The sequence below is a fragment of the Triturus cristatus genome, chromosome 2_2 (genome assembly GCF_964204655.1).
Source record: "Triturus cristatus chromosome 2_2, aTriCri1.1, whole genome shotgun sequence".
NCBI lineage: Eukaryota > Metazoa > Chordata > Amphibia > Caudata > Salamandridae > Triturus > Triturus cristatus.
The window spans coordinates 454,193,929-454,338,107 of NC_140582.1; positions in this window are offsets into that span (position 1 = coordinate 454,193,929).

A 144,179-nucleotide genomic window follows, 5' to 3' on the forward strand; every position below is an offset into this window, starting at 1 on the left:
GGTGGAGGTTGTGTGAAGGTGTGTGAGTGAAGGTGTAGTGAAGGTATGAGTAATGTGGAGTTGTTTGTGTGTGGGGTCTGGCAGCAGTGGGTCTGTTGCAAAGGCTCATGGGTTGTGTGTGTGGGCCCTTTTTATTGGTCCATTTTTGGGTGTGGCTGTGTTTGAATTTTGGTGGGTGTGTTATAAGAGGTGGTTGTGATTTGGGGCCTCTGTTTGGCTGTTTGGATGTGCCAGGTCAGTCATTGAGATGTATTTTGTCGTGTGGATGTGTTTGGTGGTGTTGTGCGAGTCGAATTGACCCTCCTTGTGCTGTTTTACAGTGTCCTGGTTCTGTAGGAGTCTTTTTTGCGTAGGTGCGATCTGTACATACGCGATGCTGGGTGTGGGTGCTGGGGTACGGTGTTGGAGTGCGGCGCGTACATGCGGTGGGGGTACGGTGCGTACACGGGCAGACCTGGGGTATGGCACATGCATGCGGAGGTACTGCGCGTACGGGGGAGACGGCGCGTACATTGGGGGGTGCAGTGCGTACATGCGGTGGGGGGCAGGGGGTACAGTGCGTACAATCGGTGCTGGGGTAGGTGCGTACATGCGGTGGGGGGCAGGGGGTATGGTGCGTACATGCGGTGGGGGGGCGGGGGTTCGGTGCGTACATGCGGTGCTGGGGTACGGTGCGTACATGCGGTGCCGGGGTACGGTGCGTACATGCGCTGAGGGGCAGTGGGTATGGTGCGTACATGCGGTGGGGGGCAGGGGGTTCGGTGGGTACATGTGGTGCTGGGGTACGGTGCGTACATGCGGTGCTGGGGTACGGTGCGTACATGCGGTGAGGGGCAGGGGGTACAGTGCGTACATGCGGTGGGGTGGCAGGGGGTACGGTGCGTACATGCAGTGGGGGAGGCAGGGGGTAAGGTGCGTACAGGCGGTGCTCGGGTCCGGTGCGTACATGCGGTGGGGGGCAGGGGGTACGGTGCGTACATGCAGTGGGGGGCGGGGGTTCGGTGCGTACATGCGGTGCTGGGGTATGGTGCGTACATGCGGTGCTGGGGTACGGTGCGTACATGCGCTGAGGGGCAGTGGGTATGGTGCGTACATGCGGTGGGGGGCAGGGGGTTCGGTGGGTACATGTGGTGCTGGGGTATGGTGCGTACATGCGGTGCCGGGGTACGGTGCGTACATGCGCTGAGGGGCAGTGGGTATGGTGCGTACATGCGGTGGGGGGCAGGGGGTTCGGTGGGTACATGTGGTGCTGGGGTACGGTGCGTACATGCGGTGCTGGGGTACGGTGCGTACATGCGGTGAGGGGCAGGGGGTACAGTGCGTACATGCGGTGGGGTGGCAGGGGGTACGGTGCGTACATGCAGTGGGGGAGGCAGGGGGTAAGGTGCGTACAGGCGGTGCTCGGGTCCGGTGCGTACATGCGGTGGGGGGCAGGGGGTACGGTGCGTACATGCAGTGGGGGGCGGGGGTTCGGTGCGTACATGCGGTGCTGGGGTATGGTGCGTACATGCGGTGCTGGGGTACGGTGCGTACATGCGGTGAGGGGCAGTGGGTACGGTGCGTACATGCAGTGGGGGGGCAGAGGGTTCGGTGCGTACATGCGGTGCTGGGGTACGGTGCATACATGCGGTGCTGGGGTACGGTGCATACATGCGGTGAGGGGCAGGGGGTACGGTGCGTACATGCGGTGGGGTGGCAGGGGGTACGGTGCGTACATGCCGTGGGGGGCAGGGGGTACGGTGCGTACATGCGGTGGGAGGGCGGGGGTTCGGTGCTGGTGTACGGTCCGTACATGCGGTGCTGGGGTACGGTGCGTACATGCGGTGCTGGGGTACGGTGCGTACATGTGGTGAGGGGCAGGGGGTACGGTGCGTACATGCGGTGGGGGGCAGGGGGTTCGGTGCGTACATGTGGTGCTGGGGTACTGAAGAACCAGAACCTTTTGGGCCTGGTGGCGCAGGGTACGCCTTAATCTCCTGGGTTCTCCTGCTTCAGCTAACAGAGACACGGGGACACTCTGTCGGCGTATAAGATCGGATTTATTAGCTGCAGCTAGTACAGTTGTCCTAGAAGTACACACGGTATGTTCTCAGGAGACTGCCACTTCACTCCGTGGCGCACAATCTTATATAGTACATAGGTGACATATACATTAACCAAAAACACACCTAAAACATATAAAAAGAGCCAATAAGAATAGTTCGAAAATAGGATAGAGCCAATAGGAAAAGTTGGAAAACAAAGTATCGAGTAACTCGAAGAAGCCTCTCCTCCAACTGTGTTTGTCATCCCTCCCACAGGTTAAGGTATTAACCAGGTCTGTAACTGACTTGCAGGTGGCGAGATACATTTGTGTGTTTTGGAGGACAGTTGTGAAACAAGAGAATACGAACAGAGGACAGCGAAGGCCAGACGATAAGATAAAGTCAGAAGGGAATAGTGTGAACAAACAGATAGTTGAGACAGGGATTAGAGGAACCAGACAGGGATTAGTGTACTCGGCCAGTCTCTAACACCAGCTTTGTAAACAGAGGCACAAGGCTATTTCGACACAATATTGCAGGAAAAGCAGAAAAGACTTCGATCGTCGTGCTGCCTGAGTGAGGACAACACAAAATGGCGGCGGAGCACAAAATGGCGGGTCAATTCGATCACGATCGAAAATTGAATTTTCTCAGACCCTCCTTTTGCCAGAACTCAGGCAAGATACATAGACTCACGTTAATCTGAGTCAATGTCGATGGCCATGAGGTCATCGAGTTGTTGCTGAACCATCATTCTAATATTTTCTGTTCTTTGTGATTTGGGTTTAGGGATGCACACAGTAGCACAAAGGTCGCAAATGGCCGGGCCACAGTGCATACAAAGGCAGCAAGAGAAAATGATGGTCAAAACTACTCCAAGGAATGTCAATACCTTCCAACCCCATTTGGACAGAAGTCCCCAAAACCACTCCAATAATGACCAATCTCCTTCGTCCTGATGAATCGACTCAGAGATTATATGTAACTTAGAGATAGCTTGGTATACTGTTGGAGCATCATCAGGTATGAAAATACAGCAACTTGACCCGATCAATTTGCACACTCCACCACGGTCCGCAAGAACAAAGTCTAGGGCAACTCGGTTTTGTAAAGTCATAAGACGATCCGCCCGTAATTCTGCCGTGATATTACTTAAGGCTCCTACAGTGATGTCTATGGTAGTTTCTACAACACTAACCAATTGCCTTATATTTCTGCTGTTGGCCATTGGACCCCAAAAAGGAAGAAAACCTTTGAGGGAATCTCCTCCCTCTTGTCCTGCTGTGTCTTTGGAATCAATAATCCCTCTGCCATATCTGTTTCAATGATGATTTGCAGAAGCGGTGTATGTAGGGGGAAGAAGGAAAGCTGATATAACAGGTACCAGAAAAACCAGTCGGCAACCACGTGTAAGCCTTATCGTGACAGATAAAATACGTGCCTTGAGATGGTACTAGAGGCGGCGAATTCTGAGAGGAGTAGACGTATGTGTGGGAACAGCTATTTCTTTGTACGGTGTCAGCAGACTGACCATTTATCTGTAGACAGAAATTGCCCTGATGTGGTATAGTCCAAATCGGTGGAGATTTTCCTTGTTTAACTTTATCACTAAGGCTAGTGACATAATGGGTGACGTTCTAGTTAGTGTACGCTTTTCTTTCGTCAACGGAAATCTTACTATTTTCCATGATTTTAACCATAGCTACCATTTCCTTTATCAATGAACTATGACTAAAATCCTGACCACCAATATATGAACTAACGGATCGTCTGAATTTGCTTTGATAGGCATTAGAGAAGATAACAAAATAAGCCCAAGCAGAACCCTCATAAGAGAACGTGAGAACTAAATACGGCATTCCTTTTTCTGTGGTATGTGGCGTAAGTCCACACACCCAACAGTCAGTTGTATTGATCACTAATTGGTGTTGATGTAATAACTGGACAAATGAATTGTTGTAATATTCGGTTCTTCTAATGAGTTCATGTTGAGGAAGGGTATGAAATAGATGTGGAGAGACAGTAGAAGAAGACGAAGAGGTAGAAGGAGAGAACTTTTTGCTGCAGAGCATAAATAATCCAACTTATACACGCCAAAAGGATACACAATAATATAATGATACATAAGGCTATACTAAAATGACTGTACATTAATCTACAGGATTCTTTTTTAATTTTATCCTTTCTCTCTCTTTTGCCTTATGTAGTTTCCATCTTTCTAAATGGATGCTCACGGCCATCTTCCTCAATCACTTAGTCACGATTGTCTGCCGTCCTATGACACTGCAAGTCCTGCAGGCCTATTGCCACTACTCAGGTCGCAACGAAGACTCCTACCGTGACCCTGCAACCGGGATAGAAAAACTACATAGGAGAGAGAAAATCCTAAGTGTTCTTTAGTCTAGGTCTTAGGTTATAGTGTTCTTTATCAGGTGCAGTTTGGTCTTGGAACAATGTTCGCGGATTTGTCGTATTCAAGCGACGATGTGGTGTTATCGCTTCCTGAAGAATGTCGTCCTCCTCTTTCTCAGACAATGTTCCATTCAGGCGTGCATCACTAAAAGGTACAAATCGTAGAACCTTCTCAGTCTCAGAGTCACTAATGCCCTTACGCACCCATTGATCAAACGGTAGAGGCAAAGGCACTTTCTTACAATGCACGCGGTGAATCCAATTTTTCTTTCCTTCGACTTTCACTGCTGTTCTCCTCGTTAGGAGAACCAACCGAGGTTCCTTCCACCGGGGCTCCAAATTTTTCGTCCTTTGGAAATTCTTTATACAAACCCAGTCACCTGGTTGGATGGAATGACCTGGATCTGTGGCAGCCTCTGGCAATGCACTCTGAACCTGTTGATGGAGAACACGCAATTTAGTTGTAAGTTCATGCAAGTAATCAATCAACATTGGATATGGCAAGTCTGAGTATTTCTTAGGGCGAGGGACTCCCCATATATTAGCTGGGCGCCCAAAAACCACTTCGTAAGGGCTAAGTCCCAAACGAGAGTGTACAGCAGTTCTTTTGGATAGAAGAGCCAATGGTAAAGCATCGGGCCAATTAAGTCCTGTACTAGCCTGCACTTTCGCTAGTTTTAGTTTTAAAGTTCCATTGTAGCATTCCACTAAACCCGCTGACTGTGGATGGTTTGCCGCATGGAACATTTGCTTCATACCAAGACCCGCACAAACTTTTTGCGTGACTTGGCCCACAAATTCACTCCCATTGTCACTCCAGACAATGCACGGCAAACCAAACCTGGGGAAAAATTATTTTAGTAGAACTTTAGCAGTTTATAAAGCTGTGTTATCTTTTAGAGGGTATGCTTCTATCCATCTAGAAAAGGCGCATACTACCACCAGAACATATTTGAGGTTGTTGCATTGTTCCATATGAATGTAATCGATTTGCAACACCTCAAATGGATATGTCGGAGGAGCAAAGTGACCTGCTGGAGTTGGGGTTCCCTTTCCCGGATTGTACATTAGACAAACAATGCAATGTTTCACTACATTTTCTGCACACTTTGGGATTCCTTCGTTCTGCCACACTGGAGCCAGAAGCTTGCATATACCTTTCGCACTTAAATGGGCTGGACCATGCGCCATAGTAACTACTGGTAGTACATAAGCGTCTGATAAAAGCCAACGTTGGTATTCAGATAATTTCACCCAACATCCCATCTCATCTAACATTCCTGTACTTTCTTTCCACTTACTCAATTCTTTCTCTGTAGCCTCTTCCTGAATCGACCTTACACTTTCTACTGTATTCTCATACATTCCTCTCTCTCTAACCCAATTCGCAGGACCCGCAACATACATTCGACTTGTAGCATCTCTCGCTGTCTTTTTCGCTACTTCATCTGCAAATGCATTCCCTCGGCCAACATCGTCAGTAATCTTTTTGTGTGCACTACACTTCACAATTGCTATTTGGGTAGGCAAAGCAAGTGACTCAAGAAGATCAGTCACCAATTGACCATGTTGTATTTTAGTGCCATGTGAAGTAAGGAATCCCCTCTCTTTCCAAAGACGCCCAAAATTGAACGCCACACCAAACGTGTACTGGCTGTCAGTGTACACATTCACTCTTTTTCCTTTTGACAACACACATGCTCTCGTTAAAGCTATCAGTTCTGCTGCTTGAGCTGAATTGTGTCTAATGCGTGCTGTTTCCACGGCTGTATGTAAAGTAGTAACAGCATAGGCTGAAACTGTATCTCCATTAGGGAGCTTAAAACAAGAACCATCCACCCATAGAATTCCATCCGGATTTTCTAGCGGCGTATCTTTCAAGTCAATTCTTCCTTTTGTCTCTTCCTCAGTACGGAGGAAACAATCATGTTGTTCTTGAACACCTTTCTCTACTGGAAGAGGCAACAAAGTAGCTGGATTTAAAGTATTACATCGTTTGATATGCACGTGACTAGCCAAAAGCGTCAGCTCATATCCAGACAAACGAGCACTCGTAAGATGTTGTGTTTTTGTTTGGTTTAATAAGGTATCCACTGCATGCGGCACCATAACAATAAGTGTGTTATCTAACACTACTCCAGCAGACTGTCGAATAGAAATTGCTGCTGTCGCTCTAAGACAACTAGGCAATGCTTTAGCTACTGGATCTAACGTAGCCGAAAAATAGGCACATGGCCGCTGTTTGTCTCCAAAACGCTGCGTTAAAACTGACAATGTACAACCCTCTCTCTCATGGACATAGAGCGTGAACGGCTTACTGTAATCGGGAGTACCCAATACAGGAGCAGAACACAGAGCAGCTCGCAAGTCAGTGAAACTCTTCTGGCATTCGTCAGTCCATGGAAGGGGCTGAGGTGTATCTTTCAAAGTGAGTGCCAACAGAGGTTTAGCCAACAAAGAAAAGTTCGGAATCCACTGCCTACAATAAGAAGTAATACCCAGAAAGGCACGTACCTCCCTTTGTGTGGATGGCACAGACATTTGCACAATCGCCTGAATTCGTTCTGGGGTTAATCGTCGTCCCTCCTTTGATAGGAGATGACCCAAATAGGTAACCTCTCGACGAACATATTGTAGTTTGGAAGGTGAAACCTTATGATTCAGATTAAACAAATGGCGTAACAATGCAACAGTCATGTTTTTGCAAATATCTTCTGAATCAGCAGCGATTAACAAGTCGTCCATGTACTGAATAAGAGCAGCACCAGACGGCAAATGAAAAGTATCAAGATGATATTTTAAAGCTTGGCTGTAAATAGAGGGACTTTCACAATAGCCCTGAGGTGCGCGCTTAAACCGGAAGCTTCAGCCTCCAAGAGAAAAGCCAAAAATATCCCTACTCTCTTCAGCAATGGGAATACTAAAGAAGGCATTCTTTAGATCGATAACAGAAAACCAAGTCGCTGTGGAAGGTATCATTGTCAACAGAGCAGTGATATCTGGGACTACAGGAAATTGCGGTACAACAACTTTATTTACCTCCCGAAGATCAATTACGAAACGATAAACAGGAGGCTGAGAAGGATCAGTGCGTTTAAGAACAGGAAGAATAGGACTATTGCATATGTTACCGCTCGTTTCCTCAACCACATCCTTCTGAATCAAATCATGACTGATTTCCAAAAGCGCTTTTTCACCTTCAGTGGAAATTCTATACTGCGGAATACGTGGCAATTCAACATTAGGCTTGAGAGTGACAACATAAGGTGGAATTTCAAGACAGCCCACATCGTTCGGACCCTTAGCCCAAAGCTTCTCGGGAAGAGAAAGCAATTCAGGTGGGAATTGGTCTTTAGACAAATACATTGGAGAAGTCAGTTTCTGTCCTAAAGTAAGATGTACACCAGAAGGAGAACAATATATCATAGCATGCATTCTTTTCAATAAGTCCAAGTCCAACAGATTCTCACCGCAACCATTCGTCAAAAGAAGTGGAGCTTCCAAATCATAAGGGCCAACTGAAATAGGCAACGGGCAAGAAACCGGATTACGAACAGGAGCACCAGAAAATCCTACAGATACATTCGTTAAGCCAGACAAAGGTGCCCCAGGGAGTTTAGAATGAATGATAGAACTTCTCATCGCCCCAGTATCTAGAAGAAATGGCTCTGAAACACCCATTGTAGTGACATTAACATAAGGTCCATTCTGATCTACTGGAATCGACACAACTCTCTTACTTTGTCCAAGGCTGTCCTAGTTAGCATGCAGACTTTCATTCTCGCCTTCAATATAATGATCTTCATTGTAGTACTGTGTAGACCTAACATTTTGCTGATCAAAATAGTTCACGGAATTAGGAGGAGGAAAGGAACGCTGTTCTTGAGTCAACACACCTCGACCTCTACCTCTGTTTGTTGACTGGAGGCCACCACGACCTCGTGGAGCAGATAATGCTCCATTTCGCTGCAATAAAACCAGACAACTATTCTTAAAATGACCTTCCTCTCTACAATAGGCACATTGATTAGGTCTTAACAAAGGTCGCGGAATATATGGCTCAGGTTTTTGATACAACCTCTGAAACTGCGAAGGCTGTTGAAACTGAGGCTGAACATAACTAGGAGGATAAGCTTGTTGCAAGAGAACCTTCGTTTTTAATTCTTTCGTCTTTTTCTCTAGCTTTTCTTTTTCTTCTTTATCTCTGTTCTCATAATATTGTGCAGTAGCCAATATCTGGGCAGAAGAAGAAACAGCCCATGAACTTTCAGAATCTTTCAATTTGTGACAACTCGGGAAGCTAATTAAATACGAATTTGTCCACAAATAATTGCTGTCCACCCTCTGTAGCGATATCTTGACCACTGTGATCAATAAATGTCTCCTCGAAACGAGTGAATAAATCAGAGACACTCTCATCTTTCTTCTGTTTACATGCCGCTTATTTATCCCAGTTAACTCTCAAGGTAGGCATCATCGTTTTCATTAATGTAATAATCCTACCAGGGAGTTCTGAAACCAAAGCATCAGGCTTAGCACCACCCACTTGAGCTGCATCCGCGGCAGTTATAGCAGCCCAATCACCACCTAATGCTTGAACATGATTCTCACTACGAATCTTAGCCCATAATGCTTGCGGAACTACATTTCCCATTAACATATCAATATTGGCTAAATTCATGATGCAAGCATCAACAGTCTGTGACAATTCTTTATAATAACCTGCAGGATTCTTACGAGGATCCGGTAGAGTCAGTTTAAGTGCTAAAACTTCAGATCGTTTCCAAGGGACATGTACCCATATACGTTGGAAATGAGCAGGAATGGCTGGATTATTACCTTGAGAAGCAACTTCCTCCTTCCACACTGGAGGAACCTCTCTCATGGGATAATTTTTCAGTGTCAACCTAACTGAAGGATCGGAATCAAGGAAAGTCTGAGAGGACAAAAAGGATCTAAAGGTAATAAGTGTCCTTACAGCTTTCTCAATCTTAGAACCCACAATAAGTCCTTTATCGAAGTCAGCCTGAACATCTAACAGACCCTGTGGAATCGAACTCGAATTCATATCCTCCCATTCTTTAACGAGAATATCACACATTACATTTTAAATATATCTTTGCGTAGGCGCATTCCATTGTGAGAAGGTAGGCATAATATCGGGCACACTGTACTGGGGACCCCTTTTGATCCATTTACGTGCGAGAGAGTCCAACCTATCTCGTTCTTCAGAATCTGGGAACTGACTACGAGACTGTCTTCGAGCAAAAGCCGGAGACACATTTAACGCTTCAAAGAAAGGAGATAAAATACCAGTGACAGTGTCCGTGAGTCGCTTACGCACAGACGGAGAATTGGACATAAGGATAGGGGACAAGGCATTAGGCGAACTAACGGAAGGAGAACTGGTAATTGCAGGAGGAGCAGAAGGCAGAGGAGATCGAAGATCAGGAGATGAGGGCAAAGAAGTTAAAGTTAAAGGAAAAACTGGTAGAGGCGGAAATACTGAAAGGGGCAAAGGCAGAAGAGCCGGAACAGGCGGAGGTACTGCTGGCGGCTGAACAGGCTGTAACAACAGGGGTGCATTGGCACCTTGTGCATAGGGCGGAGGCAATCTCAATAAATGAGACATTAGGGGATCTTCTTCTAAATCTTTCTTGTTATCGGAAGGGGAAACAGGCAACACCGGATAGCATTTATCTATCGCCATACGATGCTGTCTCTCTGAAATTTCCATCGCAATATTAATTTCGTCATCTTTGAATTGTTGGGCAGCCTGTATAATTGTCATACCCTGTGCTTTCCTATCTCGTTTTGCTTGTTTAATTTCTCTCTCTTTGGCTTCCTTACGCCAAAGGCGGAAAGAGTCAAACATTGCCGGCCGGGCTTTTCTTTTGAATAAAACTGCTTCCAAATTATCTAGCACATCAGACTCAAAACTACCATTTTCTGGCCATTTTAAAACACCATCTTTCTTCGTGTATTGGGTCCATGCCTCGTTAAAGGCAATGGGGCCAATACCATGTTTTGAATAGAGCTCATATGTGGGAGTTCCAACCGAAGGAATCGGACAAGAGTCCTCAAGCCGGGAATCCCTATTACAACCAAAGCAACAAAGTTTTCCAAACTTAGTCAGACCAGGCATCTCGTGATTTCACCGGACTGTTCACAAACTTCAAGGAGGTAAAACTTAGTTTACGCAGCACAAATGCACTTACCCCTCGGCTTCTGCTATTGCAATAGTCGAATCTAAGGACCAAAGAAACAAAGGAACAAAGAACCAAAATTGTGGGCGCAACCCACCAAATACTTAACTAAGGATGTCTTCTTACGCCAACAGAGGCCCGTCTATCGTCTCGCCTTACCATACATCACCAAAGGAAGGGCCAAGGCAGGGCGGCAGTCAGGGCAGCAGTCGTCAGTAGCCGTCAGGAAGGAGTAACCACGCTGCAAAAGACCTTTGGACCACTTCGACATACAGGGGTCGCTTGACGTGGCTCGAGATTCCTCCAGAATTTTCCTGCGGGGTTCCTCACGACCTTCAGGCAGAACCACTACCACTGAAGCCGCCTCACATTGGGCGCCAGTTGGAGAACCAGAACCTTTTGGGCCTGGCGGCGCAGGGTACGCCTTAATCTCCTGGGTTCTCTTGCTTCAGCTAACAGAGACACGGGGACACTCTGTCGGCGTAAAAGATCGGATTTATTAGCTGCAGCTAGTACAGTTGCCCTAGAAGTACACACGGTATGTTCTCAGGAGACTGCCACTTCACTCCGTGGCGCACAATCTTATATAGTACATAGGTGACATATACATTAACCAAAAACACACCTAAAACATATAAAAAGAGCCAGTAAGAATAGTTCGAAAATAGGAGAGAGCCAATAGGAAAAGTTGGAAAACAAAGTATCGAGTAACTCGAAGAAGCCTCTCCTCCAACTGTGTTTGTCATCCCTCCCACAGGTTAAGGTATTAACCAGGTCTGTAACTGACTTGCAGGTGGCGAGATATATTTGTGTGTTTTGGGGGACAGTTGTGAAACAAGAGAATACGAACAGAGGACAGCGAAGGCCAGACGATAAGATAAAGTCAGAAGAGAATAGTGTCAACCAACAGATAGTTGAGACAGGGATTAGAGGAACCAGACAGGGATTAGTGTACTCGGCCAGTCTCTAACACCAGCTTTGTAAACAGAGGCACAAGGCTATTTCGACACAATATTGCAGGAAAAGCAGAAAAGACTTAGATCGTCGTGCTGCCTGAGTGAGGGCAACACAAAATGGCGGCGGAGCACAAAATGGCGGGTCAATTCGATCATGATCGAAAATCGAATTTTCTCAGTACGGTGCGTACATGCGGTGCTGGGGTACGGTGCATACATGCGGTGAGGGGCAGGGGGTACGGTGCGTACATGTGGTGGGGGGGCAAGGGGTACAGTGTGTACATGCGGTGGGGAGGCAGGGGGTAAGGTGCGTACAGGCAGTGCTCGGGTCCGGTGCGTACATGCGGTGGGGGGCAGGGGGTACGGTGCGTACATGCGGAGGTACGGCGTGTACATGCGGGAGTGATGTGCGTACAGGGGGGGATGGCGCGTACAGTTGCGGGGCTGGGGTACAGTGCGGACAGGGTGGTGTACGGTGCTGACAGAATTGGGGGTGGGGGGCTGTACGGCTCGTACACGGGCATAGGTTTACCCGTGTACATGTGTGCTGCTGCATTAGCTCTGTACAGGCCTTTTTCCGTGCGATTGTCTATTCGGACAGACGGTCGGGATCGTACTTGCGCGTTCGGACTTGTGTTTTACGATTTGCACGTACAAATGTCCGGCTCACTCTCGTACACTTTTCCCGACGATATTCGGACGTAAAAAATTTCCGGCGCACTCTCGTAGACTTTCCCCGACGCTATTCGCAGATATTTTTCGCGTACGGATCGTACTTGGCCGTTTGTACGGTACTTGACGACTCGTACATAAAAAAATACGGATACGAGTCGTACGGTATTTTTTTTTACCGGATCGGAATCGGCACCTTAATATGTAGGCAAAGTTGGTTGATGAGATTCTTTGTTATGCGAAATATTGTGGAGATGATATAGAGATGAGACATAAGAAATTAAAGGAGAAATTGATGTTAGTACAAATGAGAGCAGCCAAGAAAGGAGGATACCTGAGTGGAGATGTGACTGATGATGGTCAGACTATAACTGGTATGAAAGGTTTCGTTTCAAATGGCAATACAGTGACACAGGTGGTTCCGATGGGTCAAGGGAAGAGGTAGGGTTAATTTTGCGAACATAGAAGATTTAAAACAAAAACGTCCTTGTTTTAAATGTGGCAAGTTTGGACATTGGCGTCGCAAGTGTAAGATGGTGTTGAATAATAATGGGAGCTGAGGTTCATTTGATCAGGGACAAGAGCAGATGCAGAGCCAAAATCCGAATTATCAAGTGCAGAATTATCAGGTGCAGAAACAGAATCAACAAGGGCAGATGACAAACAGAGGACAGACTTTGAAAATTCCACAAGCTCCATTGCCTAATGATAATGTGAATGGTCAAATGCAAAGACAAAATGCTCAAATACATTCTAATGTGCGGGTTGTTTCACAGTATGTTTTACAAACAGATGGGAGTGATTTGGATTCATCACAATGACTGCCGGGGGGGAGGAGGAGTGCGTTCTTGGCGCATCTCTAGTGGTAGATCAGTCGGGTCCATATGTGGATGGTGGGGTTGATGGTAATGCAATTACTTTCCTCGTAGATACTGGTGCTACCTGTTCGTCTGTGAGAACTGTGGAAATTCCAAACCTACCCCGCTCGAGAGAAAATATCTGAGTTATCGTAGTATCAAGCAAACTCATTAGAACACCAATAACTAAGCCAATGAAATTTCAAATTGGACATTTCAAGGAATGACACAAATTTGTTGTGTGTGATTCGAGTCCTGTTAATTTACTAGGTAGAGATTTGTTGTGTAAAATGAACTGTACTGTACACGAGATGGAATAGCGTTTCACACAAAAGACAAAGCTGTAGTCTTCAAAATGCTGAATCAAGGGACAGGAGTGAATGAGATGTAGCCATTGCTTACAGAGAATGATTTGCCTGTTGAGCTGAGAAAAATGGTGTTGTCTGATGTGTGGGATTTTTCTGGGAAAGATATTGGTCTGATGAAAGGAGTTGCTCTGATTCAGATTACAGTCAAACCTAATGCAAAGTTTCCGGGAAACCCACAATACAAAATGAATCCTGATATTATTGCAGGAGTGACACCTGTGATAGATATGTTGATTGAACAAGGAATTTTGAGAGAGATACTAGGAAGTCCATGCAATTCACCTATAATGGGAATTCACAAGCCTTATGGAAAATACAGGATCGTACAGGACCTGAGAAAGGTTAACCAAATTGTTATACCTTGTTATCCTATAGTACCGAATACAGCAGTGATCCTATATCAAATTCTATGTGACACAGAATGGTTCACAGTGATTGATCTGTGTCAAGCATTTTTCTCGATACCTTTGTATCCGGATAGACAATATTTATTTGCATTCCAGTTTGGAAACCGTGTTTTGGCATGGTGCTGAGCTCCTCAAGGGTATACAGAGAGCCCCTCAATTTTCAATGAGATATTGAAGAAGTGTTCGGAGTTATTGGGCATGCCCAGAAATTCAGTTCTAGTTACTGTAGCATCAAGGACTAGAGAAGATTGTGTGACAGATACAATTGCTTTACTGAATCATTTGGCAGTAGGTGATCACAATTTTGTAAGTCTGAAGTGCTTTATCTTGGGCACATCATTGAAAAGGAAATTCGCAAAGTTTCTCAGGATCGTATAAATACCATCATGCAAATGAATCCGCCAAAAACACAGAAAGAGGTTCGAACGTTTTTGGAATGGTTGGTTGCTGTGGACAGTGTATTATGAATTTTTCACTGCTCGCAAAACCACTTCAGAGACTGACACACAAAGATGTGAGAGATCCAATACATCTTGATGAGGAATGTATGAAGACGTTTCTAGAGTTGCAAGACAGTTTATGTCGAGCACCAGCATTAGGGATGCCAGACTTTGAAAAATATTTGCGTTGTTTTGTAATGAGCGTGAGGATTGCGCACTCTCAGTTCTTATGCAAACTCACGGAACAGCATGCAGACCAGTGGCATATTTTTTTGCTGCTTTGGATCCCGTTGCTGCAGCATTACCAGGATGTTTGAAAGCAGTTGCTGCTACTTGTGTGAGTCTTGAACAATGCAGGTCAATTGTAATGGGACAGCCATTAAGAGTGTTTGTTCCACATTCAGTTGAGATTTTGTTGATGCGTACTCGAACACAACATTTAGGTGCCGATTCCGATCCTGTAAAACCTGGGTACGAATGGTCGTACGGAGCATATTCTCTGTCTGACTCGTACCCGGGAAAACCACCTTACAAACCCGCAAGTACGATTCATACAGAAATGCCATTTCCGTACGAGTCGTACAAAACACCGACCGGCCAGAAAATACCCACAATTCCAATCCGTGACATCGTGTACGTGACGTCCGGACGGAGTCAGGCAGCGTTTTACGAACCAGCAAGTACGATTCGTGCCTACGTCACTCCGCACGTAGCATTTTTTACGGGAGCCAAAAACTGCCGGGAAATTGAGGACGACACGAAGAAGGAGCACCTGTAAGCGACGGACAGCCATGGACCCCATCCTACGTGTCATCCCGGCCCTCATAGCCTATGACCTGGTGCACAGGAACCGACACAGACGCCGCAGAAGGTCAGAACAACACCCAGGGGCAAAGGTGGGGGGCAGGGGCAGGAAACATAACCCCCACCCAAGTTAACAAGTAAACATGCCCTGTACATACCTTACCTCCAGGGTCTGGTCACTTCGGGAGGGTGGGGGCTTGTCCACCAAGGCCTGCGTCCCGCCACAACGGAAGTGGACGTGGACGCGTCCCATCACCACAACAAATGTAGTACGCACCGTACCCACACCTTAAGAGCGTGGGTACGGGTCATACCACGCGTACCCCTACGTCACCCCAAGAATGGTGGTACGGCCCGTACCCAGGCCTTTAGAACGTGGGTACGGGCCGTACCACGCGTACCCCTACGTCACCCCAACAATGGCGGTACAGCCCATACCCATGCTCTGAAGGCCTGGGTACCGGCTGTACCCCCAATGTTGGGGTGCCGTAAGGGTACGGCCCGTACCCAGGCCTTCAGAGCATGGGTATGGGTCGCACCACGCGTACCCCTACGTCACCCCAAGAATGGTGGTACAGCCCGTACCCAGGCCTTTAAAACGTGGGTACGGGCCGTACCACGCGTACCCCTACGTCACCCCAACAATGGCGGTACGGCCCGTACCCATGTTCTAAACGCCTGGGTACGGGTCGTACCACCATTCTTGGGGTGACGTAGGGGTACGCGTGGTACGACCCGTACACACGTTCTCAGAGCATGGGTACGGAGCGCATCACGCGTACCCCTAGGGCACCAGCACATCATTGATACAAGGCGTACACAAACCACGAATGATGGGATAGGGCCTGGTGCAGCATCTGACCAGTATATTGGGGGGGTGTATGGCCACGTGAGCAGTGTACTGCACCAAGGGTGCAGGCGGGTGGGTGGGTGTCGTGCTATGATCCACATCAGTGGACAGAGACATAGGGGCGGGTGCCTATCACTCCCAGCAGTGCCCAGACATATGAGGGGTGGGTGCCTGTCACTCCCAGCAGTGCCCAGACATGTGAGGGGTGGGTGCTGAGGACTCCCAGCAGTGCCCAGACATATGAGGGGTGGGTGCCTATCACTCCCAGCAGTGCCAAGACATATGAGGGGTGGGTGCCCAGGACTCCCAGCAGTGGACAGAGACATGTGAGGGGTGGGTGCCTATCACTCCCAGCAGTGCCCAGACATATGAGGGGTGGGTGCCTATCACTCCCAGCAGTGCCCAGACATATGAGGGGTGGGTGCCTATCACTCCCAGCAGTGCCCAGACATATGAGGGGTGGGTGCAGAGTACTCCCAGCAGTGCCCAGACATATGAGGGGTGGGTGCCTATCACTCCCAGCAGTGCCCAGACATATGAGTGGTGGGTGCCCAGGACTCCCAGCAGTGGACAGAGACATGTGAGGGGTGGGTGCCTATCACTCCCAGCAGTGCCCAGACATATGAGGGGTGGGTGCCCAGGACTCCCAGCAGTGGACAGAGACATGTGAGGGGTGAGTGCCTATCACTCCCAGCAGTGCCCAGACATATGAGGGGTGGGTGCCCATCACTCCCAGCAGTGCACAGACACATGAGGGGTGGGTGCAGAGGACTCCCAGCAGTGGACAGAGACATGGAGGTGTGTACATCCTCCTCCGATGACCAAAACTCCATGGGTGTATGAAGGCATCCACAATGTGCGACTATGTTGAGAGTGCCATGACAACACATCACTGACAGCAGTGTCCCACTCCCATGAGGATGGATGTCCTTCCCCCTCTGCACAGTTCAGAGTTCCTTTTCATCCACAGGGGGGGGGGGCATCATGTGGGGGGGAAGGACCAGGCACCGCAGGGACAGGAGGGGCAAGGGTAGGTGTTGTGGGTACAGGGACGGACGACTCCACCACAGGGGGTGTGGCAGCGCCAAAGGTGGTGGTTAGGATGGTGCTGCACACGGTCGCAAGGTCTTCCAGCGTCTCCCCTGCACCCGAAGGAACCACAGGCCCCAAGGAGGGGGGGGGTCAGAGGGATGGGTGGCAGCGCTACTGGGGGAGGGTGTGGACAGGGGGGGACTCAACTCCCCTGCCCGGGGACTTCCTCGACCGCTTACGGGGTGGTGTCACACTGGGGCAGACTGGCTATGAAGGACTCTTTGTCTGACTGTTGGGCAGGGGAGCTAAGGGGAGTGGTTTTGGAGGAAGTGGGTCGTGAGGACTGCGGACTCCCACGGTGGCTGCGTGTCTGCCGTTTCCCCCGCGACCCAGTGGGTGTGCCTATTTCCCTCTGTGTGTGCGTGACAGGAGGTGTGCGCTTGGCCTTCCCTGTTGGTGTGCTGCCTGTGTCTGGTGGGGTGCGTGCATGGGGATGTCTGGTTGTGCTTGGGACAGGCATGGGAGTGGGAAGTGTGGATGGTGCAGGGGTAGGGGGGGACTGAGCGCTGCACCAGACCCACTGATGCCGTCAGTGACGAGTCCATGGACCTCAGCAACATCCGTTGGTCAGACATCGCTGCTGACATGCCCTCCATGTACGACACCATCTGTGTCAGCAGTTTGGTGTGGCCATGGAGGACATTAAGCAGCGATGTCTGACCAACCTGAAACTGCCGCAGGATGTCCACAGACTCGGCATTGACGGCAGCAGGGGAGACAGGGGCAGGGGGTGCGGTGCCTGGCACAAAGGAGACATGTTGTCGCCTAGCATGGACAGAAGGGACCCGAGCAAGTGGGAGGGCGGTGATGGGAATGGAGGGGCGGCGAGAGATGGAGTGCTGCTTTCAGCTGTGGGAGCAGCCTCCGCCCCCTCTGGGAGCCCAGCCTCGGACCCGTCAGCGTCATAGTCGGTGTTGGGACTGGACAGGTCCTCCGCCTGACTCCCCTCGCCCTTCGTGCCACTTGCTGCGCCAGACTCCCCAGCACTGGTGGCACCGGTGCTGGATCTCTCCTCCACGTCCGTGCCGGTGTCTCCCTCGGTGTCCCCCGACGATGCTGTGGGCAAGGTGAAGAGACAGGAAATAATCAGACACCTGTATACATATGACACATGAGTCCAAACTACATAGGTCACAGTGCATAGCATGAAAAGCATCATGAGTTACATCTACAATACTACGCACATATGTAGGCCCTGCACTACACAGTTGGTTGACCCACCATGCCACTTGGAAACAATGGAGAGCATGACACAAAAGCAAATAACTTGATATCGAATTATACAGAGAAGCAAGTGTCTGTGGACAGTCGAGCACAGCATCTGGACCACACACTGTTGCCAAAAAAGGATGAGCAGGAACCATGTCTTTAAACTTTAGACACATGCTGCAAAGCACAAACATTAAAGCCTGCACAACATGACTGGGTCAATACTTGTTGAGTGTCTGTTCAGACTGTCATCACACACAGGCCAGACCTGGAAAGGAGACATAAGGTTTGGACATGTAGGCCTTGGCCGCACAAACCCCCCCCCCCTACCTGAGACTATGTGATTGAGACAGAGGAAGGACTTACACCTCTTCATCTGGGATCATAAAAATGGGCTTCATGTAATCCAAAGTGCACCCTCGTGGGGCTGACCACACATATTATTGACAAACAACCATTATCAGATAGTTGTACCGAGACACACAGGCACTGGCCACAGTGAGTATGCACAAGCCACATTGGGTCACCCTGTACAGTGGACACATGTAGCACACTTTACGTAAATACAAATGAGGCAAGGGTAAAATGCCACAGAGCCCAACCTATGCTGAAGACACAGAGAATGTCCACAGTGTTGGATGACACACATGATTCCTAGGAAAAGGTGTCTCAGGGGACTGTAGTGGCCACACTGCTCCATGGTCCTGGATAGATCTGACTGCAACAGGAGCAACCGTCCCCGCACTATGCATATCTCCCCCTCATGCACATCATGTCTGAGGCCACAACATCGGTCATGCATGCTGCAAGTCTGTTCATTTCAAGCCTCACACTCCTATGTTGAGACTCAGCATCAGTGCCAACAATCATGGACCCCAATATGACTGAACTGGACAGGGCAGAGGCAAGGTCCCAACACATGTCACAGACCACCCCAACCCATGATGCTGCAAGCTTTGGGCACTTGGATTAACTGGCAGCCAAGATTACCTTGTGCAAGAGTGACTACACACAGACCAGGGAACACATGTCAAGGAGGGGAAGGGAGGAAGAACAGCACCGGGTGACTTGAGGGAACAGGATATGCACTGCACATATAAACCCTGGCAGTTTATCCAGGCAACTGAGCACTTCCAAAAGCTGGTGACACACAACAAACACACTTGTACCTACCCCCTTGCTGCTGCTGCTTCTCCTGTAGCCGCATATCCATGTCAGGGAAGACCACCGCCAGGACACGCTTCATTTGGTGGGTCAGGTGCCGGCGCCCGCCGTGTTTGCGTGGTGGTGAGTCACCCAGCAGGACCCGGGCGATCCTCCTGGTCCAGCACCGGATGCCCTGCCAGCATTTCCTCACCTGGGCCAGGCGCCGACTGCGACCCTCCACCGACCTGACGGCCCTGACGGCCTGCTTCCATATCTCCCCCTTGGCGTAGGCGGCTACCTGTGAGGATGACAAAGTGAGACAACATCAATACACCTGCTCCATGTCACAGAGACACACATTAGAACAATTTTGCTTGTTTGAACAGGGCATAGTATGCAGCCAACTCATTGCACCTTTGTCATAGGGACATTATCCTCTGTGGAAGGCCAAAAGCACTATGTGGCATTGAAAGTACACAGGTGGCATGAGGGGTGCGACACAATCACTGATCATGGCTCACACTGTGCATCACAAGCAACACCAGGATTATGGACAGCACCTCAAAGCAGTCACATGCCCCAGGCCACTCACGCAACCTCAGCGGAGTACACAGACACACACAGGCACAGGCCAATCATCTGCCATTGGCAACTGCGGGTAAAAACCTCACTCTGCACATGTGCCACTTGACTGGGGGGTGTCACAGGTGTGGGGCTAGCTCGCACGTCAGACACACAGCACGGCTCCCTGCTCACATCAGATGGGTAGGGCATATGCATCCTCGATGCAGCTGGGGTGCAACACTCCACATAGACACTCACCCACATGACAGGGGACTTACACACACACCAATGTCCAGGGCCCGTACACATCATTTGGACACTCTCACCACAGGTACACTCAACTCACACACATCTGTGGGTACAGTCACCTGTCACACTGGGGGGACCACAGAATCACATCAGGAACAACATTCCCAAAAGGATTAGCCAGGCTGAATGTGGCATGCACCATGCAGTGATAGTCACAGTAAGCACAATGCAAGTGCAGATATGAACCACATCATGCTCTGCATGGGAGACCTAAGGCATTCCCCCCCTGGGACCCACCATGAACAACATTGCATGTCTGTCACACCTGGACACAATGCCAGAAGTGACAGACACAAAAAATGGGCACAGTCAAAGCTAGTGGAGTCAGCACTCACCTGCTCCCCTGGTCTCCCATACAGGCAGGGGTACTGTGGGAGGATGACGTCCAGCAACACCTCATTCTCCTCTTGGGTGAAACGCTGGGCCCTCTCCACAGATCTGGCCATGGTGCCAGAGGAATCACAAGCAGCAGCAGTGGTGTGGAATGAAAGGTTGTGCAGGCAAGTGCTCGCTCATGGGTCCTGGCTGCCTTATATCTGCCTTGCTGGGCTGTTTCATTTACAGTAGTACTGAGTGATTGGTCAATCTCATTTGCATCCTACGTTTCCTCCAATCCCTTTAAACCTACCCCAGTGAGGACCTTTGCATGGTTCAAAATTTGAGCATGATGTCAAGTCAACAACCACTTTGCAACATAGTATATTGTCTCCAACCGACTTTTGCTGGCCACCTGATGAAAAGTTTTGAACTGGAAACTCGGTCTCCATGACAACCAGCATGCATTTAGGCCCTTATACTTGTCCCTCATGTGTCCCCTATGTTATTTCACTATCCACACACAGGTACGGTGCGTTCCACACGTACCCCTAGGGCACCACTACTCCAGTGATACGGTCCGTACACGCGTGTGTAGGGTCCGTATCACTATGGTAGTGTTGCCGTAGGCGTACACCATAGTGATACGGTCCGTACACGCGTGTGTAGGGTCCGTATCACTATGGTGGTGTTGCAGTAGGCGCACGCCATTGTGCTACGGGCCCTACACACGCGGGTACGGCCCGTAGCACTGTGGCGTACGCCTACGGCAACACTGCCATAGTGCTACGGGCCCTACACACGCGGGTATGAGCCGTAGCACTATGGTGGTGTTGCAGTAGGCATACGCCATCGTGCTACGGGCCCTACACACGCGGGTACGGCCCGTAGCACTGTGGCATACGCCTACGGCAACACTGCCATAGTGCTACGGGCCCTACACATGCAGGTATGAGCCGTAGCACTATGGTGGTGTTGCCGTAGGCGTACGCCATCGTGCTACGGGCCCTACACACGCGTTTACAAGCCGTATCTCTATGGCGTACGCCTACGGTGACACTCCCATAGGGATTGGACCAGTGTGTACACGTACGTGTGTACGGTCCGTACACACACGTGTACTTCTACCCAAACCCCATATAGTGATACGACCGTACACACGCCCTCAGAGTGTGTGTACGGTGCGTTTCACAGCTCACACTGGTGATAGAAGGCGCACAGGGAAGGAATGGAGGTGTCAGACTCGCACAAGGATGAACATCAAGTCATTGTCAGTGCAGTGCTTCATGTGTAAGGCCTAGGTGTGTCAGGCAGTGATCTGGCACATGTCTCCTCATGTTTTAACCCAATAGTTGTGTGATGACCTGTGTACACATGTCATGTGTGATGGGGCACTATGTGGCGCACTTCCCCTTCACACCTTTTACATATGTGCATGTAGTTCAAACTTGTCAAGCACTGCATCACTGGCATGGCACAGTCACCAACACCCGCAACTGTCCCCTGATGCCAGGTACACGGATGATGACACCTGACATCTCACTACCAGCGTGCCCCGATGTGACTATGTAATCTGTGTGTCATGTGTTTCCATGATCTTGCTGTTGGTGTTCCGTCAACGGCATCAGCTGTAACTGCATCCAACATGTGTCTGTGTGTAGATGCCCATGTCACACTATTACGCACACCAGGACACATGTGGAATAACACGTAACGTGTGTCTGTATGCATCGAACAGGGACTTGCGAGCTTAGGACATATCAGCGTAGTCTCAATGTCTGTGTGATCATTTTTGACATGTACCCCTTCATGGCAAGGTGTGTGTGGTCTGTCCTTTTTCCATGACATGTGACCTGTGCGTCTAGCTTGCCGGCAGCTGTCTGTATGAGATAACATCCTTCAAATGCACATATGTGGATGTATGTCACTCCTGTAATGTGTCTGGCTGTTCACTCACACTGGCCCACAGCTACTTTCATGGCATGTCATGTAGACCTTGACAATCCACGTTTGTAGCTGCCTCTTGTTAGGAGTATCACCTGGCTGGCATACGTGTGCAGGATGTATTGCACAGACCAGACTCTGTATGTAGCATATGTGTATTAGCTGTTGAACATGTGCTCAGTTCTTTGACATTGGTGTAGTAATGTACTCAATCATCGTTATTCCTTCCAAATTTCTGCAGGGCACCGCCTCTCCCCCAACCAATGCCAGACTTGGCGGCCACGATGGAACGCGACTGCATACGCCGCTACAGATTCCCCCAATGGTTAATTGTGGACCTGACAAACAGGCTGGCCCCACACCTCCAACCGCGACACAGTTATCCGACTGCGCTGACCCCCAAGATGAAGGTGATGTCAGCCCTACATTTCTTTGCCACCGGTACGTTTCAATTGACCATAGCTGATGATGGTGGCATGTCCCAGACCATGTTCAGCCATGTCCTGCATGATGTTTTAGAAGCCATGTTGGAGTACCTGGATGAATTCATCCATTTTCCAACTCCTGAGCAGTTGACAGGTCTCAAGTGTGAGTTCTATGCCCTGGGAGGGATGCCCCATGTAATTGGGTCCATTGATGGGACACATGTGGCTTTGGTACCACCACAGGCACAGGAGGTAGCCTTTCGTAACCGTAAACATTACCACTCCATTAATGCCCTTGTGGTGTGTCTTGCTAACATGGTGATTTCCCATGTCTGTGCACGTTTTCCAGGGTCAGCACACGATGCCTACATCATGAGGCGTAGCAGGGTGCCAGAAATGATGCTGCAGCTGCACAACGAACGAGCATGTCTTGTTGGTGGGTAGACTCTGTTTGTCCAGTATTCAGCGGTATCTTAGTATGTGACGGCATCTCCTGACCCACTTCTGTACATGATGTTTCCATGTAGGGGACTCTGGCTATCCCAACACGCCATGGCTGATGACGCCTCTCCGCAACCCGAGAACAGCTGCAGATCACCGTTACAACAACGCCCATGGGCAGACCAGGCGAGTGATTGAGAGGACGTTTGGCCTCCTGAAGAGCCGATTCCGTTGCCTCCACAAGACCGGCGGTTCCCTCCCATATGCACCGGTGAAGGTCTGCAAAATCTTCCTCGTATGCTGCATGCTGCACAACATGGCAGTGGAGAAAGCTGTGCCACTCATCCTGAATCCCGATGAGCAGGAACATCCATCCGTGGAGGATGACAGCCTTGGTCGCAAGGCAAGTGAGGAGGAGGAGGAGGAGGAGGAGGAGGACATCCGGAGTCAGCTCATATGCAACTTCTTCTCATAATGGTGAGTCCCTGGGTCTGGGTGTGCACACTTGGAGCCTTGTGTGGCACGTGTTGCAATGTCTGTGTCCAGCTGACTGTATGCGAGGTGACTTCGAGGTGTGTGCTGATGTGTCACTCGAGTGCTGATGTCATTCCACACATTTTAGCTGACACACTCAATTGACAACTAGCATGGTGTCAACCTTATTCATGTAGAGTACATGACCATGCATGCGGATGACTATGTGTTTCCTGACTTCTTGTGTGTCTCTCATCCCCAGGTATTTGCGCATGCTGTCTGCTCGTGGCATCGTTGTGCTCCTGCTATTCCTCATGAGTAATGCAACGTGTGCTGAATCAGCGTTACATGCACGGACATGGTGAGAAGTCTCCTGTGGATAAGGATTGCAGCAAGGCTTTTTGGGTGTGGTAGTTGTTTGTAATGTGTGGGCACTGCTCCTGTGCAGGTATTGTTACTATGCATACATGTCGACTCACCATGGGGCACATAACATGTAGCATGACTCACATGAATTGATAGTCACACTTCGTGACAGTCATCTGTTATGGGATTGTTGATTTTGATGAAGGCATCTATGTGTGTACAACTTCCCTCGGAAACATACGGGAGGCTACGGGTGGACATATTGCGGGACATGAGAGGCTCAATGGGGACTTGCAGCCTCTCCGTGTGCAGCAGGGGATGTTTGGCTCACCCCCTTCACTTGTGTGCCACTCCCATGGATTGACAGCCTCTTTGGTGCGAAGGGGGTGTCCAGTGTAGGTCCCACATGTTAATCCAAAAGACCATGTGAGTCTGTTAATATTGATGCATTTCCATAGGTGTGAGCCTGAGTGATAAAGGTGTTCCTCAGCCTCCAAGGTGCCTCATCTCTGTCAATGCAGGTCTCTTGCCACTGTGCATGCGCCATCTCTGGCATGGTTGTCAAGGATTGTGCATATGAGTCTATGTATAGATTAGCAACCTGCAAGCTGTTCTACATGTATTTGATTCTCTATTGGGCATGACGTCCATGGCTGTGTATGTGTTTTGGTATGTTGGTCCCCACAACGGGCCGTCAACACCTTCTGGGGTGTGTTTCCTGTGCGCAGCTTGGCCTTCAGTTTCATGATCCGGTGTCAGTCATCTTTGGGGATTGTGCATCCTTTGTCTCTGGGTGTGCCATTGAAAACTGGTCACTCCTTCCTTGACATACACCTATTGCAGTAGTCCTTTCTGGCATCCTAGTCTTTGTGTGGAAATTGTGGCATAGTTCCCAGGACATGCCGCCTGCTGTTGCAGCCACTGCAGCAAGGGCACATGAAGTTTCCTGATTTGGCAACACACACACATCAAAGATGCTCCTCCCTTCCTCCATCAACCCATTCATTTGGCTGTCATCAGCTTGTCTGTGCCACAGTTGCAGCCATGCCGTCCCACAGGCTGGACCGTCTGCACATGCAACGTGCACATTGCACGAGCCTCATGTCCTTGCATGACCCACATCACACTACAGTCTGATGTTGCAGCCACCCTCCAAGCAATGTCCATCCACACATCTGCCGCCAGCTCTCAGGCATTCACTAAGCGCACACACAACACCTTTGCATGATGAGTATGCAACTCCGACTGCCTACACAGTGCTGCCACGCCTTCCAGGCCCTGTCACACCCACCAGGTCATGTCCCTCCTACTCCCCACCGGCTCTGTACCCTGGCAAGGACATGGGAGTGGACCTAAAGGCTTCTGCATGTAGTATGCTGTCGTTGTGAGGCACATGGCACAGGTATCATCTGTCAGCGTGTCAAAATACAATGTGTCCAGGACCCCCCTCTCCACCATCACATGCGCACACAACCTCATCATCAACTCGTATGCCATTGACAGCCAGGTGCTCCTCACCCTCACCAAGGGCGCAGACATTGCCAGTTCCAATATTCTAGATTGCATGAGATCCATTGATGAATGGCAGAACAGCAGCCACCTGAGGCTGGACTTGTACAGGACTGAGGTCAACATCTGAGGATTGTCCCCTTACAGCTGGGTCAACTGCTTGTGTCCCACCCGCAGAAGCCCCGCACAAGCACCCAGTGTCCATGCACACAAGATGGTGTGCATCATGGATTGCTTGCTCACATTTGCCATGGTAATCACCAGCATCTGTGCCGCAGACTGCAACACCCTCTGCATTATGCACATGATCTCCAGATAGATCCACTCCAAGGAAAGACGGACCATCCCCCAGGTCCACGACAACATCCGTGTCAAATACTGCCCTGCCCTCTACGGGGCAGCCACATCCAAACTCCCAGGACACTTGTCCACATCCAGGCTGCATCTGCACACCTCAGCTGCAACATCCTGCGCCCCAGCCACATCACCGTCCAGCAGAGATAGCTGCAATGGATCGCTGTGTGCTGCAGGATGACCTTCAGACTCCCCACCCACACTCAGGAGGCAGGCCACAACCCCGACCCAACACCAACCTTGTACCACTGTCATCCGAGACCCCGTAGTGCCATCTCCGTGCATCCAACCTTGACCTGGCCACCATTCTTCAGATCCACCGTACTCCAGCATGCCGGACATAGTTCTCCCACCTGGGAACAGATACCTGGGACTCCCTCCCCGGGAACCTCCGAATGAGGCATGACCTCTACTCCTTGATGGTTCTCTTCCAAATCGGTCTGTCGGCACAGTATTGCATGCACCTCCTCAGCAGCTTGAGGCCATCACAGGTGAGTATTGTGCTCCATGTCTGCATTGAATGATACATTGTGACCCATGTGTGTCCTGTACCAGACTCCTATCCCAGGGTATGGATGTGTGGAGTTAGTTCAACACTCAGGCATAGTTAGACATTTCCACACACATATGTCGTTGAATAATGCCAAATGACAGCAACATCTCATGTGCAGAAAAATAAGATTTTATTTTTGTTGGGGTGAGTCTTTTGGTAGATGTGCTAAGGTGCTCTACCGGGTGCATAGAATCCAAAGTTCACAGGGGGAGATGGCATCCTTGTCAGTTGGAGTCATCAGAGTCCAGACCACAGTGTTGGTCATCATTGGTCAGACTGTGACCAGCAAGTCCATGTGGCAGAGAATGTCATTGGGTGGGGTGGTGCTGTTGTGCCAGAGGGCCAGGTGCCAGGCCAGGTGACCTGGGAGATGTGGATGGTCCGCTGACTCTCACGGTCTTTTCTGTGGACGACCCACCTTCCTCCAGGGACCCTCAGATGCAGGCCTTGACGATGTCTGTGATGCTCCGTCGGACGAATCCTCCTCCTCCTCCTCCTCCCTCCCTGTGGCTGGTGCTGGTCTTCATCTGGTGTCACAGGGAGGGTTGCCCATGTTGTCGGCAATCCGACTGAGTGAACGGCTCATGTCCGTTTGCACCGCCAGGAGCTCAGCCAGTCTTGCCTCCATCCGTCCTTGGTGTTGTTGTTGACTGGCATGTTGCTCGGCCTGCAGGTTTTTCATCTCGTCGAGGGTCCCCTTCACCTCTGTGAGGCTCGACACTACCTGGCTGATGCCCCTGGTGTCACGCCGGTATGTGTCCAGGATGTGGCACATGTGTGACATACCGGTTCCCTCAGCTGGCTGGTCAGGTTCGCGCCTCCGCCAGCCTCCACTCCCACCACCCCTGCCCACACAAGCCTGGCCTGCCGTTGTGGGCACATCGGGTCTACGGGACCCCTGAGGGATGGCATTATCGGGGTTGTCTGCCTCCTCCCGGGTGCCTGGACAACCTTGTCCCTCCCGGTCAGACTGGCTGTATTGTTCAGTGCGAGCAGGGCTCCTGGGTGTCTCCTGGGATGTGGCAGGAATGGGGGTGGTGGTTGGCACAGATGTACCTGACGCAGGTGCTGCAGGGGCTTGGGCACCAGAGGGGCCAGGTTGGTCGGGGTCTTCCACGGAGTGGTGAGAGTCGTCGCTGCCGGTGGGATCATCTTCACGCTGAGCCTGGGACTGTTATTGTTCCCCCCCATTGTTGGGGGGAGGTCAATGACGTTGCCCTGTGTGTGAGAGAGAGACAATGTTAATGCTGTTTCATGTCACATCCATGTTTCATACATATTCAAGTTGTCACAGATCCTCCAGGTAGTTGGATGTGCCTAGCATTCCTCTCAATGTCCACTTGGGGATGGGTATGTTGCGGGGGACAGTTTGGTATGTTCTCCTGAGTGTTTGACCAGTAGAATTTTGGCTCGGATGCTTATTTGGCGATGGATTGGTCTTGTTGTGTCACATGTCCATTGTGAGAGTGGGTAAATCCGTTGCCTGCCCCGGGGGTGTGTGCTTGTGTGAGGGGGGGTGTGTGACCGGGCCTGCTGTTGGGTGTAGTGTGATTTGTCATTGGGTCTCCCAGGTGATGTGTCTGTCCCCTCATGGTGCATGCGGATGTATGACGTTACAACGCACACTTTTACAACGCATGCACTTACAACGCATTTTTTACAACGCATAATCCATTACAACGCATGACATTACAACGCATGACACTACAACGCATTTTTAAAAAATACCTTTACAACGCACTACCATTACAACGCATACTACCTTTACAACGCATACCATTACAACGCATAATATTAAATTACATTTAAGGTAAGTATTAGATAGTATAGGGGTAAAAATTACTATTCTAACTCCAGGGGGTGCAACAGTAGGGTAAGTGTTGGATAGTATAGGGGTAAAAATTACTATTCTAACTCCAGGGGGTGCATCAGTAGGGTAAGTGTTGGATAGTATAGGGGTAAAAATTACTATTCTAACTCCAGGGGGTGCATCAGTAGGGTAAGTGTTGGATAGTATAGTGTAATATTATGCGTTGTAATGGTATGCGTTGTAATGGTAGTATGCGTTGTAATGGAATGCGTTGTAAAGGTAGTTTTGAAAAATGCGTTGTAGTGTCATGCGTTGTAATGTCATGCGTTGTAATGGATTATGCGTTGTAAAAAATGCGTTGTAATGGTAGTGCGTTGTAAAAGTTGCGTTGTAAAGGTTGTTCCCCGGTGCATGCTGGCATGACAGTGAGTTTGAGTGCCTGTGCTAGTTATCGGAGCTTGTGTAGTTGGTGTTTGAGTGTACAGTGGTCACAGAAGGGCCTTGTGCTGCATACAGCAGGGCCAAGTGTCAGCTACCTTGTCAGTACTTTGCCAGTCCCTGTGCATTGGGCATGGTGCATGGGTATGTACCTAGGCCATATGGGCTGAGGGCATTGGTGTCTGCTTTGGAGTTGCACAATGTGTTGTGTGATCCCCACCCTCCCAGCATCTCGGACATTCAGTCTTGGGTTTGTGGTTGGTGTGGCCTGGGACATGGCATTGCCTTTATTTGTGAATGGGGCATGGAGACGTTAGTGGCATGAGCGTGGTTTTTGAGTGTGGTTGTGTGCGGTGAGGGCTTGGGGGAAGTTGCGTGCATTTGGTGTATTGTGGTGTGGATGGCATTCCCCCCATGTTACGTGAGTTGTTTGTGTACTCACCAGGCTCTGCGACTCCTTCGACTCCGAGTACTCCCACCGGCGGAAGCATGGCCATCACCTTCTCCTCCCAGAGATGGTAATGTACGGGTCTGCGGGGCAGCCCGCCTCCAGTGATGTTACTCCGGGCGTATTCCTCGTTCATCTTCCTCTTGACTGCCCTGCGCAGATCGTACCACCTGGTTTGGCATTCATGCCTGGTCCTTCAGATGGGCGCAACAGCATTCACCTTGTCGAGGATCCTCTGCCACAGGCATGTTTTTTGGGCTATGCTGGTCTGTCTGACCAATGTTCCAAACAGCTGTGGCTCGACTCTGATGACTTCGTTGACGAGGAGGTCCAGCTCCGCCCTTGTGAACTTTGGATTCTTGTCTGTGGGCATGGTGTGGGGTGTGGGTGTGGATGGTTGTGGGTGTGTGGGTGTGAAGGTGTAGGTGTGTGTGTGAATGTGAAGAGGGGGTGTTTGTGAATAAGGTTGTGTGAAGGTGTGTAAGTGAAGGTGTAGTTAAGGTGTAAGTAAGGTGCAGTTGTTTGTCTGTGGGGTCTGGCAGCAGTGAGTCTGTTGCAAAGGCTCATGGGTTGTGTGTGTGGGCCCTTTTTATTGGTCCATTTGTGGGTGTGGCTGGGTTTGAATTTGTGGTGGGTGTGTTATAAGAGGTGGTTGTAATTTAGGGCCTCTGTTTGCCTGTTGGGATGTGCCAGGTCAGTCATAGAGATGTATTTTGTCATGTTGACGTGTTTTGTGGTGTTGTGCGAGTCGAATTGACCCTCCTTGTGCTGTTTAACAGTGTCCTGGTTCTGTACGAGTCTTTTTCGCGTAGGTAAGGTCTGTACATATGTGATGCTGGGTGAGGGTGCTGGGGTATGGTGTTGGGGTACGGTGCGTACAGGTACGGGGCTGGGGTGCGAGCCTGGGGTGCGTCACATACAGGTGGGGGGCTGTGCTAAGGTGTTGGGGTACGGTGCGTACAGGTGCGGGGCTGTGCTACGGTGTTGGGGTACGGTGCGTACAGTTACGGGGCTGGGCTACGGTGTTGGGGTACAGTGCGTACAGGTACGGGGCTGGGCTACGGTGTTGGGGTACGGTGCGTACAGGTGCGGGGCTGTACTACGGTGTTGGGGTACGGTGCGTACAGGTATGGGGCTGGGCTACGGTGTTGGGGTACGGTGCGTACAGGTACGGGGCTGGGCTACGGTGTTGGGGTACGGTGCGTACAGGTGCGGGGATGTGTTACGGTGTTGGGGTACGGTGCGTACTGGTGCGGGTCTGTGCTACGGTGTTGGGGTATGGTGCGTACAGGTGCGGGGATGTGCTAGGGTGTTGGGGTACGGTGCGTACAGGTGCGGGGCTGGGCTACGGTGTTGGGGTACAGTGCGTTCAGCTACGGGCTGGGCTACGGTGTTGGGGTACGGTACGTACAGGTACGGGGATGGGAGACGGGCCGGGGGAGTGGCACGTACAGTTGGGGGCTGGGGTATGGTCCTGGGGTACTGGGCGTACAGGTGCGGGGCTGGGAGACGGGCCTGGGGTGCGGCGCGTACAGGTGCGGGGCTGTGCTACGGTGTTGGGGTACGGTGCGGAGGGGGGTACGGTGTTGACATACGGGGGTACGGTGCTGACATGTGCGGGGTGAGGGGGGCTGTACGACTCGTATCCGGGCACAAGTTTACCCGTGTACATGTAGGCTACAGCGTTCGCTCCGTACGGGGCATTTTACATGCGGTTGTGTATTCGGGCGGGCGGTACGGATCGTACTAGCGCGCTTGGACTTCTGTTTTACGATTTGCACGTAAAAATGTCTGGCTCCCTGTCGGACACTTTTCCCGACGCTATTCGGACGTAAAAATTTACGGCTCCCTCTCGGACCATTTTCCCGACGCAATTCGTATGTATTTTTCACGTACGAATCGTACTTCGAGTTTGTACGGTACTTGTACGATTCGTACGTAAAAAAATACGGATACGAGACGGACGGTAAATTTTTTTAACGGATCGGAATCGGCACCTTAATGAGTAGTCGTTTAACAAAATATGAGCGAGTGATTCTGGGTGCTGAAAATGTGACAATAACGAGATGCACTAGTCTAAATCCAGCCACGTTATTTCCAACTACAGACTGTGAGGAAGTTCTTGATAAAGTGGATCCTGATTGCTTGGATGTTGCAGAGATGTGCACAAAACCAAGGCCTGATATCAAGGATACACAGTTACCTGAATCTGATGTTGTTTTATTTGTGGATGGCTCACGTTTGAGAGATTCAGAGGGTAGCTTGAGAGCTGCCTATGCAATTTGCACAGTAGCAAATGTGATTAAAGCATCAAGGTTGAAAGGAGTGAGTTCTGCACAAGTGACTTAATTGAACGGGCTCACCCGAGCTTGTATCATGTCAAAGACAATTTAGGGTTACGAGTTTTATGGCTAGTCAATACTGATTTGGTGTCGAACATGACTTTGGGCAATTGTGGTCCCAACGTGGATTTTTGACCTCTTCGGGTTCACCGATCAGAAACGGAGAGTGTGTAAAAGATCTGCTGATGGCATTACAGTTGCCGGCACAAAATGGGGTGGTGAAGTGCAGTGCACATAGATCTGGTTGTGAGTACATCACACTGGGTTACAGATATGCAGATGAAATTGGAATCTTTTTTGCTTTATATGCATATTTGATTAATGAGGAGCCATCAGTAAATGAGCAAAACTAACAAACAGAATACAAACTATTTTTCTCATCTGTTGAGACTTGACATGAAGTGAGAGACTTACAAGAAGAGGCAAGCGACTCTGAAAAAGAAGGGTGGATTAATTGGGGTGCACTCGCAGGTCAGATGATGAGGTCTGGGTGTACACTGATGGGAGAATAGTAATGCCAGATAGCCTTCTTTCCCAGATGGCTAGAGTTCATCATGGGCTGACACATATTGGGAGAGATGCAATGATTAGATTGTTTCAACAGACATGGTTTACTCCCAAGTTCAGAGTGGTTGGAGAAAGTCTCTGTCAGAGATGTACAACTTGTCAGCAGCAAAACCCAGGAAGAAGGACAGTGGTTAGCATGGGACGACTTGGGAAACAAGCTGGTCCTTTTACCAGAATGCAGTTGGACTTTATTGACAAGCCCCCTTGCAATGGATTGAAATATGTCCTTGTGGATGTCTGTTTGTTTTCTCGTTCGGTTGAGACATATCCAACAAGATGAAAAGACAGCTTAACAGTTGCTAAATTGCTTCTCAGAGAGAATATTCCTAGATTTGGTTTTCCAGTCTCGTTGGAATCAGATAGATAGACACATTTTAATAATGAAATAATTTTGAAGCTTTGTGCAGCACTACAGATTGAGCAAAAAATGCACTGTGCAGATAGACCTGAGGCTTCAGGTGTAGTTGAATAGGTCAATGGCACAATAAAATCAAGATTGGCTAAGGTTTGTGCTTCTACAACACTGAAATGGCCTGATGCACTGACATTCGTGTTATTGAGCCTAAGAAGTATACCAGACAAGAAAACTGGATTGTCCCCTCACAAAATCATTATGGACAGGGCAATGAGATAGCCAACAGTTCCAGTAAATCAACTAATGAACATTACTGATGACTTGGTACTGGATTATTGTAAAGGATCAGCTGATGTGGTACGTTCTGTGTCTCACCAGGTTGGAGAAGTTGCGACAACAGCTCAACAAGAAAAAGGCCATGATCTAAGTCCTGGAGACTAGGTTGTGGTAAAGAAACATATCAGAAAGTCCTGTTTAGAACCTCGCTGGCATGGTCCTTACCAGATCATACTGGTAAGTATGACAGCTGTTAAGTGTGGTGGTTTGTCAAACTGGATTCACACAAGCCACACGAGGAAAGTCCCAAGTCCACTTGAAAACGGAGAAACTGCTGGAGAAGAGAGACGTGAACAAGGAAATGTTCCAGAGCAGGTTGAAGTTGGAGTAGAGTGGGCACAAGTTACTGGGACTAGTGAAGATAACACTGTTGCTGTCAATAGTGAGAGCAGGGTGATTCCTTCAGCTCCTGCAGTTGCCAAAGACAAAAGAAAGAGGAATTCATCTGAGGAACATTCAGAAACTACAGTTGAAAATGAAAATGTAAAAAGGACAAAGAAGGGAGACAAGTGGCCAAAAGGAGTGAAAAGGCTGAAATACACTGTCAATAGTAAAGTTCCTGAAACAATACTTGAAGTATCGAGTCAATCAGAGCAAAGTGAAGCAGAAGAAGAGAATCAAGTACGAAGAACAAAAAGATTGAAAGTAGCAAACAAGAAAGTCTCAGCGCCAGAATGGACTTATGTGGTTGTGGGTACAAATGAAAATACTTCAAATAATGATTGGGAAAAAGAATAAAATAAAATCTGTGTAAAGAAAGACAACTTTTTTAAGCCACCATAAGTGACCTGCTAATTTGAAGAGGGTGTTCAAAAACAGAGAGGAGATTTATGTGATAAATTTCCAGGAGTTTCCGAAGCTGTGGATTTTGAGGAAGAGCTCAAGGCTCAAGTTTTTGGTGTGGAGTGCACAAACTAAACTAGCCTAGTGAATTTACTAATTATTTGGAGTGAATATTTAAGTTAGAATTTTTGATTATTTTTTCCTTGTAACATAATTTATGAAAATGATTAGAACTGAGAATGGTAAACAGAATCAGGAAATGTGTAGGCAGGAATGTTTAAATGTTTGTGCCTTCTGTGTTTTATTAACAATGTCTGTATGGTTGGTTTTAACGTTTGCGATACCACACTACTACTAATAATAATGAGCATGTGACTTTGATTACTAAAAAATGATCTGAAAGAAGATTCAGAGACGAATATGAAAGAAATAACCGGTAGTGCCTTACATTTGGATAAATCTATTTGTGATTATTCGTTAAATGTCTTTACAAAATTGCTTTATGAGTATGTTGATACAATGGATACGAGAGATTATGTGTGCATGCAATTACCTACGTCTGTGTCTGATGGTGTAACGTATCATCACTTACCACTAACATATGGTATATTGTGTAGTGCATTGACTAGTTTATTTTATGCTAAAGGGGTTTTTCAATATTTTTATTCAAAGTATGAATTAGTGTATTCAGAAATTCATATTAGAAAGAATATGAATATAGTGCTAACAATGCAGAATATTTGGGAGGGTTTTTTCACACTACTAAAACTATAGATACCGTTTATGCACATAGACATAATTTTGACCTGTGGATTACACAATGTAGAGATTTACTTCAGAAATTCTATAGAAGATAGATGTAGAGAGTTAAAAGTAGGGCTGTTGAACAAAAGAGTAAAGAGCCTCCATGGGCACATAAAGAAGGAAAATATCAGAAGACTGAGGGGCTCATTTATGAGCCCCTGCGTCACTTTTGCGCCACAGTTGCGTCACTTTTTGTGACGCACCAGTGGCGTAAAACATGCGCCATGATGCGCCATATTTACAAAGTGACGCATCTACCTAGATGCGTCACTTTGTAAACCCCTGCGCTACATTATACCTGCGTCAGGTATAATGTATGCAGGGTGGGCGTTCCCACGTAAGTAAGCATCGTAGAAGTGACGCAGTGAAATCTACGAGATTTCACTGCGCCACTTCTAGGGTGCAAATGCGTCAATATCTTGCGCCTGCCTCACAGCAGGCGTAAGACTGACGCAGGCCCTTTCACATGGGGCTTACCCCATGTGAAAGGATACATTGCTGGAGTTGCGTCACTTTTGTGACACACTCCAGCAATGCGTCACTTTTGCGCCTACAGATACGTCAGAAATACTGACGTATCTGTGACTCCTTGCGACATGATGCGTCATACTGTAAATATGACGCATCATTGGGGTCGCAGGGAGGGCGCAGTGAAAAGTGACGCATCACTGTTTTCACGCAGTGATGCGTCACTTTTCATAAATGAGGCCCTGAGACTTTTGCTACAATGGCTCTGGATTGGCCCCATTGGGGAAAGCTTTGCATACTAAGGCAGAAAACAGATTATAATCATTTCATTGGTTCCAGTGAATGTGAACACACTTTCTTACTTACTGGTGATTGGGGATTAAAGGGTGGTACAGATCCTGTTGACCCTGGGGTGTATTTTATTTGTGGTAAAAATGCCTATTATAGGTTGCCACCACATTAGTATGGATGTTGTTATATGGGAATTGTTTTTCCTAAGATTTACCATGTGAATGATGAACAAGGAACCAATGAAAAGCAACTAACTCGGAGTAAAAAGGGTTTGAGTGCTGCTGAAATTATTGGGGATATATTTGGTGCATTGATACCTTCATTTGGGATTATATTAAATTCACAGAAAATTCAAACATTTTCTAAAAGTGGTTGATCGTTTATCTACGGATACCGCTGGAGGGTTTTTGATGGTTGATACTGAACTGGTTGCTATGAAGACCATGGTTTTACAAAATAGACTTGCCGTAGATGTACTATTGGCAAAAGAAGTCGTAGTCTGTAGTATGTTAAAGATTCAACAATTTTGCACTTATATCCCTGATAAGAGTAAGGATTTGGAGGTATATATTAGTACCATTACTCATTTGCATGATGATCTCTCAAAACTGAAGGCTGATGGTGCATGAGAGAAAATTGGTAAGAGTATTTTTTCCATAGGCAGTTGGTTTTCTAATTTTTCTAACAGTTTATTAGGGAGAATACTAACACCGATAATTGTTATTGCCATAAGTGTACTAATGATAATATGCTTTACAAGTGTCGCAGGTGTAAGCCTATTGAGGGAAAACGACGAGCAAGAAAAAGGAAAAGAAATAGAAATGGAACATCAAAGAGGGATATATTATGATGCTTGGAAGGACATAGAGGGTGTAAGGCTGAAACAGATGAGAACTACTGCATTCTGGTTGTTCATTATCAGATAGTAATCTTATATGGGTTGGTGGGATGGTTTGGGATACCATCAAATGGGGGATTGATGAAGCAAGATTTTTGTCAATAAAATCTGCTCGGGAAAATCCACCCATGTGTGTGTTTTAATAAATTACTAATGAGTGCAAAAACCGAAATTACTAAAACGTGAAGATATGGAAGGTACGGCCGAAAATGTGCTAGGTTGCATGCATTTTTAAGAGTCAGAATAACATGTAGAATGGAAGATTTCCCTATAGGGTTATGAATAATAATAGAATACGAAGATATTATTAATTTGTGTGTCTAATATTAATGTTCTTATGTTTCCTGAACTGCAGTAATATTCAAGCACAAATACAAAAAAGCTCTTTTATTCTTCATGAAAGTAGTGTAGGCTTAGAAATATAGAAATTATTTTTCTTTTCTCTATGTCTTTTCTTGCTAAAACGTGTAGGCCTTAGCAAATGTATTGGTTAGGGGATGTGCTTCCATGCTCCTTTGTTTCTTTTTACGTCGTTTCCTGATGTCCTTGTAAAGAATAACATTTACATACTAAGGGGTCAATTCCGATCTGGGTCGGACAGCTCTCCGAGAGCTGTCCGTAGCCTTACCTTGCGACCGAAGCGTACCCGTAGACGGTCCGTCCTGTTGATGAAGTACAACGCGCATAACTGCCAAAAACCCGACCAACACGTAGGCTGTCATTCAAGCTCCATTCTCCGTCCGAGCCGTAACTCCTAACGCCGAACCGAGTTGCCCGGAAGCAGTATCCATAGCAGTTTCCGCCCTGACAAGTACTATGCGTACTTCCTATGCGCCGTACGGGTCGCCACGTACGGCACGTCACAGCATCCGGAAAAGAAGCATATCAGCTACGATTCGCGCCACAACTCAATCCACGGCTACGAGACGGACCAGCTTGCAACGGGTACGAGACGGAGCAACAAGCAGCGTGTACGAGACAACCACATCATGAATCCCATCGTGCAGGTCATACCAGTACTCTACATCTATGACCGGATCAGGAACTGACGCGGATGGTGCAGACGGTAAGTCAGACACCTACCACACAAACAAACGACACGTACCCGCAAAATGACACACAGGGGATCCACATCCTGGCCACTAACAACAGGCCACCATAGGGGATGTATGGCCACCCCCACTACCACCCCCACCCATAGGGCTCATGTTGACCATCACTAATGCCACCCACAGTCATGGGGACCTGCTGCCCATCACCCCTGCCACCTCCACTCATAGGAGACCTGTTGCCCATCACCCCTGCCACCCCCACTCCTAGGGGACCTGTTGCCCATCATCCCTGCCACCCCCACCTATAGGGGACCTGTTGACCATCACTAATGCCACCCCACTCATAGGGCTTATGTTGCCCATCACCCCTGCCACCCCCACTCATAGGGCTTATGTTGCACATCACCCCTGCCACCCCACTCATAGGGCTTATGTTGCCCATCACCCCTGCCACCCCCACTCATAGGGGACCTGTTGCCCATCACCCCTGCCACCCCCACTCATAGGGGACCTGTTGCCCATCACCCCTGCCACCCCCACCCATAGGGGACCTGTTGCCCATCACCCCTGCCACCCCCACCCATAGGGGACCTGTTGACCATCACTAATGCCACCCCACTCATAGAGGACCTGTTGCCCATCACCCCTGCCACCCCCACTCATAGGGCTTAAGTTGCCCATCACCCCTGCCAACACCACTCATAGGGCTTATGTTGCACATCACCCCTGCCACCCCCACTCATAGGGGACCTGTTGCCCATCACCCCTGCCACCCCCACTCATAGGGGACCTGCTGCCCATCACCCCTGCCACCCCCACTCATGGGGGACCTGTTGCCCATCGCCCCTGCCACCACCACCCATAGGGGACCTGTTGCCCATCACCCCTGCCACCCCCACTCATAGGGCTTATGTTGCACATCACCCCTGCCACGTCCCTCATAGGGAACCTGTTGCCCATCACCCCTGCCACCCCCACTCATAGGGTTTATGTTGCCCAGCACTACTGCCACCCCCACTCTTCGGGCTTATGTTGCCCATAACCCCTGCCACTCCCACTCATAGGGTACTCGTTGCCCATTACCCCTGCCACCCCCACTCATAGGGCTTATGTTGCCCATCACCCCTGCCACCCCCACTCATAGGGGACCTGTTGCCCATCACCCCTGCCACTCCCACTCATATTTATTTATTTATTTATTTATGGGCTTGTAACGCGCCGGCATCACACCCGAAGGTGTATCTCCGCGCGGTGCTGTGAAGAAACAGGTAGGGCAGCGCTCCAACTAGAACAGGGTTGTCTTTAGGCGTTTCCTGAAAGCTAGATGGCTCGGGCAGTCTCTGAGGGAAAGGGGAAGACTGTTCCACAGACGCGGGCCCATAATGGAAAGGGCGCGACCTCCCTGTCTGGTCTTGTTATGTCTAGGAACCTGGAGTAATAGCTGATTGCTGGACCTAAGAATGCGGGAAGGGCGGTGGTATACAAATTTCTCGGCCAGGTAGTGTGGACCGAGGTTGTGAAGACTCTTGTGCACCACACAGAAAATCTTGAATTCCACCCGTTTCCGGATGGGAAGCCAATGGAGGGCCTTGAGGAGGGGCAAGGATGGAGTTCTAGGGGGGGCATTGGTCACCAGGCGGGCCGCAGTGTTCTGAACCACCTGAAGTTTACTAAGCACTCCTTCATTGGCTGCTAAGAATAGGCCATTGCAATAGTCCAGGCGGCTCAAAACGAGGGCCTGGACCAAGGTCTTTCTTGTATAGTCTGGTAGAAGGGGGAACACCTTCCGAAGGAGGCTAATGATGTGGAAGCAGGATCCCGCCGTGGTGCTGGCATGATGGGCAAGGGTGAGATCATGATCTAGACGGACCCCCAGGTTTTTCACCACCTGTTTAGGGGAAGGGGCCTGACCCAGACTGGAGGGCCACCAGTCAGGGGTCCACAGGATTTTTGCCTCTCCGAATAGCATGACCTCAGACTTTCCCACATTACACTGGAGAAAGTTCTGGGCCATCCAGCTGGCGATCGCAGTCATGCCGTTGGAGAAAACTTGTCTTATCTCCGGGGTAAAGTTTTTAAAAGTGAACAGCAGCTGCGTATCGTCAGCGTAAGAGATGGGCATAAACCCGAAAGACCTCATAATGTTAGCCAAAGAGGAGACATATACGTTAAACAACGTAGGGCTGAGACAGGAGCCCTGCGGGACTCCTCTGGTGATGCTGGCCGAGGGGGAGCTGAAGGAGCCCATATTCACCTTCTGGGTACGTTCGGAGAGAAAGCTGGTGAACCACGCCAAGGCGGATCTATCAATACCAATCTCCTTTAATCTGGTAAGGAGGATGGCGTGGGATATGGTGTCGAATGCTGCGGACAAGTCCAGCAGCACCAACACCACTGACATCCCTCTGTCCAGGGACAAGCGTATAGCATCCGTGACGGAAAGAAGAGCCGTCTCGGTGCTTATGCTGCCCATCACCCCTGCTACCCCCACCCATAGGGGACCTGTTGCCCATCACCCTTGCCACTCCCACCCATAGGGGACCTGTTGCCCATCACCCCTGCCACCACCACTCATAGGGCTTATGTTGCACATCACCCCTGCCACCCCCACTCATAGGGGACCTGTTGCCCATCACCCCTGCCACCCCCACTCATAGGGCTTATGTTGCCCATCACCCCTGCCACCCCCACTCATATGGCTTATGTTGCACATCACCCCTGCCACCCCCACACATAGGGCTTATGTTGCCCATCACCCCTGCCACCCCCACTCATAGGGGACCTGTTGCCCATCACCCCTGCCACCCCCACCCATAGGGGACCTGTTGCCCATCACCCCTGCCAGCCCCACCCATTGGGGACCTGTTGACCATCACTAATGCCACCCCCACTCATAGGGGAACTGTTGCCCATCACCCCTGCCACCCCCACTCATAGGGTTTAGGTTGCCCATCACCCCTGCCACCCCCACTCATAGGGCTTATGTTGCACATCACCCCTGCCACCCCCACCCATAGGAGACCTGTTGCCCATCACCCCTGCCACCCCCACTCATAGGGGACCTGCTGCCCATCACCCCTGCCACCCCCACTCATGGGGGACCTGTTGCCCATCACCCCTGCCACCCCCACCCATAGGGGACCTGCTGCCCATCACTCCTGCCACCCCCACTCATAGGGCTTATGTTGCGCCATCACCCCTGCCACCCCCACTCATAGGGCTTATGTTGCCCATCACCCCTGCCACCCCCACTCATAGGGGACTTGTTGCCCATCACCCCTGCCACCCCCACTCATAGGGCTTATGTTGCCCATCACCTCTGCCATCCCCACTCATAGGGCTTATGTTGCTCAGCACTACTACCACCCCCACTCATAGGGCTTATGTTGCCCATCACCTCTGCCATCCCCACTCATAGGGCTTATGTTGCTCAGCACTACTACCACCCCCACTCATAGGGCTTATGTTGCCCATCACCCCTGCTACCCCCACCCATAGGGGACCTGATGCCCATCACCCCTGCCACCCCCACTCATAGGGGACCTGTTGCACATCACCCCTGCCACACCCACCCATAGGATGGGTGATGCGCCACATATCCATCATACTCCAACATTAGGTATGTCAGCAAAATACATCCCCCCTAACATCATGACAACAGTGTGTAGTCTGTGACAAATGCCCACAACAGTGATTATGACTTCGAACATACAATGTAGCTAACAGCACATGTGTGACCAAAAAATGAGTGTGGCCTACACAAGGCAAGCATCACTATAGCACTGTGTCAATGTAGAACAGAAGTTAAGTGTGGTCTTCCAAACTGCAGCAAATGTCGAGCATTGTGGTGATGGGGTCTAAACCCCCCCTCATCACAGTGACCAAAAGGTAAGTGTCATCATGGTCAAAGCTGCAAATGCCAAACAGCATTTATGATTCCCGGTCCCAACACATTAAACACTTTTGGGGCAACTAGTGGTTGTGTCCCATACCCACAGAGATGTGGTGAGGCTAATAGTGCTGTGAAAACAAAACATACTCTCGGCCATGTGCAGACAAGCACCACACATGGGGGCTGACAATGCATGCAGTGTACAATGACACAAGAGCAGAAGTGACCATCACAAAGCATACACACATCTCGAAAGTAGACACACTAATCAAAACAACCTGTGTAGACTGTAGGTGTCAGGTCACAAACTCCCATTCCATGCCAGCAATGGCACCTAACAACCAGGATGAATGTGCACACTGATGTGATATGACTCACAGGGACAGCAGGGAAAATCACAGAAACAGCATCCATACAATGGCCCACAACAGCAATACCAATGCACTGATGCAGATGCACAAACACAAACAGGCAACCTCACACTGCACATCTGACACAACATGTGTGTGTGTGTGTGTCTCAGTATTCCCAGGCAACTACACAACACATGAGGGGGGCTGAACCACAGTGAAACTGATGTGGACGCAGTGCCATACAAAAGTAAACCATCATTGGGACCCCCTTAGTAGGCAATCAGGCATTGTGAGGTGAGAGGGAGCACAACAGACACATGTGACACAAGCTGGAATGAACACAAACTAACACAGCAAGAGACTGACACACAACAGCACTACCCCCAGGGACCAGACATTGGGGTGACACAAGCATGCATGACACCTCCACTGTGATGATAAAGGTAGATGTCTTACAAACTGTGAAAACCAGACATGTGTCCTGTGCCACAAACGTACATCACATCTACACAAACACAAATCACTCAGCATGGCCCGTCATCCATGGACAAACGGGAGCTAGGGGCCCATCCATGCAAACATTTACATCAGTCCACCCTCAACACCACACACCCTGAACTGCAACAATGTGCATCTGTGAAGCCCACATGGACAGGTGACATTGCACATGCACCCATGACAAACACAGGAATGTTGGGAGGAACTAAGGTGCACAGACTCATCACACAAGGACAGTTTACAACCCTGGTGAATGACAGACATGCTGCACAGTATACGGTACCTGGCCATGATGGCAAAGCTCACGTAACCTTCAGAATACCTCCCACAGTCCCAGGACAATGCAGAAGCCAAGGAGAACCACAAGGCACACACGCTGACACCTGCAAACATTGCAGCCCTGAACCGGACAAGTGGGAGCAGTCACACACACCTGCACATGTCTCAATCACTGAACGGTATCACCTAGGGATAACTATTTGATATTGCGAACTAACAAGTGCTTTGGGGACCCCTGACTGTGTCCCATCTGCATCTGACAACATCACCACAACTCAGAACTGAAAAATCCCAATGATGAAGCACCAATTAACAGTAGTGTGTCATGCACCCACACATCTGGTAGCCCATGGCAAAGTTGTGGGATGAACACAGTACCACTCAGCAAGCATAAACAACAGGAACATATCAAGGGAACACTGCCTGTGTATGAAAAGGGATGTGGACACACACACACATGCTCACACAACACACACCATGGGCCCAGGCTATGTCACGTAACAACACACTTACTTGAGGGGACCCAACTCCTGTGGAAGCCCAGCTGTGCCAAACATAGTCACAGCACGTCTCACTCATGTCAGCAGAACACTTGGTCAGTCAGCCATCAGTTACCACACAATGAAGGCTCTGGTCACAACAGCCTGGGTACGTGAGTCTTCCCTACGTCTTCTGCACATATTCAACACATATGTACAGAAAGTTGCACAGAGGAACCAGTTGCTCCTATACCAATGATGCTCACACCTGTAGATCCAGTGGTGGTGCGCCCACAGTCATGGAAATAGAAAAATTGGACAATGGGAAGCACATCATATGTGCATGGGTGCAAGCCACAGATGTGACCATGCAAATGAAATGTTCACAGAGATGTCCACAAATTGTTGATCATGACACACCCAGTTAGCTGCAAAGGATGACATGGATACCGACCAGAATAGGATGTAAATGTAAAATGTAAATGTAAATTGATACTTGTATAGCGCACTACTCACCCGCAAGGGTCTAAAGGCGCTTGTACGAATACCGCTGTGGAACCCATCCTGGCTTTCCCTGTGAGGCGTCCACTCCTGGGCACCCCCAAGGTGGAGGCCAGGCATCCTTAGCGTTGTGGGGGCCGTTGTGGAGATTAAGCAAGCTATTGCCCAGAGTTGCAGAGTGGGACTCCATGATTGGAATGGCACCGAGGCGAGAATTATCAGGTCCGTGGAATTTTTGAGCCCAAGGCCCGCCGAGGCAGGGAATTGAACCCTGGTCCCGGGCTAGACCTCTGCATCAGGGTCTGCCACTCTAATCATTGAGCCACACTTCTCCACCCCCCCTCCAGGATACATATCTCATGGACCACATGGAGTACCTCACATCAACACCTCAGTATTCAACATTGGAAACCAAGCATTACAGGTGCAAGGGCATGCTAAACATCATCAACCTAATGTACAGCTAAATCAAGTTCACAAGGATAAAGAAAAAAGCTTTATTCAGCATATGAAAATGTAAACGTCCGTTCAAACAAAAGGCCAATGGCCAGTCCATTATCACATGACAAGGAGTGAACTTGAGTGACAACTGTCACACGGTGCTTGCCTGCACTGGTAAGGACAGGGGGCATCCCCTTGGAGGGGCATACATGGGGGCAGGCCAGGCACCACAGGGACAGGATCAGGGCACAGCAGAAGGAGGCAGTGAAGGGGTGGTGGATGCAGGAGAGTCACTTTCAACTGCAGTGGAGCTGACTGAAGTGGTGGGTGCAGTCACAACTGTGGGGCACAAGTCAGATGGGGTAGGTGCTGGCACAACTTCAGTGGGCAGGTCAGATGGAGTGGATTGGGTCCCCACTGCAGTGCCCAAGTCAGACGGGGTGATTGTGGACTCCACTGCAGTGCCTAAATCCATGTGAGCGGAATGGGGTGCAGGTGAGGTCAGCAGGACAGAGGGGGGACACGGTCCCCACATCAGTGGCACTAACTGGGTGTGGAGGAGCAAGTGGTAGGGGGAGGGCCTCAGCATTTTGGGGATAGTGTATCTGTGGGTGGGGGAATCCGGGGCAGGGTGTGGTGGGGGAACCTCTGGAGTGGTGGCCTGGGGGATGGAGGACGGAGACTTTGCCTTGGAGCTGCGTGGCGGCAATGGGGTCTTGCTCTTCCGGCTCCGGGGGAACTTGCAGGTGGGGGTCTCAGTCTGACTGTGCCTGGGGGAGGGTGTCCGGGTGTGAGGGGCACTCCCCTCTGTGTGTGGGGACTTCCTCTTCCCCTTGAAATCTGGATCTGCTGGGTCGGTGGGGAAGAGGCCAAGGTCACAGAGGAAGAGCTTCTGTGGAGATGGGGTTGCAGGTGAGGCAAGGGAAGGGGGCTGGGAAGGAGAGGTTTTGGAGGACTGCAAAGTGGTTGTGGATGACTGTGTGTGTGTCTGCAAACCATCCCCTGTGAGTGTGGTATCAGTCCCTCCTTGCTTGTGTGCACGTCTAGCCCTTGGTTTGGATGTTTGTTTGCTGCCCGTGTCTGTGGCTTTGTGAGAATGTGCAGGTGTGTGTGTGCTTGGGACAGGTAGGCTACTAGGAATCGTGGGTGTTGCAGGGGTAGGAGGGGTGCGGGACTGTTGGAGGAGGGAGACTGCTGCCATCAGGGAGGAGGCCACAGACTGATTGGTCCACTGTAGGGAAGACATGCCCGATGAAATGCCCTCCAAGAACAACACCAGTTGCATCAACAGACTGGTGTGTGCATGGAGGACACTCAGCATCGATGTCTGCCCTACATGGATCTGTCTAAGTAAGTCCACAGACTCCTCACTCAGGGCAGCAGGGGACACAGGGGCAGGGGGTGTGGTGCCTGGCACAAAGGAGACATGCTCCCGAACACGTGAGCCTCCACGGACCCCAGGGATGGGAGCCAATGGGAGAGTGGTGATGGTGGTGGTGGGGGCGGTGGCGGGGACAGCCTCACTAGCTGAGGTTTGGTGGCTGCTGACACCCGCCTCCACAAGGGAGTCATCCTCAGAGCTGCTGTGGCCCTCAGCTGGGGTGGATGGTGCTGACGACGCCTCGGTGTGGCTCCACTCGCCCTCCGTGCCACTGGGTCCCCCGACTTCTCTCCTTCTGTCCCTGTCAGGCTATGTGGCTCCTCCTGGTCCGTGGAGCTGTCCCCTCCTGTGGCCGTGGATGTATCTGGATAGGAATAGGAAGAAAGAGAACAACATCAGTCACCTGCACTGACTGCACACACCACAGTGAGTACATCACATCACAGGGCAAGCCCTGGCATCATCAGCTGAACACTGCTCAAAATGCCAACACTGTTTAGAATAAGCCAATTGTCATTCTCAACATCAACCATGGCACACACATCCCTCCTTGACTTGCACCCATATGTCTGTTGCATGTTGGATGCTAATACCCCACTGTCCCAACATGTACCACCCACACATTAGTTGGACATGCAAGTGAACATGTAGGAGTATGTCACTATACACACAGCACATCTCTTGCCACTGACTCAGTACAGGTGTCCGGATGAAGGGATGGGCAGAGACTAATTTCACATGCTTATGATGCATGCCAGCAACACACACTATGATGTTCTCATGTCTTGATATTCAATGCCACAATGGGGTGCATGGTGCACACGTGAACACAATGCAGGATCACTTATAGCAAGTTAAATGCCATGGCACTGGCATGCCTGGAAAGTCAGTCAACACTGTCTCCTGTCACAGGGGCAGGGCATCCAGACAACAACAGTATGCACTGTGTCACAATCATAGCTCAGGGGTAAAGCTAACTCTGCAGATGACAAGTGCACGTGCCCATCCCCTGCAAACAACATATCCAGGACCCAGAAGACCCCACATCATGCAAATCAGACATATGAGTCTCTGCAAACACAACTCCCTGTACATTAGCACATCACAGTCTGCCGTGCATTTAACCCAGCTGCCTGAAGTACACAGTTGCATACACCATTGTGCGCTGTCAGATGATCACACACCTATATGTCACACAGGTCTTGTCTCTCACAGTCACTTCTCAAATGTCCTGCTGACCCTCAAAATCATGGACACCCCAGTTGTACATAACAGGAAGCCACACCATAATGACACAGAGGCTCATGTCACTAAGCACAACCTGTAAGTTGATACACAGGAGTGGGATTACAGAGTGTTTCTAAATGCCCTTGAGGAGGCATGACTGCCCAGGTCTACGTGAAACAGTGTTTGGCCCTGGACAGTAGTCAGGTGGCTAAGCAAGTGTGACATACTTTTTATACATACTCCTAAGGCCCACAAATTGGAGTCCCCTGCTGCATGGGTTTGTTTGAAATACCCCAGCCACATGTGGCGAGTCAGACCAGCAATTGGAACACATATCAAGGGTACACACAGATCACATGTCAGATCCCAGGCATTGGGTAAACAATTGAACCACCCATGAAACACACAACAGAGTCACGGTAACAGATGCTGTCCGGAAGCTGAAGCATAGCTGACTGCAGGGACACAGTGCCCTAGTGACACAAGCAACAGACTGTAGGGGCCACACCTGTGGAACAGATGAGGAGGGTGCATCACACAATTGAGGGACCTGAGTATCGGATTACAAGACCTACGTAATGTGGAAGTGTGACCAGGCCAAAAGACTGCAATTAGCATGTCAGACATAGTACACAGATTAGGCATGGATTTACCCCCTCCTTGCTGCTGTCTGGCCTTCAGCTGCCCCACCGCCAGGATCCTGAGCATGTGGAGGGTCAGGGTCCGGTGTCCACCCCTCCTGCGTGGAGGTGACAGCTTCAGCTGGACTCTTGCGATCCTCCGGGTCCAGTCCCGAAGGTCCTGCCACCTCTTCTGGCAGTTGCGGTTCTGGCGCTTGTAGCCATATCTCCTGCTTCTGTTGGGCATCAACCTGTGAGGATGACAAAGATAAAAGTCCATTAACACACATGCCCCATATTTGTGCTGCACACATTTGTATATACATGTCATCATCACAAAGGAAAATGAGTTACACAGGTAGTGCAACCATGGGAAAGGACAAATAACCTGCATGTCTGACATGTTAACAATGCCTGGGAAGTTTAAGCTTGCACTAATGCACTTTAGCAGTAGGACACCTGTTCATTACATGTACCTACACACTTTGGGGGATGAAAGTAGTCGGTGAGAATGCTTGCCACTGGTGTACACACTGCTAGTACTGCTAGTCAGACAACATGCACAATTAGGAAGGCAGTGGACTGCACACTCACCTGCTCCCCTGGTTTCCCATACAGCTTGCTGTACTGTGGAAGGAGCCCGTCCAGCAGGGCCTGGTTCTCCTCCTCAGTGAAGGCTGGGGCCCTCTCCAGAGTACGTGCCATAGCAGGAGCCAGAGGATGCAGAGACAGCAGCAGTGGTAGCAGGGATGTGGTCCAGTAGCATGTAGTGCAGGCAAGTGAGCTCCCTGGGGGCCAGACAGCCTTATATCTGTGCTGCAGAGGCAGACTCTGTGCCAAGTGTCCCCAGTGATAGGTCCAACACGGTTGCATTCTAGGAATCTGGCCAATCCATGGAAATGTAAGACTCGTACACGTCTTCCGCATCGTTCAAATCTTCACCTTCATGAAACACTAGGAATTGCAACATTGTTGTAGGCATCCAACTGAATTTCCAGCACACAACTCGTACAAGTTTTGAATCCGCATCCGTCTCCATGACAGTCCAGAGCCAATGTGTGTGCCCGGCTCGGTCAACTGACAGCACAATACGTATTTTTGAAAATACACATGCACCCGTCTCCATACAATTCAATGGCCAAGGCGTACGCCTGGCTCGAACCATGCCTGTCCGACGTGCATGCATGATAGTCACCCGCGTCGGGCATCATTGCAGTCAATGGCAAAGCGTACACACGGCTCTGTCATGAACTGTGCAATGCGTGCGCGTTGTCACCCGCACCAGGCCTCATTGCAGTCAATGGCAAAGCGCACGCACGGCTCGTCATGAACCGTGCAATGCGTACGCATTGTCACCCGCGTCGGACCTCATTGCAGTCAATGGAAAAAGGGAACGCACGGCTCGGTCATGAACCGTGCAATGCGTATGCGTTGTCACCCGCGTCGGACCTCATTGCAGTTAATGGCAAAGCGTACGCACAGCTCGGTCATGAACCGTGCAATGCGTACGCATTGTCACCCGCGTCGGACTTCATTGGTGTGACTATTTGACGGATTCAACACACAATTACTTGCCAGGAACACCTGTGCACACCTACCACACTACAGCATTGGCCACACAGTGTCCGATGGCATGTAAGGCTGCATTCCCTGTGTGTTGGGGAAGCAACATTTGGTTTGTTGTGTGTCACTTTTGTTCAGCCACTTCCAGGCTGTGCACGTGTTCATGGGGGCAGAATCCTTTCTGTGTTGTGCACATTACCACTGTGATGTGAAAATGTACAGTAATGGGCATGAGTCACGGACATAGTAGCAGGTTGGATATGTTTAGAACATGTCACATACACCCTGTGTCCTGGGGGTGATGTCATGTACGTCACAGTGAGACCTGTAGCCACAATTCAGATGTGCACCCACAGTCTGTGTGCATGTTGTGTCTCAGATGTGGAAGATCAAATGTGCCCAATGGGAGACAGTCTCCACATCCATGTGGTATATGCAGCAACCTTGATGGTGTGTGTGTGTCTAAGAGACGTACATGTAGGGCCTGCAGGGACAACAGTGGCCACTACCTGTGGTACTCACGCTTGCCTTGTGGTGTGTACGTGATATGCCATGTCCATGCCAGTGTCGATGTGGCAATACAGGGACCCTGGGTATCTGCATGGCAAAGATCTGTGATGCCTGGGAGACATCATGCCTCACTTGTCACTGTGGTGTGTGTTTGTAACGTCACAGCAGTACATAGGTCGGGTGACACAGCCAATGATTGGCCATTGCACTACATGGGACTTATGTGGACATATGGAATTGAGATGTGAGGTGATGGTCATGTAAGTGACATATGTGTCCATGCCCAACAGCACACACCTCTGTACATTGTGTAATGTCATGATGTATCATGTGATATTGAGCTTGGTCATGGCCACATGGGTGGATGAACCAACAATCTTCCTTTGTTCATCTCTGTTCTGCAGGGCACCAGCTGTCCATCGACCATTCCCAGACCTTTAAACCATGCAGGAACGCGACTACATCCAACGGTACCGCTTCACCAGGCCACAGATTGAGGAGTTGGCGGAGCAGTTGGTGCCGCATCTGCTATCTGGCCGGACATGCCCTACAGCACTGACCCCAGAGGTGAAGGTGCTGGCAGCCCTGCACTTCTTTGCTACTGGTACCTTCCAGTACACTGTGGCTACAGCAGGTGGGATGTCGCAAACTATGTTTAGTCGTGTGCTGCACGATGTCTTGGAGGGGATGTTGCATTGCCTTGACCTGTACATCAAGTTCCCTAGCCCAGCTGAACTCCCTGAAATAAAGGATGCCTTTGATACACTGGGGAGGATGCCGAACGTCATTGGATCTATTGATGGGACACATGTGGCCCTGATACCACCACAGGCACATGAGCAGGCATACCGGAACAGGAAACATTTCCACTCGATCAATGCTCTGGTGGTATGTTGAAGAACCAGAACCTTTTGGACCTGGCGGCGCAGGGTATGCCTTAATCTCCTGGGTTCTCCTGCTTAGCTACACAGAGACACGGGGACACTCTGTCAGCGTAAAAGATTAGATTTATTAGCTGCAGCTAGTACAGTTGTCCTAGAAGTACACACGGTATGTTCTCAGGAGACTGCCACTTCACTCCGTGGCGCACAATCTTATATAGTATATATGTGACATATACATTAACTAAGAACACACCTAAAACATATAAAAGGAGCCAATAAGGAAAGTTGGAAAACAGAACGGAACCAATAGGAAAGGTTTGAAAACAAAGTATCGAGTAACTCGAAGAAGCCTATCCTCTAACTGTGTTTGTTACCCCACCCCACAAGCTAATTCATTAACTGACTTGTAGCTGTCTTGCAGGTGACGAGATACGTTTGTGTGTTTTTGGAGGATAGTTGTGAAACAAGAGAATACGAGCAGAGGACAGCGAAGGCCAGACGATAAGATCAGAAGAGAATAGTGTGAACCAACAGATAGTTGAGACAGGGATTAGGAAAACCAGACAGGGATTAGTGTACTCGGCCAGTCTCAAACACCAGCTTTTGTAAACAGAGGCACAAGGTTATTTTAATACACTATTGCAGGAAAAGCAGAAAAAGACTTCGATCGTCGTGCTGCCTGATTGAGGGCAACACAAAATGGCGGCGGAGCGCAAAATGGTGGGTCGATACGATCACGATCGAAAATCGCAGTTCCTCAGTATGTCTTGCAGACATGTGATTCACACATGTGTGTGCACGGTTCCCTGGTTCTGCGCAAGATGCTTACATAATGAGGAGTAGTCGCATTGCCACGCTGATGCCACAGATGCCAGATCAGCGTGCCTGGCTTGTCGGTATGTACTGACTGTTTATCATTGTGTGTGTTTGGCAATGTTGTATTCCGCACTCCTACAAGACTCAGCTACTTGTTCATTTTTTTGTGTGTAGGTGACTCCGGATACCCCAACATGCCATGGTTGCTGACACCTCTCAGGAACCCTGTGACACCAGCAGAGATGCGTTACAATGAGGCACATGGTCAGAGCAGGCGGGTGATTGAGCGGACATTCGGCCTCCTGAAAAGCCGCTTTCGCTGCCTGGACAAGACCGAAGGGGCCCTCCCATATGAGCCTGCAAAGGTGTGAGAAATTATCCTTGTATGCTGCATGCTACACAACATGGCAGTGCAGAAGAAGGTGCCTCTCATCCAGGATGGCGATGACCAACCTCCGCCCCTGTAGAGGATCCCGGCCTGGGCCACGATGCCAGTGATGATGAGGATGAGGGTGATGTCCGCTCACAGCTCATCAACAACTTCTTCACCTGAATGTGAGTTTCCAGGGTTGTTATGTCAATGTATGGAGTTAGCCTGGAATGTGTTGTGGCTGCTCTATTGCTGTATGAGTGTGTCTGTGTGCCACTTGACTGGATGCATGCAGTGATGTGTCCATTCAGGTGGTGTGTACTCCATAATAGGGTAGTACTGCTAACTTGTTTCTGTGTAGGTTTCTTGTGACATGTTTTGTGCATGTGTATTGCATTTCTCTCCTGTTCTGCTGTGCTTTTGACTGTGTCTTGTGTCTGTCCTTCACAGGGTAATTTGCCTGTTGTTTGGTCAACACACATCCCAACACCCAGAATCCGACACCAGTGTGGGAGTAGTCAATTGACATCAAGTGATGTGCCACACACCCCTGGACTACAATTCTCAGACACTCTGTGACCGTGTGTCCACCGTAACGTACAATTGCCTTGCAACTATTTTTGAATAAACATGTTGCTGATGTGTAATGAACCTGTGCTATGCTTTGTTAGGTGTGTTGTCTGTCTTCCCACATCTGAGTGGCATTTGCTTACCTCACCTGTGGACTTGTTACCAATGGCTGTGGATAGGTGTTGTGTTTGGGCATACCTATGTGTTTCAGGTCAACATCATTGTGTGGGATGAGTAACATGGCCATGGTGAGTATGCGTTGCATTGCCATAGTGGTGTGTCTCCCTCACTTGTGTCACATCACCATGACTCACCTAACGTTGGTCACATTGTTGCAGTATTTGGCATGCACTGTGTTGTGTAGCAGATCGACATCGCCATGACACTTGACAAGTTGGAATCACAACAGAGGCAAGTATGGTGTACTGGTGAGTTTATTTACGAACATGTGTGAGGAAAGTGCACAGGATGGTGGGTGCTGTACATTGGGTTTGGAATCCAAAGTTCACATTGGAGTTGGAAGTGCTGGTAGATGAAATGTCCAGAGTAAAGTCCACAGTCATCTGCTACATTGGACCAACATGAACCCTCCATGTCATGTGGGCGAGTTGTGTGCGATTGAACAAGGTGAACGGGTTGCCCACAAAGAACATTGTCTAGAACAGGTTTAGAGGCCCTGGGGGATGTGCTGGGACATCTGCCTCTCACATGTCCTTCTTCGGACGACCCCTCTTCTTCTTGGGGGGGGGGGATCCTCAGGTGTAGGCCTCTGCGGTGCAGGGGACTCTCCGCCAGAGTCCTCCTCCCTCCCTGTGGCGCTGGCAGATGGTGTTGCAACAGATGTTGTGGCCAGACAGGGAGGTGTGGACAGGTTTGTGTTGATCTGGCGGAGGCATTGGAGTATGTCCCGATGCACCGCAGTAAAGGCATCCCACTTTGCCGCCATGCAGGCATGATGGGCAGCCTGCTCCTGTTGTATGTCCTTGAGGATCCCCACTACCTGGACAAATCCTCCGGTTCTATCCTGGTACGCATCTATGATGAGTGCCAGTTGGGGGTCATCATGCAGTCCAGAGCCCTCTGCAAGGCGCACCCTCTACCTACCACCCCTCCCAGCATCCCTATCCACACGGGCAGGATCAGCGGCGGGACGCACAGGTGACACTGGGACCCCTTGGGTAGTGTTGCTGGTGGTGTTTTCTGTAGCTTCCGGGGGGTCCTGTGTCCCTGTGCTGTTGGTGTTCAGTAGCCTTGGGGCAACTAGTGGTTGTGTCCCATACCCACAGAGATGTGGTGAGGCTAACAGTGCTGTGAAAACATACTCTCGGCCATGTGCAGACAAGCACCACACATGGGGACTGACAAGGCATACAGTGTACAATGACACAAGAGCAGAAATTACCATCACAAAGCATACACACATCTCGAAAATAGACACACTAATCAAAACAACCTGTGTAGGCTGTAGGTGTCAGGTCACAAACTCCCATTCCATGCCAGCAATGGCACCTAACAACCAGGATGAATGTGCACAATGATGTGATATGAATCATGCAGTCCAGACCCCTCTGCAAGGAGCGCCCTCTGCCTACCTCCCCTCCCAGCACCCCTATCCACACGGGCAGGACCAGCGGCGGGACGTACAGGTGACACTGGGACCCCTTGGGTGGTGTTGCTGGTGGTGTTTGCTGTAGCTTCCGGGGCGCCTGTGTCCCTGTGCTGTGGGTGTTCAGTGGCCTTGGTCTGTCCGTGTTGGCGGGGGTGCCCTGACGGTTTCCAGATGTTGGAGGCATGGGTACAGGGGGTGCAGATGTTGATGCTGCTGGTGCTGCATGATAACTCACACCGGAGGGGCCAGGTTGGTCGTCGTCATCCGAAGAGGACAGACAGTCAAACCCGAGAGCTCAGTGTCCACCAGAGTCTGTCAATGTAAGTTATGTTTCTACAGGCATCAATGGTTCACAAACATGACATTTTCTACTGTACGAACGGATGCCTGCCTGTACACTGCTTTTTTCCAGCTTGTCACAGACAGAGTTTGATATTGTTGTTGCACATTGCCCAGCCAACGAGAAACATTTCAATGTGCATGTCGAAGTGTGTGCATTCCCAGCTCATGTATAGATTTGTCTGTACATGACCATTGCTACTCAAGGGCCATCACGTTTCTGACACAGGTGTGTCATCCCTGTACACATGTGAGCTTTAACAAGGACATACGTGCTATTACACTGGGGATATGTTGTACTATTGGGGCATGTTTGGTGGCAGAGTTTGCTAGTCTTTGTGTGCCACATTGGTGTATTGGTACGACATGGTCACAGTCCGGTATGCCTGTGATCTCTTTGGAGGAAGTGTTTTCTTCCATTGTTCCTAGTTCCCACCTCATTTCATAAAAGTGATGATGTCACCATCGTTAATGATTCTGGTGCTGAGTTTTGTACGTGCATATGTGATTTGACTTGTCAATGTTCCACATGTTGACATGGATTGGGCAAGGTAGCACTCTGGCTTTTCAATGTTCATGACAGTGAGGGCCGTTGGTGTGTGTGTTGCGGTTTGGCTGCTGTGAGTAGCATGTCTCCTACAATGCTGTCCATGTTTGACCTTGTGTCTACAGTGTCTATGTCAGTGAGTGGTGTGTTGTGTGAAGGATGCCTATGTTTCAGCACGATGTAGGGGTGGAATGCAGCTCACAACAGCACCAAGCGTGAATGTGACCATGCTATGGTGTCGGCTATATTGGTGTGTCCATTCCATTCACTGTCAGATGTCCCCTGTCAATGATGTATACAGTATATGTGAATTCCTGTGTGTTTTGTACAATGTACCATATATATGGCTCTCCACATTGGTCATCTGCAAGACACACCTCCACTGCCCGGCCAGGGGGCACCCCTGGACACTGCATCCCCAGACAATGATTTAGAACATATGGTTGCAATGGCTGTGTGTGCGACCGGGTTTTGTTTGGTCAGTGCATATGTGTGATTGTCAGCCACATCATTTCTCAGGCCCAGTGTCAGACATACCAAAGCACTCGTCAAGTATCAGTTAGCATAAATGCAAAACCATTTACGGCATGAAACACAATAAGTTAGTCTTTCACTTCTTTCTTTGCAGTTTCTTTTCTTTAATATTCCTCTTTCAACAGTAGATCATCAAGCCAACACGTGTTTCGTCGCCTCCATAAAATGGTACATGCGACTTGATCATGGCTAAATAAAGAATAATATGATAATCTACATTAATGTTGTCATTCTTGTCCACATTTTTCATTATTATTCAGCTTGAGTGATCCCAGGGTGAATAAAGTGATAGTGACTTGTTTGAGGTGACGCTGTCACACAGTTGTGACATACACTCATGCAGGGTGCACAAATGGTGATGAGTGGTCCGGTCATAGTTCATATACGTGCTAAGCAAAAGGGCTGATCTGTGCCAAATATGCAAGTGCACGTGAGAAAACGAGTGGTAATGTGGTAGGAGGTAATCTTATCTGTTACGCATTCCTATGGGACCGTAAGGTATGTTAGTCAGTGTTGTCCTGCTTCTGATTTGCGCACAACTCCTACCAGGGCCTTGTGCTCTCACAGCAGGAGCCAGTGTCAGCCATTTTGCCAGTCATTTTCCACTCCCTGTGATGTGGGCATGGTTCAGAGAGGTCTTGATGGGCCAATCAGGAGGGGGAGCATTATCTGTGACTACAAACCCCATCATGCTTTTGGATACACTCACTTCACCTGCATACACACTATTCCTTCCTGTCAGTCAGCTGCACTGTGAGGTAGTGTGTTTTTGGTGGCAAACTGTCTGGCAGTGTTTATTTGGCTTTGTGCCACTGCCTTGCTCTATTTGTTTATAGGTTGGTACATGTCATAACACAGTTCCAAGTCACTATGAGATGGCAGGCATTTTGTTTTTCTGACTAGCATACACATCTTGGGATGATTATCTATTGGTTACTGTGGCTTTGCTTGCGTTGCATGGTTTCACTGTCCCCTTGCCACACAATATTGGGTATGTTGTTTGTGTACTCACCAGGCTCTGGTATGTCTGTTAGACCATGGACGCTCTCTGGTGGTAGGATGTCCCGCACCTTCTCCTCCCAGGTCCTGAAGTAGACTGGTTTGGCAGGAGGTCCACCGCCGGTGCACTGACTCAGGGCGTGATCTTTTTCAATGAGTTTCTTGACCCTCCTGCGCACGTCATACCACCTGTTCTGGATATCGTCCTTTGTGCGCATTGCTGGTGCTTGGGCGTTCACCTTGTCCACAATCCTCGCCCACATCTGTGTTTTCTGTGACATGGGGGTCCTTTGGACCAATGTACCAAACAAATGTGGCTCTACTCTGATGATCCCGTCTACCAGCACTTCTAACTCACTATCTGTGAACTTTGGATTCTTCTTTGAGGGCATGGTGATGGGTGGCGGTGGTGAGTGATGTGTGTGTGAGGGTAAAAGTGAGGGTGGGTTAGTGTTGGTTTTGCTAGCTGTATGTGTGTGTGCTTTTGGATGAGGTGCTAATGGTGTGTGAGTTGTTTGATGGGTGAGTTGTGAGTGTGTCTGTGGTTGCTGTGTGATGGTGTTTGCTGCTGGCTGTTTCTCCTATTTGCAAGGGATCATGGTAGTGATTGTAGTCCTTTATATAGTTGGAGTTGTGGGTGTGTCTTTGTCCCAGGTTTTTTTATTTGATATTTATTGGCTTTGTCATTGCTTGTTTGGTCCTTTTTTTTATCTTTTTTTCCTTTGGGTTTTGTAGGCATGAAGGAGACGTTCTTATGACGGAAATGGACGCTGATGTTGGCTCGTGCGGGCTACTCCGCCTCGTTCACGCTGCCTATCTTCTGTGTTTCATACGCGTCGGTCGCGGAGATTTCTATTACTTGTGGGCCTGGTTTTTTGTGCGTGTCGGTCGAGTGGCTTGGTGTCTGTGCGAGTCGGTCTGGTTTTACACGCATTGCATCATACTGCGCGAATCGGACATCGTGGGTACGTGTCGGTCGGGTTCATTCTGGGTTTGTGTCGGTCGGTGAAACTCGCGTCGGTTTTCCGGCCGGATCACTATTTTCCCTACAGCTCGGTCGTACGGCTTGTATTCTGTACGTGTAGGTTGTAATTCACACGCGTTGCATTGTACTGCACGGGTCGTACGGCACTGGTCCATGTCAGTCGGTCTCTGGTCCGGGTCCGTGTCGGCCGGTACGTTTTGCGACCGGAATCAGAATCGACCCCTTAGAGAGTGGAGAATAGTATGACTCTTTCCTGTCTAGGCGAGGATTTAGAATGAAACTAATATATAATTGTAGTTTTCTTCTTCCTCTTTAGGAAGTTATACAATTTTAGAGAAAGACTGCTTGGAGAAATTTGTAAAGGCATCATCAGGAGATGTTTACCTTCCTTAGCTACTGACCAATGAGAATGGGTGTATGGTTTAGGAAAGTTTTTTTAGCTTGAAGTAACAAAGTTGCAAAACCGTTATAAAGATGCTGGTGGGAAAATTATCTTCGGCACGTTCACATTCTGGTGACCTGTTCTGCATCCGTGGTATGCTGTATGCTGTGCTGATTCCTGAACTGACTGGCAATCCTGACTGCGGAAAACATTTCCCTAGAGACTTTGCACAGCATCAGCTGGTGATGCTGCCCACACTATTCTCCTACGGCCGTGGAGATAGTTTTCTTGACTAAGTGCATGCTGTGCATTAGTTCTTTCTAATTTACCGAAAGGTAACTTTACTGTGATTACTCTGATGTTCCTTGCTTCCCTCTCTTTCGCCCCCTTATTTTTCACCTGAGTTTGATGATTTCGATGTTACTCTACTTGTGATAACTGCGATATTTGCCTGTGATATTATGAGCGAAGTTTCCTTATGATTTGTATTTGTGTATGACCATTCATATTTTCTGACAGAATACCAAAAAGGTACATAGAAAAAATAGTGTCTGTCTTTATTTCTTGTGGGTCGTGACTTATTTTTAGGATAACATTTATTATATTATTGATGTTTTTGGGGTGTATCTTATGGTATAGCTGTTTCTTCATTACAGGTCCTCATGAATTAATAGTTCTTTGATTTCTCTACTTAGTCCCTTTTAGCTTTCAACAATACGGAGCTTAGGGGGTAAATGGGCAGGTCGCCCCCCACTAATTAACTTATTACAAAACCGGATCTGCACAAGAATTTATCAAGTGAAAAACTTTCATCAGTAGCCCTTACACATTCAAAACATCTTTGTTTCAAATTATCATAAGGCGGCCAACCTTTATGCCGTCCAAAGATAGGGTCTGGTGTCACTCAAATTTAAAAAAACCTTCTTCATGTCTGTGTGTAAAGTGCCTCCCCCACTTTCCCTCTACCTGGAATGTGTAATAAGGAAAGAAAAGACCATGTGCAAATAATGTCTACTGAAAAAGGATGGCAGTGCCTCACGGATGTAACACCATGGAGGATACGCAGACAGGTACTCGCCTGCTACCTCACGTTCTCATCATTAGCAACTGCCACCCAGAAAATAATAAAAAACCTCTTGCAAATAAACACCATGTAGTGCTGTGTGTAAACACTGAGCTATGGTATGTGTATCCGTGCTCAAAACAATGTCAACCCTTATAGGAGAAACGGGGTCCGATCAGAACCCTCGTCAATCCACGTTAAAACCGAGCAAAACAACACTAGCTATCTAATATTTATTCCGTGCTGTGTGTTTTCTCACTTAAAAACCAATATGTTTCATTGCCTCAGAAAGCTTGCGGCAATTTCATCAGGACTCGGGTCGACTGGCCACACTGCACCTCTTGTTTAGACCAATATACTTTTTGTCTGCACCTGAGGGAGACACAATTAACAACACACAATCAGCCATTTCCACCGCATTAATCCATATATCTTTTAAAGGAATGTTTCTTTTAAAAGAATGTGCTATTGAACTCTGGTGCCTGTAACAAAACAAGAATATTTACCACGTGGTTGCTCGCCTTTTGCATACCTGTACCCCTCTAATAAGTGGGTATATGTTGTATGAGAGTGTACTCGTCCACTCTATTCCTGGTCGCCCAATGGCTGCGGGTATTTAACTCTAAGGGGCGAAAACGTCCAATTAAAAACCATATCACAACGTATACATCAATGTCACTGAGCACACAATTTAACCACAACCATCTCTTCTGCTTGTTGGGTATTACTGTAATGTATCTCGTCATACCTATCTTGATAAAATATTGTATATTATATTGGCCATCACACCATTCAATTGTCGCTTGCTGAGCCTCACATTTATTTCCAAAGATGCTATTCACCTGACTACTGGGGTTGCCTTTCTCCCCCCTAGGGTTTGTTACCGTTACCTCTGCCTTTAAGCAACCGGGAATAGCGTGTATAAACATAGCGCTGTTCCCCTTCCCTAGGCGTATTAAAAAAACACTCAGTCCATTTTGTTCGAGGAAAGTGCACGAAAGACCCAGCTTTCTCTCCTTCTCGATCATACACTCACCTCGTCAGCCTGCAACTCCAGGTAACGTTCAGCCTCACAATGCAGCCGAATACCTTCGTTTTTTATGTGCGCCACGCGACGCCTTCGCGCGTGCGCAGATGCTTATTGGCTTGTTATACTTTCAATTGAAGGACTCGGTGGCCATATTGTGTAAGTTATAATGTACGCGTCGGGTTGAATACCTATTCTCCCATTTACTGATAATTGAAGAAGTGAATTAAATTGAGTCATTCAATTGGATGTTTAAAAACAATCTAAATCACTTTATTGTTATGAATAAATTGCCAAACGACGTTTATAGGAGAATGCCTATACTCAAGGCAAAGGTATGTGTGCCTCTATCTACTGATTGTTCCATTAGCTATTAAGGGACTGTATCTATTCATATTCCCTATTATCTTTTATTAAAACAATCTATGGTCGTAAATACTAATACGCTAGAGACATTTATTGCAAATTAGAAAGCGATACATCCTGTGTCTTTCCTATTCACCTATGTCACAATCGGGGATAGGCGTTAGAGCTCGATGCTAGTATCTGGAGACTAACGGGCCACTACCTTATGCCATTCAATATAATCATTCAACCCCTGTTGGTCCACCTTCTCCTGGTAGATCCAACGTGCTTCTTTCATGGTCAAGCTTGACTCCATATTGTATTGGTCACCCATCAATCTTTCCAGCACAACCCACCGCAGATCTTTCGGACTATGTTTAGCCGTGTGAAAATGTTGCACCAATTTCATAGTCAATTTGCCTATTTGTATAGGGGTGCTAAGGTGTTCCTGCACCCTGATCTTGACCTTGCGTGTGGTGAGACCAATGTAATGGAGTCCACAGGGGCATGTGAGTCTGTAGATGACATTGGAGGTGTTGCAGTTGCTAAACATGTTAAGATACCATGTCTTACCTCCCACCAAGGTGACACTTTTAGCTGGTGCAGTAAGCTCACATACTATACACCCCCCGCATTGATAGTGTCCCGAAGGGATCCCTGTGTCTTTATTCTCCTGTTTAGGTCGTGAATGCACCAACCGATCTCGCAAATTGGTTGATCGCTTGAAGGCAAATCTGGGTTGGGGCATAGTCATGGTGGGGGTGTTCAGCAGGTGCCAATGTTTCCTGATTACTTGTCTGATTTTCGTCGACAAGGGTCCAAAAGTGGTGACCACAGGGATACAGTCCCCTTTGATCTTAGATGTTCTGTCAAGCAAGGCAGCTCGAGGAGTATTCAAGGCTCTCTTTTTTGCTTGTTTAATGACCTTTCTAGGATATGCTCGCTCTTCCAATTTGCCGGACAGGGCCACTGCTTGTTCCACATATACCTCAGTGGAGGAACAATTCCTGCGGTATCGCAAAAATTGACCTACAGGCAAATTGTCCCTAAGGGCCCTGGGATGATAAGACCTGTAATGTAAAAGCGAGTTCTTATCTGTGGGTTTTTGATGGACATTGGTGGTTAGTTTGTAATTCGCCGCCTTAATGTCCAAGTCCAAGTATGTTGCTGTTGATCTATTTACAGTCCACGTAAACTTGAGACATTCATCAAGGTTATTCAACCAATTAAAAAACCTGTCGAGGTCGATTTCAGAGCCTGACCAGATGCACAGCACATCATCAATATATCTCTTCCAGAGTTCCCCTGGAAGAGATTGGTGGTATGGTTGATGTAATTTGCCTCGAACTGGCCCACATAAATACATGCTAGACTGGGGGCAAAAGTAGCCCCCATTGAAGTCCCGGACACCTGCAAATACAGCTGGTCCTTATAGGCAAAGAAATTTTGTGTTAAGGCCAATTCTATGCATTGCAGGACAAAAGTTTGTGGGACATCATAGAACCATTCGCATTCCCCCAGGGCGCGAGCTGCTGCAACCAGTGTTGCTTCCTGGGGGATGCTGGTGTATAATGATTCTATGTCAATGGTGACTAGAGACTGATGTTCAGGGTCATAAACGATGTCATCCAAAATTCTTAAAACATCTGTAGTGTCTTGTACATAAGAGGGCTGCGTGATAACGCATTCCCTCAAGAAAAAATCAGAGAATTGAGATAAAGGTTCCAGTACTGACTGGATACCCGATACTATGGGGCGACCCGGTGGGGGCCTCTGCGCTTTGTGTATTTTTGGAACGATATAAAAAGCAGGTACCCTGGGTTTATCATTAATCAGGAAGTCTGCCTCTTTGGCCGTGAGCCATTTTTTCTCCTTTGCCTCTGTGACCATTTTACTAATGGTCATCTGTAGATTTTTAGTGGGATCTCTCATCAAAGGTCTATAATTATGACGAACATCTAGTAGTCTTGCTACCTCGGTTTCATAATCTGAGGTATTCATCACCACCACCGCCCCGCCCTTATCGACCGGTTTGATGGTGATGGCACGATTCTGCTGAAGAGATTGTACAGCTTGCCAATCGGCCTGTGTCATGTTGCTACGACTAGGACCCTGCTGATTTTCTTCCAAGTCAGCAATATCTTGTATTATCTTTTGCTCAAATACTTGTACTTCGGGACCGATGGTGTTAATGGGAGGGCAAAATTAAGAAGGACGCCGCAGATTAGTGGAAAATACTGATGGAGCATCTTGTTCCTTCCCTTCAAAGAATTTCCTCAATTTAATTTTTCTTATCAATCCATACAATTCCCCACGGAGCTTAAAACTGTCATGTTTCGGGGTCGGGACATATCCTAAACCTTTGTTTAAACCTCTGTGTTCATCTACAGGTAATATGTGTGCTGACAAGTTCACCACTATATCATTATCGCTGCTAGTTATAGGGGTGTACTGCCCCTGCTGCGCGTGATCCTGGGTGAAAACGTTTGCCATGATGTATTCGCATTCTGCCGCAGGTGCCCTCTCCCTCTGCCCCTGTGACTGACCCCTCTCTGATCTGGTGGACGTTGTCCTAAAAAAGTGCGTAACATAACACCTAGATCTTCATTCGTTCTTTCTTCAGTGTTAAATCTCACCCTCTGATTTGCAATAGATGTTTGTCCGTTATAGTCGTCATCTTCACTGCTCGTGTTATCAAACGTCCAATTATTGAAAGTGCGTCTGCCCTGTCGTCGCCCACCCCTGATGCCTCGTGTATATAGTGGTTGTTCTGGGGGTTGTTGGTAATAAATATCTTCAACATAGGGGAATGCCCAATCATGACTGAATCTATCAAGATTCCTTTTTAAGCCTTTCATTTTCTGATTCACCATATATATTTGATATTCCCCTACATCATTTTGGATCTGGGTCAGTTGTTCTTTGATGTCTATTATAGTGGTGTCTGCTTTTAGGGTTTCCTCAAGATCTAGTATTTCTTTCAGCAGTTCTTCACTCAATCTCTTGGCCGTGTTAATAATCAGGATAAGCCAGTCCCGGGTGCACTTGTTAGCTATATAGCTCCAGTCCACCCGGAACCTCTTATCCTCCAGGAAGATCTTAGGTTCTATACGGACCAAGAGACTGGCTGGGGCTGCACCTGCACGCAGGTACTCGGTCATTAATGCCCCGTGAAGTGCTATTCTGACCTGCCGTTTTTTTGTATTGGATAGTTTTTCCCATTCTTCCCTGGCTGAAGAGATTCCACTAAGAGGTGCATTCGGGAGTAATGATGGCCCTGCAAGGATGGAGGCTATGTGCTCATCAGTGAATGCCAAGCAGAATTTGTCCATTCTCAATATTCCAGATATGTCCAGGCAACCAGACACGCTAGCACAAAAGACTTTTTATTTAAATGCGGTACTGATTAAAAAGAGAGGTGTCTTCCAATACAATGGAAAGATCCCCAATGTATGGAAAAAATTCACAATTTTTTTCCAAAAAAGCTCTCACGGCTAGTCTGCCGTTCTCATAACCATCAACAATACGGAGCTTAGGGGGTAAATGGGCAGGTCGCCCCCACTCATTAACTTATTACAAAACAGGACCTGCACAAGAATTTATCAAGTGAAAAACTTTCATCAGTAGCCCTTACACATTCAAAACATCTTTGTTTCAAATTATCATAAGGCGTCCACCCTTTTAGCTTTACCAAAGATCCATTGGAGGACATTTGATATTGCTATTCCTAATAGAAATGATAATGACTTATGGGCCCGTCATTATAGTATTCATGCGTCCTTCGGTATCGTAGAGGTTGGTGTGGGATAAATGTTATGATCCCCCACCCCTTCCGCTGCATCAGTTTCAATTTCTCTTGCATGGAATGTTCCACTGTGATTTTCAAAAGGGATGGCATTCCAGTGACTGAGTCTCACACATGTCTCTCTTCCAAGTACAATTAGATGTGTGTTTCTCCTGTCATGAAGATTTGTCTTTCTTCCACACTGGCATTAAGTATAATGGGTTTCAACGCTGTTGTAGCCAAGAAGCAAAACTCATATTAATAACAATAAGCAGTTTGTGGGTGCAGCCAAAATGTTATTTGGGAGTGAGTTCTCCACGCAGCAGAGGTACAAAAACAAACACCAAACTTTAACTTAACAAAAGTCTTATTTACGGAAACGACAGAGAGTTGTTTTTCTAAACTATAAACCATAAACTCTATGAGCTGCCGAAAAAAGTGAAGAAAGGTCTCAAAATGCCTAGAAATTAAATACTATTTAGCACATGCCAGCCGAAATATCAAAGCATTGAAGATGTTCTCACTTTCTAAAAAACAGGATGCGACTGAGGCATTATGCATAACATTACAAACCAGCGCTTTCAAAGGAACATTGTTCTTCACTTCCTGGAAAATGTTTTGTTATGGAAATGAAGAATGCTGTTGGTTCTGAAATATTTATGACCTGAAGAGTCTGAATGCAAGGGTTGAATGTCCTCGGGTTAGGTCCTCAGAAAACATGATGAAACCCTAACCATACATTTTTCGTATTGTTATAATCTTATCACACACTAATAGCAAGATTTGAAAGAAAAGACTAAAAAAGTATTGACATGTCTGCAGTCACTTTATGAACTACACGCCTCCTTCCTTCTTTAAAATTGACTCTTAGAACATTGATGTAATTCCATCTCCTTGCAAGATCTGATGTCACTTCCTAAGGGCAACTGCAAACCTGCGTGCATGGATATGTTCAACTGGTCTGTGAATGTACTTTAAGTGACTGATGGGCGACTAGCCCTCATCAGACTTCTAGAATCTATCTTTTCACAGTTTTGAGAAATATAAATAGTGCTGTCTGGTGTAGGGGTTTCAAACTCATCTCCAGGAAGGCTCGATTCAGGAAAGCATTGCATGTTAGCTACATAACAAAATATTACATACAATAAATCTAAATGAAAATCATGTAACTAGACAATGGTTAACCAAAAACGTTGGCATGGATTCAATCTTCCCAGACTTTCACTGGACAACTCTTGTGTAAGGACTAAGCCATGCTGCTTAGGCAATCGGACACACTTCTGCACTCTGAAAGTGGAAATGATGCACGGACCTGCGAGATGGGATCCTGACTGTGAGCAGAACTTTCTTAATGAAAAACCTAAGGACCACGACAGTGACATCACAGCCACAGATTAATAAATCCAGTGCAAAGATGCCTCTAGAAGGACGGCATGCAGGCAGACACCACTCCTGTGACTGCAGTTACCAGGCAGTGAGACTGACCTCTAGTTGGAATGAAGTCTAACAATCAACAAGCTTTGGGTCACTGGAAGACCATGGTAGACAGATAGTTAAATTTCAGTGACACTGACGTACTAACGAAGGAGATGACGAAGGCAACAGGCTTTGTTACAACGCGGCAATACACGTTTCAGAGGACATCAGGGAAGCCATTTTCCTGCATCTCACACACAAAGTAAGTCTGCTGAGTGTGACACAGTGCACAGTGACCAATGGGATCAAATCAGATGTACTTTAAATAGATGAGCAAAGGATATATAATCACTGAAACATCAAGCATAGCTTCATTAATTGGTGGGAATCCTATTCAGTGCTCATATAGGGCACCATGGGGCCAATTCACGAAAGCATTTATGAGTAAGGGAAGTAGAACAACAGGAGTATACTTCTACGTAGATGAGAGATAGAGAGAGCATGTGTGTTTTTTGTCAGCGTGTGCAAGCAAAAGTCCTAAGTGAAATCCGACAGACACCTCAATATACCTGAAGGAGAGCATGAGTACCCAAAAAGTTGTTAGAAAATACATTTATTAGGGGGTTGTAAAACCTGAAACACCCCCCTGAAGCTACACCACTTGATAGAGAGAGTCTGAGTTGCAGCAGGGGATCACGCAAACATCTAGGGGCAGGAGGCCGGTCTACACATCTTCATTTTTATGCAGCATGTGACATCTTTTGGTCTACGTGACATCGGCGCCACTAAAAATTCATTGTTGGGGGGCGTGGCCTAGCGATCCATCATAGTGGACGCGCGTTAGGCAAGCTCCGTGTTACGTTTCATTCCCTGACCTCTGCCTGTGAGGAGTGGGGGCCCTGGGTACACACTCCTGCGGTCTGGGAGCAGGTAGGGGCCCCGCGCGCGCAGCGCAATAACCACTCTGCAGCCTGTTGCTCAGTTGGGCGCGAACTGCCTTGCTCGCCCACCCGTTTATTATTTAACTACGCGCTCACGTCCCCGACGTGAGCGTGATGGAGCAGGGTTTTTACTTTAAACCCGAATACCTGTTTCATTTTCGCAAGTTATAATTAAAAGTACTACTGATTAATTATTAATTATTAAAAGTTTGTCGAGTCTTGTCTAACCAACCTTATTAACAAGAGAATTACACGTGGGAATGCTATTGCATGGCTAAAATAATAAGTGAACTAAGTTGGTGAGCAAACTGACAGAAATAGATGTTGCTTATGTAATGTTATTGTGTTTTGCGCATATAATTAATATGCATTAATAGCTTTTGATGTCCCAAATGGCTAGATAAATACATACACATAAGGGTATTAGCAGGGGAATAACACTGTATAATCATTTCTGTGCAGTAATTCTGTTTTATGTTTTATTTGCTTAAGTTAACCAATGTGGCCTACCAGAAAATGGCTACCACCTGCAGCCTGCATTCGAGTTGATGGAAATTTTGCAAGGAAGCTTCGTGCTGCCTGTGACCTTGCCCACTCGACAAAACTGAAAAGCCATGATCATGACGACAAATCCAGGACGAATGCCAAGAGCCCCTGAACATGAAATTTGTTTCAAATATGAATGCTGAACTTATGAACTGATGATCCCATGACTGAGATACATTATATCTGAGAAAGACATCCGTAAAAGTATCAAATTAGTTATGGACATCTTTATTTTCTATTCATTATTTGGGACAATCTAAGTGTGAGAAAATCTTGCACTGTATCGCAAATGTACCAAGATGACATTATTTCCGCCATTCATCCGTTCTGAACAATGAATTGTAACTTTACAGAATGTAAATTTTAGTATAAATATTAGTAGGCTAGAGAGGTCTAGCGCCACTTCTTCCCGAACTGATGATCCGAGGTCCCTATGTTGACGGAGAGGACGGTGACTCTACATGACGGCAGGAAACTCTGTTTCTTCTACTGAGGACCGGTTCTGACTTAGGATCTGACATTTAGACAGAATAAGTAAATATGAGAGAAATGAATTTGCATTTAATTGGCTTTTCTTACAATTTTAGATAAACAAATAATTCTGTTTGAATCTCTGTGTCGGGTGATTATTTCTGGTCATGTTTATTGAATTTATTTGCGTATTCTTTGAAATGTTTTCGCTAGATTTACAAGCAACTAAGTAGATGCCATTGACCTCAAAGTACATGCAGATTGGATAGGTATCAGGAAGTGTTTCCCCTTATACATGGTACGGATAAGAGTGGTAGGATGAATGTTGGTGTAATGGGCCCCACCAGCGTGTGATGTGTGTGTGCGTGTGTGACTGTGAGATCACTCTGTCCGTGGAAGTAGAGGGGATTCGGAAGCTCCAATCTGCACCAGTTTCTAGGTAGCAGAATGATGGTTTACTATTGTCTTGGTCTGGCGAAATTGCGTGTATATAGGCTTGTTGATTATTGATTGATATTTGTACTAACACTATATGTTGAAGTCGTGTTGAGTTTTATGTATTGTGAACGGCTTCTGGGACGTAGGGAGTCGGTGACAGTTCCGTAGTAGAGCAGAGGGAGTGCTGCTTTCGGAAAAAGGCGGGATTGTTGGCCCTGTATGCAGACAGGGGAAAACGTGTGACAATTGAAGTTGCGCGTCGCATTGTCTGGGTTCGATGAGGTAGCATCGCCGTGTGTTGCCATTAGAAACGTATTTTCTGTGTGAGAGAAGTGTATATGATAGCGAAGGTTATCTGTGAAGTTCTGGTCTTAGGTCTCAGGGATCCGTATGGCATTCCGTTAAAGCTTATCACTAGAAAGGTAATAGGTATTCTCTGAGCTTGTTAGAAGGACAGGGCAGAGGTAAGCGCTGCTTTGTTAACGTGTGATATAATTCTGTAGTAGGACAGACTGTTCGCTGTTCTCGGGAAAGACAGAATTCTGTGTGAATGAACTACATTTTCTGGTGTGAAAGTGCGTGAATGAGAAGGCATTCTGGTTAATTGTGAAACTCTTAGGAGCATTCCGGAGAAGACAGTTAATTGGTGCTTGTTAGAAGGGTAAAGTAGAGGGATGTGCTACTTTATCAACGGAAGTAACGATTCTGTAGTAGGGCAGAGGTAAGCGCTGCTCTCGGGAAAGTCAGAATTCTCGTGGGAAAGATCTTTTGCTGTTCTGTGGCTAGCGAAGCAGACAATGGAGATGTTTGTATGTTGTAACTAACAGACTCGTAGAAGTTGAAACAAAGTCTACCGCGTAGTCTTGTAAAGGATGGGTAGACGAGAGAGACAGGAGACAGGAGCAGAAGCGAATGCAGCGATTGCTGACGTCAGGGAGACCGCGCTGTGATTGGACAGAGGGTTAGAACAGTGGAAGCACGGTGATTGTTGTGCTAGTGTACGCCGCGCTAGGATTGGGAGACATACAGGGTGACGTAGACGCTCCAGGATTGGTGCGTTGGTGTGAGTCGCGCTGGGATTCGTGGACTGAGTCAGTGACGTAGACGCTCCAGGATTGGTGCGTTAGTGTGAGTCGCGCTGCAATTGGACGGGAGATCGTACAGCTGTAGAAAGGACAAGTAGCTTGGGAGAAATAAGAAAATGTACTACCACGCTGAGGAAAAGAAAAATAAATCTTTGCTTAGTAAAGTAAAGAACTGGTTCGACAAGGATAAAGATATTGTGACCAGGGAAGGACAGTTATTTCCCCCGATAAGAACCCCCGCATCCTTGATGGTTGCGAAGTATGGGTATCATACCTGTATTTGGTTGGATAACTGGGTGAAGTATACGAGAGAGGATGGGGTTTTAGCTTTCCCGGAACATGGCTCATTTAATCTGGCCATACTGAAAAATTTACGGGAACGGATGATGAGTCTAGAGCCTCGGCCTAGGCCGACGCAGTTTGAGGCATTGACTGAATGGGAAGATGAAATGCATGAACGAGAAAAGCAGAGGGGTGGAGGTACTTACAGGTACATGTTTGGGCGAAAGTATGATCGCGAAACCCATCATGACCGGATGAGACGATGGCGTGACGCCAGTATGACCGAGGGATTATATCCTGTAAGAACGGCAGAGGAATCAGAAGGGAGAAAGTGTACAGAGAAAGAACATAATATAGAACCCAGGAGATATGGGGCAAATGAGTCTGATGATGATGTTTTAGAGGACATGCTCTATAAAAGACCACCCCCGTATAGACGAGAACCAGAGGTAGGAACAGCAGTGACCCCGATGAGAGACACCCTGCGGATTATTAAGACAGAGGGTACCACCCCTGGATTGAAAAGCAGTTGTTCTCTGGCGGAAAGAGAAAGAGAGAAAGAAAGAGAAAAAGAGAGAGAGAGAAAGAGAGAGAGAAAGAGAGAGAGATAGAAAGAGAGAATGAACTTGAGGATGAAAAGACCAGAGAACTAGCAAGAACTACCTTTGAACTGACAGAGAAAATCAGAGAACTGACTAAAAATCTTGAGGCAGTTACAGTGCCTGTGACAATAGGCCCGGTTATGCCAATTTTTGACAAGCAGAGGACGGGCGAAAGTGGTTTGACAGTACCATATGTGGGCAATAGATTGATTGTTCCTCCGGAGCAGGCAGAAATGAGAGCAGGAGAAACACAGTGGAGAACAGGAGAAAATCAGTGGAGACATACCATATGTGGAGGAGAATTGAGTGTGCAGACTAACTCACGTTTGAATTCTGGATGTGTGGAAGGGAACAGAGGATCAATTTTAGAACCACAAAGAGTGACAGAACCAGGGGGTGCAGAAAAATCTGTGATAACTGCTGAAGATTTGAATGATTGGCTGAAAACTTTGCAGAGAAAAGAAAAAGAATCCCAGGGAATTGATGTAGCTAGGCTACGTATGGAAATGGAGGAGATGATTGTAGGAACAATCCCTACAGAAACGCTGAAAAATTATCAGGAAGGGGAGACTCTCTTCTTGTGTAAAAGTATCACATGGAGAGCAAAGAACATACATGACAGATTGAAAGGAATAGCCAGTGAATTGGGAATTGACATGGACAAGGTAAAAGCTTTACAAAAGCCTTACCGAGTGGATTTTACAGATAAGGACATTGAGAATTTGAACAATGCAGGCCGAACAGGGCAGATCAAGGAGATGATTGCTTTGCTGAGAAAATGGGGAGACGTAGAAAGATGGAAAGACAGATGGTACCGAAAGCGAGAGGATGGGACAGATAGAACTTACTCGACATTTCCTCTGAAAGAAAAGGAGAAAGCAGTAACAGCCTACCCTATGAGGGAGATTCCAGGAGGTGGGTATGTACATGTCCCATGGACCAGACAGGATATTTTATCATTTACAAATGATTTCCCTCGACTAAGGGAAAAGCCCGTCGAGTGGTATAGACAGGTCGACAGATTTGTGAAGTTGTCAAAAGTGCTGTGGATTGACCTGAATAGTCTGTTTGATATAATTGTACCAGCAGACCTGTGGGCAGAATGTAAAATAGTCATAGACTGGCCCACTAAGGAATACCCGAGAGATCCAAAGACAGGAGCTCCAGACCCGGAGGTAATGAAGAAGTATGAGCAGGTTATGGCCTTCTTGAAAAATAAGGTACTCCCCAAGGAAACTGATTGGGTTAAAATAGATCGAACACATCAAGAATTGAAAGAATCAGTCCATGCATATTATGAAAGATTAATATTAGCTTTCAAACAGTTCAGTGGAGATGAACATCTGGGTGACAAGGACCTGAGCCATTTTGTATATAGATTTGTGTACGGTTTGCGGCCGGAAATCAGTGAAATGATAAGGCAGCATACCGTAGACTGGCAGAGCAAGAAGATTGATGAGATTCTGAGACATGCAAAATACTTCAGTGATGAGATTGAGGCAAAGCAGAGGAAGCTAAAAGAAAAGGCAATGTGGGCACAGGTGAAAGTTGCAGAAAGACAGGAAGCTCAGTTGGTTGAACAGGCAAATAACCCAGGAAATAAACCCAGGTTTGGTCCAGGAAAAGGGAAAGGAAACATTGAAGAAGCAAAGAAGAAGTTCCCATGCCACAACTGTGGAAAATTAGGGCACTGGAAATCCGAGTGTAAGAATCCACCGTCTACTAATGATGATAATCCATCATTGAATTCACAGGTGCAGAGTGAGGGGTGTGGTCAGCATCGGCAACAGCAGAAGGCTGATAAGCAGCAGAATCAGGTGCCAAAACCACCCTTGCCACAGAGAAGAGGATCCCAGAAGTACAGCCAAGAGTCGGGGTTCTACGATGAAGAGCAGGTAATCAAACCAAAAAGCGCAAGCGCTGTTTCTCAGTACTGGCTGAAAAATGAGAGAAGCGACTCCGAGGGAGACTTCTGACGGTGCCGAAGAGAGGAGGAGGAGTGCGTACTTGGTGCAACTCTAGAAATAGACCAGACAGGGCCTTTTGTAGATGGGAAAATTAATGGTGAAAGTGTTACTTTCCTAGTTGACACAGGAGCCACGAGATCAACTGTCAGGTCAGCTGATATAAAGAATCTTCCTCTCTCGGACGAAGCAATCCAAGTAGTTGGTGTGTCCAACACACAGATTAAAACTCTACTTACTGAACCAGTAAGGGTTAGAATAGGGAAATTTTCAGACATGCACCGATTTGTGGTGTGTGACACAAGTCCTGTGAACTTGCTAGGCAGGGACCTGCTGTGCAAGATGAATTGCACTATTTTCTGTACTCCAGATGGAATAACCTTTGAAACACCAGATGAGGATGTTCTATACAGAATGACCATGGATAACAGGGAATGTGAGGCTCTGGGAACATATGCTATATTTAATCCAGATGCATTACCCCCAGAATTGAAACAGACAGTGAAAGCAGCAGTTTGGGATTTTACTGGAGAAGATGTGGGTCTGATGAGAAATGTAGATCCAGTAAAGATTACTGTAAAAGAGGGAGTGGCTTACCCTAACATACCGCAATACAGACTGACACCTGAAATAATTGAAGGAATAACACCCATAATTGAGAAGATGATTCAGCAGGGGGTTTTAAGGGAAATATTGAGTAGCCCATGTAATTCACCAATAATGGGACTGAAGAAACCTAATGGAAAGTTCAGAATAGTACAGGATTTGAGAAAAATTAACAAAATTGTTGTGTCATGTTGTCCCATTGTGCCAAATCCATCAGTGATTTTGTATCAGATTCCCCATGATGCAGAATGGTATACTGTAATTGATTTGTGTCATGCTTTCTTTTCAATTCCATTGCATCATGACAGCCAGCCAATATTTTCTTTTAGATTTGGAGAGCGGATTTTGGCATGGCGCCGAATTCCACAGGGGTATACAGAGAGCCCTTCAATATTTAATCAATTGCTGAAGAAATCTCTGGAAAGTCTAACAATGCCTGAAAATTCAGTCTTGGTCCAGTATATTGATGACCTGCTTGTGGTATCAAAAACCCGTGAAGCCTGTGAAGTAGATACCATAGCTTTACTGAATCACTTGGCAGATGGGGGATTAAAAGTATCTCCAGCCAAATTGCAATTCTGCAAGAAAGAAGTCCAGTACTTGGGACATAACATTGAGAAAGGTCTGAGAAAAGTGACCATTGACAGGATTAAAATCATTAGAGGGATGAGAGCCCCAATGAGACAGAGAGAAGTGAGAATGTTCCTGGGAATGGTGGGTTACTGTCGTCAGTGGATAAGTAACTTTTCCCTGATTGCCAAACCATTGATTAAATTGACCAAAGGTGAGGTGAAAGACCCATTAGAACTAAATCCAGAAGAAATGGCTGCATTTAGAGAGCTAAAGGACAGACTATGTGAAGCCCCTGCCCTAGGAATGCCCGATTATGAAAAAGAATTTGAGCTGTATTGTAGTGAGAGAAATGGATGTGCACTTTCAGTGTTAATCCAGAAACATGGACGCCTGAGAAGGCCAATTGCCTATTTCTCAGCAACACTTGACCCAGTAGCTGTGGGTTTACCAGGTTGCCTGAAAGCCGTAGCTGCTACCTGTAAAAGTCTGGAACAAAGTGAGGGAATAATAATGGGATATCCTGTAAGGGTATTTGTACCTCATGATGTGGCAATCCTTTTAACAAGGAGCCGGACACAGTTCATGTCTCATAGTCAGCTGACTAAATATGAGAAAGTCATTCTTGGTGCAACCAATGTGAGCCTGGAGAGATGTGTGAATGTGAATCCAGCGACACTGTTGCCTGATGCTGAATGTGTGGGAATAAGGAATGAAGTTGATCATGACTGCCTGGATGTGCTTGATTACTGTACAAAGCCAAGGCCAGACATAAGAGATCTGCCACTGCCTGAGAGTGATCATGTGTTGTTTGTGGATGGATCTTGCTTGAGAACGGATGAAGGAACACTGAGTGCAGCTTATGCTGTGTGTACAGTTTCAGGAGTTGTGGAAGCATCACCTTTGAAAGGAGTTAAATCCGCTCAGGTGGCAGAATTGGTGCCACTGACAAAAGCCTGCAAGATTGGGAGGAATGTGAGAGTGACTCTGATGACTGACAGCCAATATGGCTTCGGAGTTGTCCATGATTTTGGCCAGCTATGGCTACAAAGAGGTTATCTGACCTCAAGTGGAACTCCCATAAAGAATGCTGAAGTAGTTGGAAAATTGCTAGAGGCGATACAGCTGCCTAAAGAACTAGCAGTTGTAAAATGTGCTGCTCATGGTCAAGGTGATGATTTTGTTACTGTGGGAAATAAATTCGCCAATGACATAGCACAATACTGTGCAAGAAACAATCATTCTATTAATCGGAGTAAAGAAAGAGAAATATTTTCTTGTTCCTTGGTGTTTACTAATGAAGTGGGAACATGGGAGGAGGTGAAACAATTGCAGGATGAGGCAGGAGAAGAGGAAATGAAAGACTGGGTGAAAGCAGGTTGTGCACCTAGAGAAAAGGATCATGTGTGGGTCTATAGAGATGGAAGACCAGTCATGCCAAATAGCATGCTATCAACAATGGCAAGGATGTATCATGGCCAAGGACACCTGGGGAGGGATGCTATGATAAGAGCCTTTAAGCAAAGCTGGTACAGTCCAAAGTTCAGGCTGATAGCAGAAAGTCTCTGTCAGAGATGTCTGATATGTCAGCAATTCAATCCTGGAAAGAAAACAGTGGTGAGCCTAGGAACAATAGGCAGAGAGGGAGGACCCTTCACAAGAATGCAGATTGACTTCATTGAAATGCCGCCAGTCAACAGATTGAGGTATGTCCTGGTGGTGGTCTGTTTGTTCTCCAGGTGGGTGGAGGCATATCCAACAAGAAGAAATGATGGGATAACAGTGGCCAAATTACTGTTGAGAGAGTTTATCCCAAGGTATGGGTTCCCAGTAACCATTGAATCAGACAGAGGAGGACATTTTTATAATGAAATCATGGGTCTAATCTGTGAAGCATTGAGTGTGCGGCAGAAGCTACATTGTGCTTACCGACCAGAGGCTTCTGGTGTGGTTGAACAAATGAATGGAACCATCAAAAACAGAATTGGCAAAATGTGCTTAGCCACAGGAATGAAATGGCCCGATGTCTTGCCTCTAGTCCTGATGACCATTAGGTCTACTCCAGACAGAACAACAGGTTTGAGTCCACATGAAATTATCATGGAACGTGCTATGAGACATGCCTTTGTACCAGTCAACAAGCTGATGACTATAACTGATGACATGATTTTGGATTACTGTAAAGGCCTGGCTGACGCAGTTCATTCTGTGTTTCACCAGGTTGGAGAAGCCGCCACCACACTTGAGAAGAAACCAGCGCATGATCTAAGCCCAGGGGACTGGGTAAGGATAAAAGTCCACAGAAGAAGGAATTGCCTGGTTCCAAGGTGGGGAAGGCCAAGACAAGTCATTCTGACCACAACAACTGCTGTGAAGTGTGCTGGAGTGAAACATTGGATACATGCAAGCCACACACTGAGAGTTCCAAATCCAAGAGATGGTACTGGAAAAGAATACTTTGAAGAATCGGATTCCAGTGATGAAGCAGACAGCGAGACAGTAAGAAGGAAAAAGAATCCTGAAAGTGGGGAAAGTGAGGCAAGGGAAATTGTCATCCCACCAGAAGAGGTTCTGAAAAGAACAGTGCAAACCACAGAGACGAGTTCAGATTCTGAAGAAGTACCTGAGGTTCCACTTAACAGTGACCAACACAAAAAGAAAGAAAGGAAAGAAAAGAACTTTCCAACAGAAGTGATACCTGAATCAAATGAGGAAATTGGACAAGTTCCGCCTGAAATAAACATAGAAAAAGAAGGGACAGACAAAGACAGAGAGGGACAGATTGCGGAAAAACCCCGAGGAGGTGTAGGGAACATCAACAACAAGCTAGGTGAAGGGACAAGTAGACAGCAAGAAGATTGCGTGTCGGAGACCCAAGGAGGGACAGAAGTAGGGAAATCTCAATTGGTGGAAAAAGAGACTGTTGAAGAAAAGGAAGTTGTTGGGGAAAAGAAAACTGTTAATGAACAAGAGGCAACTGAGACAGAGTCTGATGAAAGTGACAATGAGATACGTGGAGGACGAGTTCTGAGAAAGAGAACTTGGCTTGGAGAAAGAAACAATAAAGAAGGAAAACAAAAGAGAAATGCTAAAGGAGATCTTTGGCCGAATAAGATAAAGAGACTGAGGTATAGACTGACACGAGTTAACTCTTCGAAAGCTGAACAAGTGAACGAAGTGTCAAGTCAAAATCCAACCAAAGAAGAAGAAACAAAGATACCTGAGAAAACTAAAAGAATAAGAAAACCAAACCAGAGGTACAAGTCACCGGAATGGACGTATGTGGCACTGCCTGAACAAGGAGAAGAGGCAGACAGTCAAGGAAGTCCAGAGGAGGCTTTACTGAAAGAGGTTGCTGAAGAAGAAGCTGTGGGAATCCTGAGAGTTATCTTGTCCGACATTGGAGAAGAGACGGATGTTCAGGACCTGATACAGTTTGATGATGATGAAGAGACAGTGAAAAGTGATGAAAATCCAAATTGAGTAAATCCAAGGAAAATCACTTGGAGGGGAAAAGAAAAGAAGCAATATTAAAACTAGTAGATTGTAAAAATCTGTTGGGTACTTGCTGCCCTTAAAGTTCGGTAGAGGAGTAGAAGAGGTTAAGTCAAAAGACACGGTCAAATTAACAAAATGGCTAACACTGAGAATAATAAAAGTAGATGTACCTTTCTGAAAAGATGGTGCAAGATGTGCTGCTGCTGTACAGGTTTATTAATGCTGCTTTGGAGCATACTTGCTCTATTGATTTCATTTAGAGTCACTATAGGCACTTTAGAAGGTCATACTAAGAACAGAACTAATATAGGGAAAAGTTCTCAGAAAATAGTACCAACTAGAGCTAGCAATATACATATACATAAGGATAGGTCAATTAATGATTTTTCTAGCAATGTTTTTTCTAAATTGTTGTATGAGTACGTAAAGACAATGGAAGTAAGGGATTGCTACGTTTGCATGCAATTAACTGCCTCTGTTTCGGAAGGAGTGTCTTATCATCATCTTCCGGCTACGTATGGAATTTCTTGTAGTGTGCTAATTAGTATATTTTATCAATTAGGGAAATTAGATTATAATATGTCTAATGTAGATAATATTCTTGGGCAACTGCCTATGAATAAAGTACTGAATCCAGCAAAAGAAGCTAACACTTTAGGTGAGATTTTTTTAGAAACCAAAGAATTAACCTTAGAATATGTTTTTAGAAACAATTTAACTTGCAGTTTGAAGGGAGAGGAAAATAATTTTCTAGACATGGTTGAGAGAAGAAGGTTGAACATGCACAAGAAAGCAGAAGGGCATAGAATGAGTGACACAATGTGGGATATTGAGAAAGAAAAGGAGTTGAAAAATGGAGCCAGTCCAACTATGGCTATAGATGCCCCACAGAAAGGCAAACTGTGCATTACCAGGAAGAGATCCCAGTATGATTATTATTTCATAGGGACTAGTGAGTGCCATGATACATACGTTATTGCAACCGGATGGGGATTTAGAGGAGGAGAAGATCCAGTTTTTCCGGGAGTGTATTATATTTGTGGGAACAAGGCTTATTACCGTTTGCCTGACCATTGGTTTGGTACATGTTATGTTGGCCTGGTCTTTCCAAAGATTTTTCACATGGATAGAGTAGATGATGCTGAACATTCTAACACGCTATAGAAGAGAAACATGGACAGAAATTCTAGGAGATATTTTTGGAGCTTTAATTCCAGCAGTGGGAATTTCTTTAAATGCATTTGGCATTCGGAAGCTGTCAACAGTGGTGGATCGCTTGTCAACAAGCACCACTGGAGGCTTTCTTTTGGTTAATACAGAAATGGTTGCTTTGCGTGCTATGGCGATGCAAAATCGACTTGCCCTTGACATTCTTTTGGCAAAAGAGGGTGGAGTCTGTGGAATGCTGAAAGTTCAACATTGTTGCACTTACATTCCTGACGAAAGTAAAGATCTAAAAGTTTATATCAAAAATATTACTGATTTGCATGAAGAATTAGTGCCACTGGAAGCTGAAAGTATCTGGACTAGAATGGCCAATAAGATGATTGCTATTAAGAATTTTATAGCTAAAATAGGTAGTACTATTTTTGGTAAGATATTATTTCCATTAACCTGTGTAATTGTTGCATTATTGATCCTTAGATTAGGGTGTATGTGTTGTAGGTATAGAAGAAATAAAAAGAAAATCACAAAAGAAAATGTTAAAAGGAGACAAAAGAAACCAGAAAGAGATCCACAAGAAATAGAATTAGAAGAGCTAAGAGAAAGCATGTACATAGAAACCAAGAAAGAAGATGAGTTGGAAACAAGGGTTTGAAAAATGAACAAGAAAATATTTTGAATTATTTTGAATTTCTTCCAAAAGGTGAAATTAAATTGATTTTTGTGGTTTTTGATTTTGTGGTGATAAGATATCACCAAAGGGGGGATTGATGGAGCAGGGTTTTTACTTTAAACCCGAATACCTGTTTCATTTTCGCATTTTATAATTAAAAGTACTACTGATTAATTATTAGTTATTAAAAGTTTGTCGAGTCTTGTCTAACCAACCTTATTAACAAGAGAATTACACGTGGGAATGCTATTGCATGGCTAAAATAATAAGTGAACTAAGTTGGTGAGCAAACTGACAGAAATAGATGTTGCTTATGTAATGTTATTGTGTTTTGCGCATATAATTAATATGCATTAATAGCTTTTGATGTCGCAAATGGCTAGATAAATACATACACATAAGGGTATTAGCAGGGGAATAACACTGTATAATCATTTCTGTGCAGTATTTCTGTTTTATGTTTTATGTTTTATTTGCTTAAGTTAACCAATGTGGCCTACCAGAAAATGGCTACCACCCGCAGCCTGCATTCGAGTTGATGGAAATGTGGCAAGGAAGCTTCGTGCTGCCTGTGACCTTGCCCACTCAACAAAACTGAAAAGCCATGATCATGACGACAAATCCAGGACGAATGCCAAGAGCCCCTGAACATGAAATTTGTTTCAAATATGAATGCTGAACTTATGAACTGATGATCCCATGACTGGAATACATTATATCTGAGAAAGACATCCGTAAAAGTATCGAATTAGTTATGGACATCTTTATTTTCTATTAATTATTTGGGACAATCTAAGTGTGAGAAAATCTTGCACTGTATCGCAAATGTACCAAGATGACATTATTTCCGCCATTCATCCGTTCATCCGTTCTGAACAATGAATTGTAACTTTACAGAATGTAAATTTTAGTATAAATATTAGTAGGCTAGAGAGGTCTAGCGCCACTTCTTCCCGAACTGATGATCCGAGGTCCCTATGTTGACGGAGAGGACGGTGACTCTACATGACGGCAGGAAACTCTGTTTCTTCTACTGAGGACCGGTTCTGACTTAGGATCTGACATTTAGACAGAATAGGTAAATATGAGAGAAATGAATTTGCATTTAATTGGCTTTTCTTGGCTTTTCTTACAATTTTAGATAAACAAATAATTCTGTTTGAATCTCTGTGTCGGGTGATTATTTCTGGTCATGTTTATTGAATTTATTTGCGTATTCTTTGAAATGTTTTCGCTAGATTTGTAAGCAACTAAGTAGATGCCATTGACCTCAAAGTACATGCAGATTGGATAGGTATCAGGAAGTGTTTCCCCTTATACATGGTACGGATAAGAGTGGTAGGATGAATGTTGGTGTAATGGGCCCCACCAGTGTGTGATGTGTGTGTGCGTGTGTGACTGTGAGATCACTCCGTCCGTGGAAGTAGAGGGGATTCGGAAGCTCCAATCTGCACCAAGCGCAACCTACGCGTGTCCTCCAGCGCTCTAGCCGAAAAGCTAGAGCGCTAACTATAACATCCCTTCTCAACTCAGTCCTTGACGACAGTTCGATTCTTAGTTCGCCGCGTCACTTACTTGGCACGCAAAGTCTCTCAGCCGACTGCTGGGCCTGGGGTTCTCCCTCAGTTCTTACGTGGCGGCCCTTCGTGCGCCCGGGGCCTGGGTCTCGGGTGCCACCTCTTGCCTTGGTCCACCACCTGTGCAGTCGGCGCCACCTGGCTCAGACTCTGTGTTGCTCCGTGGGTCGGAGCTGGGTGCACTCGCCAGGACGTCCCCGGAGTTGTGGTCTTCGTTGAGGTCTGTCACCCCTTGGTCGTCTGCGGGTCTCCTCACCACCTTGAACCATGATATGTTCTGGGTGACCAGGTCTCTCCCTCGGCGCGCTGTCACCATGGTCCCTCGACGGTCGACCACTCTCCAGTACCCTCTTTCATATTGTGTCTTAAACTTTCCTCCCGGCCGGCGCTCTTTTAGGACCACCGTGTCTCCGGCCTGAACCTCTCGGATCAGAGCCCTCCGTGCCTCACTGACTCTGTTATTTCGCCTTTGGCGCCTCCGGAACGCTTCTTCCTCGCTGAATGGCGGCGCTACCCAGCCTGGGGCTACTGGTAACCCATCCCTGCGAGCTCCTTGGAACATTAGTGCCCAGGGCGCTTGTCAGGTGGAACAATGGGGAGTGCTGCGGTACTCCCCCAGGAATCGCTGTAGCTCGTGTTCCGGGTCTAGTTGTTCGGACACGGCGATGCGTAGTATTTTGTTGATGGTGCGCATGAACCGCTCCACCTCCCCGTTGGCTTGGGGCCATTGTGGGGTGATGCGCCTGTGTCTGATGCCGTGTGACTTTAGGAGTTCTTTGAACTCGTGTCCTTGAAATGGGGGTCCGTTGTCACTCCGCAGCTCCTCGGGGTATCCGAACATCCCAAACAACTTTTCCAGGGCGGGCCCTACATGCACGAAGGCGGTGGATGGTAAGGCCTCTGCTATCGGGTATTTCGAGTAACTGTCGATGATGACTAGTGTGACTCGCCCGTCGGGCAGGCTCCCAAAGTCCACGCTGATCTTCTCCCATGGGCTTCGCCCGTGCTCTTCGGTTATGATGGGCGCCGGTGGTTGGGCCTCTCCTGTTAGTTGGCATGACTGGCAGCTGCGGACGGTGTCGTTGACATAGTCGTCCATACCCGGGAACCAAACCTTCTCTCTCATCCGGGCTTTCATCCTCTCCGTCCCCTGGTGCCCCTTGTGGGCTAGCTGTGTCGCTCTTGTCCTCAGTGCCGCTGGGACGACGATTCGGGAACCTCTTAGAAGGAGCCCCCCTCTGGTCACGCTCAGCTCGTGGCAGACCCTCCACATTGTTGAAGGTCCTCTCGGTCTTCACTGGCCCACGAGTTTGCTGCTTGCAGAAAATACTGCCAGGTTCCCTCGAGGGTGGTGCTCTTGACCTTGACCATCACGGGGTCTTGGTCGGCTGTCTCTCGGAGCTCCTCAAGCGTTATGGCCTGGGGGCACGTCAGTGCCGCCACCATGTCAAGGTGCTCTTCGGCCTCGTTCTCAGCGTCTTTGTGCTCGGGCTCACTGCAGTGTTCTGGGTGTTGGGACAAGAAATCCGCTGGGTTTTTGGCCCCTGGCCGATATGTTACACTCAGGTGGTACTGTTGCAGGCCGATCGCCCACCGCTCTATGCGTGGGGGCGGGTGTGGCGCCGTTCCCCGGAATAGCGGCACCAGCGGCTGATGGTCGGTCACCACTGTGAACAGATGTCCACATACATACAGATGGAAATGACGGCAGCCCCATCAGATCGCCAGTGCTTCCCGCTCGATTTGGGAGTATCGCTTTTCTGTATCTGTGAGGGCCTTGCTAGCATACGCCAGAGCTGCCCATTGCCCCGGTTCTTGTTCTTGTGTTAAGACTGCCCCTAGCCCTACGGGGCTGGCATCCACCAGAATTTCGGTCTTCTTGGTCGGATCAACATAGACTAGTGTCGTTTGGTCTAGTAGCGCCTCCTTGATCGCCTCAAATGCCTTTTCTTCGGTGTCAGTCCACTGCCATACCACGTCGGTTTTGGTTATGCGCCTGAGGGGCTCGGCCAGGGTGGCCAAGTTCGGGACGAACCTTCCACAGTACGTGGCCATTCCCAAGAAACTGCGTACTTCCGCCACTGACGCGGGGCCCGCAGCCATTTTGATGGCGTGTGATTTTCGGGGGTCTATTTGGATGCCTTCCTTGGTGAAGATGTAGCCAAATAATTCGATCTTTTGTTGGAACAGTTGGCACTTCTCTCGGTGTAGGGTGACTCCGTGCTCTTGTAGACGCGCTAGGGTGGCCCGGACATGTCGGTAATGCTCCTCCACTGTTTTGGAGTAGATGAGGATATCATCACTCACGTTCAGGACGCCAGGGAGTCCAACCAGGATATCTCTAATAGTGTTCTGGAAGATTTCGGCAGCCGATGATATCCCAAAATTCAGGTGTCTGTACCGCCTCAGCCCTAAGTGTGTGCTAAAGGTGGTAATGTAACGGCTCTCCTTTGCTAGGGTGAGTCGGTGGTACCCTGCATTTAAATCCAGTTTTGAGAACCATCGGGCGCCGTTTAGATCGGATACAATGTCATCCATGGTCGGCGTGATATGCCTTTCCCTTTTGATGGCTTTGTTTGGGAGGCGCATGTCGATGCATAGCCGGATCTTCCCAGGTTGTCGTGTCTTCTCGGCTATCACCATCGGTGACACCCATGGTGTGGGTCCTGTGACCTTCTCTATTACACCCTGTTCCTCCAACCTTCGGAGCTCCTCCTCCACTAATGGGCGTAAGTGGAACGGAATGCGCCTGTGCCTAAGGGCTGTCGGTTGTACAGCGGGGTCTATGTGGAGCCGTACCGGTGGCCTTTTGATCTTCCCTAGTCCTGAAAATAGGCCTTGAAATGCTTCCAGCAGGTCTTCGACTTGCCTGTCTTGGACCACTCTGAGAAATGTAATCAGTCCTAGATCTTCTGCAGCGTGGCCGCTGAGTAACGTGTCTACTTCCTGGTTGATTACATGAATGTCGATGACGATTTCCGCCTTTTCTGACTGTACTGCCACCGTCATCTTTCCCTTCAGCGGAAGCGGCGTGTCACTTCCATAAACGAATATCTTGGCCTTCGACGGCCGGAGCTCCGGCCTCGGTCTGAGGCGGTTGTACTGTTGCACGCCCATCACCGTCACCAACGCGCCGGTGTCTATCACGGCGTTCACCTCCGATCCAGCTACTAGTATGTCACATCGTGTCTGTGGTCGCCAGGTGCTTTTGAGGGCTCTAGTGAACGACATAAGGTACGTTTCTTCCCCATCGTCGGACTCAGTGCTTGAGTCTGGATAATCTCTGGTTTGTTCTCTTCTGGGCCTCGGCTGCGACGACAGCGACGTGTGTGACAGTTGTCGCACCAGTTTCCTCACTGGCTTGTCTCGCTTGTAGCTGCTTCTTTGCGTCTTCCTGCGACAGGCCGACGCGAAGTGGTTGTCAATGCCACAGTTGGTGCACGTTTTCCCTCGAGCCGGGCATGTCTTGAGGGGGTGTTCGTCGTATCCGCAGTATCCGCATTGCTTGGCTTGATCTGGGGCCCGCCGGTCGCAGGGCCTCTGTGGCCGTTCTTTCCTCCGGACTGCGTCCGTCTTCTCCACCTTCACCTCTACGCTTCTGTCAGCTCCTTTCACCAGGGCCAAATCCATCTCCTCTGCACGCGCCGCTGACAAATCGTGTGTTCTGGCCAGGACGAGGATTTCGTTCATCGCGATGTTGGGCTTGCGAAGTATCAGGCCTCGTAGCGTCTTGCTCCTGATTCCCAATATCAGCTGCGCCCTGATTTCTTCTTTGGCCCAGTCCCCGACCAGGTGCCTGTCGGTGAGGGCCCTCAGCCTCGCGTGGAACGCGTCAACCGACTCCCCTTCGCGCTGTTTCGCTTGTCGAAGTTTGAAGTGTTCATAATCAGGGTTGACTTGGGGGTCAAAATGTGCATTCAGAGCCGCCACCGCTGCTGCGTAGTCAGTCGGGGGTTTCGTGTCAGGCAAGTGTTTAAATAAGAGGTATATCTCCTCTCCCGCATAGTGGAGGAGTAGGGAGCGTTTCACCGCTCCGTCTGTCTCTCTGGACCCAACAAAATAGTTTTCCAGCCTACCCAGCCATGTTTGCCACCGCGGTGCGGCAGTCGTGGGGTCCGCGGCTTCGCTAAAAGGAGGCAGCACTCCTGATGCGGGGTGATGGGGCAGCACCCCCGCAGGGTCGGGCGTCTCAGTGTCGCTCACGGTGGTGTCGAAACCACTGACTTGTGAGCAGTGACCGTCACGCACTCACTTAGCTAGTTGGCAGCTGCACGTGGGCAGGCGCGGTGTGCTGCACCGCTAGGCGAGGCTTACTTGGCTTGTTCAGCCGGTGGATGAGTTCCTGGGGTTCAGCAGTTAACCCTCGTCGCCAGTGTTACGTTTCATTCCCTGACCTCTGCCTGTGAGGAGTGGGGGCCCTGGGTACACACCCCTGCGGTCTGGGAGCAGGTAGGGGCCCCGCGCGTGCAGCGCAATAACCACTCTGCAGCCTGTTGCTCAGTTGGGCGCGAACTGCCTTGCTCACCCGCCCGTTTATTATTTAACTACGCGCTCACGTCCCCGATGTGAGCGCAACCTACGCGTGTCCTCCAGCGCTCTAGCCGAAAAGCTAGAGCGCTAACTGTAACACTCCGCTCAGCCTGAGCTAATTATCCTTGAATTATCCTGCTTTCCCGGATTAACTGGGCCACAAAAGTGATATATACCAGTTGCACAACGGTGCGATCGATATCGAGGCACATGAGGGAGCTGAGACAGCAGTAGATGTGGCAACGGTGGTAGCGGCCTATAATCTGGACGACAGAGCTGATGAGGTCGAGGCGGGGCCTCCTGGGCTGCTGCCGCGGCCGAGAATGTCGAGCGCGGAGGCATTGGAGTGCTCCACTAGGGGAAGGGCTGCCTGAAAAACGGACAAGCTTCTGGCAGTTGATTGTGGCCAGAGACAGCCGTGGAGCGCCTCTGCATGGGGCAGAGAGGGCATCGACGGCAGCCCGGTGAGTGCACCTTGCGTCCCCATTTCCCCCCCACTGACAGTAGTACAACCCGGCGGCTAGCTTAAATACACAATACCTCGGCACTATTAATATGTTTCAAATTGTCACATAATTTAGACGAAGTAATGCATCCAGAGTCAGTGTGTGGACTCACAGGAACCCAAACCAAATAGTCAGTAAACTGCACAATGTTATTTAATGCAAAAGATTTTTTTAGAAAACACACCATTTAAATACAATAGAAAAATGGGGGTGTAATCCAAAATATAAATATTGTCCTTAAATTTAGGGCGGCTAGATCGGGCCGCGCCGGGAGGGGTCGGCTGATGTGCTGTGGAACCGGGCCTGTTGTCGGGTGGACGGAACCTGGGCTGGTGGCGGTGTGCGCCCAGAGATCACGCGATACCCTGACTGGGGCAGTACAGGCCTTTGCTGTCGCCCGCACCCTCTGAGCTGCTGAAATATACGGGCTGGTGGCGGGTGGCCTGGAGACGCGGTGGTTAGTCCCTGTGAGGCCGTGACTCTGGGCTGCAACACAGCAGTGCACCGATGGATACGTGAAGGGGGCGGCAGGGGGCTTGTCTTTGGGCCTTTGCCAATTGTGGGAGTTGGAGTTGGCAAGTAGCTTTTACCAGTCGCGGCCAACCCTGGGCACACTGTATTATCCTGCTGGAGGATCGCGCTCTGTGGCCTAGTGGAGAGGGAGGACGGCTTGGTGTTGGCTGATCCCTGTTGCTGACATCTGCCTCGTGGAGAGCCAGGTCTAGAACACCCTTCTGGCTCTGGACATTGGTGCGGGTCTGGCACTATACTACCTCTGGCTGGCGGGGCAGCAGGGAAATGGACAGCAAGGCACCATTAGGGGGGGAGACACGTCTGTCTATGGAGGCGGCCAGGTTAGTACTCGGTGCGGCTTGTGGGCAGGGGTTCTCCGCCCGATACCAGGCTTCCCGAATTATCTTGCCTGGGGATGAATCTGGCCAATAGCCCTAGTAAAAAACGGAGCTCCTCTCAACACGACACAAGATATGCTAGTGTGAGCTCTCCAGTCAGGTTGAGCTGGGAGTTGCGGTGCGGCCATTTTGAGGAAGCATGTACCTAAGGTACTCATGACTTGGGATAAAACATCGTGAGGATCCGCCAAGGAGAGCACGTTGGACCGATTCACCGGGCCGGGGGCCGCTGCAGCCGAACAGGGAGATGCAGCTGGGGGCATGCTGAACAATGCAGCCCTCATGGCAGCCATTATACAATCTAGGGATATCTTGGATATGAAAATTGGAGCAGTGGGCTCCGATGTCATGCTTCTCCGGCAAGATTTACGTAACGCAGTGGAGCGTATCACGGAGACTGAGACCACTCCGTCACTACCCTACAGAAAAAAGTCACCTCGTTGGAAATGGTCACCAGAGACCTGGCGACATGAGTGGAAGACGCAGATGGCAGGGCCAGGAGGAACAATCTGTGATTTGTTAGATTCTCCGAAGGATGTGAAGGGGGGACATGGAACGGTTTCTGACTCAGTGGCTCATGAGTTGGCTTCCTTCGGAATCATTGTCCCGCTGTTTTGTCGTTGAACGGGCACATGACGCAGACGTCGCCCCCAGGAGCCAGACCAAGGCCAGCTATAGCCAAGTTCTTAAATTATCATGACAGGGGCGCTATCCTGAAGCAAGCTAGAGCCAAAGAGCCCCTGACCTATGATAATGCTCGCATTCTCGTGTTTCCAAATTACACGCGGCTTGTGCAACAGAAGAGCCAGTCTTTCCTGGCAGCCAAGGCTCGCCTGTGTGAACTGAAACTCCCATATGCCTTGCTATACCCTGCCAGATTGCTGGTGGTGTATCAATCACGTACTCTCTCCTTTGAGTCACCCGAAGATGTCTTCAACTGGACGGACAAGACAGTGAAGGTTTGGCTCCACACGCCACCCAAGAGGAAATCAGATTCATCATCCAGTGATGTCGTCCGGAAACCACCCAAGTCCAAAACTAAAGGAAACAGAAGGTCAAGGTCCAGACGTCGATCTCAATCCTGTCATGATCCTAGCAGATCTACATTGTTGCCTCAGCAAGGGACCTCTGCCTCATAGCTACCTTGGGACTCCCCCAGGCATGGGGTTGTTAGTGTCAACTGCTTAGACCAGAGAAGCACATGGGGGGGCTAGTACCTTTGCCTGAACCCAATTGACAGAGGGAACGCCCGCTGACTATGGGCTGGTTATTGGGGATCCATTAGCGGGGGTGGGCCGGGTACTCCTGTTGGGGTCTGCAGGCCGCCTCTACCGCGACAGATACTTCAGTGGTTTTGAGGTATGGGGGTGGAAGGAAGTTGGGGTATTCATGTTTCACGTTTGCACTGCGTCACTGCTAAACAGAACCACTACTCACACACAGGTTGTTAATTGTCTCACATATCAACACCACAGGATTTATAGATGGCGGTCCCAACAGATAGGATGCAAACTCATGCCGGGGATCTCCGGATAGTGAGCTGGAATGTTAGGGGAGCGCTAGACAAAGTGAATAGAGGGGCTATACTTCAACAGGCCAAATGCTATCGTGCGACATCCTGATGCTGCAGGAGAAACACTTTATGGGAACAAAGGCCTTGTACCTTCTTAGGTATGTTTATATTCAAGCTTTTCATTCTGGGTTCACAAGGGGAATCCCGTGGGGTTGCAATTCTAATTCACCAAAGGGTTCCCTATAGGCACTCCAAGATGTGGATAGATACCCAGGGGAGGTACGTCTTTCTCTGGGGCACTATATACGAGGAGCAGGTGGTACTGGGCTGTATCTATGCCCCTCCGCCACTATCTTGGGCACTGGTTGAGTGCCTTACGACCCTGTAGGTGGATATCCCTGATGGGTTGGCAATAATAGAGGGAGACTGGAACGACGTGATGGGCATGGTCAGGGATAGATGGAGGCCAGGGGGGTGTTCCAATGCTTGTCAAACTACCAAACTACACTCCCTAGCGACGGGATTGAGCTGGGCAGAACCCTGGCGTCAGTTACATGGGGAGGAGCAGGGCTACACGTATTTGTCAGCGGTACACAACTCATATTCTCGACTCGACTATATATTTGTGCCATTAGAAGCAGCTAGTCGGGTGAGTGGCGCAGAGATCCTCCAGAGAGGTTTATCAGATCACTCCCCTGTCGTTCTGCTGCTACGGTTGGGTCCTGTGAAGCAACCCTTTCAATGGCGTCTCTCTCCTTGGAATTTGCAAGATGAGGACTATAGGGAATATATAGGGCAGGCACTCAAGCAAAACTTTGACATTAACGTAGAATCGGTAGCAGGGGCCGAACCCCTGTGGGAGGCGATGAAGCCAACCATACGGGAAATCAACATATCGTTTTACTCAGCGGCGCGTCAATGCCGGAAGGAGTCGCTTCTGAGATCGGAGGCCCACATCCTATAACTTGAGCGGGACAGTAGGGAGGAAGGGGGAGGTCCGACACGCCACCAGCTGCTACTGGCGCGCCAGACTCATGCCGACCTTCTGATGGACGAAGCCCGCTTGGCATGGTTGGCATCCTGTAGTAGGATTTATCAATGGGGGGACAAGTCTAGCAAGCTTCTTCATCAATTGTGCCAGGGAGACTTGCGCCCTCAGGCTCTTCCTAGTATACCGGGCCCCGATGGAAGGATTCTTGGGGACCCTTCTCTGATAGCAGAGAGCTTTGCAAACTATTTTGCGGAGTTATACACTCCCAAGGAGCTCATACAGGTAGGCATGATACACCGCTTTATAGAGGATTTACTGCCCCGGGCCCTCTTAGTCGAGGCAAGCGCGGAGCTGGATCTCTCGCTCACTGAGGAGGAGTTAAGTACAGCGCTAGGGGATTTGAATTCTGTGAAAGCGCCGGGTCCCAATGGATTCCCATGTGAGTTTTAAAAAAAATACTTCTCAAAACGTGGGCCCCACTTTCTGAGGGTGGTAGAGGAGGCGAAGGGGACTAGATTCCCTCCAGCGAGATTGGCGTCAAACGGAAATGGTCATTTTCCACAAACCAGGCCGACCCCCGGACCAGCACGCCTCATATCGTCCCATCTCATTATTGAATGTAGAGGCAAATTTCTTGGCGAAAGTATTGGCCAATCGCCTCCAATCCCACATCACCACCCTGCTCCACCCCGACCAGGCCAGTTTTATGCCTCAGAGAGCTACGCGCCACAATATTCGCCATGCCCACATCGCCATAGCCACCATCCAGGGACTGGGAGAACAAGCCGCACTCTTACTGACAGATATGGATAGAGCATTCGACTCTCTCAGCTGGATATGTTTGTTTGCACTTTTAAATCGTCTGAATATGGGTCCACGCTTTTTGTCATATCTAAAATTGTTATATGCTGACCTTACGGCGTCGGTGCGCATTGCGGGATCCACTTCCTTCACATTATCTATTGGGAGGGGCACCCTTCAGGGGTGTCCCCTTTCACCATTTCTTTTTGCTCTGGCGATGGAGCCCTTGGCAGCGTGGGTGCGGATGGATACTCAGGTGGCAGGCTTTTAGTGGGCGCATGGGCTCTCCGCATTGCATTATATGCTGACGATTTTTTATTATTTTTGACGGATATCAATAAACGGGGGCTGAGACTGCTCCGCATCATGCAAATATTTGGGGAGTCTTCGGGTCTTTTCAAGAACCCCCGTAAATCTACCCTGTTGGTGTTGGGGGAAAAGACGGGCTTGGGGCCCTGGGCATCGGCGGTGCAGGTTACTATGGTGGGGGTGAAATACCTGGGAGTCTTCCAGTCGGACTCGTCAAGCATGTCCTGGGACAGAAATATTGTTCTGATATGGGCGCCGGTACGAGAGGAGTTAAAAGCTTGGTCGCACATGCCCCTATCTATCTATGGCAGGTCGGCCATCTTTAAGATGGTATCGCTGCCGCGTCTGCTATATCAATTGCAGAATTATCCACACCCGGTTCCCCCCAAGTGGTTTCAACAGGTTAACGCTGCTTTGGGTCAGTTTCTGTGGAGGGAAGGGGCGCCCAGAGTTGCGTTGCAGACATGCTTTCAATCAACATACTGTGGGGTGTTGGCTACCTCGGATGTCTACTCGTACTACATGGCTTCGCACCTGGTGCTATTGAATGAATGGTGGTTTGGAGACAGGTAAGACCCCGCATATGCAGTGGAACGACGATTCATGGGGAACTCCACTCTACATACTATCCTGTACTCGGCACCCCTGCGTAACTCTTTACGGACGGCCACGATGGTGGTATTCCAGATGTGGAAACAGGCTCTCCGTAAAATGGGGTGGTGGGACAAATTGACACGGGAGACCCCACTGTGGTATAATGGGCGACTGCCACAACTGGCTGTTTTGCCGGGATTTCGTGGATGGGACAACATAGGTATATCTACCCTAGGGGATGTGATGCACGGTACAGTCCTGAAATCCTTCCAAGACCTCCAGCAGTAATATCTGAAGACCCAATTTTATAAATACCTCCAATTTAGACATGCCATCTCCCCCAGCATCACGGGGCTGGAAACCCTTCGCGAACTAAGCCCTGTCAAAGCCTAGGTGTTTATAGGAGACCTCCAAAACCATAACATTTCCAGAATTTACCAGTCCCTAGTGATAAATAGTTCCACTAGTAGATAAACTTAGCGAGGCATGCGAAGGGGATCTCGGCCCACTAGAATGGGATGATTGGACAGAGGCGCTGGCCTCCCCTCAGGTAGCTGCGATTGCGATGCGGCTACGCCTCATTCAATTTAAATACCTGCACCGGGTGTATTATACCAGGGCCAGGCTGTGGAGGGTGGGCCTAGTGTCATCTCCGATATGTTTGCGATGCGGTCGGGAGGAGGGGACTCTCATGCACACGATCTGGCATTGCACAGCACTCACGAGATTCTGGCGAGGAGTTCTGGCTTGTCTCGCGGAGGTACTGGGGTGGGAGATCCCATCCTCACCAAGGTTAGTACTTCTACACATAGTGGAGAGTATCAGGGAAAATATCTACCAAAGGCATCTAATTATGTTGGGGCTTACATTGACTAAAAGGGATATTGCAAGGCTTTGAAAAGTAGTGATCCCACCCTCTCTATCAGCATGGAAGAATGGTCTTGACTTCTGTATGGGATTGGAGATTCCAATATTTAAAGCCAGGGGGTGCCCACAAAAACATCCAAAGATTTGGAAGTGATGGGCGGACTATCGGGGTCTCTACCTAGAGCCAGTGCCCCCATTGGATGTCTAGACTTTGGGATAATCTTCCTGGCCTATGGAGTGAGGGACCAAAGACGTGATGATCAACTTCATTTGTTGGTCCGGGTGTTGGAGTGGCTTTTCAGACTTAGTGGTGAACTAGTGCAATGGGAGGAGGGTTCTATTGTTTATGTTCTTTTGTTTTTTTCTGAAAGTATATAATCTAAATGCCAATGTCATTATTCTGCATTATATATTGTGGCAGAAGTCTTCTGGATTACAGAGCTTTGCATCGTAATTGATAATTGACACAATACAATCTGTTTCTAAAAACAATGGGAAAAAATTCATTGTTTCTTTGAAAAATAGCCATACTGCTTGTTGATGGCTGTCTTGTTATTAATTGATTTGTTTCTTGATTCAACAAAGTGTTGATAGGCAGGGAAAATTAGTTCTGGACCTCTCAGCTGATGTTACTTCGTACTTTTCCCAACTTCCTTATCCATGCATCTCACTTGTGCTTGCAATGCATCCCCTTGGCACTTACCAGTTCCTCTTGGCACATCTAGGTTGCTGGAGACACAGACAGACAATGCCCTGGTGCTGAGTAAATGATGGGCGCTTGGTAGGTCCTGATGTCTGGACAGCTGTGGGCCCTTCAGGTGGCATCAATAGGTAGGGTCATGGGCCCAAGGATGGAAGATATGAAAGGTGTGCGAGCCACCCCTCCTGGAGGTTTAGTGATGACCCACAAAATCTGGTGGGTCATTGACACATTCAGGAGGAACCATATGAAAAATGTGTGACAGGTGTACTGCTCCACATAGCTTCAGCCAGTCTTCCACCTGCCCAGAGGTCTCGGTGTGCCATAGATGTGAATCAGACACCATGCACCACATTGTCACACTGCATGTGGTTGCCATTTTTGTCACAACTAGGCAAACTAGCACTATAAAGCAAGAATTATGATTAATTATGTTTAAAGGTTGTTGTTGTAACTTTACTGTCTATACACTTTGAGTGGCTGTTTGATGCCATTGCTAGTGCCTTGCTGATTTTCATATTTTACCATGTTTACATGGCATGAGCCTTTTGTGTCTCTTACATTTATTGTTTGAGAGGAAGGTACTGATACAGTATGCTCGTATGCAGCCTGTTTGTTTTCAAGTAAGGCCCTCTAACACCAGATCTGAAGTTTTGGATATGGTGGATGACATCACCAATCTGGTGGTGGCTTCTGGTTGATGGCAATAGTGTGTGGCAATAGTTGAATAACCGGGACCATGTAATTTGTTTGGTATACCATAGGGAATGGACACCAACCGTGAGGAATCCTAATATTCTACAGCTATCCACAACAGGGGAAATGTTTTACTAATCACATAGACCATTCACCCTTCTTGTAATGTATCTTCTCTGCATAGCCAGGTGCATAGTCCACCTCTCCTTAGTCTTCCAGCAATGGAGTATACTTGTGGAGCAGTGTCATTTGGCTCCACCTTATTGTTTGATTAGACCGCATGTATATTTAGACATGGTCTTATGTACTCTTGTGACTTATCTTTATTAATGTAATGTAGTGCATTTACTGTGCCATCTCGGCATAAGGTGTGTATATTAAAGTTTTCCTTGCTGTAACATCGAATTGTAGCTCCCATATATATATACGTAATGCTCTACATCTATTTTATAACTGAAAATGTATCCATTTGAAATAGTACTCTACAGCTATATTATAACTGTATATGTATCTGTAATCATGTATTTAAACATGTATTGAGATGCTTGCCACACTAACTTCACCAAAGGCCTTTAGCATGTGGATTTCTTAATGTTTAGTCTCAATGTGAATGTTTGCTTTGGATGCAATGTTTTTCTTTCCACTGCAGGTGCAGTCGTGTGATCTTATGAATAGAGAAAGTACAGTGTGTGAAAGAGATAGTAAGGTTCAGGAGGAGTACTTCTTGCAAGGATGAGAAGCCTTTGCGAATCAAGGGAGGACTACTGTCGGTGTGGAATAGTGTGATGGGAGGAATCCCAGGATGTTCTGATGTGTGGACCAAAGGAAAGGAGTTTCAAGAGTAATTGGCAAGTTTACTGTTTGAAAGTGCAAAATAATGAGAGATGTGATTCTGAAAGTTCTTTTTGTGGGTATAATTGATGATCCTACTTCAGGTTATTCAGACTCCTGGTGAACATACAGTGGTGCGGACCTCTTTGTGACATCTCTGTTGTGTGGCTTCATGCTATACAATATTATTTCCCTTTAAAGGACTTCTACAGAGGTTTTGCTACGCTGACATCTTTCTTGCTTGCCTTACTTAAATAGGGGTTCCCTGATTCCAAGGTTAGAAAAGGGCTTAATAGATTTTCTTAGACAACCTCATGTATAGGCAGGAGGATTGAAACCTTCAATCTAATAACCAGACTTTGTTTCTCATTCTCTGAATTGTGGCTATGGAATTCCCCACTTGCTTTCAGTTATTGAGGACAGATTTTGTTGCACGTTTTTAATTTCCTATAGTGAGTCGGTATTTTTACAATATGGCTTTGAATTTGTAATGAATCCATACTAAATCCCATCTTTGGACTCAGAGTTTTACTGTGTGGCCAAATGGGTTACACTGTAACCATTAAACTGTAGTTGATCCTGACTCATTTTATTCCTAATGCACTTAGAAAGTTCCATTGCAGGGAGCAAAGAAAAAGGGGCCCAAATACTATGGGCATCATTAGGATGGCGGGCGCCTGACGTAAAAAGGGACCGCCCGCCATAAGTGCAGCTGTCCCGCGGGGGAGGTTAGGATGCATCTGCCACACTGGCGGGCGAATCCTGCATTTTTAACATTGCGGCGGGTGGTGCTTTCAGCATCACCCGCCGCAATGCCAAAAATGCATGTTGTGCATTTGCATGCACAACGTGGCAGGCACCGTGCGGTGCCTGCCATGTTGAGCATGCAAATGCCCCCATGTGCCCCCCACCCCCCAGCATCCTGGGGGGCCGCAAAGGGCCCCCAACTTCAAAATCCGCATGCTTTTCCGTGGCGGCGTTGGCTGCCTCCCGCCTGCATCTTGATATGGATTTACAGTGTCTAGCAGACACCGCCACCATATCAAACCCTCATCGACCAGGCGGAAAAGCAGCGGACGGTCTTCCTGTCCGCCGCGGTACCCCCCGGCATACTGATATGGTGGGGGTAATGTGCATGCGGGCGGTGTTTTATGGCGGGTGGATCGCCACCGCCGTTTGGGCAGTGGCGATCTGCCAGCCATACTAATAGGCCCCTGTGCATTAACACTTGCTATCCATTGGTTATAATGTAACGTCGTCTTGTTCATATGTATCTTATAACTGATACCATGTATAGTGAATCCTCATAAAATTCTGTTCTTATGTAACCAATTGTAACTGATATTAGGCACACAACCATTCTTATGCAAAGCTCTTACACTAACTGGGTCTTATACTCGCTGTAGAAATCTGGCTGGCAAGGGGAGCCAGTACATCCCTTTCAGTGTGGATGTAACACGATACCAAAATATATATTTGGGTGCTGCAGTGGTAAAGTATGATCTAGATAAAAAGTAAAAAGGGAGCAGAAGAGTTCCCTCTCTCTCTCAACACCTGCTCTCCTCTCACTCCCAACACCTGCTCTCCTCATACCCACTTCCATTCAGATGGCTTGTGAATTACCATCATAAAGTTAAAGCTGTGAAAAGAAGTCACAGATCCAGTGTAGCTGAAAGTGTTTTATTTCTTAGACAGTACAAATGCGATTGTCAGCTACTGCCATACATCAATTCAAGCCTGCTCTCAATAACCTGTGCGCATCAACCATTCCATAGAATGCACAAAGCACAAGACTCTGCATAATCCTCCCCTTTAAGAAACAATGCAAAGGAAAGTAATTACATGAACAATTATTAAATATGACAAGGAGAAATGTGCTTTAAGGAACAACACAACAGCTTGAAAATTGCAGAGACTAAAATAAAGAAATGCTAAATAATTACATGTCAAGATGAATAAAATAAACAATGTACATTAATTCGCCAACAATGTAATCTTTATATCATTCCAGAAACCATCTGGAAACGAATGAACGTGTTAAGCCTTGAAACTCCTTGGCACCACTAATTTCCTAATTTGCCCCGAATTTGTCATTTTCAGACACTCGCCCACAATTTCAACTTTGTCACTTGGAATCAACACGACTGTAGATTTATTCCAAATATGTCCATCACTGATGCATATAGCATGGGACATCACGTGTTCCACATGCATAGGAGAGAAATATTTGGATTTGCCCTTCACAACATACCCTGATTTTCTTACTCTGACCCAGCATCCTTCACTCACATCTAGACCATTGCTAAATCCCTTACCACGATCACTATCTTGCACTTTTTTTTTACATCCATGACTTTCCCCAAGCAAGAAGAGTCAATAAAGTGATGACCCATCCAGTCCCTGTTCAATTTGGACTCAGAAACGCATCCTATTAACAAAACAAAAGGTGTGACTCCAGGTGTTACGTTTGGTGTTGACCGCATAGCCCACAACATGTCCCCAAGTACAGATTTTCAATCTAATTTGTTGATAAATGGAAGCTGCAATTGGTCTTTCAAGGTATGGTTGAACCTTTCCACCAAACCATTGCTTCTAGGATGGCACAAGGAAGTGTGGTTATTCGTAATGTCACATTCAGACAGGAAACTCTCCATTTCTTCGGAAACCAACTGTGTACCATTGTCCGTTACTAACTCACAGGGTTACCCTTCCCTACTCAAAACACTCTGCCAAAATTCAATCATGGGGCGTGTCTCAATGCTATTAACAAAAACAACCTTAGCCACTTAGACATATAGTTTATTAATACTAAGCTATACTTAGGCCTCTCTACCGGAATGTTAAGCAGACCTGTATTATCCAGACCCAACTTGGACCAGGGAGTCATGTCAACCTCTACAGGAATCACAGGAGATGATTTGACAACTTGGTTCTTATCACTCATAATGCAATATTCACAACCCCGTACAAAACACTCCACAGATTTATCTATCCCAGGCCATCAAAAATCCTCCCTGATTCTTCTTTTCATTGCTCATATTCCAAAATTAAATTTACAGCACACACTACAACTTCATACATATCTCTCATGTTCTCATTGATCTCTTATGGCATTCTGGACAGATAATGGGCAACATCATTTTGCTTACACAATAATAGTACTATTGCAGGAGATACAGGGCCAAATGTATGACAGTGGAAATAACGCCTTGCAAATTGCGATTTTTTTGTGACTCGCAATTTGCTAGGTGCTATTTCCAATGTACAACAGTGTATTTCACACTGTTAGCGATTCCCAATGGGGTCGCAAATTGAGAGGGTCATGAATATTAATGAGTCTCTCACAATTTGTGACCCCATTGGGAATGGCAGGCCCTCCCAGGTATGGTGGCCTACTGGGCTCAGAAAACCGCCGTGTCTAGGACTGTTTTAAAAAAAAGCAGTTTTTTTTTAATGCAGCCATTTTTCCTTAAAAGAATACGGGCTGCATTTAAAAAAAAACATTGAAAACCTTTTTGTTTCATTTATTAAAGGCAGGCAGTGGTTTAAAATATTAAAAAATCCCCTGGCGACCCCTTCCCTTTTGCGAGTGCATTACCACCCTCTTGAAGAGGATGGTAAATTGCAAGTGTTTTGGCGTCCGCAATTGTGGACGCAAAACATTCTTACATAGGGTTGTGCTAGCTGTTAGTAAGGGAACGCCCCTTCCTAATAGCGAGTCGCAAAACCCTATTTTGCGAGTCGCCAAAAATTGCGAGTCGCAAAATAGGATTTGTACATTCCCCATGCTGTTTTTGCATGCGCAAACGGGTTGGAAAACCCGTTTGCGCATGCAAAAATGGTCTACATCCGGCCCACTGTCACTTGGCAACTCTGTGCATAGCCCTTCCAACTCCTTTAGTACTGAATAAGTCCACAAGGGTCTTGTGATCTGTACGTAGAATTACAGGAACACCCCACACAAATGTTTAGTGCTGAGTTCCCCACGCAACCCTATTGCCCCTTTTTTATTGTAGAATACGTTGCTTCAGACCCATGTTTAGCTCTGGATGTAAATGCTATAACCTCTTCTCTACCATTTCTCCTCTTTTACAATAGTACAGCCCTTAGACCATCATTGCTAGCATGAGTTATTATAATGTAGGAATCACATAGGTCAAAAGGTTTTAACAGCAATGCACCAACAATATCCTGTTTTATTCAGTTTACTGCCCCCTGGCACTCCTAACTCCAATCATATGGACATCCCCTTTTAAATAAAGCCTTAATGGCACTGTTTTTTTTTGCAAAACAAGGAAAAAAATTAGAATAATATTCAACTAAGCCTAAATATGATTTAAGTTGTTCCTTGTTCTTGGGGTATAGGTATCTTCTCCTAAGCCTTGAGGATTTTCATCTTAGGTTCTATACCCTTGGCGCTAATGTGATGGCCAAGGTAATCTACACCAGTTGTTTCAAACTTGCATTTGTGAAAACACAAAGCCAACCCTCCTTCTCTCAACACCGACAACACTCTAGTTAACCTCTCATTATGTTTAATTACACTACTTCCAAAGACCAAAATGTCATCTTGAAAGTAGAGGACTCCTTTTTGACCTTCAAACATCAACCTCATGAGCCTCTGAAAAATGAATGAAGCTGATGCCAGTCCAAACGCAATACGTTTATAGCTAAGTACTCCTAAAGCAGTGATGAATAAAGTGAGATGTATAGAGTCATCAGTAAGCAGCATCTATTGACAAGCAGGTCAAGATGCTAAATGCAACACAACCTTTTAATGTGCACAGCATTTCATTGAAGTTAGGCAATGTCTGGTCACTCTTACGAGTAAGCACAATTGTAGATACCCATTAGGAACTTTCAATTGGCTCAATAATACCTTGTTCACACAACTGGTTTAGTTCAGCTTGCAACTCATCTTTCATACACAGTGGCACTATACGAACTTTATGAACAATGGCTTTTAGCATTGTTCTTCAACACAATCTTGTGCTGAAAACACCGCAATGTTTCAAGTTTACTATTTAATAATTCAGGAAATATTACAATCCAATGCACATCAGTGGACAAACTCATGCAATGTTCACATCCGGTTTTGGTCAACTGATTCTTAAATATTACCCTATCAGGATGATTAGGGTTCAATATTATATCCAATTCACTTGATCGTTCCACCCTAATAAATTTGACCCATATTTAGTAACATATACAGTAGTTTAGTCTTTTTGTTTTCAAGTTCACGTTTTTCATCAAATTCACCATCATCTTCTATCCTAGTACCTCCATAGGCAAATATCTTTACATCAGATGGTCTTAATTTAAGAGGTTGGAATTTTTTTTAAACATCTATTCCGATAATGGTAAAAGGAGACCGTGAATAAGCTGTAACCTGGATTACTACACCATTTACTTGAAGGCCACACATAGGAGGTTTCTTCCTAATGTTGCATACATTACTTACATCGCTATACCCCATCACACTTAACACCACATCACCATCCTCTTCACTATTGACATGGGCCTCAATGTTGGATACTATAGACTTGTGTGTTGTGCCACAAACCCTGGAAAAGTGCCCTCTCTTGTTGAACTTGAAACACACTTGAGAAATTGTAAGACAATTTGTAGCTGAAGAAGTCTGATTCTTACTGCGACACATAAAACACACTATGGCACTACTAACACACACATTGTCACTTTTTAAAGTTCGTTTGACCTCCATTCTAGACTCAGTGGAGTCTTTTTGTGCTCTCTGTGAACTCCTATGTTGTTGATTGCTGATTTTATTACACTGAGTCGCCGTTTCACTAAGAGTAGACATCTTGAAATGCATAAAAATGTTCATTCACTGTAGCAATGGTAATTACTGTTTCAAGATCTTGATTGTCAGTAGAAAGTAAACATTCTTGGATTTTCCTATTTGACGTTCTTTCAATCAATCGGTCACAAATTATCTCATCATGCATTTTGCAGTAATTGCAAGTGATGGCTAAAGGCCTTAAAGCTGATACAAAGTAATCAATTGATTCTCCAGGTTGCTGTGCTCTCTGTAAAAACTTGTGTCCCTCTAATACTATGTTCCTGCTGGGTGAAAATTGTTTGTCAAGTGTTTGTACAATGGTAGCATATTCATCCACAATGTCGATTGGTTCTCCAGATTCCTAATGGGATAGTATTCTGACGTTGATTAAAAGTAATGTCCTAAGAGACGAAGAACACCCTTTAGGGTCCAAATTGTGCAGTGATAAGGCTTTTTTCTTTTTGTCAGTGAACGTTTCACCGTCCATGGAATCTAAATAAGCTTCAAACGCATCTTTTCACCTTGACCATTCTAATGGTGGCTTGTCTGTAACTGAGAAGACTGGTTGGGGAGGATTTATTTCTTCCATGAAGTGCAGATGTAATTGTAGAATAATGTAGCCAAAGAAGCAAGAAATTAGTTTGATGTAATGCATTCAGAAAGAATATAAATCCAATATGGTGGCAAATATGTTTACAATAACGCAGAGGTGATAGGTACAGTTTTGCCACAATTGCCTGGCTTAATGTTGGTGGCGCTTACTATACTTCAATGCAGATGTCCCAACTGCCGCTGTACTCCAAGATGACAGCTGAAAGCATTGTGAAGTGACGTCACATTAACAGCCAATAAGCTCCCGACAAATTTGAGCGGGGAGCTGCCCTGCAAACGACACTGCAAAAACAGATCCCAGCAGCCCTCAGCTAATAAATACCTTTGCACAGGGTGCTCAATTTCTACCAATCCAGGCGTGGGCAGTTCTACAAGAATGGCTGGCTGGTGTCACGGCAATGACAGGGCGGTTCATAGGACAGCACAGGGACCTCCTCGTCACCACTGAAAAGAAATCAATGACCCGACAAAGTTGTAACTGGTTTATTTCTTAGACGGTATAAATACAACCACCAGCTACTGCCATACACCACAAAAGCACCACAAATCGAGCCACCTCTCTCTAATCATTGCACATCATGCATGTTATGCTATGTTATGTTATGTTATATTATGTTATGTTATGTTATGTTATGTTAATTGCGATTTGTAGATCGCTTAATACCAGCAGGTCTCTAAGCGCTGTGAGAAAAATAACTACCGTCCCAACGAGTGAATGTAGCCCCAGATTGGTCTGTGTTATGACCAGCCTTCTGTGAAGGGGAGAGTCTTCAGTTTCTTCGTGAATGGAAGGAGTGTTTTTTCGGACCGACGGTGGCTGGCAGCCGAATCCACAGTTGCGGGATGAGGACCAAAAAGGCTCGCCCTCCTTTAGTTGTGTAGTTGAACCGCGGGCAGGTTAGTTGGCTGCCCATGGATGACCCTAGGGTGCGGCTGGGGACGTATTTCCCCAGGCGCTATTTGATGTACCTTAGGGCCTGTCCATACAGGGCCTTGTGGGCAATACAGAAGCCCTTGAATCTAGCCCTCTGTTTGATGGGGAGCCAGTGAAGTTTTTGCAACAGGGGAGTGGCCCGTGTGCATCTGGGGAGCTTAAAGATCAGCTTGGCATCATCATTCATCACCACCTGAAGTTTGCCTAACAACTCCGGTAACTAGGTCATAAATACGGCCCTAAATATTTTGTAAAAGTACTATGAATATGTCATTACAATTATTTACATATTTAATTAGATTTACAGTGATGATCCTGTCAGCAATCTGCCCTAACAAATAAATCCATCACAACTATGTTTGAAGTGAAAGGTCATCTACATGACTCTGGAGAACGTTCACCCCTGCCTTGAGTTTCCCATGGTGTGTTTCTGGCATTTTTTAGGCTGAACCTACCAGACTGTACAGCTGTCTGTTTGCAAAAAACATATTGTGGACTTACCAAGAACATAAGGTTGTTAGAGCTCGCCCATTGCTTACCATTAGTTGACTTTCCTGTCACTCTCATTTGCCTGCTTCTTATTCATGTCCCAGCTTGCCAATCTTGTGTTTGTCCCTCCCATAGAGCATAGCCTCTTTACCATCTATTTTGATGGGCTAGTTTCAATGCTTCCACTGCTTGGTTTTCAAGAACTACTTTTTAAATTTGTCGTCACACATTCAATAAGAGTGCATGTGTGTTCCAGCTGTTGTGTGCTTCTCTCTCTGTGCACTCCACGTTGCTAACTGTCGCCTGTGTGCTCCCCCCCATATTGCACTCTTATGTCCTATCACAGTTGTTTTTTTCACCCATTGCTTCTCCTCCTCACTTCTCCTCTGTGTTGCTTCTGTCCTCCTCTCCCCATTACCTACCCCCACCCACAACCTCCTTCACTGTCGCTCATTGTTTCTCCTGAACTCTGCCCTCCATATTGTTTCTGTCCTCCCTTATATTGTGTTACCTCTCCCCACCCATGGCCTCATTCTCTGTTGTTTCTCCTCCCCACCCCTACATTTCTTCACCCATCTGCACCCTCTGACTTGCCCCACCCACACCCTTCATATTGTCCCCCCATGCACAGGCACAGCATGCTTTATCAAACCTTGAACACGTGAGAGATGGATGGGGAAAAAGAGAGGACACTAGAACAGTGCCCATCATTTCTCACCTAGTGAGGGGCATTGTGTCTTGACTTGCCCTAAAGAATCTTGGACCAGAAGTATGACCCTTTTTTGCAGCCACAAACGGGAGATCCTCCTGTTTGCGACTGCAAAAAAGGGTAATGGCATGTACAAATGCTATTTGGCGAGTCACTGACTCGCAAAATAGTATTTGCGACTTCCGCTATTAGGAAGGGGCGTCCCTTTCTAATAGTGAGTCACCGTGCCATGTACAATTGTTTTGCGACCACATTTGAAGCCGCAAACACTCACAGCTTACCATCTACTTGAAGTAGGTGGTAAACCACTCGCAAACAGGAAGGGGTCCACAGGACCACTGCCTGCCCTTAAAAACATGAAACTGAAAAGTTAAATTTTTCTTTTTTAAATGCATCCCGTTTTCCTTTAAGGAAAACGGGCTGCATTTGAAAAAAAAAGACTGCCTTATTTAAAAGCAGTCCCAGACATGGTGGTCTGCTGACCCCACCAGGCCACCATCCCTGGCAGTGCTAGCCATTCCTAATGGAGTCGCAAATTGCGCCTACCTCCTTAATATTCATGAGGGATGGAATTTGCGACCCCATTAAGAATTGCAAACAGTGTCTGAGACACTGTTATACATCCCAATTTGTGAGTCGTAAATTGCGAGTCGCAAATGCGACGCAATTTGCGAGTCACAAATTGGTGGGTCGTACATCTGGCCCTTAGTTCAAAGGATTAGCCTGAAACAACCACTGGCTGTGTCCTGCTTACAAATAAGAAAAGCATTTCAAAGTGTATCCCGTATCAAAGCTGTCAAAACGTTTATGTGCAGTATTGCACAGAGTGTCAGAAGTAAAGTGCTTCTTCTGTAAGTTAAAGCACTGGCAGGGCAATGCAATATTGACCATTATTATATGTTTCACTGAGTTCTGAGCATCTGTCTCTCACCACCTGCCAGAGTAAGCCTTGAATTGCTCGACATCCCTGCTCTGAGGGTCAAATGCTGAAGGCGTGCACTTGGTGATCAGTTTTGGGCTCGAACATAAGGTAAAGACCAAGCATGCCAGTGATAAAAGGCTCTAATTGTTACCATTTGAGCCCAGGGACCCCTGTCTGCAATGGGAATGCAGAAAAAGTTCACCTACACAATACAAAAAAATCTCAATCGTATAAATAGAGATAACGCTGCCTAACTTACAAAACTCTTCACACTTCTTCAATTTAACCATATATCCTTCTTGGGAATACAGTTGTTTATGACTTTTTCTGTTCCCAATTCTCCTTATTCCAATTGTATTCCCCATGTGCAACCTATTCAAGTACTGAGTAAAGTAACAGATCACATCCCCTCCAGTATGAAATCACTTCTCACACAGTCCTACGCTACTTACAAAACTCATGACAAATAAAGGTAAGCCCCGTGCTTTATCAGGGCATTATAGGTGAATGGTCAAATATGCATTTTCCATTTCTCTTCATTGATATGTATTAGATTTAGAGGATGTTATGATAGGCAGTAGGGACTAGTACAATACACAATAATTGCAAACTAGATAATTTGGGTCATAGGTACATGTTTTAAAACAGAGATTAAGTAAACATTGATATTTAAAGGTATATCTTGAGCAGGACACAAAATTACTAGGATGTCATCCTCTTTGGATAGTACGGGATATTTATGGAAAAGAATACAGAACTCTACTGGGGAATTAAGGGTGTTTTTACAAGATGTAAAAGATCCCAAAAAATGACAGATGCCTTCGTCCCAACCTGTCTAAAGCGCTGTAGGTCAAAATGACCAACTTGAATCTAGATGCCAAACCTAACTTTGCATATGGCCATGTCTGAACTGGGGTGGCAGAGTGGGCTAAAGAACGGTGATGGATTAAACCCAGATCAGTTGACTGGGGGTGAGTGCTTGCAATGTTCAACACTCCGTCCATCATTTCCTTTGGTTTTTGCTTTGTTCGCCATAAGTTGGCAAGGTATGCTCAGACGGGAGTCCCTTGCTCACTTTGCCACTGGATTCAAGCAAGCCTGGCTGAAGACGGCTGAAATGACAGAAAACGGTCCTAGGAAGCTTGTTTCCGGTCCAGGGAAGACATGGCTTGGCAGTTCGGGCTGGACTGTTCCCATGAGGCACAGGGTCAGACTGATTTGCATATGGCCATGTCTGAACTGGGGTGGCAGAGTGGGCTAAAGAACGGTGATGGATTAAACCCAGATCAGTTGACTGGGGGTGAGTGCTTGCAATGTTCAACACTCCGTCCATCATTTCCTTTGGTTTTTGCTTTGAAACCAAATTAGTTGGCCCTAATTTGATAGCATTTGAGCAATTTAGGCTTTTGACTTGTCCAAAAGTTAGCTCCGTTGATAGGGTAATCTGACTTTGTGTACACCAACTTCTGTGGTAGACCTAACAAAGACTACCAACTCAATGATCACTCGCGCTTCCAGACACTTTACCCTGCCTCTTACCACATTTTGCATTTCCGCTTTGAAGTCACTCATGTACCATCATCAACACCTTACTGTGCAATAAGAATTCCCAGCCTGAAAGCTGGTCAGGTCAAGAAAGGCCTACTAAAAAACACTTCAACCCACCCAGTGAACGAAACCTAGCCTAAATACCCCTGCCCCAATCACTTTATTGGCAATGATGATAAAATGTTTATGATCATTGTCATTCAATAACTACGTATAAATGGAGGTCTCCTGTGGATGCCGAACTGTGAAATTTTTCATGTTTAATTCATAAATAAATTTGGTCGAAACGTGATCATTGTCATGAACTGTACATTGAGTGGTTGCACTTACTGTACGGGTTGACCCCAGAGTCCATTGAGAAAGAGCAAATAAAAAGTAGAAGTACTCGATCCATTCCTAGTTAAACACTGCATAGCAATCAAAACGTCGCATTACGAGGCCCCAAAGGTTGGTGCATGGCTGAAAAATGCAATGCAGTGCTGCTTAGAGGCAGAGGCATTCCACCCATGCAGAGTGTGAAAAGACAAAGTACTAGAAGAAGATTTCCCCAATTGAAGTTTGTTTATTAATGCACTACTCTGTGTACCTACCTCACACTACACCACCGTAATATGGTGATCCTACCTCAGGAAGAATCTGATATACTTGATTATGTAATCTGTGATAACTATTGGAAGGTGGAGAAAATTATTTCTAAAATGAGAATTCAATTTACAGGCCATGTTAGAATTGCACTTTAGAATGTGTTTAAACTGCTGCAGAAATGTTTTCATGTAGAAAATGACACGTAGACAATTGTGGCTGTTTTATAACATGAATGAATCCTTATTAATGCTGCCAATACTATGTTAATTTATTATATTTATATTGGGGAAATTGTGTTTATTAAAGTGTATACGAAATTATGTAGTAACATTTTGTACCAGGCTATCATTCCTAAATGTGCCTCTTTAGTTAGGCCCAAAAGTATTTTCTTTCGACTTTTGCTCACAGCTTAATAGACGTTTATTTAGAACATTTTGCCTAGCACCAGCAACTTGTTTAAGAATGTTCTGACTTTAACCATGTGTTTCTTTAGCCTCGTCACACCACATTAGATCACTTACCAAATACAATGAGCTTTGCTGCGACTGCTTGAATAAATAATGAATTAGATACATTTAATGAATGCTTCACAAAATATTATTGCTAGTTTGCCCCATCATATTCGACTTGCTTTGCATTCACATTGGACATTGAGCGCATCTTTTAGCTTAGGTAAGAAGGCTTTCGTGAGAACATTCCTCCATGTGACAAAGTCCGGAAACAATGTTTTACACTATATCGGCGTGAATGTTTACTGAGGAATCGGGAGAAGAAGCATTGGAAGTTGACACCATCGGATGAGCGGTGTCTATTGGATAAAAAGGAGCTAACATCTAACAAGTTTCAATACATTATGGTGTGATTTTATATTAATGAGGGCTCCTAGCTAGTTGAAAGAAGAGTCTCTCAGACTCTGAACCAGATCTTTTCCCTCCATTGCCACTCTTCTACCAGAGAGTTGGTCTTTTACTTCTGTTGCTGACAGCTACTGCTAAAGGTGACTTTATTCTTTCTTCATCCAAAGACTTTTTTCTTGATCAATGCTACTGCAAAGATCACCCTATTATTGATGGTTGCTACTGCAAATGTAGGAAACTTGGCTGAGTTTCCACATCGACTCTTTATGGGTAGTTTAAAATCTTTCTCTTTTCCAAAAAGAACTCTTAGCTAGCTTAGTGACAATTTTCCTTTATGAAACACTATGAATTGATTTATGCTATCACTAGTCAATCTTTATTGATATTTCTGTAAACCAACTAATCAGAATAAAGATGACAGAACAATATTAATCCTTTAAGATAAATAAAAGTGTTTAACACTTCATCAAACTCTCATCATTGACTGAACCTTGATAATTTGCCCAGTCATCACTGACATACTCAACTCCTCCATCACTTCTGGCATAGTGGCCCAGGCCTGGAAATGTGCCCAGGTCAGAGCTCTCTTAAAAAAACCTAATCTGGACCGCTCTAACCTGGCAAACTATCGCCCCATCTCTCTCCTCCCATGGCTGAGTAAACTTATTGAACGTCATATCAATTCTAATTTAGTCCACTATTTTGAATTCAACAATCTACTCCACGTTTCCCAAACAGGTTTCCGCCCTCAGTTAGGTACCGAGACGGCCCTGCTCGCAGTTACGGAAGAAGCCAGAAGACTTCTGGATCAGGGTGGCTCGGCAGCGATCATCCTACTTGACCTCAGTGCCGCCTTCGACACTGTCAACCATAACATCTTACTTGAGCGGCTCATAAACATGGGGGTAGGAAAAATGGCACTCACTTGGATCCAGTCCTTTCTAAAGGATCGCTTCTATCAAGTTTTTGAGGGGACATCCACGTCCAATCAGTGGCCTCTTAATTGTGGGGTCCCTCAGGGATCCTCTCTGAGCCCCACCCTTTTTAATTCCTACATGGCCCCACTAGCGGAGATAGTGCTTCCCTTCGGCATCAAAATAATCACCTACGCAGACGACACCCAACTGGTGGTGGCACTTAACCACCCTGAGGGTTCACCAGGCGCCCTAGGTCCCTGCCTAGAGGCAGTAGCCCAATGGATGAGCCATTCTCACCTCAAACTAAATGGGAAGAAGACCGAACTTATGTTCCTAGGCAATACCCCTTCTCCCTCCTCCTCATTCATCTGGCCTTCTTGTCTTGGACCTATGCCCACTCCTAAGCAACAGATTAAAAGTCTTGGCGTATGGCTTGACAACTCCCTTTGTTTCAATCATCAGACCACTAAGCTCTCGGCCACGTGTTTTGGACTATTGCGAATGCTCAGGAAAATCCTCCCCCTGCTCCCTCTTCAAGCTAGGAGAATCATGGTTCAAGCCCTGATTCTATCCCGCCTGGACTACGGGAACGCACTTTACCTGGGCGCCCCTCAGTCCACCCTACATAGGCTTCAAGTGATCCAAAACTGTGCAGCGCGTCACCTTTTACAGATTCCGCGCAGACATTCAGCTAAGCCCGCCTTAATAAATCTGCATTGGTTGCCCATCCGAGCCAGGATCCAGTTTAAATCCATGTGTCTGACTCACAGAGCCATCTGGAAATACGGCTCCCACATTATTCAATCCTTAGTTGTGCCCTATCAACCTACCAGGACTCTGCGTTCTAGTGCCGCTTTCCTTGCTACGCCCTTGAAAGTTCGGCGATCTAGGTGGGGCGGACGCTCCTTCGCTCTGAATGCCTCCAACCTCTGGAACACCCTCCCGCACACGCTCCGAAGTGAACCTAATATATTGATCTTCCGTAAACAGCTCAAAACCCACCTGTTCCTCTCAGCATTTCAGTGATATTTCTTCTCTTCTGTGCTTTCCGTGTCCGCAAGCGCTAGGAGGCCTCCGTGTAGCTATGCGCTATACAAATGTAATCTCATTCATTCACTCATTCAATTTGACTGTTGATGATATATGCATAGTTTATGTTTTAGTACTAGCTCTATTCTTAAATGGTGGCAAAGGTCCATTGACATTTCAAGAGCCATCAGGATTTCCCAAAGGCCTAAATCTGTAGTTTGAGTGTTTAGTCTTAAATACCATTCTGGGCTTATCCTCAGGCTCCTTCAAAGGTTTTACATTAGAACTGAGGCTTGCGTGAACTGGGGTTTCCTGTATCTCCTGGTTCTCCTTACTTAAAGGCCAGGCCATTTCTGCTGTGGGTGCTGTGATTCTGAAAGTTAGAGAGGGTTTGGAACAGGACACTCAAAAAGCTTGGCATTTTCAGCTATGGATGCATTGAGTATTCAGTTATGCCCTTGGGTCTGATTTATCTATCAAAGAGTGGACAGGCAATGTTCTTGCTCTGGATCAGTGACCTCGGGGGGGGGGCACCCACACTTGAGAGGTCAGCAGCATGGTAGGCCAGCAGAGCTTCAGTGGTACAGCTTTTTTTCAACTCTTTTTATTAAATTGATACATGAGACAAACAACAACAAAGAACCTGTGAGGTATACCGCCCCCCTCCCCCAAACCATCACCACAGTCTGTGTATCTGCATCCCAGCGATAGATGGATATGCACACTCCCGACCCTGCAGAGTTCCAGTGGCAGTTGAACATGATTCTTCACCTTTATCTTGCAGAAACAAGGAGCATGCAATACCTTTGTTAGTAAGCACATTGAAAGGACCTGTGCAAGTCTGTCTCAATGTGGGTCCATAAGGTGCAGGAGTGGGGCTTCAGCTTATAGTATAGTCACAGATCTTTTCAGTTTAGCAGCATTCAAATATTAATGTGTACAGTTGAATCTTAAGCTTAGAATTCAAACATGTAGCTTAGGGAAATGTTTCATCTCCTCAGAGAGGATGCTAGGTATAATATGAATGCATGGATCTGGTGCTTAAGTGGCTCGAGATAGGAACACAGCTCATGGTCTACACATGAGGGAACCTTTATGTATTCCTCTCTAGAGAGGCCCTAGAACCAGAAAAGCAAGATGGAGGAAAAAGAAGTGAGAGTTGGGTTGACCCTGTTGTTTCTCTGTGGGCAGCAGCCATCATCCATTGAACGTTCATGCTAAGAGATATTCACGATAATCTAATGAGACCACTAATCAGAGGTTTATCGAAGAGGATGACAGTCATCCTTCTTTCAACACTTATTCCGATAATCCTATTTATTATTTTGATCAAAATCCAGAGACTGTCTGTAAACATTAATTTTCATTTAAAATAATAATAAGCATAAAGAGGTCTAATTACCAGAGATCACTAGACTTAAAATGCACAGGGTTCAGAGGCCAGTTTCCACAGCTGGAGCTACCCCACTACGACACTATGGGGATGATTTACAATAGGAGCATGTGAAGTGGGACTATAGGAGTGCTACTTTATTTATTTATTTTTATTTTATTTGAAAAGTTTTATAGAGCGCGAACAAGACCCAAAGGGGTATCAGAGCTCTGTACAGAGTTTTCATCAGCAATTATACAAAACATAAAGAAGATAAGTGAAATTACAACATGTGGGAAAACATTCAAGAATAAAGAGTAGGGTGTATCAGAGGCGTCATAGAGCGCTCCGAGTAAAACATCATACAATAGAAAGAACCACGATGTGCATCAAGGAATATTAACAAAAAAAGGGGAAAGAGTCCAAAAATCAATAGTTGATGCAGTTAAAGGAGCTATCAAGGACTGGAATAAAAAGAAGGTTAAAACATATAGAATATTATTGACAATACTTCAAGATTTTGGTTATTAATAAAACACACCAGCATATAAAGAAGGTGAGTGAAATTACAACCTGTGGGAAAACATTCAAGAATAAAGAAAAGGGGTGTATCCGAGGCGCACTAGAGCGCTCCGAGTAAAACATCGTACAATAGGAAGAACCAAGATGTGCAATGTGCATTAAGGAATATTGACTGAGAAGGAACGAGCCAAGTCAATAGTTGATGTAGTTAAAGGAGCTATCGAGGCCTGGAAACAAAAGAAGACGAAAATCATATCGTACATCAGTGACAATACTTCAAGATTTTTGGTTATTAACAAAACACACGAGCATGATCATTGCGTTAATGTTCGTTCATTAGTAGTCTTTTGACCAATTGTTTAAAGGAAGTAGTGGAAGGATTTGATCTGATTTCGGATTGGAAAGGAGTTCCAGATTCTCAGAGCAAGACCGGAGAATGCACGGTTGTACAACCTTTTCTTTTTTAATCTTGGAGGTTTCAAGAGAAGGGTGGACGTACTTCTGAGGTTCCGGCTGGAGCCCGATAGCTCAAGTTTATTTGCTAGGTAGTATGGGGTATTGTGGTGTGTGGCTTTATGAGTCAGACAAGCTATCTTGAGTCGGATTCTAGCTTCAATAGATAACCAGTTTAGCTGCAAAAAGTCGGGTGAAATGTGATCAAATTTCCTAGAACCCATAAAAAGCGTGGCTGAAGCATTCAAGGTAGCTCTGAGTGGGGCCAAGCTGGCTTTGGGAAGTCCTGCGAGGGTCACCAGCCTATATTCCAATCTAGGGATAATCAGGGATTGGACCGCCGGCCTGAGCTCTTCGGGCGGAGGAATGGTTTGATTTTCTTCAGTGTGTTGAGTTGGAAATTGGCTCCCCTAGTAGTAGCACTGATGTGTGTTTGCATGTTTAGGTGTTTATCCAAGGTGATACCTAAAGATTTTGCAGAGTCTACAACGTGAGGTGTGCAGTTCAGAGCAGTTAGGTGTGTCATCTAGTCAAGGGTAGGAGCTGAGTGGTTAGGTGGGGTGATCAAAAGAAATTCCGTTATGAGAGTGTTTAGTAGAAGATGATTCTGGGCTAAGCATTGCTGAGTTTGGGTAAGTGCAGCATTTAAAGTTTATATGTCCTCTTGTGATGAGATCTTCAGGTACAATTGCGTGTCATCCACATACATGTGGTATTGAATGTCAGCTCTGTTCAGAATGACCGCAAGAGGCTCCATAAATAGACTGAAGCGAGTGGGCGAGAGCGTAGATCCTTGGGGGACTCCAATCAGGACAGGGGTACTGGAAGTGAGGACATGATTAACTTTGATCCTTTGCGTGCGGTTGTGAAGGAAGGAGGAAAACCAATTTAGTACCTGGCCCAACAATCCCATCCTATGCTGTAGTAGATCAATCAAGTTTTCATGTTTGATGGTATCGAAGGCTGAGGACAGGTCTAGAAGGATAAGGAGACAAGGGACATTTTTGTCAAGGGCTCTCACGGCGTCATCAACAATGTGAGTTAGTACCGTTTCAGTGCTGTGGCCTGCTCTGAATCCTGACTGATGGAGATCCAGGAGTTGATATTTCTCAATATGTTTGCAGAGCTGCGAATGAACGCATTTTTCAAGAAGTTTCGCTAGAGTCAAGCTGCTGGTGATAGGTCGGAAGTTGTTTTGGTCTGATAGATCCACGTTGGGCTTCTTAGGAATGGGAGTAACTTGCCCAACTTTTAGGCAGTCCGGAATCTTTCCCTGTAAGAGACATTTGTGAATGATCTTGGACCAAAGAGGGAGAACGGCTGAGTTTAAATCTTTATAGAGCTTGGCAGGTACAGGATCACCAAAGTGATTGGAGGCCTTGATGGATGCCATGTTGCGAAGTATCTCAGTGCAGTCTGGTAGGAGAAAACTGCTCCAAGATGTGTTGTTTTTGAGAGAGAGCTGCCCAAAGGCGAATATATTGTCTTGGATTCTGCCACCTCCCCTGATTCTGTGGGTGGTATCTTGGATAACAAAGTTGGGGCGGTGGGTAATAGCTGCAGCCCTATTTTCATTGTTTTTTCAGTGAAGTGAGCTGTAAAGTCACCACCATTGGGGAGCAGGGATAACGGAGTAGAGCTCTGGTTAGAGGATTGGCTAGATTGTTGCTTAATGATTTTGAAGAGTTTTTTTGGTCTATTTTTGGCTCCATCCAGTTGAGATCTGAGGTGTTCGATTTTTGTCAAGCGTATGTGTTTTTTGTAAACGCTTTTCACTTTTCTCAGTTGAGAGAGCTTTGTGATGGAAGGCGAGTTTCTCCAGAGTCTCTCAGAGAGTCTTAGATTGAGCCGTTTGTCATTTAGGGCACCATTGAACCATGGTTCAGAGAGTTTGACTGGGATCCTTTTTAGCTGATTCGGAGCAACCGAGTCAAGAATGTTAGAAAAGGTGTTAAAGTAATGCTCAGAAAGATCATCAAGGTTGGTCAAATTAGGGAGGGTTTGTAGTCTGTTTTTGGTGATTGAGGTTATCTTGTTAATGTTGAGGTCTCTCATATTGCGAGCCATGTGTTTCGCTTTGAGGGGTTGACCCTGTCGACCCAGCCCCTTGTCTAAGATGAAGAAGGGAATTTGAAAGTGATCAGACTAGTCACAGGGTAGGATTTCTTCTATTTGTATGAGGTTGTCTTTGGCAATGTTGAGGTCAAGAGTGGCGTCTTTGTTGTGAGTATGGCCTTTACAGAGCTGTGAGAAATTGAGGTCAGAGAGGAAGGTCTTAAAGGAATGGACAATTGGATCATTTGTGCCATTCCAGTGAAGGTTGAAGTCTCCGAGGAATATGTGGCAGATTTGATCCGAACTCGAGCTAATTACCTCCATGATTTGCTCTGTGAAGACTAGATTGTCACCAGGAGGGTGATAGATCGAGTTTAGCACACAAATCTTCTTGCCTTTGTTCCAGATTTCAGAGACTAGCTGTTCACAGGTGGATAAGACAGTACAAGACGATTGTTTTATTGTGAGGTTGGAGTGATGCATGCAGGCAATTCCCCCTCCTGTTTTATCCAGTCGATCACTTCTGAGAATTGAGTAGTCGGGAAGGATAAAGATGTCAAGAATTGGAGAGGAAGTATCATTGAGCCAGGTTTCAGTGATGATCAGAAGGTCCAAGTTATGTGCAATGATGAGATCAGAAATATCAGCTGCATGTTTCACAGCTGATCTACAATTGAGCAGCATTGCCTTGATGTGCAGGTTGGAAGTGACCACTTCTTGAATCGAGGTGTTTATGTGATGTAGGTTCTCTATGTTCAACTTTCTTAGATTAAGGCTCGGTTCCCTGTCAGGGTTTGCAATGATTGAGGGGATGTTGAGAGTTGCGTTGGGAGACCATCTTTGAGTCAGTGTAGGTCCCAAGCAGGGCGAGAATTTCTTCATCAGATAACTGAGGTAGGGGTCTGTGGGGCCGAGATTGGTGGTTAGGCAGAGGCCTCGAGCTCCTGCTGAAGCTAAAATAGGAGCATAAGGAGGTAATGTCTTTGGTAGAGTACAACTTCTGTGAATTGTAGCTATCATTCCTCTGCGCTGGTGGTGAAACCCAACGCTTCTCCGTCTTCAAGGAGAACTGCAGCATGCTTTGCACCAACTCTTTGACTACCGAGATATCATGTTTGAAGTCATCAATCTTCTTCTCAAGGTCTTGATTGCTCAAGCACTTATTTGCAGGAGTAGCCCGCTCAGGTAGGATAGGTTCCGCTGTGGTAGTGTTAGTAGATGGTTGAGTAGGACCATTGGCACAGTTACATAGGGAGATAGGGTCATGCTCGAGATAGGGACCAGACGTTGGAGTGGGCGAGAATAGGGAGAGGCGGGGTGGAATTAGGAGGAGTAGAGGGTGGTGAGGCATGTAGTGATAGTGTTCCTGGCCATGAGATTGTAAGATCCAGGTCTCAAGGGGCGAGTATCCGATCCTGCCTGACTGTTAGGGTTGGTAGGGTGGTCATCACTCCCGTTATTGGAGCGAATAGTGTGTGATACCGGGGATTGAGGATAGGTGTTGAGGCAAGCTAGAGGGGGGCATTGATGGGGATAGCAGCAAGGTGGGGGGTACTCTGGTCAGTTAAACCTTCATCAGCATGAGACAGACGTGAGTTTTTCAAGTTCGTGGTGTACGGGGTTGGGATGGCATCTAAAACTTGGGTCGAGCCGTGGGGGGCGTGTTAACAGATAGGAGCTTGGGCAGTGGGGAGTAGGGGCCGTCAATCATCTCGGGATCAGAGTCAGTGGCAAATTTTGGCTGTTTTAAGGCATTTAAGAGTACATTAACTAGTACTACTGAAATATTTCTTCACACACTCATAAATGTATTTGTGAATCCCCTACATAATTACCCGACTGATCAAAGGTTGATATGGGTGTTTTTTATAAAACCAAATTGACACTCTCCTCATCATGAATGTACTCTATGCCACTGCACTCTACTCTGCACCACTCAGCTCCTAGCCACTTTACTGAACTCTACACAACTACACTCTACGCCACTACACTCTATGCAGTATATTTATAAGGAATTGGCATAGGGCAGTGTCGCAACTCATTTTGCTGTACTGCCCTACACCAATTTTAGGACAAGGACAAGAATGCACCATACTTACAAGATACAGTGCATTCCTGTCCTTTCAGCCAGCACCGGTGTACATTTTGCAATTGTGTGCCAATGCATGCACCCTTGCACCATGGTGCTAAGGTGTCTGTGTTGCTGGCATGATTGTTTTTGTGCAGGAAGGGCCACCTTCCTGCACAAAAACAATCACGAGAGATATTTTCCTCTTTCTGTGAGTGCTGCAGAATGCCTGCTCTAGGGAAGCACAAGGTTTTGGTGCTGCCTCAGGTTTACCTGATGTTGTAAATCTGGGGCATTGTCAAACTCCATGGGTGTTGAGTGGGAACACCCATAGCAACACCCATTGAACGCCTCTTTCACAAAAAGAGATTTTCTGGCAATGCACAGGGTTTGTAAATATGCCCCTATGCCACTAAACTCTATGCCACTGCATTCTACGCCACTGCATTCTGCGCCACTGCACTCTACCCTGTACTACTCCACTCTTCACTGTTCCACTCTATGCCACTTCACTCTACGCCACTCTGCACCACTCTACACCACTACACTCTTCAACATTTCACTCTACCCCAGTGCAATCTACTCTGCAGTCCTCTACCCTATGTCACTGCACTCTCAGCTACTCTACGTCACTGTACACTACGCTAATGCACTCTACATCACTCTACTCAAAACCAATACACTCTCCGCCACTGAACTCTCTGCCAATCTACTCTGCACCACAGTACTGTGCCATTCTACTCCACTCTAATACACTCCACTCTGCGACACTTCACTCCAAGATACTCCACGCTATGATACTCTACTCCATTAAACTCTGCTCCACCGACGCTCTACTCTACATCACTCCACTCTACAACACTCTACACCACTCTATGCCTTTCTACGACACTATTCCACTCTATGACGCTGTACGCAACTCCCTCTATGCCACTCCATGCCACTTTACTCCACTCTAATCTATGACACACTACTCCATTGTACTCCAGTCCACGCCACTCCACTCACACAATCTAATCCGTTCTAAGCCACTCTAATCTACTTCACTCTGCGCAACACCTTTTATGCCACTTCACTCTACGAATCTCTACTCAACTCTGACACTGTACTCCACTCTATGGCACTCAACTCTACGCCCTTTCACTCTATGACACTCTAATCCCTCCACGGCACTCAATAAGACTGTACGCTACTCCATGACACTCCACTTCACTCCTCTCCACACCACTCAACTCTACTGTATGCTGCTTTATGCCACTTCATAACACTCCATTCTACTCCACTTTATGATACTCCACTCCACATCACTCTCCTTTACCCCACTAACTTTTAGCCATGCTGAACAGCAGCCACTCTGGTGTACAACATGGCTTAAACATATTGGCAAAGCCATAAGCTCTTGCAATGCTTGTTCTTCGTGCAGCTCATTTATGGACCACAACTAGGTAGCTGCAGTAACCAGCTTCTAGCCCAATTGTTGCTACACAGTGTTGCTTACCTTATTTCTTCTCGAGGTTCCCCAAGAAAAATTCTGTGAAATGCAGCTTCAATCTCTAGTTTGCTTAAAACCCAGGGCTAGAGTTTGGCAGATGGGGCACTCCATCAACAATGTGGTAGATATCATGTCCACAGTTTACAAGTGCATTATAACCTGCAGCACTAGTAATACGGTGGACAGGATATCCACCAGGTTTAGACGGAATACCCCATATGCCAAACTCTAAATAAGGCACCAAGTATTTTTATGGGTACCAAAGTTAATGAGGACTTTTGCCTCTCAAGGCAGCCTTCATAAAGGTACTTGTTTGAAGACATCTTCTTGATCCTACATAAAAGGTCAACAAAAGCAACTAGGCAATTTTTGAGACACATTCTACTGGTATGGACCAGAAAGATTGCCACAGCAAATCAACTTTTTTGTATTCAGGGGATTGTCTTAATTTCTTCTTAGCAGAGGTCTCCATACAAAGATGAGTAACTGCATGATCTACGACTTTGACCCTTCATGTCTTTTGCCATATGTATTGAAGTTCTATAATTGTAGGAATACACTGAGCATCAAATGTAGGAACTCAGAGTGCTAGGCTATGGCAAATCAAAACCATTGTCTTGATGAACACTGTGCTCGAGCTCCAATGAAGCCTAACACTTTGGCACACAAAGGTAAACTAGTTTCTGTGAGGAACCCCTAGCTCACAATTGGTAGTGTTGTACAAGCAGTAAGACCATTTTCAGGGGAAATGCATGTGGTTACGTGCAGCAATTTACAAAACCAACAATCCAGTTAAGAAATAAACGAAAAAGGTCAGAAGCATGTTAGTTAGCAAAGTAAGTTGCACGAAAAATGGCACATAAATGAAAAAATTCAGTTAAAGGGATTCATGCTTGTAAAGAAAACAAAAAGACCCCTAGGAGACTATTTGAATGTCAAATGCACAAACGTACCTTCCTTGCTGTCGTTTCTCACACAGTCCAAATGTTTTCCATGGTTCTTTGTGATAATACATGTCCAAATAGCCTCACAAGTTCAGATCTGACTCCCTGTACTCTACTCCATGAGTTCCAACTGGAAGTGGCTTCCCAGAACTCTTCTTTCATGTCCTCAATAAAATGGCCATTTAAACCTGGTCCTCTGGAATTCTTCCATGTTGGGAGTAGCTTCCTCTGTCCTGAGGATTGTCTGTACCCTTCAGACATAGGAGGTGACTTTCAGATTGCAAACAGGCTTTTCTGACAAGACCTGAATCTCATTTGAGGGCATATTTATGACTTGGTGGTGCAGTGCAGCAAGTCTCCTTGTTGTGCTGCGTCTCAGTGAAAGGGCAGGAAGGTGCTGTATTTATCCCAATATGGCACATTCCTGTCCTTTCCATAGCGCTGGCGCACAATGGGCTGTCTAATGCCAATACAGGCACGCTTGCACCATAGTGCAAGGGTGCCTCTGTTGCACGCAGGGTTGTTTTGTTTAGAAAGGGCACCTTCCTGCGAAAAAACAATCCAGGAAGGCATATTCCTTTCTGTGTGTGCTGCAAGTAAGGAGGAAAAATAAACATATTTCTCCTGGTTACACCTCTCCTGGGAAGGCATATCTTTTTGGCGTATTCCTAGGTCTACCAGTTCTGGCAAATCTTGGAGTGTGTCAAAAACCATGGGAGTTGCGTGAGAACACCTGCGCAAGACCCATGGATTGCCTTCCCAGGGCAGAATAAGGCAATGCAGTGATTTGTGCTGCATTGCGTTACTCCTGATTTATGAAGCCTCTGAGGCCCGCACAAGCTGGCCTTGTGTGGCTTCATAAATAGCATTTTGTAGTTGCATTGCTCTTGCACCGTGTGCAAGAGTGACACAACTGCACTCATAAATATGCCCATGAGCCTTTAGGGATCAGCAGGAGATTGAATACATCCGATTCTGGAGAGTGGTACTGGACACCGAATTTCATGGTCAAAGCTGAGTGCTCTCGCCAGCAGGTAGGAATTATTCAGTGCATCAGGCAAGGAAGTGTTCTTATCTTTTGTTCTAGGCAGTCGCTTCTTTTGAATAGATTGTGCATTGTATTTTAAGGGGAAACCAGTCAGCTATTAGCATGAGCACTACCCAGCCAAACTAAAATTCCAAGGCTTGCACCCAAAATTTTCAGTAGTTGATATATGCTCTTTTCTGGGACCATCCTCTTTGACTATAGAACTATTGCAAAGTTCCAAGCATCGAAAACTACTGGGGTGGTCACTTGCTCAGCACCTTAGGGCTCTTTCTTCTCCATTTCCTCCACCATTAGCCTTCCCAGTGCAGCCCTCTAAGCTTCAAAGGAAATCTCCTTTCCTGCTACACAGGCCAACAGAAACATATATGTCACACACAGCAGTCACATAGGAATACCCCACCCTCACCTGGTAATTTTGTTGCCAGTCCTTTGAGATGCACTAGCAGGTAAATCTCACAAAGGAAAGAATACGGTAGGATCCCAACCAAAATTGTGTATGCTTTTTGGGAGGCCCTTAGCTGAAACCTGGTAAAATAAATTTTACTTTCTCAAACGAGAAGAAGGCAGCTCAACAGATATCTTGTGCTAAGACCTGGGTGGTGTGAAAGAGAATCAATAGACAGTATCAGCAGCGGGGGAAATTTGTGATGGACAAACCCTTGCTTCATTTTCTTGGTGTGCCAGTGGGTATTGCAAATCCTAGTAACCCACATCTATTTACCCTTACATTACACATGTGCTGCACTCGTGGGGTCTGCTGTTGTGGATGCGCTTGTTGCAGCAATGGCAGAAATCTGTTAACTTCTGCAGAAATCCTGGTGATGCTGCCACTTGCAGAGGCATCTGCTTGGGCCCATCTCACATTTCTCTTACTGCCTTACCCCCTGTGTATTTCCTCTATCATTTGCCATGTAATGGCAACTGGGCGAAGTTATCAGGGGACAGCTTGGCTCTTTAATAAACTCTGAAATTACTTTTCACCGCCCAACCACTCCCTCAGCTGGGTAACTGATTCAGCCAGCTACACCCGTGCACATATGCATGCTCTAGTGTGAACGTGTATGCATGTTTCTGCAGGCCCATATTTACTGCCACTTCAGCATGTTCGCCAACTACCCAGCCCCTTCAGTCTAGTCCCAACTATTTGAAGGATTATGAGTAATGGAAATAGGGCAAAACTCTTGCCTTTTTAGTCTAGATTTGTATACACCTTGAGTTTGGCTTTCTTGCAAAAATGTATCCGATTATGGATTTTAATGAATTTTAAACACTGGGATTCTTTCAGTGGCCCAAGTAACCCAAACTACAGAAATAACATATGTGCTAAAGGTCTCATGTTATGTTTTTAGTGTGAGTGAGAAATATATATTGCTGTCGCTATGACACCCATACCGTCATTCTTTACGACTAATCAGAACTCCTATACACATACTGATGACTTACCTGGGTGGGAGATATCGACATTTATAAATATAAATAGTGTTCCATTTAAAAAGAGCATGTATAGTTGAGAACTGATTACCAGGCTTTATTCACTAAAGAGGTAAATGCATCAGATGTCCGGCGCAAAAAGTAAATTGGAGGAAAGCTGTAAAAGATGGTGTTACCTACATTCAAGAATTCAAAGGGAAACACGCTAAGATGGTATCCATAGGATGTAAAAAAATAGGAAGCTGGGTGCATGATGGACAGTATTGTTGTAGGAGTGCTCTGTGGAAGTTAAAAGAATTTTATTTGGTGTGAGTAGCATGGCGAAGCAGCATAAAATTTGCTCTAAAGACATAAATTACATGTGGAGTATACCCATTAGTCTGGGGTTGATATACAATATCCTTTGCTGGATCCACCTGAAGTAAATTACAAAGTAACTACCAAAATTGTAAGACATACTGAGAACTCCATTGTAAATGACTCTTTGGAGCAGTCATTGTCACCTGAAAGTGTCTCTAAGGAAACCTTTGAAGCTGCCTAGAATAAGTAATTTTGGTGTACGCATCAACTGTTAGCATTATGACATTGCACATAGATCACATAGGTAGATGAGCTATAAAGCTGGTGGATGCAGAAGACCAGGGACCGTGTCATACACTGTTCCCCTTTGTGCACCATCGGGGTACAATGGTACTAAAGAAGGGGCAGCAGAAGCTTGCTCCTGGTCACAAAGCATTTTATGCTATGTGACTAGTAACAAAAATTATCGCCAAACACATCTGAACTTTTTTAACTTTAAAATGTGAGAACAAGGCTCCCAAATTCAGGATCCTGGACCATCTGGAGTGTTTTTTGTCTACCTCAGTGGCAATCCATTGGCTGGCTATAATATCAGGACTAATTGTTGACTTCATATGATGATGGGTTCTTCAACATTAAGCCACTGAGCAATTGGTCAGCTTTTCCTTTCCTCGTCATTTTGAGGAGTTGTGACTATGCTTCTTCATTGAATGCATTTATTTTATGTTTGTTAGATGCTTATTATGGCTGTGTGTTATTACATAAACCAGTGCAACATCAACATACAATTACACCAAGGCCACTTTATTGTTGTCCATTACATCATCAAGATACGTTGTTAATGTAATTCATGCATACATCAACCCAATAAGTTGATCTTAAAATTGCGTCAAGTATTTTAACAAATATTTTTTTGTCAAGTTTGTATATTAATTGTATTTTCTTAACTGTAATTGTTACTTTTTCAATGTCAATTGATTTTTTAAAAATATTATCCTTTTCATAACCTGCCTTAATCATTTTAATTAGTTAGCATTATACTTGTTCTAATACTAGCCCTAAAACCAACCCTTAATTAATTGTAAATAATTTAATTTTGTATTAATTATTGATTATTCACCCTTATCCTAACACTAATACTAATCATAACCTTTTAATAATTTTCAATTCGTTTCTATTTTTTCTTTTCTCTTTAACCTAACCCTAAACCTAATACTAACCCTAATCCTTACATCATTATTTTCAAATACTAGTAATTTTAATGTAATAATCATATTTTACCTAGTACTTATCCTGACCCCCCAATCTAATTAAAGTAAATTGAATAACCTACTATAATGTTTCCATTAGACTATTCACATTTTTTTCTTTTATGCTTAGTATATATTAAATAGCTAAATATAATACTGGGTCTACTACCACAGTCTCTACTACTGCTGCTACTTCTACTGTTACTACTACTAGTACTACTGCTAACAACAATAGTAATAACAATATTTATTATTATTGTTGTTATTATTATTATTATCTATTTAGGGAAGATCCCCCTTAACCCTCATTTGTTTTAGATGCACATTTTTTTAATTAGGTTAGTTACACAATATTATTAAATACTAATGATAATGTAATTAATCATATATATTGTGGCAATTTCCTCATTACCTTCTTTCAACATTTTTTTTTTTTAAGGTTACATGTTTTGTTATTTAACTTAACTTGATTTTCATACCATACTTACCCATAACAATATAGCGTGAGGCGATGTAATGTAGTAACCATAAGACTGTGACTTGACAATATAATGGTGGAGTAGGAGTATACTGTTTATTATTGTAGGCATTGCAATGTGTTTCGTTCTTCTTGCCACTCTAATTTTTTCTTTTTTTCTGGGTCTCATGTTGTCTCCTCTTTCCTCCATTATTTAACTCTTCTTATTAAAATATTTAAATGGCAATACAATAGTTCATGTATTTTCAACCTAAGTGATACATAGCTTTTCTGCATTCATCTGTTAATGTTAATATTACACTTAATGTTAGGTGTCAAAGTCTACACTTCATATTGGCCCTTCCTTCCCTTGTCTCCAACTAGGTGGATTCCTTGATTTTGGCTTACTGTGTTTTCCCAATTGGTAGTACAAATTACATATGCAAGAGTCTCATAGTAATTATTTCTCTTTGAGGTGTTTAGTTAAACAGGTGTAAAGCTCTCAGTCTCTCGGCAGGAAATTTCACTGTAGTCTCTATTCACATATTTCAGAACCATCTGCCATGCCTCTATAAAATCATATTTGCCTTTGATTAGATGTCTTGTAAGTCATTCTATCGAGATACTGTCCCATATTTTAATATACCACTTACTCTGAGTAGGAGTCGACTTTTGTTTCCAATATTGTGCTAGCAGCAGTTTAGCTGCCACCAGCATCTGAAACATCAGTGTCCGGTCTTTATTTCTTAATGTCTCCTATCTCTCTGGAAGAAAGCCCAGGATCACTGCCTGTGGGGCATAAGGTATAGGGAACCAACTTCTCAAATTCTGTTAAAGGCTTATTGGCTACCTCTTTATTAATGGGATGTGTTTCCCAATGTCATAACTTTTGATCACATATTGTGTCTCTTTTTCTATTATTTAATATATGTATTGCACCAATTAACTTACATTGTGAAGCACATTAGCAAAAGCACACATAAAAGCTCAATTCAGTCAACAATAAATAGCAGCCATAGCCACCAGAGTTGCAGACGGTGTTGATCAATACTAGAAAATATTGGGGAAATGTAGATATGTGACATCAAGCAGTGCCTCATAGTATGGGGATATATAGGTGTTGATACTAAGCCAATCTGAAGTGGTAGACAACGGAGAGCTCTGCGATGAGGACTTGAAAGAAAGTGTAGTCGGGTCTCTATGAGAGACTTGGACCAGATGGCATACACATTTGAGCAACACAACTTAAGAAGATAGGTGCTGGGATGGTGTGAGAGAGGACAATGATCAAGATAATACAGGACCGGTGCCCTTTATCATAGTAATCCCTGTGTGGATCATGGGGTTTCACCTGGGCTTATGTTTGTCAACCCATCATCTTGGGGCCCTGAAATATTGCTGATGGTAATGCGTGTTCAGCCAGTGGGAAGACTGGTTCTGTACACAATGCCAATCCGATGGAGCTCTCTATGGTAGGAGTGAAGAGGATGGTGGACAGACATAAACAGGCTGTCTCTTTCCAAAGTGGAGTGTAGAGAGTCACTACCTCATTCATTGCCCACTGGTTGGAACCTCTGTGCACACAAATGCTCAAAAGCAGCGCTTTTTCATATATTTTTTTATCTTGTGGCATAACAGCCAGAGCTACCTATTTTGGAACTGGGGAACTAGGTTCAAGTCTCAACATCAGCTTAACATACAGTGGGCAAGTCACTTAATAAATGTCCCCATACCTTAAAAAAAAGAATGTGTCCTTGTGTAATGTAACTGGTGTTTATGTAAATTCATGCTATATAAAACTGCAAAACAAATCTTGAGTTCAGCAGCAACAGGCGAAAGGTAAGAAAGTGCTAAACCCTTGCAGTAATGGCTGCCGGAAATGACTGTAATTGGCCTGAGCTAAGTCACAATGGTTCCTGGCAGACACCTTCTTGGAGTGAAGCTCAGTTGACGAGCCTCACAGTCACCCAAATTTTTTTGGGCTTAATTCATATAGGGCTAGTTCAGGGGAGGGCCCAACCCTGCGGGGTTTGGCAGCTGCCGGTCTGCATTTGTAATTCTCAAGACCTGGCTGTTCGAGCAGTAGCAGCACCACCCCCTGCCCCCTTAGCGCATTGAGACCCTCACGGGTGAGTAGTGCGCTCCACAAATGTTTTGATTGATTGATTGATTGTAATCCGAATTATGTTTGATTGATTGATTGATTGTAATCCGAATTAATGTAGGCTCGTTCAATTCACCGCTCAGTGTGACTACAATATAAGACGTCTCTGATGCAAGTCAGGGTTGAGGTCTACCTTTATGAAACATGCGCTGGAATCCTGGGCTCAGGTCATCAGTCGTGCAATTTATTTCAAGCAACAAATATTCTTGCTGATTAAAAAACATATAGCGTCACATTCTACGGCCTGAAAAATCAAAAATGTGTCATTCCTGGCGTCAGCTTCTCATTTAATGCAGAGGTAGTATGCTCTTGACAGAGGAATGGTTGAAGATGGCAGCAGAGTACACACGCCAGCAACGCCTGCACCCTGTGTCCAGTGCTGTATTTGTGGTCAGTCCACATACTTATGGCTTGTGAGCACTGCTGTATTTATTTAAACACAGTGTCATAAAACCTCCTGTTAAAGAAGCCAGTGACAGAGTGAATCCGCATGCACCTCAACATCTGTTTTTGTTATAGCTGGTTGCCAGGGATGCAAAACAACAGAAGGCATTCTCCTGAAACCAGTAATGCGGTGCTTGGATATACAGTTTGAACCTTTTAATTTGATTTTTTTAAGAGACAGAAAATAAACCTAATTTCTCTGCCCTGTTTCCTCTGTTTATAAGAGCTGTGACCTGTGTGACGCCCATAAATCTCTTCAAAGCTTGAGCCTTGACTCTTGTTGTTGGGGGAATGTACGGGATGTAGCAGGGATTTATGGGGCAATTAATCTCACTGTTGCCTTTTCCCGTGTCAAATTTGTGCACCCTAATTGGGAAGCAGGCGTGCATCTTGTGAGCAGCAACATCTGCTGTGCGCTAAACCTACATATCCGCCGGAAACATGTGCCCAGCGAGGTGCAGAGCTGCAAATGTTGACTACACGTCGGGTCTGAGCCTGTGCAGCGGCTGTTGTCGAGAAGTTCAAAAGGAAACACAAATGGCGCTTTTATAGGGGACCCGGTTGCATTCTCTATTTATTTCATACCTGTGGCGAGAATTGAAGTGCTTCGATTTGCACCGAGTTCCTGGGCGCCCCGCGGAGGGCATGGTTGAAAGGGCGGTGTAGTGTGGCCTGTAAAAGGTGTCTCCTTTCGGTGAAGTGTTGTCCTGTTTTACCTTTGGATTAGTTCATTTATTAGTTCATTTATATGTTATTGGATGTGCAGCTTAGCAGGACTGTATGTTGTGTTTCTGCAGGTTCTGGAAACATTTGGGGGTCTTGAAAATGTGGCGCTCCCGAGGAAGGTATTTCATGCCGAAACGCGTTACAGCGTAACACTTCAGCCACAGTATTGTATAAAAAAGGCAAATTATCTGTATAACAACATATTTTAATTATGAATAAAAGAAATGTAAATATGTGACTCTGATGTTGAACTTAACCAATGAGAGATATACCCCACGAGAATCATAAAAGCCTGTGTTGTTATAGAAAAAAACTTTTTAACACATTGTATGTCTGTATGATGCATAGGAGTTGTAGTTAGTGTGTATGGTTGCGAAAAAGAGGACAAGTTATTAATTCTAAATCGATATTTTGTTTTCATTGAAACGTGTGTTGAAGACAGGATGTACTGTCAAGAGAGACAATTGGGTTACTTTACAAAAGAAAGATGATACATACAAGAGTAGACTTTTGTACAGAAAAATAAAGAATTGAAATGAAAATCACAATCCTGTGAGCCGTACGTGTTCGTGTGTATTTTTGTGCGACGTTTCCACGAAATATACATTGAAAGGTTGGCGGTGGTTCCAGTTTCTATTGATAGTTTTTCCCTGCCCCTGTAACCCTATTTATGCAGGGGGGGGGGGGGGGGAGCTGTCTTTCTTGAATAAGCTCGGCCTGTTTAGGACATGTTGGGTAATGAAGAAAAATATATAGTTAAGACCACCGCCAACGCGGTGACTCTCTCGTGAGCGTGTTTTATAGCGTACATTCTACATTTTCATTCTCTGTGGGCGCTATACTGCCGTGGGCAATAATTAACGCAGCCTAGTACATTATCTATTTCTGTATTGCACATTAGCCATTGGTATGGTGTCATAGCGCTGTATGGCAAGATGTCCTAGCGCTGTGAATATACACTACACGAAGGAGATACATAACCTAAACTTGAACTATGAAATTCCTCTAAGTGCATGTGCCCCCCCAGGACTGCCACCAGCCACAAACTGAAAGTTAATTAATTACAATTTAGCCATGGTTTCTGCTGCTTTGCTTATCTTCTTTGAAAGCATTAGCTCACCAAAAACCAAACCTCTACATTATTTCTATATGTTCCAATAATGAGCTTCTCGCAAAATGTTCTGCAGATTCGCACCAAAATGCCCTATGCTTTTTGCTGCATATTTGAAGCATTATTTTTACTTCCTTCTAAATAAAAGTTCACCAGTTGGTGTTTACAGTGCCGTTTTCCTCTGAGGGTCATTCCAGACACGCTCATGTCCCAAAAAAACTTGGCCGGCACGTTCAGTCACAAAAGCCAGACTACTTGACTGGTTGGTAAAGGATGTGAACTGAAAAGGGGAAGTGAACTTTCACCTAAGAGGGAAAAAATAGCATTGTCGGGAGTGTCCCTTCGCCGTCTTCTCTAGACTTAGTGGCTCCTCCAGACCGAGAGGAAAAAAACGCAAGGAGTATAGGTTTCCCACTGAGGCTGCAGCCCGGTGCTTCGTAAAGCAAGTAAACCTTCTCCCTTAAGGTGCAGTGCAGGCTCAGACTATTTATTGCTTGAGTGGGAGTCCGTGCCAACCATTGTGGAGCACGCAGATCCCCACCGGAGCAACTGCAGAGGCCTTTCTGCATAGAAACATGAAGTAAGTAGGAGTGAACCGCCTCCTTTGTGCGGTGCAACAATCATAGAGTAGATCAACACATTCACAGCATTCTAAGGCCTCAGACAGATAGTGCAGCAAACCAGGCCCTACTGACATCAAAACGTTGTTTTTTATAATTCTGGAGGTCGATCGATGGTGGATGGTGGAGGTGTTGGAGTGGGATGTGGCTTAACAGCTAGAGCGGCCGTCTTTGAAGCTGGGGAACCAGATTCGAGTATGGTGGGAGGCTCAAACATCCTGTGATTCTGGGCAAATCACTTAGGGGCAGATTTATGAGGCCCTTGAGCCTCATTTATGCCGCCATGGCGTCACTTTTGTGACGCAGCGGCGGCGCAAATCCTGCGCCATGCTGCGGGGTATCTACAACGTGACGCATCTTGGAGATGCTTCACGTTGTAAAGCCCTGCGCCAGCAGTAGGCGTACCTGTGCAGGTGGGGGGGCGTTCCGTCGCAGGAACGCCTCCTAAAAGTCGCTGAGTGAAATCTACAAGATTTCACTCAGTCACTTTTGAGCCCATGCTGCGTCAAAACCCTGCGCCTGCTTGAAGCAGGCGTAAGGATTGACGCAGCATTGTGAAGATAGGTCCCCCCAAAGCATTGCTGGAGCTGCGTCGCGCTTGCGACGCAACTCCAGCAATGCGCCACTTTTACGGCACAGATGCGTCACGCATCTGTGCCGCCGCATTCTAAATGCGGCGCATCCATGGTGGCGGAGCTGTGGCGTACAATAACTGGCGCATCCCTGCTGATATGCAGGGATGCACCAGTTATTATAAATCTGCCCCGCAATCTCCCCATATCTAAACAAGCATTTGCAATGCAATAGGTCTCGCATTTGTGAGAGTTTAAGCGATTGGCATTGTAAATGACAATGCCTTTTATTTATGTTTTAAAAACCAAAACATAAATAAAAGGCATTGTTATTTACAATGTCTATAGCTCAAACTCGCGTAAATGCGAGACCTATTGCATTGCAAATGATAGAAGATCGCATTACTGAATGGGTAATGGGTCTCTGGGGGGTAAATGTAAAGGGCAAGATTATTACGGTAGCATTGTGACTAGAGTGAAAACTCTATGCGTGCTATGCGTTTAATGCATCGTTTTATTAAGTAGCGGCTTGATACGATCACACTGATTGTAAATAGGCACATCGAAATCTAAGGAGCATGGGCACAGAATGGAGGATAAAGGCCCGGATGGGAGGGAAGGAGTAAACGAAGGCAGAGCACAAATGTGTGTGGCAAGTTGATGTAAACGAACATGTGAGGTGTATAAAAAGGGTTTAGTGGTGTATGTGGGGTATGTAAAGTATTGAAGGTAAAATTATGTATTGTATGCAAAGCAAAAGATGCATAGCGTATTAGCAAATGGGTATGACGCTAGTGCAGGGTCGAATGCTATCGGTTAAGAGTGTTGGTATAGCAATGGTGTTAGTTGAAAAATGGCTGCTTGTGAAGTGACCTGCAGTAACATGTAATAAACGGAGGATTAGGCTGGTGGGCAAAGAGCAAGGAGTGAACAGGAAATTCTTTATTTGCGGCAGAAATTAAGTTATAAGGTAGCAAAAAGTGTTTTAGGGTGTGTGTAGTGCCTGTAGGTGTATAAAGAGGAAAAATAACTTTTAAGGGGTAAAATTAAATGTTTAGGAGCCTATTAGCATGTGGGTACCACTACTGTGCAGGGAAATGGCCCGTTTGGATCAGCAGGAATAAATTAGTATAGCGTGTGTGTATACCCATGCCGTGCTGTCACTAGTTGTTGTACTGAACTTAAAGCACGGTATGCATATTACAAATGGGTAGTATCTACTGCGTGGGGTAATAGTTTACTATAGTGATATTGGTATAGCATTGCTGGCAGTTTTGAGATAGTTGCTTGTGTAGATGAGCAGCTACTTGTTATTGAGGGAGGAGGGGTACAACAGGGGAAGTCAAAAAGTGAAGGGCAAACTGTTATGTGTGTGCGAGCACGTAATTTTCCTGCGAGGCAGGGAAAAGTTCTGTAGTGCACATGTGTATGTTATTGTAAGTATGAAGGGGAAAAATAATTCCTGATGATTTAATTAAATGTGTAGCAACCGATTAGCATGTGGTAGAAGCATCCTGCGGAATAATGCTAGTGTTGCATTAGCAGCTTAAAAACAGCACAGGCTTTGTGTATACATATGCCATGCTCTGCCTAGCACCAACATATACCTGAAGGCGCCCGCTCCGAGTGTTGTATGAAAACACGGATATGAATAATTTGGCTTAGCAGCGATTTGGAGCAGGGGGTGCTTTGCCCTTAATTGCCGAACGACCTGTTTGTAGTATACATTAAGGGCCATATGTAGGTAGCCTCACATTTACCGACTCATAAATACCGAATTTTACCGATTCGGTATTTATGAATCGGTAAATGTGATGTAGGTAATGATTCGGTAAAGTTTACTGAATCGGAAAAATTCGGTAATTATGAATCGGTATTTACCGATTCGGTAATGAGGCATACCTACCCATTGATTCCTATGGGCCTGGAGGCCCATAGGAATCAATGGGAAGGTATGCCTCATTACCGATTCAGTAAATACCGATTCGGTAATGGGGGGAGCATATTCAAGGGTGGCAGGGTGTCACATTGACACCCTGTTGCATCCCTGAATCTTGCATGTGTGCACATGTGGCGCACATACATGCCCTAAGGGCATGTATGTCTGCCACATGGTACTCTTAAATCTGCAAAATATTGGTTTTTGCAAGGTATTCGTTATTTATCACCAACCTGTATTTGGTGGTAAATAACGAATTTCTAATACTAATTTTCACTCTTTAGAGTGCTCCCTACATCTGATTTCTGGATTCGGTATTTACCGAATCGGTATTTTACCGATTTCTTAATTTCCGAATCCAGAAATCAGCCCCCTACATAGCAAATGCCTAAATACCGGTCGTAACGGGATATTTAGCGAATTTCGGCCGTTACTGACCGGTATTTGGCTTCCTACATGAGGCCCTAAATGTGTAGGTAGAGTAAGTTGTACTATGGAAAAAATGAGGTTATGGTGCAAGGGGCATTAATTTTAGCAGGTAAGGAAGAAGTAAGTATAGACTTACTCTTAGGAGAAATGGGAAGAGTGGGCGGGGAAGAAGGTTTTTAAAAGGTGTATTAATACAGGGCTGAGGGGGCAAAGCTTAATGAGGCAGAATACGGAGTCAGACCCAGAAATGTGTTGTTCATAGGGTCCCCGCTAGAGCGTAGCGTTGATAATGTGTAAGCATGAGGCATGCCTTTTTTGGGGGCGGGGAGTTGTGCTAAATATGGGGCTCCGGCTTTGTAGTGTCCGCAGTTTATAAAACTGCACAAGATAGTGTCCGCAGTTTATAAAACTGCACAAGAGTACAATTGCCCTGTAAGTGTGGAATTCTATCAATGAGGGCAAAATGGAAGGTGCAGAAGCCAATTAAATGTGGGGAGTGATACTCTATGGGAGAATGCTTATTGTGGTTTAGTGGCTTAAAACTGCTACAGCGTTTGTGGATACCTGTACGACCTTTTGATCAACAGTAGAAAATGTTCAAGGAGGCATAACATGGGGGGGGGTGGGGGGGGAGGTAAAAAGCAGGTGAAGGGTGAACAGATTCATGTGGCAAGGCGCCTAGATGGTGCCAAAGATAACATTTGGGAAACAGCGTTTGAAGCAGTCTAAAAGGGCTGGAGAGTATGTGTTTAAGGCGACAGTGTATAGTCGCAGGGGCGTGTGACTAGCAGCAATTGTGTGAAGGGAGGGGGGGCTGGGCCAAGGAGAGTTAGTGTGTGCGCAAAGGGAAACAAAAATGTGTCGGGGGTAAAACCCCCCAAATTATACATAAATGTATGGAGAATAAGGAGACTGTAAGGCATGTGCATGTGCAGTAAACAGTTTGCTTGAGAATTATAGGTAGTAAGGACTAATACACGGGGAAGAGCGCATTAGTAGATTGATAGTGTGGCGCTGTGGGCTAATGCTTTTGCGCACGATTATTGCAGTAGCAGAGTGCAGAGATGGTAAACTGTGTGTGTGCTGTATGTCTAATGCAGTGTTTGCGGGTTGCGGCTTGTGATCCTTACACTGTTTGGAATACAGACAGTGCAATGTAACCCACAGAGGCACAGAATGGAGTGAGGAAGGAGTGGGTGGGAAGGAAAGAGGGAACAGAGGTGGATTTAAAGTGTTTTGTGGGTTGCAGCTTGATATGTTAACACTGTAAAAGTCACATTCCAAGGTAACCAGCACGGTCGCAGAATGGAGTGAGGAATGAGTGGGTGGGAGGGAAAGAACGATCGGAGGTGGTTTTAAAGTATGTGCGGGAACCTGATGTAAGTCACAGCGTGAGATACATAACAATAGGTAGTAAGGGCAAATACACGGCACAAGAGCGCATTAGTAGATGGCCAGTGTGACGCTGCGGGCTAATGCTGTGCACAAGGTTATTGCAGTACCACAGTGCGAAGATAAATAACTGTGCGCACCAGCAGCAACTTGTAATTGAGGGTTGGAGGGGTCCGACAGGGGCAGGGGAAAAAAAGCAAGGGTCAAACGGTTGTGTGGGTATAAGCCCTGCAAATTGTCATGGGAGGTAGTGAAAAGCTGTTTAGTGCATATGTGTGGGCTATGAATAGCATAAAAGGCTAAATTAATGCCTGATGGTTGAAGTAAATGTGGCGCAACCGATTTGCTGTGAGGAGGAGTACTCTGCGGAATAATGCTAGTGTTGTATTAGTAGCCTAAAAACAGCGCAGCGTCTGTGTTTACATATATCACGCTTTAACTAGCACTAACATAGACCTGAACGCGCCCTTTGCGTGTTTTCTAACAAAACAGTGCAAAGAATAATTTGGTGCAGCAGCGATTTGGAGCAGTCGGTGCTTTGGCGGTAGGCTGACTTATTTGTAGTGTAAATTAAATCTGTAGGTAAATTAAGTTGCGCTACTGGGAGAAATTAGGTTAAGGTGCAACGGGCCTTAATTTTAGCAGGTAAGGGAGAAGCTGGGATAGACTTATATACTCGAGAAATGGGAAGAGTGGGCGGGGAAGAGGGGTTTGTAAAAGTAGTATTAATACAAGGCAGAGCTAAGGGGCTTTTAATGAGGTAGAATAAAAAGTTAAGAGTCAGAAATGGGGTCTTGGTAGAATCCCTATTTGAAGTCAGTTTTGATAATAAGAAAGCATGCGTGTTGACGTTTTTTGGCGAAAGGGAGGCGAGGTGTGTGCTAAATAGGAGGCTTCGAGTTTGTATTGTGCATAGTTTCGAAAGCAGTTTATAAAGCTGTACTAGAGTACAATTGCCTGTAAGTGTGCAAATTAAGGGCAAAATGAAATGTGCAGAAGCCGATTAAATGCGGGTAGTGATACTGTGTGGAGGTATGTTTATCCTGGGATAGCGGCTTCAAACTGCTACAGCGTTTGTTTATTCCTATACAACCCTTTGATCAGTAGTAGATAATGTCAAAGTAGGGCCAACACGGGGGGGGGGGGGGGGGAAGGTAAAAAGAAGTGAAGGACGAACCGATTCATTAGGCAAGGCGCTACCAGATGGTGCGAAAGATAAAATTTAGGAAAAAGTGTTTGAAGCAGCCAAACAGGGCTGTAGATCATGTGTTTCAAGCGACTGTTTATACTCGCGTTGGTGTGTGACTAGCAGCAATTGAGTGGAGGGAGGAGGGGCTGGGCCGAGGAGAGAAAGTGTGTGCACAAAGGGATACAAAAATGTGTGGGGAGGGAAAAGCCCCCAAATTATACAGAGATGTAAATGAAAAAAAGGTATACACTACATAATTAAGTGCCACGAGTTGCACGTTGCGGTATCCTTCCCACAAGTTTATTTTTTAGCCTGCAAATATGGTAAGCATAAGAATATCTCGTTAAACTAAAGTTAAAGTGCACTGCAGTTGGAAGCAGACGTATAACAAACAGCGAATGCAAAACAAACAGGAAGTAACAGCTAGATGAGGCCAAGGCGTCTTCCAGCCTTGTTTTTTTTTCTTTTCTTCCTGTTTGCAATTTAATAAAAGCTTTCACAATCTCTCAGCATGCTGTGGCGGGGGCGGGGAAGCGAATTCCAGGCGGGGGAGCGGACCCTTTGAAGTATGATGCTGAGGCTGTGGCTACACGTGCACGCGCCAGTGGGCTGAAGCGCTTCCCCAAACGGATTGCATGGCGGCACGATGCACGTGATTGTGCGCGTGCTCGCCATGCAATCCACTTTTGGGGGCACTTTGAAATGCCCCTCTTACTAGAGTCTCGCATAGCGATTGCGTAAATGCAATAGCTAGGCGAGACCTAAAAAAACAAATCTAAAAAAAACAAATATGAATGCGTCCATCTGTAATGCAACTGGTGCTCATGTAAAGCACTCTGATACCTTCGGTTCGGGTTCACGCTTCATACAAAATGCAAAAAAAGACGCATGCTTGAGACGAGACAGCAGTATTTGTGCAGTGAGTATTATTCCACTCGCCCTGCTTCTGAAGTTGGAGGTATCTGGGGCCGGATTAGCTAGCTCGCACAATTGCCGGTGCAATTTTGCACCTACCTTTCCAGGTTAAATAAATTGCACTTGCGCCAATGCTGTGCTGATCAACTGGAGTAAAATATAAGTTTTGAACTGGGAGTCAGTCAATCAACTGGGGAGTCCATGCAAGTGCCGTTTTTGCTCTTTCCTCTTTTAACAAGTATTTGCAATGCAATAGGTCTCGCATTTCGAGAGTTTAAGCTATTGGCATTGTAAATGACAATGCCATTTATTTATCTGTTTTGATAATTAACACCTAAATCAAAGTCATTTACAATGCCAATAGCTCAAACTCTTGTAAATGCGAGACCTATTTAGTTTCAAAAGCGGCCGCCATTGTGCCGGACTGCTTGGAATGTGAAAGTGCTCATGGCGTGCTGAATGTTGCAGGAAAGCCTGTCATGCCTGCAGTACGAGAAACTCATTAAAGAAAATAGTACCTACAGACTAAATAAGACATACCGTGTAACAACAGAAGTAAAATGGCCAGTCCTCATGGGAGGTTACAAATGAAGACAAGGCGGTACTAAGGAGGGACTAACAAGCCTATTAACGAATCAGAAGCCAGTATTTACAAAGGACAGTGACACAAGCCAATTAAAAATATGGGCAGAGAGTGGGCGGAGCTTCAAGTCCATACTCTAATACAGCATGCCTTGCAGAGCAGCACATGCGCTGCCCAGGCTCGACCAAAAAATGTTTTTCCCAAGCGTCTTTTGTCTACCTTCCTCTTCCCAAGCCCTACAAAATGTAAACAAGCATTTGCAATGCAATAGGTCTCGTATTTGACAATGCCTTTTATTTATGTTTTGAAAACCTGCAAGCAGTGCGTAAACACACACTTTGTACTTATAATCCTTGCTTACGAGAAGCAGGGCTGGCAGTAAAAGAGGTGCAGTTACTGCCAGTCTTGCTTCTCCTAAGCAACGACTATAAGTACAAAGTGCGTGTTTATGCACCACTTGAAGGTTTTCAAAACACATAAATAAAAGGCATTGTCATTTACAGTGCTAATAGCTTAAACTCTCGCAAATTATGGACCTATTGTATTGCAAATGCTTGTTGAGCTCTGAGACTGAGGCAGCAGCAGCCATTGGAAGGCAGGGACCGTGACGCCAGTCCATGCGTTTCAAAAGCAGGAGGGAGGAGGAGGCAGCTGCAGCCAAAACAGACCTCAGTCTTTAAATGCACAGCAAATGTGGAAGATAAGAGCAAGATTTGCAGCCCTGTTTAAAACGGAGCTCTGTAAACCACAAACACTGGTCTTGAGTGCTCCAGCTTAAAGAAAGAAATAGTGCTCACAAGCTCTGAATAACAACACATGTAACAGGGGCAGTCCTTGAAAATTTGCGGAGCTTTTAAAGCCCATATCATGAATACATCATGTCTCTCAGAGACAGTGCAAGCGCTGCCTAGGCAAAACTTAAAAATCACAGGAGGGTAAGTCATACATCGGCCCAAAGATTCACAAGCCCACGTGTAAGGCCCATTCTAGCAAAACTTACAAGTGCTGGAAAGTGTGGTAAATACAAAGTGGAGACATACACCATGTGCTAGTTTTAACCTCTTGTATCGAAAGCAGACAATCAAATATTATGTACTATGTAATGAGCCAAAATAAGGCAAGATAACCTTGTTTGTGACGGGTATGATAAACCATATATTTGTTAAACTGTTAAGATACCTCACATGTAAACTATTTGTAATCATCACCAGGACTAAGCTGATTATCGATCTGAAATGGGTTTATCACTTACTGGTAAATTAGTTTATTGGTCATCACTCATTTAATTACTTACATGTGAAAGAGCTCACTCCTAAGCAACACCTATTTACTAGGTCAAACATTGCTTCTGGAGTAATTGGTTTATAAAATAGCTAGAAGTGGCACATCACTGGTTTGCTGCAACTGTTAATGGGAATTGACACTGGTTACGTACCATGGCAAGAGACTGACACATAACTGTCTTTATTTTACTAAACAGTCCAGCAGTAAGTTAAGCAAATTAAGATTCAAGAGAAAACTGGCCAACAACCAGGCATTCGCCCTTGAAGAACCACAAGATAAAGGTAGCTTATGTACTTGCCGTACCATTGGGGATACAAAAAAGGCAATATAGAGTGCCTCACACCTTTATAAGACCAACTAAGATAACTTAACATCCTTAAAGTGACTACAAAAAGACAACATTGGTATCTGCTTCTTCCTTACTCCAGGCAAGTTTGTTGGATGTGCAGTGATGTGACAAAGAAAGTACACCCTTTAAAAAAAGTATGATAATTACAAATGAAGAGGGATCTGATGTTCATCTAGTTTTCATCAATTGCTAACATTATTATAAATCCAAACCCATGTGACAAAAACACACACACACATTTCAGTTTGTGATGGGTTTGAACATTTATCAAACAAAAAAAGCACCCAACGTTTAGAAGTCTTTTTATGAAAAGTAGGCGCACCCTAATGGCAACTACACCAGAAAAGGCAGCATTTAGAATAAGATGCTACTAAACAAGTCACATGGTCACTTATTCATCAGGTGTCACTAACTGCATTCAAAATCAGCAACGTCATCAGATTGGTCTGGGGTATTCCATCTTGTGATAAAATATCATGCTTAGGTCAAAAATATCTATTATGTTTTCAGTGCTAGACCATTGTAGCTCATGAGTCTGGGCATGCATATAACACAGTTTCCAAACAATATGAAGCCCATCATTCCCCAGTAAAAAACATTATGTACAAATGGAAAAAGGTCAAGATGGTTGCCAATCCAGCCAGGAGTGGGTGTCCTAGAACATTTACCCCAAGATTAAACCATATGATGCTCTTAGAGAACTCTGTCAATACAATTAATTAGAGATCGCAATTCTACAATTAGGAAAAGGCTATTGGGTGTGTGAAAGTATAGCCAAGTGGAAATCCCTTCATTCTAAACAAGCATTGCAACACAGTTTAGGTTTGCAAAGCAGCACCTGAATGAAACAGAAGATTTCTCAAACAATGGTCTGTGGGCAGATAAGACCACAGATAAGTTGTCTGGTTATAATCTACAACAAGCTTGGCAAGTGCCAAAAACTGTATATCACCACAAGAACCTCATAACAATTGTCAAGCATGATGGTGGGGTTCTGATAATTTGATAATTTGTGATCATTTGGTTCTGTTTTTCAGTTCACCTCCTGGACATCACACAGACATTGAGGCAACAATGAATTCCTCTCTGTACCAGCACATTTAAAAAGCAAAGGGTTGCCCATTGGTTCAATAGCTAAAGCTTAGCTGAAATAAAGCACGCAAAACAACAGTGATCTAAAGCATGCCAGTAAATCTATGACTGAAATGCTGAAAATGCAATCAGTCTGGTTTTAGAACAGACAAGTGAAATTCAAAACCTCAATCCCATTGTGGATTCTCCGGCACCACCTAATTAACTTAATATTTCCCAATACTAATTTACCACTAATTCTTTTTGGGTTCTGGAGTAGCGTGCTACTCGCAGAAAAGAGCATCAACACCTCATCAAGGATAGCAAGTACTATACAAATGAAGACTGCACAAATGCCAAGGCACACAAAAAGTAGTCCAAACCAGTGAACTAGGCTTTAGCAACCATACTGTAAGAGAGGATGTCCATAAGTCGATCTTTGATTTTCTCCGTGTATCTTTTATTGCATATCAAAAAGAGTTTTCATAACATCCGAAACAGGCAGCCGACACGTGTTTCGTCGAAAGGACTTTTTCAAGGCTGCAAACAATTTGAATCTATATTAAAACAATAGAAAATATAACAATCTCCTTGCATATACGTAAAAACATTTAAAAAAAGGTATCTGCCCAAATGTTGGACATTGTACCCATTTACTCCCATGAAACAAGTCACAAAGCTAGTGCCGTGAATAAAATAGAAAAGCCAGAAAATAAATTACAACCACAAGTTGTATGAATGCCATTGCGCATGCGATAAAACTGTGATGCACCAAACGATAGAGAGTGTGCCAACCCTAGTGTTTTCTCATTATAAATTAAAAAGTAAGATAGGCGCGTGTATTCAATATCATCAGTAATTCCACCATTCTAAAGTGACATGACCTTGAAGAACATGTGACACCAAAAAAACAAAAGTAACAATCACCAAGAACATAACAAACCAACAAATTGTTCCCTCAATACTCTATATTGTCCAAGTGTATTCACTGCCCTTCATCTTACCTAGACAAATCGGTAGAAACATTCGTATGGTGATATGACATTTTCGCCTTCACACTTGATTTATAGTACAAGTGGCATGTTTCAGGATGCTTTGTATTCTGTGGATCTGTATTTTTCTGATTTACTAGTTAGGCATCTGTGTCTGATATTGAAAGTTTAATGCCCATATGGGACTTTTTTTCATCATGCTACTCATTCTGGATATAGGATATTGATCTTCTGTTGTTAGGAGAGGGTTTATCTAGTTTAGTTGACTCTGAATTTCTATCGTTTACAGTGAGGTAGTGAAATTGTGCGTTTTTTACAGCTTGTGATTCAGAGATGGACTGTGCATATTTTGGACTTTGACCTCATGCATTATTTTTTATAACACAGGAACTCCAACATTTCCAATTTGCTTGTATATTTAATAGGTGTTGGAATATTATGACGATTGGGATATTGTTGAAAAACGATTCTTGGAATACGAATTTTTCTACCGATTTGTCTAGGTAAGATGAAGGGCACTGAATACACTTGGACAATATAGACTTTTGAGGGAACAATATGTCGGTTTGTTATGTTCTTGGAGATGGTTACTTTTTGTTTGGTGTCACATGTTCTTCAAGGTCATGTCACTTTAGAATGGTGGAATTACTGATGATATTGAATACACACGCCTATCTTACTTTTTAATTTATAATGAGAAATCATTAACACTAGGGTTGGCACATTCTCTATCTTTTGGTGCATCACAGTTTTATAGCATGTACAATGGCATTCATATGACTTGTGGTTGTAATATATTTTCTGGCTTTTCTATTATATTCCCGGCGCTAGCTTTGTGACTTGTTTTATGGGAGTAAATGGGTACAATGTCCAATATTTAGGCAGATACCTTTTTTAAAATGTTTTATGTATATACAAGGAGATTGTTATATTTTCTACTGTTTTAATATAGATTCAAATTGTTTGCAGCTTTGAGAAAGTCCTTTCGGACGAAACACGTGTCGGCTGCCTGTTTCGGATGTTATGAAAACTCTTTTTGATATGCAATAAAGGATACAAGGAGAAAATCAAAGATCGACTAATGGACTTCCTCTCTTACATTATGGTGCTAAAGTCTAGTTCACTAGTTTGGACTACTTTATATGTGCCTTGGCATTTGTGCAGTCTATGTATAAAACCTCTAGGGGAATCTGCCTCTCCCAGGAGAGTTGATTTGGTCTCCCAAAGGCGGAGGGAGGCTTCGTGCTTGGAGGGCACCTCAGCATACTGGTTTTCGTAGAGTACGACTTTCTGACAGCTGAATTTGATAGATGTGCATTCGGAAAGTGGCATTTCTGCCGTGTGTTTTTGTGAAATAATTTCTGCTATACAAATGAACACCGTTCCCTCTTCTATCCCTCCACTATCATTTTTCAATCCAAATAACAAACTTACATGTCCACCACTCAGATTAATTTTATGTATCCCAATACTAATTTACCACTAATCCTTTTTGGGTTCCAGAGTAGCTTAGTACTTGCCGAAAAGCATTTCGATGCCTTGTCACGGGTAGTAAGCACTATATAAATTCAATTACAATTACTGATAGATCAGTGCATAAATGAATGCCCTCAAACATCACCAAGCTCAAGCAGTTTTATAAGGAGGAGTGGACCACAACTGCCCTCACACTATATTAGACTGATACATTCTTGCAGGAAAGAATTACCTTGAGATATTGCTAATAAAAGGGGCTACACAAATTGTAGAAACACAAGGACCACTTGACATTTTCACAAGGCAACTGAATGTTTGCAGATTGAAACGTTGAGAACGTTTTTGATAACATCCAGTGGTTTTATCTGTTTGACGTAGTGGAGAGGATGAACACAGACACACCCATTGACAGCTGTATCATGATATTAAAGATAAGCATTGACATCTTTATAGAATGAATGGATCCAAGATGCACTTACTTACAAATTACATCCAGGCAAATCTACGGTTAAGTAACAGTACAAGTTAAGGCGGTCAGCTTTCTTCCCTACATTTGTTTCAAGGTAATCCCTTCCCTGTTCTCAGCTGCTGTTCTTTGGAGGCAGATACCACTCGACCTGCAATGTTGAGGGATCCCTGCTGGACACTGAAACATCACAGGCATCTCTTTCGGTGGGGCTGCATTACAGACAAAAATAAACTATCAGGGACTGCTAGGTGTTTAGAATGCCTCCAGCCTCCATTCTAACCAAGGACCTAATCTGAGCAAGGGGAAGCCAGACACATGCTATTCAAATAAGCTAAATCTCTAAGTTAAACACAACTAAAATGGTGATTCTACAAAGAATTTATAGGCGTTGAATAATCTGAACCAGAGATGTTTGGCATAAGTGGAAGGTATAAATCACTGTAGGAGTTGAATTCCGCAAATGGGGTTCATGGAGTTCAATGAAGATGAGTTTGTTGCTGGAATTAGTTCAGATAATGATTAGAATGTAAGGTTTTTATTTTTTTGAGGAAGGTTATCCGTTCTTCCTGACCTTGCATTTCAGCAGGGAGACAGTTTCACCGTCTCAAAGGTGCACCAGAAAAAAAGTTTTGTCCGAGCAACCTGGGTTTTTAGATTTTTGAAATCGACTCTCAGGGCTTCTCTCGTCCTTAGGTTTTTGCTTCCTTCAGAGATTTATTTAAGCAAAGGTAAAATATATTTTTCAGTTAATTAAAACTTACAACGCAATTTGATCACAAATACAGCATCATCAATAAATAACATCATAAATACCACCTTCAGGCAGTAAAAACTCCCAATATTCACTTCCTGGGTCTCAAAATATGAGATCTTTAACCTAAGTCCAATGTTCTGTAACAATGATCCACTGCTACAAACAACCAACTATGAATCCAATCCAAGTACCTTTTCCCAAGTCAAGGCTAATTAAAATTCATAGGCGAACTCAGTATTGTTACACCTCAAATGTGTCTGCTAGCAATATTATGACTAAAGTCCAATTTGTGCAAAATAGCCAAAAAAGTGCAATGTGCCTTAGATAAAACTCTTTTCTCAGATTAAAACTAATTTTATAATCAGAGTGAAAACAACCTAAGTTTGCATGTTCAGTCATACATGTCAATAAAATTCATTGCTCAGAGTAAAACCATGAATACGCATACTATTTAAGACCAATTCATATCATCTTTTTTACTTTGAACCTATTTTGACCTTAATTATTTTTCTTATGTCATTTTTTTAACACAATATAAATAGACCTCACACACACTGCATGTACCACTGACAGTAGCCATTACAAATCACACTTTGCTAGTTTGGACTCAGCAATAGGCATGAATTTCAAACATTTTCTGCAAAATATCAAATCCTCCCCTTGGAGACAGATTATAACAGCTTGCCAGTTTTTTTATGGTGGAACATAGGTAAAATGATGAGGAGAGTGGATGCCTTTAAAGGCAATAATTAATTCTAGCCTCGATTGGGAGGCAGTGAAGGTCACTTAGTACTGTGGTAATGTGATCATGTAGGTACGTGCCGGAAAGTAAGCGAGCAGGAGTAGGGGACACATTTGACAGGGGAGACAGAGGCTTTGGGATTTTAATGGATTGTATGTCAGTGTACTGTATACATAACTACTGTGCCCTAAACTTGGTTTACAAAAATGACAACCCTCTGGATGTAGATTTTCCTTTGTTAACTCCACTAGGACAATATATTTCTAAATGATATTTATGGCAAGCTATTCATGTTAGACACTGCTATGAGAACAATATTCTGATACCTCACTTTTAAACAATGGGTCGAAGTATAGGCCTTGGATTAGTAAGCAGTGTGTTTGATGGCATACAGTTACCATACTTCTAAGTTCTTGGGGTATGGGTCATACCAAACATACATGTCGGATAAGGACATATTAGTGGTTAGGGGTAAAGGTTGTAGCACTGTGTGCGCGAGCAACAGCAGTCAAATAGACCAACAAAGTTGTCGGTGTCAGATGACTGGATTCCTTGGCCAGTTTATTCCACAAAAACTGTGCAACGCTTGCTCTGGTCAATTCAGGTAGGATGTTTCCAGTCACAAGTAGTGGCTAACTGACCATTTTAGCATTTACTTAAAGGGTCTAGAAATTAAAATATACCTTCAGCAGGCTGGTAGATTCTCTAGTACTCCATGCTATTAATCCAGTTTCAGCTTTCCTCTCTCCACAATGTAATGTTTTGGCTTTTCGAATGGATTAGTAGCGTTTTGACTGTGTGTATTATAAGCATTGACACCTTCCAGCCTGAAAGTTTTACTGGTGCACCAGGAAAGCCACTTCTAATTAAAAGTGTTCTGGCAAAAACTCCATTCCTTGAAACATATAATTTGTCCCCCAAACCACACATTTACAATGTACAGTGAAGTGCTGCAGGCCCACAATACAGGTGATTTTAGGATGGGACTTGGAAGCTGGAGGTTCAATGATTTGAAGGTAAGTAAAAAGACAGGATTATGGATTTTAGGTAGACGTAGAGAGTGTGCAGGCACACACATATATATATCTATATATGTATGTGTATATGTGTTTGTGTGTGTGTGTTCGCTGAAAAAAACAAAGGTTACAGGAATGTTATAGTTAGGCTCATATTTGACTTGTACAAAACAAGTGAAATTCAGCATTTATGGTTACTTGAGCTAACTATAACTTACGCCAGCAATGCACTGCTCATGACCTCCTATATTACATAACTCATGACATGGTCAGTGACATCACTGATGATATCTCAAATGACATCACTGATGACATCATCCACAAAGCAACTTACATACCAGCTCACAAAAAGGGGGTAAAAAAGTGTTTTTCCTATGTTAATTTCCATAGAAATTTTAAACACAACTATAGCCCGAGCCACTGAATGGAATTACACCAAATTTGGCAGAAAAGTAGCTCTTGGTCCAGGAAGAACCCTTTTTGTAATTTAGTGCAATCTGTTCAGTAGATTTTGAGATATTAAAAAGAAATTCAGATTTGTATATCTAGGGACACAAATTCTTTGTGACCCACTCGTTCAAGCACTCACACATTGACTCATTCACTCATATAACCACTCACACACCCACTCACTCTGAAATACAAGCAGACACCCACTCACTCAGCTATGCATGTACTCATACATCTGCTCACTCACCCATACAGCCACTCATGTACCCTCTCACTCACTCATATAGCCTCTCACACACCCACTCAATCTGACATATAGGCACTAATGCAACCACTCACTCACCCATATACCACTCATACAGTCACTCGCCTACCCATATAGTCACTTCTACTCCCACTCACTCACTCATACAGCCACTCACTCACCCATTCAGTTAATCACACACTCACTCACCCAAGAAGCCAATCATCCACCCACTCACTCATTCATACAGCCAGTTACACAGCCTTTCTCTCACTCATAGATGCACTCACACCTGCACTCACAATCATTCATATAGCCTGTTATACAGTCTTTCACTCACTCACTCATACAGCCACTCACACACCCACTCACTCAGACATACATGCACTAATGCAACCTCTCACTCACCCATATAGCCACTCATACAGTAACTTGCTTACCCATATAGTCACTCACACAACCAGTTATTCATCTATACAATCATTACAATTGTACTCAGGCAATCATACAGCTTTATGTGCATGCACTTGTTAACATATTGAATCAGTTACACAACCATATGCTCATTTAAACACTCAATAACATACTAATAGACATAACAACATAGATTCACACTCTTACAAATGTACATTTAACACTACATTTTATTTCTTAAACTGGAATAGGTGGTTCTAACAAAAACTATTTCTTAAAACCAATTTTGATTTTTTTCTGGGGTTTTATAAAAACATTTTTTGATTTTTTCAGGTTTTTTTTGTTTCGTGGCAAAAATATGGAATTTTCTTTCAGACAACAAGCACATAAAAACGTCTTGCTTGCCAAAACTGAGTATGGTACAACATTTAGGAGAGAAAATGCCAATACTTCCAAACTCAGGAATGGTGGTCGGAACACCTATAAGTTGTCCACCAGCAGAAGATGTTCCTGCTTCATCATTCCCAGCACCAGAACTTTATTGCTGGTTTTTAAGCCATATCATTTTTACTGTCACCAAACGAGTACCATCAATGATCCTTAGATGTTTGTACATGCTAGATTTACCACAGGAATATTTTTTCTCATTGCAATGCAAAAGTACTTTCTGGCAAATTTTGCACGTCACTTTGCATGCATTAACGTTTTTCTCTCCTTCTGGAATACTAAAAAACTTCCAGACTTTGCTCTCCTTTTTCTTCTTTGTAGGCTCTTCCTTTTCCACCACAACATTCTCTTCTTCCTCCTCTAGATGCTCTGGTGCAGATGCCATCTTCAGAACCATGCAATCCACAAAACAAACATCAAGCCAAAATTCCAAATGGTGACTGCCTAAAGCAAAAGTGTGAAAACTCACAACCACTCCCAAAACATGGAAGAAAGGTTCGAGACCTTCTTATATTCATGATAGAAAGGTGTTTCACCTATCAAATCCATTTATTTCTGTGTCACATGGGATGGGGGACTCCATCGCACCTCGGTCACGACTCAATAACATTTATTAAAACGGCATTTAAAATGTATTTTCTCTTTAATTATACTGTTTTCCACAGACTAATAGTAAGCCTCTTTCCTTAAAGCAAACCTTAAAAGTGTCTATATATGTGTTTTACTACTCTAAAAAACAATGCTGGAGTCGCGTCCCCATTGCAACTCCGAAAATATGTGTCGGCACAGTTCACGTCGCGTATTTACTTCCCAAAACCTAATAAAATGACCATAAAAATATTTTTCATATGTTATTACACTGCTTTTCCTACCGTATTACTAAACCTCTTATCAAAAAGTAAACCTTTGAATTGTCTATATATGTGTTTTTACAGCTACCGAAACTATGCTGGAGTCACATACACTGTGCAATGGATTGTTGGAGATGATGAAGAAAATTACCACAACTCCACCAAAGAAAAAAGCACTTACTTTAATCATTTCAAAGGAAGAAAGATTGTTTGCTTCATATTTAGATGTTTCTTCTCTATTCTTTACTAAAGAAACACTCATGTTTTGATAATATTCTACATAAAGACAAAAAGGAAATTATTACATTGTGAAAACACCAGCAACGTAACTTGATGGAGGGACGTTTGTAGTGCTGCACCCCACATATTAATATACTTTCTGAAAAGCATTTTGGTGCAGGTCTTTTCACCCAGGTATTGTGAAATATCAGTCATATTTTGCCAGGAATTTGCACAAATGTACAGAGCCAAAAATGCACACATACACTCTCATTCTCAATTTTAAAGTCCTTGAAAGTATTGATTACTTTACAAAATAGTATGCTTTATCTCTTACCAATTTAAACAATCCATGGGGCATATTATCAAGCACGGCGTTAACATTATCGCCACTATAGCGGCAGAAAACTGTAGCCAAAGCGGCGATAATGGGCTTGATAATATGCCGCAGAGAATTCCAATAGAAGCCCATGTTGACACCTGAACATGGACTTCTATGGGAATTCTCCAGGGCATATTATCAAGCCCATTTTCGCCGCTTTAGCAGCAGTTTTCTGCTGCTAACGCGGAGATAATGTTAAAGCAGTTTCTTGTTAATATGCCCCTATATCCTCTGTCTTTCTACTGTCCATTAGACCCCTCACATGCACCCACTTGCAGACCCACTCAGACACTCATGTGCCCACTCACGTACCTACTCAGAGACTCACACACCCACTCAGACACTCATGCACTCACTCGCACACTCACTCTTATAGGTTGAAAGTTACAGTTAGGAAATAAAATTAAAAACACCAAAGGTCACAGGGACATTATAAGTAGGAAACAACTTTAAAAAAGTAGAAATCCACAAAAAAATGAAAGCTTTCATGGACGTTATAGTTAGGAAATAGATTATTTTTTTAAAACCTTACAAATTTACTGAAAAAAACAAAGGTTACCGGAACCATATAGTTAAGTAATAGAATTAAAAAACTTTGGAATTCACTGAAAAAACTAAAGGTTACAGGGACGTTATAGTTAGGCTCATATTTCACTCTTACAAAAACAGTGAAATTTAGCAGTTTTAGTTACCTGAGCTAACTATAACATACGCCCCACAATGCACTGCTTATGACCTCACATATTACATTACTCATGACATGGTCAGTGGC